The sequence below is a fragment of the Caretta caretta genome, chromosome 24 (genome assembly GCF_965140235.1).
Source record: "Caretta caretta isolate rCarCar2 chromosome 24, rCarCar1.hap1, whole genome shotgun sequence".
Lineage (NCBI taxonomy): Eukaryota > Metazoa > Chordata > Testudines > Cheloniidae > Caretta > Caretta caretta.
The window spans coordinates 17,714,944-17,854,063 of record NC_134229.1 but is presented as its reverse complement, the minus strand read 5'-3'; the positions used below and the strand labels follow the sequence as shown (position 1 = coordinate 17,854,063).

At 60.1% G+C, this 139,120-nt stretch overlaps 3 protein-coding genes, 1 long non-coding RNA gene and 1 pseudogene across 12 annotated transcripts; 2 read left to right on the top strand and 3 right to left on the bottom strand.

Moving 5' to 3' along the window:
• Positions 1–25,113: 25,113 nt before the first annotated feature.
• LOC125625664 (sperm acrosome membrane-associated protein 6) lies at positions 25,114–80,550 on the bottom strand. 9 transcript variants are annotated; one of them, XM_048828011.2, is made up of 13 exons: positions 80,176–80,550; positions 71,478–71,535; positions 39,085–39,198; positions 36,642–36,710; positions 36,311–36,334; positions 35,118–35,195; positions 34,599–34,702; positions 34,139–34,295; positions 33,775–33,979; positions 28,867–29,058; positions 27,736–27,873; positions 27,084–27,282; positions 25,114–26,256 (listed from the first exon to the last, which is right to left on the bottom strand). In XM_048828011.2, the coding sequence occupies exons 3-13, from the start codon at positions 39,188–39,190 to the stop codon at positions 26,068–26,070; spliced, it is 1,461 nt and encodes a 486-aa protein (XP_048683968.2). In that variant the 5' UTR covers positions 39,191–39,198; positions 71,478–71,535; positions 80,176–80,550; the 3' UTR covers positions 25,114–26,067. The 9 variants fall into 9 exon arrangements, with proteins under 9 accessions (XP_048683968.2, XP_074978795.1, XP_074978791.1 ...); XM_075122694.1 differs by lacking the exon at positions 71,478–71,535; XM_075122690.1 differs by lacking the exon at positions 80,176–80,550 and having other exon boundaries at positions 71,478–75,126.
• Positions 80,551–85,295: 4,745 nt separating this feature from the next.
• LOC125625689 (uncharacterized) lies at positions 85,296–91,505 on the top strand. The gene is made up of 3 exons (XR_007353617.2): positions 85,296–85,760; positions 89,360–89,558; positions 90,215–91,505. It is a non-coding gene; the product is annotated as an uncharacterized LOC125625689 (long non-coding RNA).
• A 45-nt stretch (positions 91,506–91,550) lies between these two features.
• On the bottom strand, positions 91,551–93,778 carry LOC125626080 (hyaluronan synthase 1-like; annotated as a pseudogene).
• An 18,666-nt stretch (positions 93,779–112,444) lies between these two features.
• LOC125625663 (hyaluronan synthase 1-like) lies at positions 112,445–119,135 on the bottom strand. Its single transcript, XM_048828008.2, has 5 exons — positions 119,100–119,135; positions 117,856–118,559; positions 116,684–116,909; positions 115,958–116,090; positions 112,445–115,553 (listed from the first exon to the last, which is right to left on the bottom strand). The coding sequence occupies exons 2-5, from the start codon at positions 118,555–118,557 to the stop codon at positions 114,878–114,880; spliced, it is 1,737 nt and encodes a 578-aa protein (XP_048683965.2). The 5' UTR covers positions 118,558–118,559; positions 119,100–119,135; the 3' UTR covers positions 112,445–114,877.
• A 10,458-nt stretch (positions 119,136–129,593) lies between these two features.
• LOC125626081 (chemerin-like receptor 1) lies at positions 129,594–130,577 on the top strand. The gene has a single exon (XM_048828770.2). It carries the CDS (start codon positions 129,594–129,596, stop codon positions 130,575–130,577), a length of 984 nt encoding a protein of 327 aa, XP_048684727.2.
• Positions 130,578–139,120: the final 8,543 nt, after the last annotated feature.

Genomic DNA, 139,120 nt, shown 5'->3' with positions numbered 1-139,120 from the left:
GATTACAGCGGGCACAGGGAAGGTGGCAGGGGAAGACAGAGGGAAGGTGGCAGGGGAAGGCAGCAGGAAGGTGGCAGGGGAAGGCGGAGGGAAGGTGTCAGTGGGCACAGGGAAGGTGGCAGGGGAAGGCAGCGGGAAGGTGGCAGCGGGCAAAGGGAAGGTGGCAGGGGAAGGCAGCGGGAAGGCGGCAGCGGGCACAGGGAAGGTGGCAGGGGAAGGCAGCGGGAAGGCGGCAGGGGAAGGCAGCAGGAAGGTGGCAGGGGAAGGTGGAGGAAAGGTAGCAGGGGAAGGTGGCAGGGGAAAGCAGTGGGAAGGTGTCAGCGGGCACAGGGAAGGTGGCAGCGGGCACAGGGAAGGTGGCAGGGGAAGGCACAGGGAAGGTGGCAGCGGGCACAGGGAAGGCAGCGGGAAGGTGGCAGCGGGCACAGGGAAGGTGGCAGGGGAAGGCAGCGGGAAGGTGGCAGCGGGCACAGGGAAGGTGGCAGGGGAAGGCAGCGGGAAGGTGGCAGGGGAAGGCAGCGGGAAGGTGGCAGCGGGCACAGGGAAGGCAGCGGGAAGGTGGCAGCGGGCACAGGGAAGGTGGCAGGGGAAGGCACAGGGAAGGTGGCAGCGGGCACAGGGAAGGCAGCGGGAAGGTGGCAGCGGGCACAGGGAAGGTGGCAGGGGAAGGCAGCGGGAAGGTGGCAGCGGGCACAGGGAAGGTGGCAGGGGAAGGCAGAGGGAAGGTGGCAGCGGGCACAGGGAAGGCAGCGGGAAGGTGGCAGCGGGCACAGGGAAGGCAGCGGGAAGGTGGCAGCGGGCACAGGGAAGGTGGCAGGGGAAGGCAGCGGGAAGGTGGCAGCGGGCACAGGGATAGTGGCAGACCCAGGCGGGCGAAGGGCAGCAGTGCGGAGGGAAGAGGGCGGCAGGCGGAGGGCTGGAGCGGGGGGATCCCCAGCCGACCGAGGGCACCTGGCAGCTGCTGGGCTCGGCTCCGGGTCGCTCCCTTCCCTGCCCCCGCCGCGATCTGGCCCCTGGGTGCGGCAGGGCCGGGCGAGGGTTGGCGGGCAGGGGAGGGACTTGAAGGAGCAGCAAGTGTCCTGGGACGAAACGGGGCTGGGGGGGCGGAGCCCAGGGCTGGGCTGGCAGGGGGCTGCAGGTCGGGAGCGGGGGGCACCGGCAGGGCTGGGGAGGGGGGAGCCCAGGGCTGGGCTGGGAGGGGGCTGCGGGTCGGGAGTGGGGGGCACCGGCAGGGCTGGGGAGGGGGGAGCCCAGGGCTGGGCTGGCAGGGGCTGCAGGTCTGGAGTGGGGGGCACCGGCAGGGCTGGGGAGGGGGGAGCCCAGAGCTGGGCTGGCAGGGGCTGCAGGTCGGGAGTGGGGGGCACCGGCAGGGCTGGGGAGGGGGGAGCCCAGGGCTGGGCTGGCAGGGGGCTGCGGGTCGGAAGTGAGGGGCACCGGCAGGGCTGGGGGTCGGGGCGGCGGGGGATGGCTCCTTGCTCAGTCACCTGAATCCCAGACCCCGCCCCCCAGGGACGAGGGTGAGGTGGGGGAGGGATACCCCCCCATCCCCTCCCACCCCCTGTCCCTGGGGGTATCCGAGCCGGGGAGGGTGGCTGGCGGATTCCTGAGCCCCGGGGCAGGGTGGGGGTCTCTGAACAGACCTCGCTGAGAGCCCAGGTGGGAGGGGCTGGAATCTGCCCCATGCACCCTCCACCCCCCGGCTGGGCTCTGAGTCAACAGGGAGGCTGCCGCCCTGACTCAGCCAGGCACATCCTTTGGCATCCCTGATTTCCCCTGCCGGGTTCCCAGCCCTGCCCCCTCACCTGGCACGGGCTAGGGATTTGTTCCCCTGTATACACAGCCGCTCTGCCCCAGAAGCAGGCGCATCTCAGCACCCAGCCACGCCTCGCTGTGTAAGAACAGAACGGCCAGACTGGGTCAGACCAAAGGTCCATCTAGCCCAGGATCCTGGCTGCCGACAGTGGCCAGTGCCCGGTGCCCCAGAGGGAGTGAAAAGAGCAGGGAATCATCCCGTGACCCATCCCCTGTCGCCCATTCCCAGCTGCTGGCAAACAGAGGCTAGGGACACCATCCCTGCCCATCCTGGCTAATAGCCATTGATGGACTGATCCTCCAGGAACTTAGCTAGTTCTTTTCTGAACCCTATTATAGCCCCAGCGACCCACCCCAGAGCTGGCTGCATCTCAGCGCCGGGCGAGGGGGCCCTGTATAACCGGCCCCCCGCGTCCCACCCCAGAGCTGGCTGCATCTCAGCGCCGGGCGAGGGGGCCCTGTATAACCGGCCCCAGCATCCCACCCCAGAGCTGGCTGCATCTCAGCGCCGGGCGAGGGGGCCCTGTATAACCGGCCCCCCGCGTCCCACCCCAGAGCTGGCTGCATCTCAGCGCCGGGCGAGGGGGCCCTGTATAACCGGCCCCCTGCGACCCACCCCAGAGCTGGCTGCATCTCAGCGCCGGGCGAGGGGGCCCTGTATAACCGGCCCCCGCGACCCACCCCAGAGCTGGCTGCATCTCAGCGCCGGGCGAGGGGGCCCTGTATAACCGGCCCCCGCGACCCACCCCAGAGCTGGCTGCATCTCAGCGCCGGACGAGGGGGCCCTGTATAACCGGCCCCCGCGTCCCACCCCAGAGCTGGCTGCATCTCAGCGCCGGGCGAGGGGGCCCTGTATAACCGGCCCCAGCGTCCCACCCCAGAGCTGGCTGCATCTCAGCGCCGGGCGAGGGGGCCCTGTATAACCGGCCCCCCGCGTCCCACCCCAGAGCTGGCTGCATCTCAGTGCCGGGCGAGGGGGCCCTGTATAACCGGCCCCCGCGACCAACCCCAGAGCTGGCTGCATCTCAGCGCCGGGCGAGGGGGCCCTGTATAACCGGCCCCCTGCGTCCCACCCCAGAGCTGGCTGCATCTCAGCGCCGGGCGAGGGGGCCCTGTATAACCGGCCCCGGCGTCCCACCCCAGAGCTGGCTGCATCTCAGCGCCGGGCGAGGGGGCCCTGTATAACCGGCCCCCCGCGTCCCACCCCAGAGCTGGCTGCATCTCAGCGCCGGGCGAGGGGGCCCCGTATAACCGGCCCCCGCGACCCACCCCAGAGCTGGCTGCATCTCAGCGCCGGGCGAGGGGGCCCCGTATAACCGGCCCCCGCGACCCACCCCAGAGCTGGCTGCATCTCAGCGCCGGGCGAGGGGGCCCCGTATAACCGGCCCCGGCGTCCCACCCCAGAGCTGGCTGCATCTCAGCGCCGGGCGAGGGGGCCCCGTATAACCGGCCCCCCACGTCCCACCCCAGAGCTGGCTGCATCTCAGCGCCGGGCGAGGGGGCCCTGTATAACCGGCCCCGGCGTCCCACCCCAGAGCTGGCTGCATCTCAGCGCCGGGCGAGGGGGCCCTGTATAACCGGCCCCGGCGTCCCACCCCAGAGCTGGCTGCATCTCAGCGCCGGGCGAGGGGGCCCTGTATAACCGGCCCCGGCGTCCCACCCCAGAGCTGGCTGCATCTCAGCGCCGGGCGAGGGGGCCCTGTATAACCGGCCCCCCGCGTCCCACCCCAGAGCTGGCTGCATCTCAGCGCCGGGCGAGGGGGCCCTGTATAACCGGCCCCCGCGTCCCACCCCAGAGCTGGCTGCATCTCAGCGCCGGGCGAGGGGGCCCTGTATAACCGGCCCCAGCATCCCACCCCAGAGCTGGCTGCATCTCGGCGCCGGGCGAGGGGGCCCTGCATAACCGGCCCCCGCGTCCCACCCCAGAGCTGGCTGCATCTCGGCGCCGGCTGAGCAACACTCAAGATGTATTACATGAGCTTCGTCCAAGGTGCCCTGTCATGGTGAATAAGGGTGCTCCGATAACTGGGAGGAAGAGAAAATATGATTCATAAAGGGACGGGTGAGCCGCAAACAGCTATTTTCAGGAGCAACGGGAGGGGTCGGAAATCAGCCTGGATCTTGGGCTGGAAAGTATGAGCCCTTCCCCTGATAGGGAGAAATCCCTGCAGTCCCAGCAGCTGCTCTGGCGGAGCTGGCCCGGGGGGAGCCCAGAGCTGGGCTAGCAGGGGGGTGCGGGTCGGGCTTGAGGGGCGCTGGCAGCGCCGGGGTGGGGGTTGGGGGGAGCCCAGGACTGGGACAGCAGCAACCCCAGGTTCTCCCCCCCCCCATAAGAGCTCCTCCCCCCTCTTCCCAGAAGCCCTTGGGGAACTGAGTCGTGACATGGGTTTCTCAGACTCTGTTTCTCTTTGGGCCCTTCTCAGCTTATCGGCAAGGCCCAGGTCCGGCTCGTGACCCTCGGTAGCTTCCCCTTGGTTCCTGGAACCTTCCCCTCCGCCCTGGGCAGAGCAGGAAGCACACAGAGGGGTCAGGGACAATGGATGTCTCGCCTTCTTCCCCAGCTCAGCCTCCCCCGGTCAAGTCAGGGCCACTCACTCTGCCTCAGTTTCCCACTCTGTAAAATAGGGATCAGGATCCGGTTAGACTGTGAGCGCTCAGGGCAGCACCTGGCATGCACAGAGTTATTCATTCCTCCTTGGCAGGGAAGGGAGCTGGCACAGACCTCAGGGACGGTTCGGGCTCATTTAGTTACACACACAGTGAGGGAGCTCAGGGATTTCACCTCCAAACAGAGAAAGTGCGATGGATGCTCGCGCACACAAACACACACATACACACCACACACACACGCCATTTGGAGCCCCCAAAAGATTCATGCCTTGCTCCTGCAGCCAGATGACCGACCTTGTGCCCAACACAGGACCCGTCACCTCAGCCAGCGACTGCAGCCTCCAGCCCATAGCTGGGCATTGAGCTGGCGTCCAAGGCTCCTCCGTGTCCCTTGGAAACTTGTGCCAAGGGTCGATTCTCCTCGCTGTTTCCAAGCTGCGCCTTAGTTCCCGACTGAATTTGTCTCACTTCAGCGTCCAGCCGCCGGCTCCCGTTCTGCCTCGAGCTGCTGGATTCAGCCCTTCCATAACCCAAAGAGCTCAAATCCCTGACCTCTCTCACGAAGTGTTTTCCAGACTCCATCTCATTCTCGTGACTTTCCAGCAACAGCCGGGGTTAAAAAAGAGGCCCCCTTCTGCTTTGCAATCCATGCATTATTAAAGGAGAATCTTCCTCCAGGTGAAGGCAGTGCGGGGCATAGGATACGGATTTTAAAACGTCCCTTTGCCTCTTTAAATCTCGCATGTGAAGAGCCCCTGAAAGACCCGAACAGCCAAGGGTGGGAGCGAGGGAAGGGAAAGGTCAAATGGAATCCAGTCTAAAGGGATGTAAGGATGTCCCGGAATTCATTTAGGCTTTAAATAAAGCGGCTTAAATCACGTGCAGGAACAGGACAAGGGGCTTTTCCTCTCTAGGGGGCGCAGGCCCCGATCCAGCCCCAGGACAGGGGACTGGCAGGGCCCAAGGTGGTGGGGAATGGGACACGGGGCCTTTCCCCTCTAGGGGGCGCTGGCCCCGATCCGGCCCCAGGACAGGGGACTGGTATCAATACTTTATTCTAAGGTCTGCACATGGCTCCCCCTTGTGGCCACATCTGGAAGCGCAGCTGCCCTGGCTCCAATCTCCCCTATTTCATTTCCTAGGTAAGATTTTTCTTTTAAGGGACATTTTCGTTAGGGGTGTGTGTGTGTGTGTGGGGGGGGTGCTGGCTCAGAAATGCCCAGAGCTCGACCCCTCTGTGTGCCCCTGGGGCCGGCGCCATGCTGCCAGCCCATTATACAGAGGAGGAAACAAGCACTGAGAATTTAGGGGCAAATTACTTGTCCAAAGTCACACAGCCGAGCTGTGGACAGAACTCAGGAGTCCTGGCTCCCAGACCACCCTCCAACCCACGAAACCCCCATCCCCAAACCAGGGGCTGGTTATGGCACTGAGCGGTAGCATCCAGGAGCCCTGGCTCCGTGTGCCTCTTAAGGCTTTAACCACTAGAGTCTAACCCCGCGGCTTCGTCCCATAATAACCCGACTGGCCTGCATCCATGACGGATTTGACCCAGGGGGTGTGAGTAGAAGTGAAAACTGGACTGCAAAGTGCATGCATTTTAAGCACAGAGCGTCAGAATCCCACACGGGCGCCCCCAAGCTCCCTTATTCCCCAGCTCTGACTTCATCTTCTGCCATTGATCCGCAGTCTGCATGGTTTCGTCTTCCAGGCAAGGTCCTCAAAAGCCGCTCTAAGATGCAGTTCCCCGCACCAGCCCCGCACGCACACCCCTCCCGCAGGCGTGAGCGTGTTTTTAACTCCAGCTGGTCGGCCCATGGTTCAAGAAGGATGCTGGTCAGTTGGGGAGGGGTCAGTGAAGATCCGCGAGGATGATTAAAGGGTTATTAAACCTGCCTTAGCGTGAGAGACTCCAGGAGCTCGATCTATGTAGCTGAACACAGAGACGGTTGAGGGGCCACTTGGTCCCTGTCTGTCAGAACCTACTCGGGGAACAAACATTTACTGATGGGCTCCGTAGTCCAGCAGAGAAAGGTCTGACCCAACCCGATGGCTGGGAGCTGCAGCCGGACAGACTCAGGCTGGCAATAAGGGGTGTGTTTTTAACAAGGAGAGGAATTGACCATTGGGACAAGCTACCCCCGGCCGTGGTGGAGTCTCCTTCGCTGGCTACGTTTAACTCCAGCTGGGCTGTTTCTCTAACTGATCTGTTCTAGGATTTGTCTGGGGGCAGGTCTCCGGCCTGGACTGTCCAGGAGCCAGATGAGCTGCTCACAATGGTCACTTCCATTGCTGGCATCTGGGTCTGTCTCAGATCGCACAGCCTGACCCCTGGACAGCACAGGCCACGAGGTTGCACCGTGTTACCCCGGCACTGAGGTCGGTCACTTGGGTTTGGCTAGAGCAGGGGTGGGCGAACTATGGCCCGTGGGCTGGATCTAGGCTACCAGCCATTTTAATCTGGCCCTCAAGCTCCCGCAGGGGAGCAGGGTCTGGGGTTTGCCCTGCTCTGGAGCTCCAGCCGGGGAGCAGGATTGGGGGCCACTCCACGTGGCTCCTGGAAGCAGCTGCATGGCCCCGCTCTGGCTCCTATACATAGGGGCAGCCAGGGGGCTCCACTCTGCACGTTGCCCCTACCCGAAGCACTGCCCCTGCAGCTCCCATTGGCCGGGAACCACAGCCAATGGAAGTTGCAGGGGCAGCACCTGCAGACGGGGCAGCATGCAGTACCGCCTGGCCGTGCCTCCGCATAGGAGCCAGAGGGGGGCATACCACTGCTTCCAGGAGCCGCTTGAGGTAAGCGCCACCCAGAGCCTATACTCCTTAGCCCCTCCTGTGCCCCAATCCCCTGCTTCAGCCCTTTTGCCCTCCCAACTCCTCGATACCAGCTTAGAGCACCCTCCTACACCCCAAACTCATCACCCCCAGCCCCACCCCAGAGCCTGCACCCCTTCCCCCACCCCAACCCCCTTCCCCAGCTCTGATCCCCCTCCCACACCCTGAATTCCTCATTTCTGGCCCCACCCCGGAGCCCGCACCCCCAACCAGAGCCCTCACCCCATCCCACACCCCAGCCCCAATTCTGTGAGCATTCATGGCCCCCTGTAAAATTGCTATTCCCCGATGTGGCCCTTGGCCCAAAACGTTTGCCCACCTCTGGGCTAGAGCATCTTCCAGACAGCGTGCAGCGAAGGTGGCAAGAGATGGACGAGCCGTCACCTCCCAGAGCAGTTTGCTCCAATGGCCAATCACCCGCCCGGTTAAAAAATCCTGCCTTGTCTGTGAGTTGAACATCGATCTCCGGCTTGAACGACCGACCGACCGTGGGCTGGGCTTTGTTCAGCCTCCCTCTGCTCGACCGCAGGGCCCTTTGGATCACCCGGTGATGCTTTCGCGGTGATGTGCAAGTGAAGACACGTTCTTCCTTCTAGCTCCGCAGGATCTCCCACAGAGCCTAGGGGACCCCTCTGGCCAGCAGCTCTGGCGCCAGGCAAAGAGACGTCCACCCCCACCCTGGAAAGCCCCGGGAACTTTGAAACTCCCCTTCCTGTTTTCTTGGCAAGAGCTCACTTATCTGGCCAGGTGACAGTGGCTGCTCCAGGGAGCAAACGATCCCCTGCTTGGAGCAATGCTGAGCCTCTGGAGTGTTTGGGGAGAGGGGGCAGTGCAGGGACCCCGGATGCCCCGTGATCACACACACCCCTGCCCCCCTATAACCATACAGCTAAGGGTAGCCTAGAATTCCTCCTTACCTGTAAGGGGTTAAGAAGCTCAGATAACCTGGTTGGCACCTGACCAAAAGGACCAATGGGGAAAGAAGATACTTTCAAATCGGGGGGGGGGAAGCCTTTTATTTTCATGTCAAAAAACAGGAATAAACCTCCCTCCAGCAAAGGAAAAATTCACAAGCAAAACAAAAGAATCTAACACGCCTTGCCTGGCTTTTACTTACAATTTTTGTAATATGAGAGACTTTTAGGATGGTTTATAGGAGGAGTTTTCTGATCTGACGCTTCTCTGCTTCCCAAGAGAACACACAAAACAAAGCCTCCCCCCCCCCCCCCGGCCCCCGATTTGAAAGTATCTTCTTTCCCCGTTGGTCCTTTTGGGGTTTTTTCACACTAAGCGAGAATGTTGCAGGGCTGTAAAGTGCCAGGGCAGAGAAGGCCTCAGACTCTCGGGGGTGTTTTTGCAACGCTGGAACTGAACGGTTTCTGTGCTCCACGTGCTTGGCAGCGAGCAAACCTCGGGCATGACAGCGCAGACAGCTGCTTTGCTCACAGAACCTTGCCAGCGGCGACAAGGCCTTAGTCTGTGTACACGCTACATCAGAGAGTCAGAAGATCAGGGTTGGAAGGGACCTCAGGAGGTTCTAGTCCAACGCCCTGCTCAAAGCAGGACCAATCCCCAATTACGTCATCCCAGTCAGGACTTCGTCAAGCCGGGCCTTAAAAGCCTCTAAGGATGGAGATTCCCCCACCTCCCTAGGGAACCCATTCCAGAGCTTCACCACCCTCCTAGTGAAATAGTGTTTCCTCATATCCAACCTAAGTCTCCCCCACTGCAACTTGAGACCATTACTCCTTGTTCTGTCATCTGCGACCACTGAGAACAGTCTAGAGCCATCCTCTTTGGAACCCCCTTTCAGGGAGTTGAAAGCAGCTATCAAATCCCCCCTCATTCTTCTCTTCTGCAGGCTAAACAATCCCAGTTCCCTCAGTCTGTCCTCATAACTTATGTGTTCCAGACCCCTAATCATTTTTGTTGCCCTTCGCTGGACTCTCTCCAATTTATCCACATCCTTCTTGAAGTGTGGGGCCCAAAACTGGACACAGTACTCCAGATGAGGCCTCACCAATGCTGAAGAGAGGGGAACGATCACGTCCCTCGATCTGCTGGCAACGCCCCTACTTATACATCCCAAAATGCCATTGGCCTTTTTGGCAACAAGGGCACACTGCTGACTCATATCCAGCTTCTCATCCACTGTAACCCCTAGGTCCTTTTCTGCAGGACTGCTCCCGAGCCATTCGGTCCCTAGTCTGTAGCTGTGCATTGGATTCTTCCGTCCTAAGTGCAGGACTCTGCACTTGTCCTTATTGAACCTCATCAGATTTCTTTTGGCCCAATCCTCCAATTTGTCTAGGGCCCTCTGTATCCTATCCCTACCCTCCAGCGTGTCTACCTCTCTTCCCAGTTTAGTGTCATCTGCAAACTTGCTGAGGGTGCAATCCACACCATCCTCCAGATCATTTATGAAGATATTGAACAAAACCGGCCTGAGGACCGACCCCTGGGGCACTCCACTTGATACCGGCTGCCAACTAGACATGGAGCCATTGATCACTACCTGTTGAGCCCGACAATCTAGCCAACTTTCTATCCACCTTATCGTCCATTCATCCAGCCCATACTTCTTTAACTTGCTGGCAAGAATACTGTGGGAGACCCTATCAAAAGCTTTGCTAAAGTCAAGGAATCTTTGTGATGTCGCTTAGGGTGTGAATAAGCCACCTCCGTGAGTGATGTAAGTTACACCGACCCAAGCGCCGGTGTGGACAATGCCATGTTGGTGAAAGAGCTTCTCCTGCTGACATAAGCGACCGCTGTTCTCAGGGGCTGGAGTAATTATGGCCTTTTCCACGCTGCACAGTTTTGCGGTGCCTTTCGCCAGCAAACCCGTGGAGTTGTACACCCTACAACGCGACTTTGGTCAGCAAAACTCTCCTGTTTTGCCGACAAAATAGAACCACCTCGACGAGCAGCGAGAGCTGTTTGTGGCAAAGTTAAAGTGACAAAGGGTCGGTGGCGATGCTGCCGTTTGTTACGTTGCCAGAAATGGCCTCCCCCAGTATCCCACAATGCCCACTGGTTTGCACTCCACTGCCCTGGATCCGGCCATGCTGGCAAGTGACCCTCGTCTTTCAAAGCTCGGGGAAGTTCTGACAGCTGAGCCGATCCGAGCCGGCAACAAACATTGAGGTGGAATCCTGCTCTCCCCGGCACTAGGAACGCAGTGGGTGGGTGTGTGTGTGAGTGAGTGTGAGTGTGAGAGACTGCTGTGCCTTGCAGAGCCGGGGAGTAGGGTGCCCAGATGTCCCAATTTTATAGGGACAGTCCCGATATTTGGGGATCTCTCTTATATGGGCACCTATTACCCCCCCACACACACACTCTGTCCCGATTTTTCATACTTGTTGTCTGGTCACCCTACTGGGGAGGGAGGCGAGGGCTAATGTCAGGGATGTCCCCATCCCCCTGCCTCAGGACTGGTGGCTTCCAGCCGCTGTCTGAACTTAGAGACAGCGGGCCGGCACACTCACTGTCCCCCAACACACGCACTTCCCCAACACACGTGTCTCTCCCCCCTCCCCCCAATCCCTGTCATACACTTTTCCTCCTCTTCCCCCCACCCCCATTCAGTTGAAAAGCAGCTGGCAATCAAGTAGGATGCCCATGAGACAAGGGGATTGAGAAACCTGCAGCAAGCGATGCTGTCCCTGCTTCGTGAGGCGTTGCAAACCGTTCCCGAAGCACCCTGCGGCCAGTTGCACAGCGGGCTGGCTACCCCCAGTGCCCTGCTCTCTGTCTGGCAGAGAAACCGGCCCAGCCCCCCCACCTGGCCATGCCCAGGCCGATGGAAAAATGCTCCCGTCACCCCAGCTACCGCCGCTGGGGAGGTGGGGTCGCGACAGCCAGGGGAAGAGCCCTGGCCTAGTCTCGGACCTTCTCTCGAGCCCTTGTGGCTCTTCTCCGCACCGTCCCCAATTTCTTCACCCTCCCTTGTAAAACACCTGCCCCGGGCCTGCACGCGGGATGCCAGTGTCGGGCGGAGCAGTAATTCAGTGCCCCTCCACCTGCCCCATGTCCCAGGCTGATCCCCAGTGGGGCTCAGCGCTCGCATGAGAACGGGGCCGCCCCAAGCCCCCCCCAGGAACGCCGACCGCGACCCGTCCCCGTGCCCTCCTCTGCAGGAGGATGCGCTGGGGGAGGGAGGAGCGGAAGAAGTTCAACCGGTTGAGACAAGAGTCCAAAGCCCTGAAGAAGGAGAACAACAAAGCAGGATGGCTGGAAACGGTCACCGGGATCTCCAGGCTCCTTAATACCCATCTCCTCCATCATCGGGACAGTGGCACCCTTGTGCAAGGTGGGGGGCAGCGGGAAAGATTTACCCTTGTTTTTAATGAGGGGAAATGGGTGCACGGTTCTCAAGTCAGCAAACAGGAGGGAAAACCCCAGCGAGGAAACGGCCACAGACAGATGACCCTGGGGGGCAGAGTGAGGGCAAGTGCTTCAGCAGTGTTACTGAGCATGCTCAGTAGAAGCCAAGCAGCAAATCTGGGGGCGGGGGTGTGTGGGGGGGTCGCTTTTACGTGAGTTCGCAGGTCTCAGCTTCCCGGCAGGGCTCAGTGGTGCAGTGACCCCCGCGGGAGTGACCCCTCCGGCTGCTTCGGCCGCAGTGGCTCGGGTGTGATGCCAGGGTGTCTGGGGCTGTCCCCCAGGGCTCTCGGAGCCGCTCAGTGGGGTCTTGCCCGCTGGCACGCGGCAGGACTTGCCAGAAGCGGGACTCGCCCGGCAGCTCAGAATTCAAACCAGCGAGGCCCCACGTCGGCCTCAGCCCTCAGCTCGCGCAGAAAGAGGCAGCCCTGGGCAGTGCTGGAGGGGTGGGGAGGACGAGGGGAACTCGAGAGGAGCTGGCCTGTGTCCGTGATTCCCCCGAGCCAGGCCGGCCAGCAAGAGTTAAACGCATGCCCACAGCCGTGGGAGTGTTTGTCGGGGGGGTGGGGGGGGATATAGTGCGGGGAACTGCACCTTCGAGCAGCTTTGGGGACCTGCCAGGAAGACGAGGCCGAGCAGATGCAGCATAAGATGAAGTTAGAGCTGGGGGGCGCAAGAGAACTTCAGGGGCTTGGGTGGGATCTCGACGCTTTGACACGGTGATTAAAACTCACCCGCTCGCTTTGCAATCCAGTTTTCACGTCTTCGCACACAAGGGACTGAACCGGCTTGTTACGGCTGCAGGGCGGGTGGGTTGCTACGGGACAAAGCCGCAGGGTTAGACTGTGTTCGCTCCTGAGCCACCAAATCTCGCATCCTCCCTGCAGGCTGCTAAAGGGGTGAGCTGGACATTAAGACACTGGACTGGGTTACAACGGGGGGGCTGGGAGCCAGGACTCCTGGGTTCTGTCCCTGGCTGGGGGTGAGGTGTAGTGGTTAGAGCAGTGGGGGCTCAGAGCCAGGACTCCTGGGTTCTATCACTTAGAACAAGTAATTCTGCCCTGCTCAGTGATGGTTTCCACATCTGTACAATGGGCTGGGGGCTGGCTGCATGGTGCCTGCCATGTGGACCCACAAAGGGGTTGAGCTCTGGGAATTTATGAACCAGCATCTGCCCCCCCCCCCCCCCCACCGCGCCAAAAACAAATATGTCCCTGAAAAGAAAAATCTTACCTAGGAAATGAAGTAGGGGAGATTGGAGCCAGGGCAGGTGAACTTCCAGATGTGGCCACAAGGGAGAGCCATTTGTAGCCCTCAGAATAACGAATTGACACCAGTTGCCCCTCCGTGGGGCCGGTTCGGGGCCAGCGCCCCCCCCCCCCCAGAGGGGAAAGGCCCCGTGCCCCATTCCCTGATGCAATTTAAGCTACTTTATTTAAAACTGAAATTAATTCCTGGATGACAGTTACATCCCTTTAGACTCAGTTCTATTTGATCTTCCCCTTCCCCCCCTCGGCCTTTGGAGCCTTTCAGGGGCTCTCAACATGTGAGATTTAACGAGACAAAAACAACGAGGAGTCTGGTGGCACCTAACAGATTTGTCTGGGCATAAGCTTTCGGGTCTAAAACACCCACTTCTTCAGATGCATGGAGTCATCTGAAGGTCTTTAAGGTGCCACCGGACTCCTCATTGTTTTTGTGGATACAGGCTAACAGAGCTACCCATCTGCTACTTGGTACCAAGGAGACAAAGGGGAATTTAAAATCCGTATCCTATGCCCCGCACTGCCTTCCCCTGGAGGAAGATTCTCCTTTAATTTATCATGCAGCATAAAGCAGAAGGGAGCGTCTTTTTAACCCTGGCTGTTGCTGGAAAGCCACAAGAACGAGCCGCGGTTTGAGCTCTTTCGCTTATGGAAGCCGTGAATCCAGCAGCCCGAGGCAGAACGGGAGCCAGCGGCTGGACGCTGAGGTGAGATGAATTCAGCTTGGAACTCAGGTGCAGCGTGTTAACAGCGAGGGGAATCGACCCTTGGCACAAGTTTCCAAGGGACACGGAGGAGCCTTTACCTCAAGGCCGGGTACGCCGGAGCCATGGACGCCAGCTCAATGACCAGCTGTGGGCTGGAGGCTGCGATCACCGACTGCGGTGACGGGTCCTGTGTTGTGCTGAAGGTCGGACATCTGGCTGCAAGTTCAAGGGGTGTGTGTGTACACATGCGCATGCTGCCCCCTGCTGGAGGAGATGAGCCCTGCTCTGTGTCGGTCTGTCTCCCTGGTGTGTTTCCCACTTTCTCCCGTTGGAGGTGAAATCTCTGAGCTCCCTCACTCTGTGTGTAACTAAACGTGCCTGAACCGTCCCTGGGGTCTTCCAGTTCCTGTTCCTGCCAAGGAGAAATGAATAATTCTGTGCATTACAGGGGTGTCAACAAGTCACAGCTGAGATCGGCGCTGCCCAGCCCCAGCCAGAGACAGGCCCTGCCCCAAGCTCTCACAATCTAACAAGATCATGATCCCTATTTTACAGAGAGAGAAACTGAGGCAGAGTGACTGGCCCTGACTTGCCAGTGGGAGATTGGGAGCTGGGGAAGGGAGCCAGGCGTCCACGGTTGCTGACCCCTGTGTGAGCTTCCTGATCCATCGGGGGTGGGGGCGGTTCCAGGAACTGAGGGGACGTAGCCGGGGCTCACTAGCTGGACGTGGGCCTTGTCGATGGGCTGAGAAGGGCCCCAAAGAAGCAGATTCCAGAAAACCCATGTCATGACTGTTTCCCAAGGTCTTCTGGGAATGGGGTGGGGGCAGTTGGGGGGGCAGCTATGGTTGCTGTGCTAAACAGCTCTGCTGGTGCCCCTCAGTCCTGACCCACAACCCACTGCTAGCCCAGCCCTGGGCTGCCCCTACTCCCAGCTCTGCTGGTGCCCCTCACGCCTGACCCAGAGTCTGCTGGACACCCGGGTGGGCTGTTCTGGCCAGACCCCAGGGGCTAGGGAAGCCGACTGGAAATCCCTCAGCAGTTGGAAATGTGACGCTCCGAACAGGCGTGTGACTCCCAGCGGACACCGAGTCCAAGGGAGCTGGGCAGCGGTAGGACAGGAACATAGTGAGGGTCCGAACGGGGCCAGACGTGTGTCGGGAACAGCCAGGGTTGGTGGCAGAGCAAAGAGAAACTCTACCCGCTGGCCTTGCGCCGTGTGGGTGCCACGTGCCAAGTTGTGTCTGAACCTTTCCACATCATCAGGGGCCGGGCCAGGCGTCCGGGGGCAGAACCCCGCTGGTCTGGGTGGAAATCACGACACCGGAAAGGGGGGAAATGGGAGATACGTGGCCTCTGGGCGTCTCATCGGCAGAGCCTCCAGCTTCACCCGGGTCTGTGATTGTCTCTAGAACAAAGAGCCAGCACAGGGCAGCCAGGAGTCCCCCCTGCCCAACTGGCCCAGGCTGGCCACCTGCATAACACAGGCCAGAGACCCACACCCCAGGAACCTCTCCACCCAGCCCATATCTGATGGGTGAGCTAGCATGGGTCGCCCAGGCTGGGTTTAAAGACCCTAAATGACAGAGTCCAATGCCCCCTTTGGAAGCGGTTTCTGATGGTGTTTGTCCCGCTCTCTGGAGTGGCTCACCCCCGTGAGTGCCACCCTCAGGGCAGACAGTCAGACACAGGGCAGCCCCCCCAAGCCGGTGGCGTCGGCTAGAATTCGATTTCCCCAACCCAGTGACAAATGTGAACTCCTGGAGCACTAGACCGTGGCGTCCCAGCCAGCCCCCTGAGACCCTCCAGTCTCTCTGGCCACCCAGACAAACTGAACTTGGTCATCAATGGTCACTTTCACCAGAAATCACCCCACAGTCCCGAGAGTCCCATCGCTCACCCCAGATCACCTGGGACTCTGGATCCGACGACACCGCCGGCGGCCAATTCTATAGTAAACCGACGGACGGTTTGTTAGCTCGGAACAGGAAGAGAGAGTCATGGAGAGGTTAAAGCAGGGACAATACCTGCCCAGGCGAGTCACGGTCTGTAATTCCCAATGGTGGCAGAGATGCAGCAACCTGCTGGGTCCCCACACGTCGCTCAGGGCGGCCCGGACTAACTCGGGGAATCTCCCTCTTCTCGGCCAGCTATTCCGCCCCGGTAGACGCCAAACGGGCCAGAGATGCAGGATCTTTCCCGGAACCCAAACCGGCAGCTCCCTCTCCCAGAGAACAAGCCGCCAGGGTCCCCACCCCCGGGGGCTCTTCCTTTGAGGCCAGAGAGCGAGGGAGCATTTCAAATCTTGGGCCTCGGCCATCACGCACACAAGGCCCCCTGGCGTTGAAATGAGCCTGCAGCAAAGCGAAGGGCCCCCGGCACAGCGCCTCCTGCTGGTGGTCTGGGAATTCGCTCTTTTCCAGCCTCAGAGCACCCCCTGCCGGCCGGTGTCTCACCTGCCTCAGGCCCCATGTCCCTCCCAGACCCCCCCAGCAGTACCCCCACCCTCTGGGTCTCCCCTCCCAGGGGAACCCCCAACCCTCTATCCCCACCTTGCCTCAGTGGCTACTGCCCGTCCTCATCTTGCCCCCGCTCACCAGGGCAGGCTGCAGTCTGCAATGGCCACTCAGCACCGGCAAAGGGGTAGGACCTGCTGCCTTTGCCTCTCCCCGGGCTGCCCCTCTGCAGCCCCCAGTGCCTTTGATAGGCCTTCAACAAGGCCTCAGCCTGGGGAGTTCACCAGGTGGGAGCTCCCCAGCTCCCTTTGCCCTTCCCCAGCCCCGCTCGGCTTCAGGTTCCTTGCTCACAGGTAGGTGGCGTGGCGTGGCGTGGCGTGGCGTGGCGTGGCGTGGCGTGGCTCGGCTCGGCTCGGCTCGGCTCGGCTCGGCTCGGCCCATCCCACTCCAGGGCTAGAGGGAGCCTCTCCAGCTCCTGGCCCCCAGCCCTCTTATAAGGGCCAGCTGGGCCCTGACGGAGCTGGCCCCAGCTGTGGCTGCTTCCCCCGTCAGCCGAGCCGGGCTGCTCTTAACCCCTGTTCTCCCGGCGTGGGGCGGCCGCCCTTTTCTGTTCGAGTCCTTCCTCTGCGTCCCACGCGGCGCCTTTGCGGTCGGATGGGGTCTGTCGCTCCCCGGGCTGGGCACAGACCCTGGCCCCGCGTGGCCCCGCGTCAGAACGGGGCGCGGAGACCTGAATACCCGGCGAGAAACACCCCAGTAGATTCCTGCCCTTTCAACCCCAGAGACCCTCAGACCTGCCCCAACCGCCCTGGTCTGCGCTAGCCACAAGTGACCCGGTCCGGCCCAGCTGGCGCCCGGTCTGCCAGCCTCACCCGGTGCTCCGGGGAAATACTGGGGGGGGGGGGGGAATGTGGGGTCATGTGCCCCCTCAGATTTGCTGCTTAACTTGTTCTGAGCGTGCTCAATAACATCTGCTGAAGCTGCTGCCCTCACTCTGCCCCCTCCCCACACACACTATAGGGCACCACGGGGGGGGGCAAACTCATATTTTTTTGTTTGCTAAAGAGTGGGGGGACCATGGCTCCTCGCCCCCCCCCGTTCCAGCCCCTTTGGGGGTACCCAGGAGAAACCCCCCCTCCAGCGGCGCTGTGGAGTGGGCTACCAGGCAGCCTGGGGAAGTGGGGGGCGCTAGTATCTGCCGGGACCAGGGGGGTGGGGGGCTCGGATGAGCCGCGGGTTTAAACGCTGGGACTCCCCGGTGGAGACAAGCCGCCCGGGGACCCTGCCCACGAGAGGCAGGCAGGAGTCGACCCAGCTGAGCAGGCTTCTTGTGTTAAAGAGCGGGTGGGCCCTGGCCCCCCACCCCGGCCCCGGGGCCCCTGATTGGCCTCGGCCCCTTCCTCCCCGTCCGGATTTGGCTCGCTGCAGCTGTCGCCTCTCGCCCGGCGGCTTCAAAGAGCCTCTGCTGGGAAATCTCTTCCCGGGGGCGGGCCGGAGAGACCTGGGTCACGTCACCATTCGCCCCCCGCCTCCCAAACAGCTTCAAGGGTCCCCGACTTGTTGTCAGAAAGGCCAGAATATCTCTCATCGCCTCAGCCTCCATCCTGTGGAGAAACGAGAAACTCACAGCAAAACCCTGACACCGCTGGGCATTTCCACTAATCCCCTACCCGCCCCCCCATCCAAGAGTTTGCCCCTGGGGTCCCGGCAGGCTGGTGTTTAAAACAGTGTCGTCCAGGGCCCCCGAAATAACGGGGTCCTCGAACCGGCCGAGCTGGAGCTAAGCGGAAAAGCTGCCCTCGCGTTCCCGACCTGTATCAGGCATCAAGAAACCCCCCAACCCCCTCGGGCCCCCGGCCGCCCTGCGTTGAGCTGCCCGCTGCAGCTTTCTTTAGAGGGGGCCGAAAACGGGCCATCGCTTTGTTCAGCCCGTAGCCGGCCCCCGGGCGGGCTCTTGCCATTGGTGCAGTCATGGGAAAGGACGAAAGCCCCAGCCCCAGCCTTTGCAGTGACATAGAAACGCTTGAAAATGAGCCATGAAGGCCCCTCAACGCCCCCCCAAAAAAATACAAGACAGCGAACAAACCCCCTCAAGATTGAGTCAACAGTGTGCCCTTGTTGCCAAGATGGCCAATGGCATTTTGGGATGTATAAGTAGGGGCATGGCGAGCAGATCAAGGGACGTGATCGTCCCCCTCTATTCAGCACTGGTGAGGCCTCATCTGGAGTACTGTGTCCAGTTTTGGGCCCCACACTACAAGAAGGATGTGGATAAATTGGAGAGAGTCCAGCGAAGGGCAACAAATATGATTGGGGGACTGGAACACATGACTTACGAGGAGAGGCTGAGGGAACTGGGATTGTTTAGTCTACAGAAGAGAAGAACGAGGGGGGATTTGATAGCTGCTTTCAACTACCTGAAAGGTGGATCCAAAGATGATGGATCTAGACTGTTCTCAGTGGTAACTGATGACAGAACAAGGAGGCATGGTCTCAAGTTGCAGTGGGGGAGGCTTAGGTTGGATATTAGGAAAAACTTTTTCAGTAGGAGGGTGGTGAAGCCCTGGAATGGGTTCCTTAAGGAGGTGGTGGAATCTCCATCCTTAGAAGTTTTTAAGGTCAGGCTTGACAAAGCCCTGGCTGGGATGATTTAGTTGGGGATTGGTCCTGCTCTGGACAGGGGGTTGGACTAGATGCCCTCCAGAGGTCCCTTCCAACCCTGATATTCTATGATTCTATGATTCTAAGATTGCTTTAAAATCGAAGGATTGTTTAACGCAATCTCAGGATTTCCATGCCCCACCTTGGGGCGGGATCTTTGGCTGTTTGGGTTTGGTGAAGCTGTCGCGGTGATTGATGCCGCCAGGTTCGGGCGGTGGGGCCGGAGCCCAAGGCAGAATCAGGTCCCTCTGCCACGTGGCAGCAAAGGGCAGCGCGAAGGGGAGACATTGTGCTCAGCCGGCCGTTCGGACAGGTTGGTGTTGCTCCTCCCCAGAGGTGAGCTAGGGAAAGCCGGTGACAAGCCATAAAGTGGGTGAGCAGGGACAGGGTGCCCAGCCGTCCTGATAGGAGCCACTTTGGCTTATATAGGCAACTACCCTGCCACCCCCCCTCACCTAAAAAAGAAAGTGTCCCGATTTTTCCCACTAGGCAGGGCTCAGCGCCCCTGGGGGACCCGGCCCAGCTCCGCGGGAACAGCTCCCCTCCTTGTGCCGTATTCGGGGACACAGGCGCCGTCAGCCCCACGGAATCAGGCCGCTTTGGAAGGGAATTCGCGAAACCGAATTAGAGCCACTTATTCCCCACGAGCTCGGCCACGCGGGGGCTGGAGACACCTGGGCTGATCTGGGTTTGGAGCGCACCCGAGGGGACGTCCCGGAGAATAGCCGGGTGGGGGGGTCGGATTAGTCAATGCAAGTGACACCCCAAACCGGACCCCAAACTGGCATTTTGGTCGGGGGTGGGGTGGAGGGGTTGCTTGTTATTTCTCCCCCGCCCCCCTTGCATCCCATCCTCCGGCTTCCCCTTCTTCATGGAGAGACAAGGGGGACAAAGCTGGAAAACTGTTGGTGAATTTTGAAGGAAACTTTTTTGGTGGGGGAAAATTTTTGTTGTTTAAAGGCACTTTTTAGCCCCCCCAAAATGACTCCACATATTCGAGCAGCTCTAACAAAAGATGTCGGGTTGTGGTGGTGGTGCGGGGGGGTGGTCTCAGAGCTTCCACGTCCAGTTTTCTGCACTACCCCCAGGGCTGGTGTCGTGTCTTTTGTTGTCTCCAGCACTGCACCCCTGGTGAGAGACTGCCCAGGCCCCGGCTTCGCTAACCGTACCCCAGCTGCCCGGGCTGGGTCTGAGCCCGGTGAGCGCCCCTGCTCGGCCTGCACCCCTGGGAGGCTGGCCTGTTTGCAGTGATTAGTGGAGGGAGGGGGTCCCTCTCACTGGGCTGGGGGATCTGTACCCGGCTACGTCCAGACAAGCCGTGTAAACAAATTCCTGGCTGCCAAGCGCCCGGAAAGCCTCAGGGGCTGGGTATTAACAGTCACAGGCCCTGGGCTGGGCAGTTATGGGGGCTGGGGGGGGAAATGTGCCTGGGCCATGGGGGCACTTTTCACTGAAGGGACAGTCTCTGTCCATGCAGCATCCCACATGACGGGGCCTGATCTCAGCTGGGGCCGGGATTGTCTCTCGCTGTGTCCATGCAGCGCCCAGCGCGACGGGGCCCTGATCTCAGTTGTGACTTGTAGACGCTTCTGTAATGCACAGAATGATTCATTTCTCCTTGGCAGGGCAGGGCCCTGGCACAGACCCCAGGGACGGTGTGGGAGATAAATCTCTGCATTAAGCATCTTCACATTACTTTCATATGACTTTGTATTATGCCTCTTCATATAACCTTGTAGTGGGTCTATCCGTGTGTGACCTGTTTTCACGCAGCTTTGTGTCAAATCCTTTGACATGGGAACTTTGTATTGAGCCTGGGTATAACGTTATAGCCCCTAAGGATAGTCAAGGTAGAAGAAAAATTGTCTTTTTGCTAGGAGTAGAATAAGATTTTCCCCCGCTTTTAATCCATTGCCCTGTTGAATGAACGAGGTGTGAACAAGCAAGGCCTGGAAGGCAGCACCTCCAGCCAGCTGCAACCCTTGGAGAGGGGATGGAAGCCAGACTCAAGAACAATAAAACTTGTCAGGTGGGCTCAGGACAGAAGATCAGACGTACTGACGGCCTTGGGAGTGGGGAGCGAGCACCTCCTTTGGAAAACACCCTCTCTGAAAATAAACGTGGCAGCATTAGGACAAACACCCAGAGGGAAGCGGCACAGATGACCAAGGGACACAGACGCAGATTCTGAATCTGGGACAGATTTGCATGTGAGGGAAGCGGCTATAAATGTGAGGTGTCTCGCAGGGGACCCCGGGGTCTCGTCTTGTCAACACGGGGAGCATCGAGCCGGATCGGCAGAAGCCCGGCTTCACCCCGCCCCCATCAAACTCACCTGGCCAGTGAAGTGAAGGGGAGCACCTCCTTGGTAACAATAACAAGACGGGGTGTGCGTGCGTGTGTGTAATATAGGTCATATGCATACGATGATGGATACATGGATTACCAATAAATGTGGCACTTTGCCTTCTCCCCCCCCGAAAAGATCCTCTGTGAAATACTTGAAGTACAACAGTATCCTCTCACTTATTAACACACTTAGTGAAGGATCTTAGAGATCGCACCTGCTGTAGAGAGAGGAAACCTCTCTCTTTCTCTCTCGCCTTCTCTCCCAGGACAGCAAATTCCTGCTCCAAGTCTCCCCCTGCTCTGATCTGAGCACCAAAAACTCCCCCTTCCCGCCTTAAACAATTCCCAAGGCCGCTTGCTTTGGGGGATGTCAATTATTAACTCAATGAGTCTCCGGCAGGTCCAGGGGCCCCTGGGACATTCACACCCTGCTGGCTTCCTCCATCCCTGCCTGATCCCAAAACCCAGCCCCACCCCACCATCAGTGAGGAATTCCCTCCTTTCCCCCTGAAACCCAGAGCTGATCCCGGCGATTACAGCCGGTAAGCCTGACTTCGGTACCGGGTAAACTGGTTGAAACTATAGTAAAGAACAGAATGATGAGACCCAGAGATAAACACGATTCGTTGGGGAACAGTCAACGTGGTTTTTGGAAAGGGAAATCATGCCTCACAACTCTATTAGAATTCTTTGAGAGGGTCAGCAAGCACGTTCTGTTCACTATCTTCGTCAATGATTTAGATCATGGCAGAGAGAGGACACTTACAAAAAGTTTGCAGATGATCCCAAGCTGGGAGGGGTTGCAAGTGCTTTGGAGGAGAGGATTAAAATTCAAAACGTTCTGGGCAAACTGAAGAAATGATCTGAAGTAGAAAGGATGAACTTCAAGAAGGACAAATGCAAAGTCCTCCACTTAGGAAGGAACAGTCAGTTGCACACACACAGAATGGGAAATGACTGACTAGGAAGGAGTCCTGCGGAAAGGGATCTGGGGGTCACAAGCTATAGATGAGTCAACAGTGTAACGCTGTAGCAAAAAAAAAAAAACAAATGTCATTCGGGGATGTATCAGCAGGAGTGTTGTCAGCAAGACACACAAAGTAATTCTTCCGCTCCACTCCGCGCTGATTAGGCCTTAACTGGAGTAGTGTGTCCAGTTCTGGGCTCCACATTTCAGGAAAGATGTGGACAAATTGGAGAAAGTCCAGAGAAGAGCAACAAAAACGATGAAAGGTCTAGAAAACAGGACCTGTGAGAGAAGATTGAAAAACTTGGGTCTGTTTAGTCTGGAGAAGAGAAGCCTGAGAGGGGACATGATAACAGTTTTCAAGTACATAAAAGGTTGTTACAAGGAGGAGGGAGGAAAATTGTTCTTGTTAACCTCTGAGGACAGAACAAGAAGCAATGGGCTTAAATTGCATCAACTGTCAGGGTGGTTAAGCACGGGAATAAATTGCCCTGGGAGGTTGTGGAATCTTCATCATTTGGGATTTTTAAGAGCAGGTTGGACAAACCCCTGTCAGGGATGGGCTAGATAATACTTAGTCCTGCCTTGAGTGCAGGGGACTGGACTAAATGACCCTCCGAGGTCCCTTCCAGTCCTAGGATTCTACGTGGACAAGAGGGATCCAGTGGATATAGTGTACTTAGGTTTTCAGAAAGACTGACAAGGTCCCTCACCAAAGGCTCTTACGCAAAGTAAGCTGTCATGGGATAAGAGGGAAGGGCTTCTCATGGATCAGTAACTGGGTAAAAGAGAAGAAACAAAGGGTAGGAATTAATGGTCAGTTTTCAGAATGGAGAGAGGTAAATTGGGGTGTCCCCAGGGGTCTGTACTGGGCCCAGTCCTATTCAACGTATTCATAAATGATCTGGGGAAAGGTGCCAAACAGAGAGATGGCGAAGTTTGCAGATGATACAAAATAAGTCAAATTAGTTAAGTCCAAAGCCGACTGCGAAGAGCTACAAAGGGATCTCACACAACTGGGTGACTGGGCAACAAAAGGGCAGATGAAATACAATGATCACAACTGCAAAGTAATGCACATTGGAAACCATCATCCCAGCTCTACATAGACAATGACGGGGTCTAAATTAGCTGTTGCCACTCAAGGGAGAGATCTGGGAGTCACTGTGGAGAGTTCTCTGAAACCATCCACTCCATGTGCAGCGGCCGTCAAAAAAGCCACCAGAATGCTGGGAATCATGAAGAAAGGGACAGAGAATAAGACAGACAATAGCATGTTGCCTCTAGATAAATCCATGGGACGGCCTCACCTTGAACACCTCATGCAGATGTGGTCCCCCCCAGCTCAAAAAAGATCGATTGGACTTGGAAAAGGCTCAGAAAAGGGCAACAAAAATGATGAGGGGGATGGGACGGCTTCTTTTCAGCTTGGAGAAGAGACAGCTCGGGGGGGGATGATCAAGGTCTATAAAATCCTGACGGGTGCGGAGAAAGCGAATAGGGAAGTGTTATTTACTCCTTCTCATCACATGAGAACCAGGAGTCACCCAATTAAAATAATAGTCAGCAGGTTTAAAATAGACAAAAGGAAGTATTTCTTCACACAACGCACAGTCACTCTGTGGAACTCACTGCCAGGGGATGTTTGACGGCCAAAACTATAACTGGGTTCAAAAAAGAACTAGGTAAGTTCCTGGAGGACAGGTCCATGAAGGGCTATGAGCCAGGATGGGCAGGGATGCAGCCCAGGCTCTGGGTGTCCCTAACCTCCCACTGCCAGGAGCTGGGAGTGGCCAACAGCGGATGGATCAGTCAGGAACTCCCCTGTTCTGTTCATTCCCTCTGATGCTCCGGGCACCAGCCACGGTCAGACAGGACCCTGGGCTAGATGGACTATTGCTCTGACTCGGTCTGGCCATTTTGATGTTCTTACGGCTAGTGGCTAAGTCCTGGGCAGGGCTGACCCCAGCTTGCTTCGAAGGGCCGGCCAGCCTCTGACCCCCCCCTCCCCCAACCTTCGCTGCCCTCCTTGAGCTCAGCCCCAGTGCCGAACCCCGTTAATTCTGGGGGCCCGCGTCCGAGGGAGGAATCCCGAGCGCAGAGCAGCGATGAGGCCACGGCGGGCGGGGCGGGGGGCGATCGCATGAGAGAAGATTCAGAAGGGGGTTGCAGGCTGGGGTGGGGGAGCGATTGCACCCCAGAAATACATCGGGGGGACCACCAGGGAGGGGGAATCGGATGCTCAGGGACAGGGCTGGCACAAGAACAAACTGGCCAAGGATCAGCTGAGCCCAGGACTGAGGAGGAGGTTGGGGACCATCCAGAGAGATGGTGACGGGGTGGGGTGGGGCACAGAGGGGGCGAAGAACCTACCTAGACTGGAGCTGTAGCAATTAAGAGCTGGGATGACGCAGGATCCTCACAGACCCCAAGGGGTCCAGGCCCGGGGGAACCCCCCCTCCCGATTTTGGGAGCCTGAGCTCTTCTAACTCTGGATCTTCTCCTTTAGCTGGAGCATCCAACCCACTTGGAATCTTGCCTCCCCCCCCCAGCACCATCCAGTGGCAGTGAGTTCCACAGGCCAAAGGAAGGAGCTTTCCTTGGAGGAGCTGGGAATTGCATCCAGGCTCGCCACAGGCAGGTCATACGTAGCCCACCGGCTCCCTCCGGTGGCTGAATCTAACGGTGCCGCTGCTCTGGCCCCAATCTCACCTGTTCACATTTCCTAGATTTTTTTTTCCCTTTGGGACATTTTAGAGGCGGGGGGGGGGGGGTCTTCAGAGAACAGGGGGAAATTACCTGCTCACGGTCCCAGAGCAGACCCTGAAATAAAACCCAGGAATCCCAGCACCCCCACCCCGGCTCTAACCACTAGACCCCACTCCCTTCCCAGAACTGGGGAGAGACCCCAGAAGAGCTGGCTCCCAGCCTTCCCCACCCCCCAGCCATAATATACCCAATAGCAGTAACAATGCACCAGGACTGGCACAATCGGTGCCGTAACACAAATAATCGCCCAGCCCCTCAGACCCCAGCCCCGCCCTTGGAAGGACGGCTCCACGCGACAGTTTCCTGCGTCACCACAGAGGTCTCTTTAATCGGCACGTGTGAATTTTTACGGAAAAAGGATTTGTTTTTGTATTTTTTTGCAAAAAAACCCTCTATAAATAGATTTGGTGTTAAACACCCCCCCCGCCCCGCCCCGCTAAACAGCTCTCTCTGCTTCCATAAATTAAATCATCAGCTCCTATTTACAGCATATATATTAAAATCATTAGAATAATCCTTTCCCCTGCCTGGCAATGCAGCCTGGAAAAAGCCTTTATAAAGTGCCCCTGTGTTTGTTTGCACTGCAGCACCAATCTGAGGTAGGTGAGTGTTATCATCCCGGTTTTACAGACGGGGAAACTGAGGCACAGATTCGGTGGTTTTGTGTGTGTGTGTGTGCTTGGTTTTTTTGCCAGAAGCTGGTCAGAAGAGCTGACAATGGAACCCAGGAGTCCTGGCCCCCAGCCCCCTCTGCTCTAACCACTAGACCCCACTTCCCTTCCAGAGCTGGGGGAGAACCCAAGAGTCCTGGCTCTCAGCCCCCCCCGCCCCCCCGCTCTAAGCACTAGACCCCCACTATCCTCCCAGCACTGGGGATAGAACCCAGGCGTCCTGGCTTCCAGGCCCGTCTTCCCCTCCATAGCAAGTTTGCCCATGTGCTTTGCCTGCAGACGGTCCCCTAGGACACCAAGTCTCAACTGGCTCAGCCCCACGGCCATGGGGCCTCACTCCTTGCACGAGAAGGGGGGCTGTTAACTCTTAAGATACCAGCTGGGTTGGGGGGAGGACATCCCCGACTTCCAGCCGTTTCCAGCCTGGCTTGTTGCGTGGCCACGAGGTGGCGCTGTTTGCATTGCTGTGGTGAGTTCCACCCAGTCTCAGCCTGAGAGCGTGGCGGAGATCACTGGGGGGTGAAGGCATGTGAGGGCAGGAGGGAGAGGGGCTGGGGGCTCTCCCCTCTCCCTGCCCCGCCCCTAAGCCTTGGCAGCCCGGTGGGTGAGGCGCCGCAGCCGGTCGGGGTTGGATCTCTTCGCCGGCGAGGGCTTTGCTCCGACGCTGACGTAGTAGAAGGTGAGGGGCTGGTAGGTGGGGATGTAGCTGACCAGGCGCTGGGTGGTGCAGGGGAGCCACACGGGGGCCGGGACATAGAACAACTCGGCGGCCTGGGGGAGAGAAAAGAGACCTTAGCTGGAGTCCGAAATATCCAGAGACCCCTCGCCCGGCATGGAGCTGTGGCTGCCTCTGGGGTAGGGCGCGGGGGCTGGTTATGCAGGGACCCCTCGCCCGACACCGAGATGCAGCCACCTCTGGGGCAGGGCGCGGGGGCTGGTTATGCAGGGCCCCGTCGCCCGACACCGAGATGCAGCCACCTCTGGGGCAGGGCACGGGGGCTGGTTATGCAGGGCCCCGTCGCCCGACACCGAGATGCAGCCACCTCTGGGGCAGGGCACGGGGGCTGGTTATGCAGGGCCCCGTTGCCCGACACTGAGATGCAGCCACCTCTGGGGTGGGGCGCAGGAGCTGGTTATACAGGGACCCCTCGCCCAACACTGAGATGCAGCCACCTCTGGGGTGGGGCGCAGGAGCTGGTTATGCAGGGACCCCTCGCCCAACACTGAGATGCAGCCACCTCTGGAGTGGGGCACGGGGGCTGGTTATGCAGGGACCCCTCGCCCGACACTGAGATGCAGCCACCTCTGGGGCATCTGCTGTGACCTGTCCCCAGGGCAGGGGCATGGCTTGGGGGATGGGATATGGGGCCTTCTTCTAGGGGGCACCAGCTCTGCTCCAGCCCCCAGCGGGTGGACTGGCTGGCTTGTGGGGAGACAGACTCTAGGCCCCTCTGGCTCATCCCTTCAGCAGCCCTGTGTGTGTGTTGAGTTTGCTGGGTCTCAGCCCCGTTCTCAGCAGGGACAGGGACCCCCCCCCCATACACACCTCAGGCACCAAATGGGCTATGGGGAGCCAGCCCCCCCAATTCACACATCACCTGTTTGCCGGGCTCCCGCAGGGCGGGTCTGGTTGGGGCTGGTGCCGGGGCCGGGGGGGGCCGGGCTGATCCCTCGTCCTCCGAGGAGCTCTCCGACGGCGACTCCGAGTGATAGTCTGACGTCTCGGGCTCCGGGGTCCCTTTGCCGCCTCCCCCTTCCGAGGGGCTCACCGTGAAGTACTGGCTGTTCTCCCCGAGTCTGGGTTGGGGGGGCAGGTGCACCCAGGGCGGGGGGGGGGGGGGGAAGAGGATGCTTTACAAATTGGGACCACAGCCCACAATGGGCCCCGTGCCGCCCCCACCCTCTGAGCCAGCCAGCCCCCACCCCCGGGGCTGGATCAGAACCAGCGCCCCCTGGAGGGGAAAGGCCCCATTCCTCACCCCCCTGAGCCAGCCAGCCTCCCACCCTGGGGCCGGAGCAGAGCCTGCTTCCCCTAGAGGGGTATGGGGCAGGGTTTAGCGCCCGGTGGGAGCACTGTGAGCCCCCCATGCACGAAGGGGGTCCCCGCGGAGCGGAGAACCCAGGAGTCCTGGCGCAGCTGGCCGCAGTAGGGCTTTTGTCCCCTGCCGGACGGAGACAGCAGGGGCTCCGCGAGCTGGGGAGGGGGCTGACCCCAAGCAGCAGAGGGCGGGGGCAGGGGGGGAAACTCACCTACAGCAGACCTCCCCCGGGTCGATCCAGAGCGAGAGCTCCCACGGCAGAGCCAGCTCCGAGTACGCCAGCCCGCAGCCCGCGCAGGCCCGGAGCAGCGACTCGTCCACCCGCTGCCTCCGGTTGATACGGATACACCTGGGGTGGGAGACGCCGGTCAGTGTGGGGGGGCAGAGCATCAGGGGCCCTGCAGGACCCCCAGCCGGCTGCAGCCTCCCACCCCGCGCCCGGGGCAAAGAGTTACCGACCCGCCTGGCGTAAGGCCCCGCAACGCAGCCCATGGATGGTGCCACCGGCTGCCCCCATCCTGCGACATGCTCCTGTGACGAAGCGGGACTGTTCTTAATGGTTTCTCTGAATAGTGTGGGGGGCCTCAGTTTCCCCTACGCAGTTCTTAAGTATCTAGGGGGTGGGGTAAGGGTGTATGATCCTTGCAGAGCCCTAGAGGGCAGGTGTGTGCAGGGGTCTGGACACAGACAATGGCCGACACCCTGTTTCCTGGCCACTGATGGCCTGGGCCCTTCCCCCCTGCAAGGTGAGAGCTAAAGGGTGGGAGAACAAAGGAATCCGGTGACCTCCTGGCCCCGGAAAGGGACAAAGCCCAGAGGAGGTGGGGCTGGAGGGAGTTTCAGTTTGGGGCTGGCTGGAGACCAGGAGTGAAGGGCAGACGGGGTTGTCTGGCTCAGTGACCCCAAAATGGACCCAGCTGAGGGGTCCTGTTCTCTGCACCTGCAAGCTCTGTGTTAGACCATGTTCCTGTCGTCTAATAAACCTTCTGTTTTACTGGCTGGCTGAGAGTCCCGTCTGACTGCGAAGTTGGGGGGCAGGACCCTCTGGCCCCCCCAGGACCCCGCCCGGGCGGACTCGCTGTGGGAAGCGCAGGGAGGGGCAGAGGAGGCTGAATGCTCCGAGGTCAGACCCAGGAAGGTGGAGCCGGGGGAGCTGTGTGTCCTGCAGACAGGCTGCTCCCCGAGAGGAGACATCCCCAGAGTCCTGCCTGGCTTCCTGGGGAGCAGTTCCAGAGCATCGCCCGGGGACGCCGTGACACCATCCACCCACTGGCCATGCCAAACGGCTGTGTGAGCGGGCACCCCGACCCCGCGCCACCCCCTCCGCGCCCGGGCCCCGTACCTGTAGGCCTGTCCCTTGGCAGGGTTCTCGGGGTACCAGTGCCGGCAATATCTCTCCTGCAGGATGGTGGCCAGGCGCTCCCCGAACTGCTCCACGAGCCCCTTGTCCAGCCGGCCGTGCCGGTTCGCCAGGCGCGACAGGAACCGGGCGCCCGTCTCCACCTCCTCTCTCATGGCGCGGGCAGGGCTCGTCCTGCGGGGGGACAGGACCCTGGTGAGCCGCTGGGGGAGGTCAGGTAATGGGGCTCAAGGGGGTTGAGGGGCTGGATCCCAGGGGAGCTCTGGGCAGCGAGGGGTTAAAGCTGCTCCAAGGGGCAGGGTGCCCCTTGGTACCTGAGCAGGGGGGAGGGGGTTTGTGGGCCTGACACAAGCCGGTGACATCACCATGAGTCAGGAAACCACGGCAGGATTGCAGCCCCGTTACATCAGCAACGGTCCGCTCAGCTGGGCTCAGACCCACAGCCAGCCTGGCATCCTGCCCCCCCATTGGATCCCCTCCATGGGCCCATCACCCTGGCATCCTGCCCCCCCATCAGATCCCCTCCATGGGCCCATCACCCTGGCATCCTGCACCCCCATCAGATCCCCTCCATGGGCCCATCACTCCGGTATCACCTCTCCCCTCCCGGGGCGGACTTGACTCATTTCCTGGGACAGCTTGTCCCCGCTGGTGTCCCCACACGCACCAGCCCAGAGGTGTCGCAAGGGGGTTACAACACAGCCGCCTGCTCCGGAAATCCAGGGGCGAGAGGCGGGGGAGAGACACTGGCAGACAGACGCCTCCGGCAGACAGAGTTACAGGCAGAGAGAGCAGAGTCAGGGTAAGAGACACCCCCAGAGAAACAAACAGATACACACATGGGCAGTCCTCAACACACACACACACAGGGGAAGACACCCGCAGAGAAGCACACACACACACAGGTGCATAAAGACACACACGCGGTGTCAAGGAAGGAGACACCCACAAAGAAACACAGAGACAAATACAGTCGGGCAGCCCCCAACACACACACAGGCAGAATGGGAAAGACACCCCCAGAGAAGCACACACACACACGCCACACACACACACACGCAGTCATGCAGCCCCCAACACAGAGACAGAAAGAGGGAAAGACACCCAAAGGCTCAGGTGTGGAGTCAGGCAACGAGACACCCCCGGCCAGGTATGGACGCGGGGCTGGTGGCCTCCAGCCTCCCCTGGCCCCGGCTAACCCAGCGGCGCCGACCCAGGGCCAGCCGTGGTCCTGCTAAACACCACCTGCGCGGCCGCCCTGAGCACCGTCTCGGTTAACGGGACGCCCTGCGGCCGATTGTCTAGAGACGAGGCCAGAGACACAGTCGGGAAGCCAACCCTGCGTGTGTGCGTGGGGGGCTCTGACCAGGCCAGAGGTGTGAATTAGCTGGAGTTAACTGGCTCTCATTGATCTCCCGGGGAGAGGGGAAATGTAGGGCAGTTACAAGGACACACTCGCACACCGGCGGGCGTAGAGCTATGCCAACACACAATCACAGATACAGGCTCATCAATACACACCGCCACCCTGAGACACACCCTCACAAAGATACACACACAGGTATCACCAAAGTACAGCCAGACAGATGCACAATTGCACCCAGATAGCCCCCCCACACACACACACACAACCACAAAGATGCAGTCACGCAGATACAGTCACTCAGGGACACACAGTCACAAAGATACAGCCATACAAATAAACAGTCACACCCAGACACACACTCACACAACCACAAGGATACAGCCATACAGATACACATTCGCACGTAGAGACACACACAGCCACAAAGATACACAATCACACACAGAGACACACACAGCCACAAAGATACACATTCGCACGTAGAGACACACACAGCCACAAAGATACACAATCACATACAGAGACACACACAGCCACAAGGATACAGCCACACAGCCGCATGGTCCCACTGAGGTACCCAGAGCCACCCCCAATAATCTCCTCCTCCTCCCCAACACACACACACAACACACACACTGCTCCCGCTCTCAGTTGTGGGACTTTCAAGAAAACTTCCCAGGGAGGGGAATCCTGGACACAGCCCTGGGGAACCCCCCCTTGTGTTCCCCCCCAAATCCCAGACACTCCCCTACAGGTCCCAGGGATCCCCCAGGGGTGGGGTGGGGGGAATCCCAGGCTGGTCTCCACTGTGGATGACCATGGTGGGGGAGGGGTTGTCACTGTCTGTCCCCCAAACAACAGCTGGGAGGAGAAGGGGGGGCCACATTCCTACAGCTTCCCCCACGGCTCACCCCCCCCTTTTGATCTCCATCCCCCTCACACATGGGCAGGCTCAATGTCGGGGTCACCAGGGGAGGGGGGAGATACTGGCCACAATGCCTGAGTCGTATAGGTCACATACCCCAATCCCATCACCCCCCCCCCCCACACACAACCTTCCCGCCCCCGCCCTCACGTCACAGTCACAGCCTCTTTCCTCGCACCGCTGTTTGGAAATATTTCCTGGCGTCCGGGAAACCCCATTATTTCCGCCTCCGCCCCCTTCTCTCCTTCCCCCCCCCCGACACCCCATAACTCCTTCCTCCACCACCCCATAACCAGTCCCCGCACCCCTTCCTCTCCCCCTCCCCCCACAACCTCTCCTCCTCCCCTGCACCCCAAAACCCATCCCCCCACCTCCTATGCTCCCCGGCACCCCCAAGTCCCCTTCCCCATAGCTTCCCCCTCCCCATACGTGTGTGGGGGGGTGGGGGGGCTGGGTTCCGCCACCCGATGAGGAAGTTGCAGACGCCGGAGCGGGGGAGACACAAAGGGAAGGAGAAAATGAAAGAAAAAGCTGCCGGGGGGGAGAACTGGGGGGACCCCCCATGTCTCAGCTCCCCCACGGGGGGGGGGAGGCATTGCTGGGCTTCCGGCCCCAGACCCCAACAGCGGAGCCCCTGGCCGGAGCTAAGGGGCAGATCAGACCCGCCCCCCACAGCTGAGCCCGGCCCCCCAAACTCTGCGGGGCCCTCGCGTGGGGCTCCCCGCTACCCAGTGACGCCCCGCAACAGACAAGGGCTCTGTCCCCGTCCCCCTTCTGCCCCCCACTCCGCGACACCCCCCCCGGGATCCCCCTTCTCCAGCCCCCCGCGCCGCGGGCCCGGACGCACCGTGCGCTCTCGCCGCCTGGTCCACGCGGTTCTGTTTGCCCCGGGCCTGGCTCGGCCGGGGGGGAGGGGGAGGGGGAGGGGGAGGGGGATTCCCCGCCTCGCCTCGCGTCACTGACCATATTAGGAGATCCTGAGGCCGTGGGAACTTCCAGGCTGCGGGGACCGCCCGGCCCACGCCCCTCCCCGCCCGCACCCCCCCCCCGCGCGGGCCCTGGGGGGCGGCAGCGAGTCCAGAGGGGCGGGGGAGCAGGGGGGCGGGGGGACCGAGAGGCTCCCCAAACTTCCCTCTACCCTTCCCCCCGACTGACCCCTCCCCCGTTCAGGGGGGATCCCCATTCACCCCAGGGTCCTGCCCCAGCACCCGCTACTTGCATGTGTCCACAGAATCACAGAAATGTCCAGCCGCCCTGACCAAAAGGGGAGACCCCCCCCCACCCTGCACCCAGGAGCACAGCGCCCCCCAGGGGCACCGGGCCAGGCCTGACCGCCAGGGGAGACCCCCCCCACCCTGCACCCAGGAGCACAGCGCCCCCCAGGGGCATCGGGCCAGCCCTGACCGCCAGGAGAGACCCCTCCCCCGACCCCAGGAGCACAGCGCCCCCCAGGGGCATCGGGCCAGGCCTGACCGCCAGGAGAGACCCCCCCCCCGACCCCAGGAGCACAGCGCCCCCCAGGGGCATCGGGCCAGCCCTGACCGCCAGGGGAGACCCCCCCCACCCTGCACCCAGGAGCACAGCGCCCCCCAGGGGCATCGGGCCAGCCCTGACCGCCAGGGGAGACCCCCCCCACCCTGACCCCAGGCGCACAGCGCCCCCCAGGGGCATCGGGCCAGCCCTGACCGCCAGGGGAGACCCCCCCCCCACCCTGACCCCAGGCGCACAGCGCCCCCCAGGGGCATCGGGCCAGCCCTGACCAAAAGGGGAGCCCCCCCCCACCCTGACCCCAGGAGCACAGCGCCCCCCAGGGGCATCGGGCCAGCCCTGACCGCCAGGAAAAACCCCTTTTGTGGCCCAGACAGAGACTCCCAGCTCAGACTGGAATTTGGGTTTATTCTGATCAGAGAATGGACAGTGCAAACCCCAGGGTGCCGAGCAGAGGAGAGTCCAGGACCCAGGCCGGGGGGTCAGGGCCGGCCCATGGCCCAGCGACAGATGCCCCTGTGGGGAGAGAGAGAGAGAGAGAGAGAAGATGGGAGGCAGGGAAGGAGTGCAAAGGAGAGCAGAAGAGGAGGAGAGGAAAAGAGGGAGCGAGAGGAGGGAGAAAAGCCCCAGTGCACAGAGGAGAGAGCGAGAAGGAAGCCATAGCAGAGGGAAGACAAGCAAGAGGAGGAAGGCCGCCCCCAGCCCCCACCACACTGCCATCTCCGCGTGTTCATAGAATCATAGAATATCAGGATTGGAAGGGACCTCAGGAGGTCATCTAGTCCAACCCCCTGCTTTGCTCCCGGTGCGTGGATGGAGGGGGGCTGGACCGAGCTGGGACCCAGAAAGGCAGTGTGGGGCTTGGGCCTGGGCAGGGTTTCCCCCCCAGGGTGTGGCGTTCAGGGCCACAAAGAGCTTGGTAGGAAAGCGGGGAGCTGGGGAACTCCCTGCAACTGGATTCCAGGCTGGGTGGGCGGGTCCATGGGTCAGGTCTGGTGGGGGCAGAGTCCCAGGCTGGATGGGCCTGTTGGTCAGACCCGGCAGTGGTGGGGGAGGTTCCCAGGCCGGACGGGCCCATGGCACTGATCCGGAGGGTTCACGGCAAGCTCACCCCAGCAGCAGGGTGCCCAGCAGGGCGCTCAGCGCCAGCCCCACCATCAGCAGCACCACGTTCCTCTTGTGCAGCGAGTCGGGCTCGGCCAGCAGCTCCGAGAGCCCGGGGAGCCGGTCCTCGGCCCCGTGCCCCGCTGGGGACTGCAGGATGGTGTGGAACATGTCCTGCAGCTCCGTCTCTGCCTCCTGGCTGCTGGCAGTCACTGCGGGGAGACAGAACCCAGGAGTCCTGGCTCCCAGCCCCACCCCTCCGCTGCTCCAACCACGAGACCTCACTCCCCTCCCAGAGCTGGGGCTAGAACCCAGGAGTCCTGGCTCCCAGCCCCTCTGCTCTAACCACTTGACCCCACTCCCCTCCTTACCATTGAGGTAGAAGTATTTCCGGGCTAGCACATCATCCTGCTGGGCTAGCTGGCAGGCGTAGGTGCCGCGGTGCGAGCCCCATGTGGGACGGAGGACAAGGGAGGAGCCGGCGCCCATATGCAGGTCCCGGAAGAGGGAAAGATCCTGGGTCCGGAGCTGGTGGGGCAGAGGAGAGCGAGCTGAGCGGGTGACAGGGGGAGGAAGGGCAGGTGTCAGGGGAATTGAACTCAGGACCAGGGGCAGAGCGAGGGGGCTGGGCTGACTTGAAGGCTGCCACTAGGGCGTGTAGGGGGCAAGGGGCATGGAGTCAGGGCAGCAGACAGACAGAAACTCTCGCCCCGCAGTAAAATTACTTCCTTTCACCACCTCCATCCACCAAGGTGCCCCCCGCCCCGTCTTCCTGCTACCCGAACAGACAACCACAACACGAGACAGACCCTCCCCATCCGCCACACTCACGTCCCTGGCAAACTTCCAGCTACGCCGCACGTCAGGGGGGGTCTGGAACGGGACCCTGCATGTCAGAGCCGTCCTCTCCCCCTCGTTCTTCCAGACGTCCTCCACTGGCAGGGCAAAGAGCGGGGTGATTCCGGGTGGGGCTGGCTATGCGGCCACCTCTGGGGTGGGGCATGGGGGCTGGTTATAGAGGGACCCCACCCTGCAGGGAATCCGTCACTCAGCACTGAGATGTGGCCACCTCTGGGGCGGGGCACGGGGGCTGGTTATAGAGGGACCCTGCCCCGCAGGAATCCCTCGCCCAGCACTGAGATGCAGCCACCTCTGGGGTGGGGTGGGGGGCTGGTTATCCAGGGAATCCTGTGTTCAGCTGAAAGCACAAGGGGGTTTTCTGGAGGTTGAAGAGAATCCCCTGGGTTCGGTTTGGCCAGGACTCCTGGGTTCATCATCTGGAAATGGCAGGGAATCCCACAGCACAGCGCCCCCTAGTGCTGTGTGGGGACTTGGGGGCGTAGCACGTACCTGGACAGTCCAGGGGGAGCTGACAGTCCACTAGGCTGCACGAGGTGCATTTGTAGACCTGGGCGTCTTTCTGGTACCCTGCGGAGAACAGCAAAGTGGTGGGGAGCCTAGGGCTGGGCTAGCAGGGGGCTGCGGGTCGGGAGTGAGGGGCACTGGCAGGGCTGGTTGGGGGGTCCAGGGCTGGGCTGGCAGGGGGCTGCGGGTCGGGAGTGAGGGGCACCGGCGGAGCTGGGGAGTGGGGGAGCCCAGGGCTGGGCTGGGAGGGGGCTGCGGGTTGGGAGTGAGGGGCACCGGCAGAGCTGGGGAGTGGGGGAGCCCAGGGCTGGGCTGGGAGGGGGCTGCAGGTTGGGAGTGAGGGGCACCGGCATGGCTGGTTGGGGGGTCCAGGGCTGGGCTGGGAGGGGGCTGCGGGTCGGGAGTGAGGGGCACCGGCGGAGCTGGGGAGTGGGGGAGCCCAGGGCTGGGCTGGGAGGGGGCTGCGGGTTGGGAGTGAGGGGCACCGGCATGGCTGGTTGGGGGGTCCAGGGCTGGGCTGGCAGGGGGCTGCGGGTCGGGAGTGAGGGGCACCGGCGGAGCTGGGGAGTGGGGGAGCCCAGGGCTGGGCTGGGAGGGGGCTGCGGGTTGGGAGTGAGGGGCACCGGCATGGCTGGTTGGGGGGTCCAGGGCTGGGCTGGCAGGGGGCTGCGGGTCGGGAGTGAGGGGCACCGGCGGAGCTGGGGAGTGGGGGAGCCCAGGGCTGGGCTGGGAGGGGGCTGCAGGTTGGGAGTGAGGGGCACCGGCGGAGCTGGGGAGTGGGGGAGCCCAGGGCTGGGCTGGCAGGGGGCTGTGGGTCGGGAGTGAGGGGCACCGGCGGAGCTGGGGAGTGGGGGAGCCCAGGGCTGGGCTGGCAGGGGGCTGTGGGTCGGGAGTGAGGGGCACCGGCGGAGCTGGGGAGTGGGGGAGCCCAGGGCTGGGCTGGCAGGGGGCTGTGGGTCGGGAGTGAGGGGCACCGGCGGAGCTGGGGAGTGGGGGAGCCCAGGGCTGGGCGGGGAGTGGGGGAGCCCAGGGCTGGGCTGGGAGGGGGCTGCGGGTTGGGAGTGAGGGGCACCGGCATGGCTGGTTGGGGGGTCCAGGGCTGGGCTGGCAGGGGGCTGCGGGTCAGGAGTGAGGGGCACCGGCGGAGCTGGGGGGCCCCGTGAGACCTCAGGACTCACCGCACGGCGGGACGCAGGCAGGAGCTGCGAAGGGAGAGGAACAGGAGGGAGGATGAGGCCATATCAGGGCATGAGGCCCAGCAGCAGCAGACCCGCTCCTGGGTGCCCTCTAGGGGGCGCTGAGTCTGATCCAGCCTCCCGGCAGGGACTGAATGGCTGGCGGCGGGAGGGGTGGGGGGGGTGTCTCAGCCCCTGCCTCCCAATTGGCCGAGGGCTGGGTGGTCCATGGGGTCCCAGCCCCTTCCCCCCACCTGTTCCAGGACAGTGGGTGCATGGGGGGCTGTGTGTGGGGGGGTCACACCGGGTGGTCGGCTCCCAGCCCCCCTCTCACCTGGTTTCAGCTGAGCCAGCTCCGGCTGGATTTGCACCACAGCGTCTGGCACGGCCACCTGGTAGGGAACTGGGGGGAAAGAGGGGGTCAGAACCGGGCCCCCCGCCCACACCCTCCCCCTGGCTTTCCAGCCCCTGCCCCCACCCTATCCCTCCCCTCCCCTATTCCCAGCCACTTCCCCTTGCTCCCCCCCTCCAGCATCCTTCCCCTCCCCTTCCTCCATGGCCCCCACCCCAGCTCTGACCCACCCTTAGACATGCCCTTCTGCTCCAGGGAGAAGATGACATTGGAGAAGACGTCCTTCAGCTTCTCCATCTCCGCCACACCTGGGGAGTGCGAGGGGGGCGGGTGAGGGGACAGGTTCTGCTCTGGGGTCCGTCCCATGGGGGGCCATAGATGGAGGGATGGGCAGAGGGATGGATGGAGGAGATGATGGAGCTAGGGATGGTTGGAGAGATGGGCAGAAGATGGAAGGATGGCTGGAGGTAGAGACAGAGGGAGGATGGAGCTAGGGGTGGATGGGGGTGAAGACGGAGGGATGATGGAGCTAGGGATGGGTGGGGTGAAGATGGAGGGAGGATGGAGCTAGGGATGGGTGGGGTGAAGATGGAGAGAGGATGGAGCTAGGGATGGGTGGGGTGAAGATGGAGAGAGGATGGAGCTAGGGATGGATGGAGGTGAAGACGGAGGGATGATGGAACTAGGGATGGGTGGAGGTGAAGACGGAGGCAGGATGGAGCTAGGGATGGAGGGCCAGGGAGTGGTTAAGCTGGAGGAAGGCAAGGATGGAGCTGAGGGATGGACGGACGGTGGGTGGACAGACAGACAGGAGGGATGGCGGGAACGGAAGACGGACGGACAGAGCGAGCTGCAGGAGGAGGCTGGGGTGAGGCCAGAGGGCCGGCCGGCCGCTTGGCTCCGGGGCCCCACTCACCCACCACCAGCTGGGCGTGGGGCTGGAAGGCGGCCCGCAGGGCGCCCAGGCAGGCCACGTGCCGGGAACTGGCGTGACCCAGGAAGATCTGGCAGACGCGCAGGCGCTGCTGGGGGGTGGAGAAGCAGTCGAGGCAGCCGGGCGCCCGGGGGGCCAGAAGGAGGCCGAGGCAAAGGGGCAGCAGAAGCTGGGAGGCCGCGGGCATTGCCCAGCGCCGGGGGCACGGAACCCGCCGGGACATCACAATGGAGGGGGCAGGGCTATGATCCGGCCACGCCCACCCCAGAGGTGGCTGGGTCCCAGCGAGGGGTCCCTGTATAACCAGCCCGCTGCCCCACCGCAGAGGTGGCTGCATCTCAGGGCCGGGCGAGGGGTTCCCATGTAACCAGCCCCCCCCACACCCCACCCCAGAATTGGCTGCATCTCAGGGCCGGGCGAGGGGTCCCCGCATACCCAGGACTGGAGGAAGGCATCTCCGGCCGAGGGGAGAAGTGTGTTCGGGGGGGAGCTGTCGGGCTCAGAGGTCCGTCTCCATGGAAGCCAGACAGCCGGGCATGAAGCTGAGAATTAATATGTCCCTTAAACGGGGGGGGGGGGATGGAGCTAGGGGGGGCTGTGGGGCAGGGGGGATGAGTGCATCGAAGGGATGAAAAATGACCCCCCCAGCTCTGCTGGTGCCCCTCACTCCCGACCCGCAGCCCTATTAGCTCAGCCCCGGGCTCCCTACTCCCACCCTCTGCAGAACTGCCCGAGCTGGGGGGCAGGGGGGCGCTGTGGGTCGGGAGTGAGGGGCGCTGCTATCGCTGTGCACAACATTATTTCTCCATAGTAGTAACCTTGGAAAAGGAGGCAGGAGTCAAGTGTTTAGAGCCGGGAGGAGGGGCAGGGAGCCCGGATTCCTGGGTTCTCTCCCCAGCTCTGGGAGAGGAGTGGGGTCGAGTGGTTGGAACACGGAGGGAGGGCGGGTGATGGGAGTGACGAGGGGCCTCCCCGTCCTCCTCAGGGGGTCCTGTGCTGCTTGGCTTGGGGGGTTCAGCTGTTTGATGGTGTCTCTGGGAGCAGGAGCCTCGGAGGCACAGAGACACCCGTCAAACCTGCTCCCTCGGGTGGGCGGGGAGAGATCTCCCGCGGGGTGGGCGAGGTGCTCAGCTCCGTGTCCCTCCGGGCCGGTTGTCTCAGCTCAAACATAGGCCGAGCTCACCCAAGACTCTGACCGCGATCGGGGACCCGTCGTGCCCTGGGGAAACCGAGGCATCGAGCAGGAAAGCGATTTCTCCAGGGTAGCACTAGGAGTCTGTGGCGGAATCCTGAGTTCTAACCCGGGGGGAGCCAGGACTCCTGGGTTCTATCCTGGCTCTGGGAGGGAAGGGAGTCTAGTGGTTCAGGTGGAGGCGGGGGGGGTTCGGTTGTCCGTGCCCCAGCGGTGAAGCTGCCCCCGGCGTGACGGCCTGAGACCTGCCCCTTGCTGCGCTGTGTCGGGGCCAGTCGCTCAGTTCCCAAGAACCTCACCTGTGAATTCTGCGCTGCCCTCACAGGTTAAGGGTCTCAGGGACAGAGACGGCTGCCGGGAGCGAGTCAGAGAGGGAGGAGGAGAGCGCAGGTCTGGGGGTCCCATTCGTCCAGCTGGAGCAGAGGAAAAGAGTGGGTGCTGAGAGGTTAGAGGGGGGAGAGCACCCAGGGTGCGGGCTGAGTGGGCTGGAAGGAGGAGCCTGGGCTGCTGCTATCTATGGAGTGTGGGGGATTTTGGATGGATTTTGTCAATGCCCCTCAATCCTGACCCCCCCATGCCATTTATTCCCACTCCGGTCTCCCCCCAGCTCTGCCGGTGCCCCCACTCCTGACCCGCAGCCCCCTGCTAGCCCAGGCTCCCTTCCCCCAGCTCTGCCAGTGCCCCTCACTCCTGACCTCCAGCCCCCTGCTGGCCCAGCCCTGGTCTCCCTCCCGCACCCACCCACACTGGGGGGTGTTTCCATGATTCTCTTCGCACTCTGCCGTTCTGCTGATGCTGTCAGTAGGGGGAGCCAGGGAGCGCTACTCCGGGAGCGAGGTGTTGGGGGCGGAGGTGTCCTTCCGTCCGGCTGGGAAACCCACCCCGAACTAGGCAACCTTTCCCCAATGGGGGGAGGGAGACGTCGACAGATTTTGTTGCCCAAACCCCAGTCGGGGGGTTGCAATGAGGTGCTTTGGGGGTGCCGGTTAAATGCAGATTTGATCAGCAAAGTGAGGGGCTGGGGGGGCTCAGCCGCGGGCAGGGGTGACCCGGAAGGGGTACTGATGGGCCATGGGAAAGAGCCGCCAGACAGGTACCAGAATGGGCTCCCTGTCAGCACCTGGCCACCAGACCGGGATACTGGGGCCCGGGAAGGCCAGTGACCTGCCAACGAGCGGCTCCTGGGACGGGCCATTGAGCGGGAGGGGGTGGCTAGCACCTATCCCGAGCCCCGGCTAGTCACCGACAGGTAACACTGGTGGGCCGACTCTCCACAGCCGCTCACTGAGCTGCACCCGGGGCGCCCGGTAGGGGGTGGGATCCACCAAGCCACAATGACAGCCACAGCCTCGGGGACCTTCCCCACAGCCCCGTTGCTGGCCCCGAACTCAGAGGAATGGAGCCACCCCAAATACCCCCGGAAACCGGGGCTCTCAACCCTGAACGAACCCGCCTGAGGGCAGAGACGCTGGCTGGGTGTCACCCCCTACCCCGCTCCACTCTCCCCAGACCTCCAATGTCTCCCAGCTCCCCCCACTCTTCCTCAGACCCCACAATATCCCCCAGGTCCCTCTCTTCCCCAGGCCCCCCGATATCCTTGCCAGGCCCCCCGGGGGTCCCCGGGCCACCCCATTCTTATCTAAATTCAAAGGTTTCTAGACTATGGGAGAATCAGCCAGACCCCGATTCCTGACAACTCCCAGCAGACCCCAAAAGTGACATGGGGCCCTTCCCCTCTAGGGGGCACCGGTCCCGATAGGGCCCCAGGGACAGGAGGTGGCTGGCTTTGGGGGGGCAGGGGGACGGACACAATGTGGTTCAGCAGCTCCGTGTGTGAACCAAGTTTGCTGGCGCTCAGCTCCCCTTGCCGGCAGGAGGCCGAGGGTTGGGTGGGCCACAGGGACCCAGCCCCTCCCTGGCTTTGGGATACAGGGGGCCAGGAGCTGGGGGGACCCTGTTATACTCACCTCCTGCCCCCCATGATGGAGGGGCTGGGGGGCTTGGAGGCCTTCAGCACCCCCACACACACACACCCACAGCCTGCAACATCCCCCAACACCCCCCAAGCTCCCAACTCCTGCCCCACAGCCCATAACACACCCAACATCCCTTGCAAGAACCCGCACCACCCGCCCTACAGACTGCAGTATGTCCCAACACCCCCCACAACAACCCCCATGCTCCCAACACCCTCCACAACCTGTAACACCCCCATCCCCTGCAACAACCCTGAAAACCTCCCATGCCAACACCTCCACAGCCTGTAACACCTCCAACACCCCACACCCCTTGCCATAACCACAAACACCCCCATGTCTCCCAACCCCACCCCTACACGCGGCCTGTAACACCCTTCCACAGCCCATCACACACACACACACACACACACACAACACACAGGTACTGTGCAGGGTCTGCCTTTCCCATCCCCCCGAACCCCTCCACCCCCCTTCCTCCATCCCTCCATCCCTGCCTTCCCATCCCCCCCGTCCCCCTCCATCCCCCTTCCTCTATCCCCCCATCCCTGCCTTTCCCATCCCCCCGTACCCCTCCACCCCCCTTCCTCCATCCCTCCATCCCTGCCTTCCCATCCCCCCCGTCCCCCTCCATCCCCCTTCCTCTATCCCTCCATCCCTGCCTTCCCATCCCCCTCGCCCCCCTCCACTCCCCTTCCTCCATCCCTCCATCCCTGCCTTCCCATCCCCCCCGTACCCCACCATCCCCCTTCCTCTATCCCTGCATCCCTGCCTTCCCATCCCCCGTACCCCTCCATCCCCCTTCCTCCATCCCTCCATCCCTGCCTTCCCATCCCCCCCGTACCCCTCCATCCCCCTTCCTCTATCCCCCCATCCCTGCCTTTCCCATCCCCCGCTACCCCTCCATCCCCCTTCCTCTATCCCTCCATCCCTGCCTTCCCATCCCCCGTACCCCTCCATCCCCCTTCCTCCATCCCCATCCCTGCCTTCCCATCCCCTCGTACCCCTCCATCCCCCTTTCTCTATCCCTCCATCCCTGCCTTCCCATCCCCCGTACCCCTCCATCCCCCTTCCTCCATCCCCATCCCTGCCTTCCCATCCCCCATCCCCCTCCATCCCCCTTCCTCTATCCCTCCATCCCTGCCTTCCCATCCCCCCCGTACCCCTCCATCCCCCTTCCTCCATCCCTCCATCCCTGCCCTTCCCATCCCCCGTACCCCTCCATCCCCCTTCCTCTATCCCTCCATCCCTGCCTTCCCATCCCCCCCGTACCCCTCCATCCCCTTTCCTCTATCCCCCCATCCCTGCCTTCCCATCCCCCCCGTACCCCTCCATCCCCCTTCCTCTATCCCCCCATCCCTGCCTTCCCATCCCCCCCGTACCCCTCCATCCCCTTTCCTCTATCCCCCCATCCCTGCCTTCCCATCCCCCGTACCCCTCCATCCCCCTTCCTCTATCCCTCCATCCCTGCCTTCCCATCCCCCCCGTACCCCTCCATCCCCCTTCCTCTATCCCCCCATCCCTGCCTTTCCCATCCCCCCCGTACCCCTCCATCCCCCTTCCTCCATCCCCATCCCTGCCTTCCCATCCCCCATCCCCCTCCATCCCCCTTCCTCTATCCCCCCATCCCTGCCTTCCCATCCCCCCCGTACCCCTCCATCCCCTTTCCTCTATCCCCCCATCCCTGCCTTCCCATCCCCCGTACCCCTCCATCCCCCTTCCTCTATCCCTCCATCCCTGCCTTCCCATCCCCCCCGTACCCCTCCATCCCCCTTCCTCTATCCCCCCATCCCTGCCTTTCCCATCCCCCCCGTACCCCTCCATCCCCCTTCCTCCATCCCCATCCCTGCCTTCCCATCCCCCATCCCCCTCCATCCCCCTTCCTCTATCCCTCCATCCCTGCCTTCCCATCCCCCCCGTACCCCTCCATCCCCCTTCCTCCATCCCTGCCCTTCCCATCCCCCGTACCCCTCCATCCCCCTTCCTCTATCCCTCCATCCCTGCCTTCCCATCCCCCCCGTACCCCTCCATCCCCTTTCCTCTATCCCCCCATCCCTGCCTTCCCATCCCCCCCGTACCCCACCATCCCCCTTCCTCTATCCCTGCATCCCTGCCTTCCCATCCCCCGTACCCCTCCATCCCCCTTCCTCCATCCCTCCATCCCTGCCTTCCCATCCCCCCCGTACCCCTCCATCCCCCTTCCTCTATCCCCCCATCCCTGCCTTTCCCATCCCCCGCTACCCCTCCATCCCCCTTCCTCTATCCCTCCATCCCTGCCTTCCCATCCCCCGTACCCCTCCATCCCCCTTCCTCCATCCCCATCCCTGCCTTCCCATCCCCTCGTACCCCTCCATCCCCCTTTCTCTATCCCTCCATCCCTGCCTTCCCATCCCCCGTACCCCTCCATCCCCCTTCCTCCATCCCCATCCCTGCCTTCCCATCCCCCATCCCCCTCCATCCCCCTTCCTCTATCCCTCCATCCCTGCCTTCCCATCCCCCCCGTACCCCTCCATCCCCCTTCCTCCATCCCTCCATCCCTGCCCTTCCCATCCCCCGTACCCCTCCATCCCCCTTCCTCTATCCCTCCATCCCTGCCTTCCCATCCCCCCCGTACCCCTCCATCCCCTTTCCTCTATCCCCCCATCCCTGCCTTCCCATCCCCCCCGTACCCCTCCATCCCCCTTCCTCTATCCCCCCATCCCTGCCTTCCCATCCCCCCCGTACCCCTCCATCCCCTTTCCTCTATCCCCCCATCCCTGCCTTCCCATCCCCCGTACCCCTCCATCCCCCTTCCTCTATCCCTCCATCCCTGCCTTCCCATCCCCCCCGTACCCCTCCATCCCCCTTCCTCTATCCCCCCATCCCTGCCTTTCCCATCCCCCCCATACCCCTCCATCCCCCTTCCTCCATCCCCATCCCTGCCTTCCCATCCCCCATCCCCCTCCATCCCCCTTCCTCTATCCCTCCATCCCTGCCTTCCCATCCCCCCCGTACCCCTCCATCCCCCTTCCTCTATCCCCCCATCCCTGCCTTTCCCATCCCCCCCGTACCCCTCCATCCCCCTTCCTCCATCCCCATCCCTGCCTTCCCATCCCCCATCCCCCTCCATCCCCCTTCCTCTATCCCTCCATCCCTGCCTTCCCATCCCCCCCGTACCCCTCCATCCCCCTTCCTCCATCCCTGCCCTTCCCATCCCCCGTACCCCTCCATCCCCCTTCCTCTATCCCTCCATCCCTGCCTTCCCATCCCCCCCGTACCCCTCCATCCCCTTTCCTCTATCCCCCCATCCCTGCCTTCCCATCCCCCCCGTACCCCTCCATCCCCTTTCCTCTATCCCCCCATCCCTGCCTTCCCATCCCCCGTACCCCTCCATCCCCCTTCCTCTATCCCCCCATCCCTGCCTTCCCATCCCCCGTACCCCTCCATCCCCCTTCCTCTATCCCCCCATCCCTGCCTTCCCATCCCCCCCGTACCCCTCCATCCCCCTTCCTCTATCCCCCCATCCCTGAACCTCTCTCGCTCCCCCTTTCCTCCCTCTTCCTCTGCTTCCCCCGCGACCGCCCCTCCCCGCCCCGCGGCGGGACTCAGCCTGTGGCTTTCCTCCGGCCGTGGCTGTCTCCTTCCCTCGCTCCGCCGGTGCCCGGGCCGGTCGGCCGGAGGGAGGGAGGGAGGGACGCGGGGTCCGTCCGTCCGTCCGCGGGCGGGGTCTGTCTGGGGCTCCCGGCCGCTCCCCGCGCCTCTCTCCGCCGCGGCGTCTGTCTCGCTCCCCCGCTCCGGGCGGCGGGGCCGGCATCGCAATGCGGCGCTTGTCTGGCTGGAGCCGCGCCGGCTGCCGGGCCCGGGGGGGGGGCGGGGGGGGCGGCCGCCAAGGGGCCGGGCAGACAGCGAGCGGGGGTGGGACCCGCACCCCCCCCCAGGAACACACCCGCATATAACGCAACACAACCCCCCCACAATAACCCCCCCACCACAACACCCCCCCACACCACAATAACCCCCCACCACAACACCCCCCACAATAACCCCCCCACCACAACACCCCCCCACACCACAACACCCCCCCACAATAACCCCCCCACCTCACAGTGCCCCCACCATAACACCCCCCCACAATAACCCCCCCACCACACAGCACCCCCACCACAACACCCCCCCACACCACAATAACCCCACCACCACAACACCCCCCACAATAACCCCCCCACCTCACAGTGCCCCCACCATGACACCCCCCCACAATAACCCCCCACCATAACACCCCCCCACAATAACCCCCCACCACAACACCCCCCCACACCACAATAACCCCACCACCACAACACCCCCCACAATAACCCCCCCACCTCACAGTGCCCCCACCATAACACCCCCCCACACCACAATAACCCCCCCACCACAACACCCCCCCACAATAACCCCCCACCACAACACCCCCCCACACCACAATAACCCCCCCACCACAACACCCCCCCACAATAACCCCCCCACCTCACAGTGCCCCCACCACAACACCCCCCCACAATAACCCCCCCACCTCACAGCGCCCCCCACCATGACACCCCCCCACAATAACCCCCCCACCACAACACCCCCCACAATAACCCCCCCACCACAACACCCCCCCACACCACAACACCCCCCCACAATAACCCCCCCACCTCACAGTGCCCCCACCATAACACCCCCCCACACCACAATAACCCCCCACCACAACACCCCCCACAATAACCCCCCCACCACAACACCCCCCCACACCACAATAACCCCCCACCACAACACCCCCCACAATAACCCCCCCACCACAACACCCCCCCACACCACAATAACCCCCCACCACAACACCCCCCACAATAACCCCCCACCACAACACCCCCCACAATAACCCCCCCACCACAACACCCCCCCACACCACAATAACCCCCCCACCACAACACCCCCCCACAATAACCCCCCCACCTCACAGTGCCCCCACCATAACACCCCCCCACACCACAATAACCCCCCCACCACAACACCCCCCCACAATAACCCCCCACCACAACACCCCCCCACACCACAATAACCCCCCCACCACAACACCCCCCCACAATAACCCCCCCACCACAACACCCCCCCACACCACAATAACCCCCCACCACAACACCCCCCCACAATAACCCCCCCACCACAACACCCCCCCACACCACAATAACCCCCCACCACAACACCCCCCACAATAACCCCCCCACCACAACACCCCCCCACACCACAATAACCCCCCACCACAACACCCCCCCACACCACAATAACCCCCCACCACAACACCCCCCACAATAACCCCCCCACCACAACACCCCCCCACACCACAATAACCCCCCCACCACAACACCCCCCCACAATAACCCCCCCACCTCACAGTGCCCCCACCATAACACCCCCCCACACCACAATAACCCCCCCACAATAACCCCCCACCACAACACCCCCCCACACCACAATAACCCCCCCACCACAACACCCCCCCACAATAACCCCCCCACCTCACAGTGCCCCCACCATAACACCCCCCCACAATAACCCCCCCACCACAACACCCCCCCACACCACAATAACCCCACCACCACAACACCCCCCACAATAACCCCCCCACCACAACACCCCCCCACAATAACCCCCCCACCTCACAGTGCCCCCACCATAACACCCCCCCACAATAACCCCCCCACCACACAGCACCCCCACCACAACACCCACCCACAATAACCCCCCACCACACAGCACCCCCACCACAACACCCCCCCACAATAACCCCCCACCATAACACTCCCCCACACCACAATAACCCCCCCACCTCACAGTGCCCCCCACCATAACACCCCCCACAATAACCCCCCCACCACAACACCCCTCCACACCACAATAGCCCCACCACCACAACACCCCCCCACAATAACCCCCCCACCTCACAGTGCCCCCACCATGACACCCCCCCACAATAACCCCCCCACCACACAGCACCCCCACCACAACACCCCCCCACAATAACCCCCCACCATAACACTCCCCCACACCACAATAACCCCCCCACCACAACACCCCCCCACCACAATAACCCCACCACCACAACACCCCCCCACAATAACCCCCCCACCTCACAGTGCCCCCACCATAACACCCCCCCACAATAACCCCCCCACCACAACACCCCCCCACACCACAATAACCCCACCACCACAACACCCCCCACAATAACCCCCCCACCACAACACCCCCCCACAATAACCCCCCCACCTCACAGTGCCCCCACCATAACACCCCCCCACAATAACCCCCCCACCACACAGCACCCCCACCACAACACCCCCCCACAATAACCCCCCACCACACAGCACCCCCACCACAACACCCCCCCACAATAACCCCCCACCATAACACTCCCCCACACCACAATAACCCCCCCACCTCACAGTGCCCCCCACCATAACACCCCCCACAATAACCCCCCCACCACAACACCCCTCCACACCACAATAGCCCCACCACCACAACACCCCCCCACAATAACCCCCCCACCTCACAGTGCCCCCACCATGACACCCCCCCACAATAACCCCCCCACCACACAGCACCCCCACCACAACACCCCCCCACAATAACCCCCCACCATAACACTCCCCCACACCACAATAACCCCCCCACCACAACACCCCCCCACCACAATAACCCCACCACCACAACACCCCCCCACAATAACCCCCCCACCTCACAGTGCCCCCACCATAACACCCCCCCACAATAACCCCCCACCACAACACCCCCCCACACCACAATAACCCCACCACCACAACACCCCCCACAATAACCCCCCCACCTCACAGTGCCCCCACCATGACACCCCCCCACAATAACCCCCCCACCACAACACCCCCCCACAATAACCCCCCCACCACAACACCCCCCCACACCACAATAACCCCCCACCACAACACCCCCCCACAATAACCCCCCCACCTCACAGTGCCCCCACCATGACACCCCCCCACAATAACCCCCCCACCACACAGCACCCCCACCACAACACCCCCCCCACAATAACCCCCCACCATAACACTCCCCCACACCACAATAACCCCCCCACAATAACCCCCCCACCTCACAGTGCCCCCCACCATGGCACCCCCCACAATAACCCCCCCACCACAACACCCCCCCACAATAACCCCCCACCATAACACTCCCCCACACCACAATAACCCCCCCACCACAACACCCCCCCCACCACAATAACCCCACCACCACAACACCCCCCCACAATAACCCCCCCACCTCACAGTGCCCCCACCACAACACCCCCCCACAATAACCCCCCCACCTCACAGTGCCCCCCACCATGACACCCCCCCACAATAACCCCCCCACCACAACACCCCCCCCACAATAACCCCCCCACCTCACAGTGACCCCCACCATAACACCCCCCCACAATAACCCCCCCACCACAACACCCCCCACCACAATAACCCCACCACCACAACACCCCCCCCACAATAACCCCCCCACCTCACAGTGACCCCCACCATAACACCCCCCCACAATAACCCCCCCACCACAACACCCCCCCACACCACAATAACCCCCCCAACCTCACAGTGCCCCCCACCATAACACCCCCCCACAATAACCCCCCCACCACACAGCACCCCCACCACAACACCCCCCCACAATAACCCCCCACCATAACACTCCCCCACACCACAATAACCCCCCCACCTCACAGTGCCCCCACCATAACACCCCCCCACAATAACCCCCCCACCACAACACCCCCCCACACCACAATAACCCCACCACCACAACACCCCCCACAATAACCCCCCCACCACAACACCCCCCCACAATAACCCCCCCACCTCACAGTGCCCCCACCATAACACCCCCCCACAATAACCCCCCCACCACACAGCACCCCCACCACAACACCCCCCCACAATAACCCCCCACCACACAGCACCCCCACCACAACACCCCCCCACAATAACCCCCCACCATAACACTCCCCCACACCACAATAACCCCCCCACCACAACACCCCCCCACCACAATAACCCCACCACCACAACACCCCCCCACAATAACCCCCCCACCTCACAGTGCCCCCACCATAACACCCCCCCACAATAACCCCCCCACCACAACACCCCCCCACACCACAATAACCCCACCACCACAACACCCCCCACAATAACCCCCCCACCTCACAGTGCCCCCACCATGACACCCCCCCACAATAACCCCCCCACCACAACACCCCCCCACACCACAATAACCCCCCCACCACAACACCCCCCCACAATAACCCCCCCACCTCACAGTGCCCCCACCATAACACCCCCCCACACCACAATAACCCCCCCACCACAACACCCCCCCACAATAACCCCCCACCACAACACCCCCCCACACAATAACCCCCCCACCACAACACCCCCCCACAATAACCCCCCCACCACAACACCCCCCCACACCACAATAACCCCCCACCACAACACCCCCCCACAATAACCCCCCCACCACAACACCCCCCCACACCACAATAACCCCCCCACCACAACACCCCCCACAATAACCCCCCCACCACAACACCCCCCCACACCACAATAACCCCCCACCACAACACCCCCCACAATAACCCCCCCACCACAACACCCCCCCACACCACAATAACCCCCCCACCACAACACCCCCCCACAATAACCCCCCCACCTCACAGTGCCCCCACCATAACACCCCCCCACACCACAATAACCCCCCCACAATAACCCCCCACCACAACACCCCCCCACACCACAATAACCCCCCCACCACAACACCCCCCCACAATAACCCCCCACCACACAGCACCCCCACCACAACACCCCCCCACAATAACCCCCCACCATAACACTCCCCCACACCACAATAACCCCCCCACCTCACAGTGCCCCCCACCATAACACCCCCCACAATAACCCCCCCACCACAACACCCCTCCACACCACAATAGCCCCACCACCACAACACCCCCCCACAATAACCCCCCCACCTCACAGTGCCCCCACCATGACACCCCCCCACAATAACCCCCCCACCACACAGCACCCCCACCACAACACCCCCCCACACCACAATAACCCCACCACCACAACACCCCCCACAATAACCCCCCACCATAACACTCCCCCACACCACAATAACCCCCCCACCACAACACCCCCCCACCACAATAACCCCACCACCACAACACCCCCCCACAATAACCCCCCCACCTCACAGTGCCCCCACCATAACACCCCCCCACAATAACCCCCCCACCACAACACCCCCCCACACCACAATAACCCCACCACCACAACACCCCCCACAATAACCCCCCCACCTCACAGTGCCCCCACCATGACACCCCCCCACAATAACCCCCCCACCACAACACCCCCCCACAATAACCCCCCCACCACAACACCCCCCCACACCACAATAACCCCCCACCACAACACCCCCCCACAATAACCCCCCCACCTCACAGTGCCCCCACCATGACACCCCCCCACAATAACCCCCCCACCACACAGCACCCCCACCACAACACCCCCCCCACAATAACCCCCCACCATAACACTCCCCCACACCACAATAACCCCCCCACAATAACCCCCCCACCTCACAGTGCCCCCCACCATGGCACCCCCCACAATAACCCCCCCACCACAACACCCCCCCACAATAACCCCCCACCATAACACTCCCCCACACCACAATAACCCCCCCACCACAACACCCCCCCACCACAATAACCCCACCACCACAACACCCCCCCACAATAACCCCCCCACCTCACAGTGCCCCCACCACAACACCCCCCCACAATAACCCCCCCACCTCACAGTGCCCCCCACCATGACACCCCCCCACAATAACCCCCCCACCACAACACCCCCCCCACAATAACCCCCCCACCTCACAGTGACCCCCACCATAACACCCCCCCACAATAACCCCCCCACCACAACACCCCCCCCACAATAACCCCCCCACCTCACAGTGACCCCCACCATAACACCCCCCCACAATAACCCCCCCACCACAACACCCCCCCACACCACAATAACCCCCCCAACCTCACAGTGCCCCCCACCATAACACCCCCCCACAATAACCCCCCCACCACACAGCACCCCCACCACAACACCCCCCCACAATAACCCCCCACCATAACACTCCCCCACACCACAATAACCCCCCCACCACAACACCCCCCCACCACAATAACCCCACCACCACAACACCCCCCCACAATAACCCCCCCACCTCACAGTGCCCCCACCATAACACCCCCCCACAATAACCCCCCCACCACAACACCCCCACACACCACAATAACCCCACCACCACAACACCCCCCACAATAACCCCCCCACCACAACACCCCCCCACAATAACCCCCCCACCTCACAGTGCCCCCACCATAACACCCCCCCACAATAACCCCCCCACCACACAGCACCCCCACCACAACACCCCCCCACAATAACCCCCCACCACACAGCACCCCCACCACAACACCCCCCCACAATAACCCCCCACCATAACACTCCCCCACACCACAATAACCCCCCCACCTCACAGTGCCCCCCACCATAACACCCCCCACAATAACCCCCCCACCACAACACCCCTCCACACCACAATAGCCCCACCACCACAACACCCCCCCACAATAACCCCCCCACCTCACAGTGCCCCCACCATGACACCCCCCCACAATAACCCCCCCACCACACAGCACCCCCACCACAACACCCCCCCACAATAACCCCCCACCATAACACTCCCCCACACCACAATAACCCCCCCACCACAACACCCCCCCACCACAATAACCCCACCACCACAACACCCCCCCACAATAACCCCCCCACCTCACAGTGCCCCCACCATAACACCCCCCCACAATAACCCCCCCACCACAATAACCCCACCACCACAACACCCCCCACAATAACCCCCCCACCTCACAGTGCCCCCACCATGACACCCCCCCACAATAACCCCCCCACCACAACACCCCCCCACACCACAATAACCCCCCACCACAACACCCCCCCACAATAACCCCCCCACCTCACAGTGCCCCCACCATGACACCCCCCCACAATAACCCCCCCACCACACAGCACCCCCACCACAACACCCCCCCCACAATAACCCCCCACCATAACACTCCCCCACACCACAATAACCCCCCCACAATAACACCCCCACCTCACAGTGCCCCCCACCATGGCACCCCCCACAATAACCCCCCCACCACAACACCCCCCCACAATAACCCCCCACCATAACACTCCCCCACACCACAATAACCCCCCCACCACAACACCCCCCCCACCACAATAGCCCCACCACCACAACACCCCCCCACAATAACCCCCCCACCTCACAGTGCCCCCACCACAACACCCCTCCACAATAACCCCCCCACCTCACAGCACCCCCACCACAACACCCCCCCACAATAACCCCCCACCATAACACTCCCCCACACCACAATAACCCCCCCACCACAACACCCCCCCACCACAATAACCCCACCACCACAACACCCCCCCACAATAACCCCCCCACCTCACAGTGCCCCCACCATAACACCCCCCCACAATAACCCCCCCACCACAACACCCCCCCACACCACAATAACCCCACCACCACAACACCCCCCACAATAACCCCCCCACCACAACACCCCCCCACAATAACCCCCCCACCTCACAGTGCCCCCACCATAACACCCCCCCACAATAACCCCCCCACCACACAGCACCCCCACCACAACACCCCCCCACAATAACCCCCCACCACACAGCACCCCCACCACAACACCCCCCCACAATAACCCCCCACCATAACACTCCCCCACACCACAATAACCCCCCCACCTCACAGTGCCCCCCACCATAACACCCCCCACAATAACCCCCCCACCACAACACCCCTCCACACCACAATAGCCCCACCACCACAACACCCCCCCACAATAACCCCCCCACCTCACAGTGCCCCCACCATGACACCCCCCCACAATAACCCCCCCACCACACAGCACCCCCACCACAACACCCCCCCACAATAACCCCCCACCATAACACTCCCCCACACCACAATAACCCCCCCACCACAACACCCCCCCACCACAATAACCCCACCACCACAACACCCCCCCACAATAACCCCCCCACCTCACAGTGCCCCCACCATAACACCCCCCCACAATAACCCCCCCACCACAACACCCCCCCACACCACAATAACCCCACCACCACAACACCCCCCACAATAACCCCCCCACCTCACAGTGCCCCCACCATGACACCCCCCCACAATAACCCCCCCACCACAACACCCCCCCACAATAACCCCCCCACCACAACACCCCCCCACACCACAATAACCCCCCACCACAACACCCCCCCACAATAACCCCCCCACCTCACAGTGCCCCCACCATGACACCCCCCCACAATAACCCCCCCACCACACAGCACCCCCACCACAACACCCCCCCCACAATAACCCCCCACCATAACACTCCCCCACACCACAATAACCCCCCCACAATAACCCCCCCACCTCACAGTGCCCCCCACCATGGCACCCCCCACAATAACCCCCCCACCACAACACCCCCCCACAATAACCCCCCACCATAACACTCCCCCACACCACAATAACCCCCCCACCACAACACCCCCCCCACCACAATAACCCCACCACCACAACACCCCCCCACAATAACCCCCCCACCTCACAGTGCCCCCACCACAACACCCCCCCACAATAACCCCCCCACCTCACAGTGCCCCCCACCATGACACCCCCCCACAATAACCCCCCCACCACAACACCCCCCCCACAATAACCCCCCCACCTCACAGTGACCCCCACCATAACACCCCCCCACAATAACCCCCCCACCACAACACCCCCCACCACAATAACCCCACCACCACAACACCCCCCCCACAATAACCCCCCCACCTCACAGTGACCCCCACCATAACACCCCCCCACAATAACCCCCCCACCACAACACCCCCCCACACCACAATAACCCCCCCAACCTCACAGTGCCCCCCACCATAACACCCCCCCACAATAACCCCCCCACCACACAGCACCCCCACCACAACACCCCCCCACAATAACCCCCCACCATAACACTCCCCCACACCACAATAACCCCCCCACCACAACACCCCCCCACCACAATAACCCCACCACCACAACACCCCCCCACAATAACCCCCCCACCTCACAGTGCCCCCACCATAACACCCCCCCACAATAACCCCCCCACCACAACACCCCCCCACACCACAATAACCCCACCACCACAACACCCCCCACAATAACCCCCCCACCACAACACCCCCCCACAATAACCCCCCCACCTCACAGTGCCCCCACCATAACACCCCCCCACAATAACCCCCCCACCACACAGCACCCCCACCACAACACCCCCCCACAATAACCCCCCACCACACAGCACCCCCACCACAACACCCCCCACAATAACCCCCCACCATAACACTCCCCCACACCACAATAACCCCCCCACCTCACAGTGCCCCCCACCATAACACCCCCCACAATAACCCCCCCACCACAACACCCCTCCACACCACAATAGCCCCACCACCACAACACCCCCCCACAATAACCCCCCCACCTCACAGTGCCCCCACCATGACACCCCCCCACAATAACCCCCCCACCACACAGCACCCCCACCACAACACCCCCCCACAATAACCCCCCACCATAACACTCCCCCACACCACAATAACCCCCCCACCACAACACCCCCCCACCACAATAACCCCACCACCACAACACCCCCCCACAATAACCCCCCCACCTCACAGTGCCCCCACCATGACACCCCCCCACAATAACCCCCCCACCACACAGCACCCCCACCACAACACCCCCCCACAATAACCCCCCACCACAACACCCCCCCACACCACAATAACCCCCCCACCACAACACCCCCCCACAATAACCCCCCCACCACAACACCCCCCCACACCACAATAACCCCCCACCACAACACCCCCCCACAATAACCCCCCCACCACAACACCCCCCCACACCACAATAACCCCCCACCACAACACCCCCCACAATAACCCCCCCACCACAACACCCCCCCACACCACAATAACCCCCCACCACAACACCCCCCACAATAACCCCCCCACCACAACACCCCCCCACACCACAATAACCCCCCCACCACAACACCCCCCCACAATAACCCCCCACCTCACAGTGCCCCCACCATAACACCCCCCCACACCACAATAACCCCCCCACAATAACCCCCCACCACAACACCCCCCCACACCACAATAACCCCCCCACCACAACACCCCCCCACAATAACCCCCCCACCTCACAGTGCCCCCACCATAACACCCCCCCACAATAACCCCCCCACCACAACACCCCCCCACACCACAATAACCCCACCACCACAACACCCCCCACAATAACCCCCCCACCACAACACCCCCCCACAATAACCCCCCCACCTCACAGTGCCCCCACCATAACACCCCCCCACAATAACCCCCCCACCACAACACCCCCCCACACCACAATAACCCCACCACCACAACACCCCCCACAATAACCCCCCCACCTCACAGTGCCCCCACCATGACACCCCCCCACAATAACCCCCCCACCACAACACCCCCCACAATAACCCCCCCACCACAACACCCCCCCACACCACAATAACCCCCCACCACAACACCCCCCCACAATAACCCCCCCACCTCACAGTGCCCCCACCATGACACCCCCCCACAATAACCCCCCCACCACACAGCACCCCCACCACAACACCCCCCCCACAATAACCCCCCACCATAACACTCCCCCACACCACAATAACCCCCCCACAATAACCCCCCCACCTCACAGTGCCCCCCACCATGGCACCCCCCACAATAACCCCCCCACCACAACACCCCCCCACAATAACCCCCCACCATAACACTCCCCCACACCACAATAACCCCCCCACCACAACACCCCCCCCACCACAATAACCCCACCACCACAACACCCCCCCACAATAACCCCCCCACCTCACAGTGCCCCCACCACAACACCCCCCCACAATAACCCCCCCACCTCACAGTGCCCCCCACCATGACACCCCCCCACAATAACCCCCCCACCACAACACCCCCCCCACAATAACCCCCCCACCTCACAGTGACCCCCACCATAACACCCCCCCACAATAACCCCCCCACCACAACACCCCCCACCACAATAACCCCACCACCACAACACCCCCCCCACAATAACCCCCCCACCTCACAGTGACCCCCACCATAACACCCCCCCACAATAACCCCCCCACCACAACACCCCCCCACACCACAATAACCCCCCCAACCTCACAGTGCCCCCCACCATAACACCCCCCCACAATAACCCCCCCACCACAACACCCCCCCACACCACAATAACCCCACCACCACAACACCCCCCCACAATAACCCCCCCACCACAACACCCCTCCACACCACAATAACCCCACCACCACAACACCACAACACCCCCACCACAATAACCCCACCACCACAACACCCCCCCACAATAACCCCCCCACCTCACAGTGCCCCCCCCACAACACCCCCCACACCACAATAACCCCACCACCACAACACCCCCCCACAATAACCCCCCCACCTCACAGTGCCCCCCCCCACAACACCCCCCCACACCACAATAACCCCACCACCACACAGCACCCCACCACAACACCCCCCCACAATAACCCCCCACCATAACATCCCCCACACCACAATAACCCCCCACCACACAGCACCCCCCCACCATAACCCCCCCACCTCACAGTGCCCCCCACCATAACACCCCCCACAATAACCCCACCACCACAACACCCCTCCACACCACAATAGCCCCCCCACCACACAGCACCCCCCACCACAACACCCCCCACCACAATAACCCCACCACCACAACACCCCCCACAATAACCCCCCACCTTACAGCGCCCCCCACCATAACACTCCCCACACCACAATAACCCCCCCACCACACAGCACCCCACCACAACACCCCCCCACACCACAATAACCCCACCACCACAACACCCCTCCACACCACAATAGCCCCCCCACCACACAGCGCCCCCCACCACAACACCCCCCACACCACAATAACCCCACCACCACAACACCCCCCCACAATAACCCCCCACCTCACAGTGCCCCCCACCATAACACCGCCCCACAATAACCCCACCACCACAACACCCCTCCACACCACAATAGCCCCCCTACCACACAGCACCCCCCACCACAACACCCCCCCACAATAACCCCCCCACCTCACAGTGCCCCCCACCATAACACCCCCCCACAATAACCCCACCACCACAAAACCCCTCTACACCACAATAGCCCCCCCACCACACAGCACCCCCCACCACAACACCCCCCTACACCACAATAACGCCCCCACCACAACACCCCCCACAATAACCCCCCCACCTCACAGCGCCCCCCACCACAACACCCCCCACACCACAGTAACCCCACCACCACACAGCACCCCCCCACCATAACACCTACCCACATAACAGAACACCCCCACAACGCACACACACAACACCACAATAACACCCCCCACACAGCACCTCCAGCATAACACCCCCCCACATCACAATAACCCCACCACCACAACACCCCACCACAATAACCCCCCCACCTCACAGTGCCCCCCACCATAACACCCCCTCACAATAACCCCCCACAATAACCCCACCACCACAACACCCCTCCACACCACAATAGCCCCCCCACCACAACACCCCCCCACACCACAATAACCCCACCACCACAACACCCCCCCACAATAACCCCCCCACCTCACAGCGCCCCCCACCACTACACCCCCCACAATAACCCCCCATCACACAGCACCCCCACCATAACACCCCCCCACACCACAATAACACCCCCACCACACAGCACCCCCCCACCATAACACCCCCCCACACCACAATAACCCCCCACCACACAGCACCCCCCACCACAACACCCCCCACACCACAATAACCCCCCCACCACACAGCACCCCCACCACAACACCCCCCCACAATAACCCCCCACCATAACACTCCCCCACACCACAATAACCCCCCCACCACACAGCACCCCCCACCACAACACCCCCCCACAATAACCCCCCACCATAAAACTCCCCCCCACCACAATAACCCCCCCACCACACAGCACCCCCCACCATAACACCCCCCCACAATAGCCCCCCATTACACAGCACCCCCCACCATAACACCCCCCCACACCACAACCCCCCCCACCACACAGCACCCCCCACCACAACACCCCCCCACAATAACCCCCCACCACAACACCCCCCACACCACAATAACCCCCCCACCACAACACCCCCCCACAATAACCCCACCACCACAACACCCCTCTACACCACAATAGCCCCCCCAACACACAGCACCCCCCACCACAACACCCCCCCACACCACAATAACCCCACCACCACAACACCCCCCCACAATAACCCCCCCACCTCACAGCGCCCCCCACCACTACACCCCCCACAATAACCCCCCCACCTCACAGCGCCCCCCCACCACAACACCCCCCCACACCACAATAACCCCACCACCACACAGCACCCCCCCACCATAACACCTACCCACATAACACAACACCCCCACAACACACACACACAACACCACAATAACACCCCCCACACAGCACCTCCAGCATAACACCCCCCCACATCACAATAACCCCCCCACCACACAGCATCCCCCACCATAACACCTCCCCACATAACACAACACCCCCACAACGCACACACACACAACACCACAATACCCCCCTCCCACACACAGCACTCCCACCATAACACCCCCCACAACCCCTCCCACAATAACACCCCCACCACACAGCACCCCCCACCATAACACCTCCCCACATAACACAACACCCCCACAACACACACACACACAACACCACAATAACACCCCCCACGCAGAGCGCCCCCACCATAACACCCCCCACAACAGCCCCACCACAAGAACACACCCGCATATAACGCAACACAACACAGCACCTCCAGCATAACACCCCCCAAACCACAATAACACCCCCACAACACCCCCACCACAATAACACGCCCACCACACAGCACCCCACACAACACACACACTCACACAACACCACAATAACACCCCCCACAACACAGCACCTCCACCATAACACATACCCACACACGCCACAATAACGCCCCCCACAGCACCCACCCACCACAATAACACCCACCCACACAACACTCCCATCACAATAACACACCCGCATATAACACAACACCCCCCACAACACAGCACCTCCACCATAGCACACACCCACACAACACACCCCACATAACACAACACACCTCCCCAGTTACACCCTGCCACAAAACACCACCCCACCACATCCCCCATAACACCCACCCACACAACACACCCTCCCCACCACAACACACCACAAGACCTCCACCATAATAACAGACTAGCATATAACAGAATACCCCCACAATAACACACTCACAACACAGCACCCCCACCATAACAACCCCCACAATATCCCCCACCACAATAACACACAAACACAATATCACCACCACCATAATAATACATACACATCACGCATACAACACAACACCCCACCACCATAACAGACACCACAACACACACACAACACCACAACCACCACCACAACACAACACCCCCACTACCACAATACACACACAAGACCCCACAATATCGCACAACCACTACACACACAACACAATATCCCAACACCATCACACCTCCACCACAATAAAAACACACCCACACACCCATAATATCTCCCTGCATCACAATAACATACACATAGTCCATAATATCCGCCACCGCCATAACACATACTTCACAATAACACACACACACAATATCTCCCACAACATGATACCACACATAACACAACACCCCCACACCCATCACAGCACCCACACCCATCATGCATACTCAGCACAACAATGCCACTCACAACACCCACACCAACCATAACATATACACACAGAATACAATACCCCCACACCCACCACAACACATGCACAACACACATCCATCGTGCACACACAAAAGAACACTGCCACACACAGCACACTACACAACAGCCACTTCCACTGTGGCACACGCACAGCACCCACCATGTACACACAACATGAGAATCCTACATACACAATCACACAGCTTGAACTCACCATACACAGTCACAACAGTACTGCACACACAATGCACACACAGCACATCCCACTGTGAAATACAACCACACACACAGCATGACAATGATGCTAACCACACATCCCCTGCACAACTACACATGCACACACAACACCAAACACACATTCCTGAACAAACCCACAATGCTGCACAACTACACACACCGCAATGTCACACAATTATACACAAGTGCACACAAGAATCACATACACATAAAACAAGACACCAGAGAAACACACCTATATCCCCCGTTCCCACCACACACAAAGCTGTACAACCACATACACGAGACATGACAACATCGCACAACCCAGCAGTGCCTCACAATCACATCCACAGTTCCTCGACAGCACAACATGACAATACCACACAATCCTAAACATCCCAACAACCACTCCGCCCATATCAGCACACAACTACACACAATTCCCTGACCACACAGCACACGCAACCCCAGCCATGTCTCTACAGGCATCCTGGGAACTAACCCGGTCAATCCCCAGCCACAGGGAGTCCCACAGGTTAACCCGGCCAATCCCCAGTGGCGGGGAATCCCATGAGTTAACCCAGCCAATCCGCAGTGGCGGGGAGTCCCATAGGTTAACCTGGCCAATCCCCAGTGGCGGGGAATCCCATGAGTTAACCCAGCCAATCCCTACTGGCGGGGAGTCCTGTGGGTCAGCCCTGCCAATTCCCAGTGGCAGGGAATCCCATGAGTTAACCCAGCCAATCCGCAGTGGTGGGGAGTCCCATAGGTCAACCTGGCCAATCCCCAGTGGCGGGGAGTTCCACGGGTTAACCCTGCCACTCCTTGGTAGCAGGGAGTTTCGCAGGTCATCATCGATAATCATATCCCACCATGGCGAATTACCGCATTACTCACCTCCCCTCGTTGCTGCCCCCTGCTGGCTGATCTCCAGGGCTGAGCAGCGCCCCAGGGAAAGCTAGGAGGCTGTACAGTTATCTCCTGCGGGTGTTATTCTAAACCATACAACCTACTACCTCAGCCTGGGGCACGCAGAAGAGACGGGCCGGGGACAGGGGGTTTGAGCCAAGCGCGGCTGGGGGTCTCGGGATCGGCTGGGGGTGGAAGACACTGGCTGGGGGAGTGGGAAGGAAGTCGCCCAGAGCAGCTGGGGAGGTTTCTCTAGAGGCGTTGGCTGCCTCTAGGTGGAATGATTTGGTGGGTTCTCAACTAACTGGCCTTTCCCCTCTAGGGGGCGCAGGTTCTGATCCAGCCCTGGGGGGGGGGGACACGGGGCCTTTCCCCTCTAGGGGGCGCAGGTTCTGATCCAGCCCCGGGGGGGGGACACGGGGCCTTTCCCCTCTAGGGGGCGCAGGTTCTGATCCAGCCCGGGGGGGGGGGACGGGACACGGGGCCTTTCCCCTCTAGGGGGCGCAGGTTCTGATCCAGCCCTGGGGGGGGGGGGACATGGGGCCTTTCCCCTCTAGGGGGCGCAGGTTCTGATCTGGCCCCGGGGGGGGGGGACTGCTGGGCTCAGGGGGATGGGGAATGGGACACGGGGCCTTTCCCCCCTAGGGGGCGCAGGTTCTGATCCAGCCCCGGGGGGGGGGACACGGGGCCTTTCCCCTCTAGGGGGCGCAGGTTCTGATCCAGCCCCGGGGGGGGGGGGGACTGCTGGGCTCAGGGGGATGGGGAATGGGACACGGGGCCTTTCCCCTCTAGGGGGCGCAGGTTCTGATCCAGCCCCGGGGGGGGGGACTGCTGGGCTCAGGGGGATGGGGAATGGGACACGGGGCCTTTCCCCTCTAGGGGGCGCAGGTTCTGATCCAGCCCCGGGGGGGGGACTGCTGGGCTCAGGGGGACGGGGAATGGGACACGGGGCCTTTCCCTCTAGGGGGCGCAGGTTCTGATCCAGCCCCGGGTGGGGGGGGGACTGCTGGGCTCAGGGGGATGGGGAATGGGACACGGGGCCTTTCCCTCTAGGGGGCGCAGGTTCTGATCCAGCCCCGGGGGGGACGGGGACTGCTGGGCTCAGGGGGACGGGGAATGGGACACGGGGCCTTTCCCCTCTAGGGGGCGCAGGTTCTGATCTGGCCCCGGGGGGGGGGACTGCTGGGCTCAGGGGGATGGGGAATGGGACACGGGGCCTTTCCCCCCTAGGGGGCGCAGGTTCTGATCCAGCCCCGGGGGGGGGGACACGGGGCCTTTCCCCTCTAGGGGGCGCAGGTTCTGATCCAGCCCCGGGGGGGGGGACTGCTGGGCTCAGGGGGATGGGGAATGGGACACGGGGCCTTTCCCCTCTAGGGGGCGCAGGTTCTGATCCAGCCCCGGGGGGGGGGACTGCTGGGCTCAGGGGGACGGGGAATGGGACACGGGGCCTTTCCCCTCTAGGGGGCGCAGGTTCTGATCCAGCCCCGGGGGGGGGGGACACGGGGCCTTTCCCCTCTAGGGGGCGCAGGTTCTGATCCAGCCCCGGGTGGGGGGGGGACTGCTGGGCTCAGGGGGATGGGGAATGGGACACGGGGCCTTTCCCTCTAGGGGGCGCAGGTTCTGATCCAGCCCCGGGGGGGACGGGGACTGCTGGGCTCAGGGGGACGGGGAATGGGACACGGGGCCTTTCCCCTCTAGGGGGCGCAGGTTCTGATCCAGCCCCGGGGGGGACGGGGACTGCTGGGCTCAGGGGGACGGGGAATGGGACACGGGGCCTTTCCCCTCTAGGGGGCGCAGGTTCTGATCCAGCCCCGGGGGGGGGACTGCTGGGCTCAGGGGGACGGGGAATGGGACACGGGGCCTTTCCCCTCTAGGGGGCGCAGGTTCTGATCCAGCCCCGGGGGGGGGGACACGGGGCCTTTCCCCTCTAGGGGGCGCAGGTTCTGATCCAGCCCCGGGGGGGGGGGGGGGGGGGACTGCTGGGCTCAGGGGGACGGGGAATGGGACACGGGGCCTTTCCCCTCTAGGGGGCGCAGGTTCTGATCCAGCCCCGGGGGGGGGGGACACGGGGCCTTTCCCCTCTAGGGGGCGCAGGTTCTGATCCAGCCCCGGGGGGGGGGGGGGGACTGCTGGGCTCAGGGGGACGGGGAATGGGACACGGGGCCTTTCCCCTCTAGGGGGCGCAGGTTCTGATCCAGCCCCGGGGGGGACGGGGACTGCTGGGCTCAGGGGGACGGGGAATGGGACACGGGGCCTTTCCCCTCTAGGGGGCGCAGGTTCTGATCCAGCCCCGGGGAGGGGGGGGGGACTGCTGGGCTCAGGGGGACGGGGAATGGGACACGGGGCCTTTCCCCTCTAGGGGGCGCAGGTTCTGATCTGGCCCCATTCCGGTGGGTGAACTCTACGGCTGAGTGGGCGGGCCTGCAATGCCGGTGGGCGGAGTCAGCCCGGGGTCGGTCTCCAGATGTCCTGGCCAGGATCGACACATACCCACAGACTCGAGCTTGTGTGAGGCAGTCGTACCGCAAGTTCGGATCTACGGGTTTATGGCAACCGGCAATGCCGCGGCGGGACCCGGCGGCTGGCAGCCCCGGCCTCGGAGCCATCCAAGATGAGACTGTGACTGCCAGATAGCAGGGGTGAACCTGAAAGGGGGGTGGGAGAGATGGCTGGACAGACAGAGGGGTGTGTATGGGGGTGGATAGATAGATAGATTAGATTAGATAGTCTTGCAAGGAATACATTTCTCAACTTGGAAAAACAAAAACGTTTTTCATTCCTATATTGAATACAACAGAACATGCCCAGAGCAGGGAATAGAAGCCAGGCGTCCTGGCTCCCAGCCTCCGCCTCCGTTCTAACCTAGTAGGGCCCGCTCCCATCCCAGAGCTGGGGAGAGAACCCAGGAGTCCGGGCTCCCAGAGTTTTCATTTAATTCTTTGACACTTTCCCAGATTCTGACAAATGCAAGAGACTATTTCTATGGTTAAAAACCCCCACCCCTTGTGCCCCTGTTTCACACTGTTTCTCGTAGGATTGCACGCCCCCTGCTGGGCGTGAGGGCAAAGGGAGCACCCACCTGGCAAGAAGCCCACTGGAGACTACAGGTTGGGTGAGGGAGGAAGAAGGTAAGGTCGTGGGGGGGAAGGGAATGGGGGGGAACAATCTGAGAACGGACTGCGGGGGGGGGGTGCGCTGCAGGGTGGCAGGGAGCAGAACCGAGCTGTGTGGAGGGGGGGATCCTACACGGGAGCCACGGTGGATTTGCCGGCAGGTGTGGTAGGGTGCAACGTGACGGCTGGTTGTGTATGGCCCACAAGCATCACAGAATAGCCTAGGTGCGCAGCGTGGTGCTTGACACCGAGACTCACAGGCTGGCTGCACAGAGATGCTGGTGTCTGGCTCATTCCGACCACCCAGAACCCACTCACCCCGTGTCCTAGGACTGCAGGGGGGTTCCCGGGTCGCTGCGCCTCGACTGGGCCCTGCCGCCACGGGCGACCTGCTTATGCTGCACAATCTGCTCTGCCCGGCCTGTCCCGGTCCCGCAGCACCGCTCGGCCTGGCTCCAGAGCGTCCCCTCTCCCCAAGAAAAGAGAGCCCCTTCCCTGCCTGGTCGCTCATATGACATAATACAGACTATTGATGGACTCGATTTCGTTCTAGGTCATGTATTCCATATCTTAGCAGATAAACAGGTTCTATCGTAATGTCACCTAGGTTTAAGCATTGTTAAATACAAAACATAACATAAAACCCCATAGTCTATATTAATGTAGCATATGTTTAAGCATCGTCAAACCTAATATAAAAACTCTTACTTACTCTGTATTAACCTAAAGTATGTGTAAGTATTGTTAAATTAAATGTAAAATATAATATAAAAACGTTTATACTGTTTATACACAATATTTAATTTTATATTATAAATTTGTACAGATAAACAAGTTCTATATTACTGTAATTTATGTTTAAGGATTGTTAATATAATATAATATAGACTAGCTCTATACTATATTTCATTTTTGGTTTTATATTACAAACATATTCTAACAGATAAACATGCTCTATATTAATATAAACTCTGTTTAAGCATTGTTAATTAAATGGAAAACATAATTAAAAACACACTCAATATTAAATTAAGTATGTTCCAGCACTGTTCAATTAAATGTAAAATATAAAAACTCATGCTATCCATATACTGTATTTCATTTTATATTATATATTCTTATAAAGTTCTATATTACTGTAAAGTATGTTTAGGCACTGTTTAATAAATAAATAAATATAAATATATAATATAATATGAAGCTTAAACATCATAATCTCTGCATCCTGACTAGATCTCTGTGTTAGAATAGAAAACATAAAACAAAATATAATAGAGACACCGTGTGATGTAAGGTACATTTTATGGGATGGTATTTTTATTTGATAGGATAAGCCACCCCTCTATGCATTTTACTGTCTGTTTACACACTTATCATAACGTAACGATGCTTAACTATACTGGCCCTTAATGAAGATCATATTTACGGGTTAGAATCTATAACCTATGAATACCACCCAGGGCTTCCATAGGTGGGGTTTCTCACCAGCAGCTCTCAGACCACTTTGCAGGAGTCAAGGTATTTATGCTCCCAGCATTACAGTGGGGCAGGGCTATGCTAGCACAGATGGGGAAACTGAGGCACAGAGGGGTTAAAAGACTTGGCCAAGGTGTGACAAAGTGGGCAGTTTGGGTAATATTTTGATGAAGACTGTGTGTGCCTCAGTTCCCCTCCCCCCCCCCTCCAGTGACCCGGTGTGGGGGGAGAGGATTATACTCACTCTCCGGGCAGGCCAAGAGACACAGGTGTGTGCATGCCACCCAGCTGTCTGAGAGGGGAAGGAACTGAACAGGTCCCTGAACAGACAGTCCAAGGCCGGCCCATATCAATGGGGAATCAGAGGAGACGCTGGCAAACTCACTCGCCAGGACAGGGCCAACCAGCGGGGGACGGATCGCCCTGCCGCTCTGCAGGGAGCGGAGCAGAGAGGGCTGGGGGAGTAGAAGGGTAGGCTCAGGAGGGAGTCTGGGGGCTGACTAAAGGAGGGAGTCATACCACCCCTAATAAATAACTCATAACGTACAGTGCCTGGCGCGATGGGGTCTGGCACCAGCATTGGGGCTGTTGGGGGCTACCGTAATACCCCTAATAAATAGCACTCAGTGGGCACGGGAGCTAGCCCTGACTGCCAGCTGCCCAGCTCTGACCCACGTCCCTCCCATGCTCTCACCCCGGACGGCCCGGACGCAAGCTGGGAGCAGTGACCAGGCTGCACCCCCAGCAGGGATGTCATCACAGGGGGGAACTGGGGAAGATTAACGCCCCCTAGAGTCACTGCGTCTGCCAGCCCAGCCCTGCCACTCACTCCCAACCTGCAGCCCCCTGCTAGCCCAGCCCTGGGCTCCCCACAGCCCCGAGTTCCCTGCCCAGGGAATCTCGCCCAGTTCTGGGTTTCTCAGCCTCACTTATCTAGGAGCATTTTCCCCAAATTTAGCTCTGAGATCCCCGGCTCTGGGAGGGGAGGGGAGTCTAGTGGTTAGCGCAGAGGGGTGGGGCTGGGAGCCAGGTCTCCTGGGTTCTCTGATGATAATCATGTCTGAGGTCCTATGATTTCCCGCACGTCCCATGAGGCCCCTCCCTTGTCCCTGCCTCCACCAGAACCATCATCCCAAATCCTGGCACACCCCCATGAGGGGACCCGTCTCTCACCACTCCCCACCCCCCATGCGAGACCCCCTGCCTCCCGGGTGGGGGGGGAAGAAAGGAGAGGACGCAAGCGGAAAGGGGGAAGAAGAGGAAACCCCCCCCCCCCGCCGCCGCTTACCTTGCCTTTTCAGTCACTGGCCATTCTAGGGGGGCAGACAGGACAGACGGATGGAAGGAAGGACGGGACAGCCCCCTTCCCCCATGCTTTATACCTTCCCCCTGATGTTTGGGGGTCAGATTTTGGCGGGTGCCCAGGGGGAGAAAGAGAGCGTGACTGCTTCTCTCGAAGGTCGGGGTGGGGGACACAGGATGGATGGATGGATGGACGGACATGGCAGGAGGCGGGGGGGGAGGAAAGAGAAAGGAAGGACTGGGGGGGCGCTGCCAGGGTGTGAGGGAACGAAGCAGACAATGGAAAGGAGAGTCGCAGACGGAGGAAAATGCCCAGAGCATGGCACGGTGCCAGGTCCCTGACGCCCGCCCCAGACAGTGGGCACTGCTGCCAACACCCCCCCATCCCACCCGGCACCTGGGCTGTAATGGGGGTGCACGGGGCTGGGGGGCCTCGGGGCAAAGCAGGGGCCCTTAATGAGCAATACCCCCCCAAACACCCAGCCCGGGGGAGGGGCCATTCGAGGTGGGGGGAGCTGTGTCTGTCTGTCATGCCTCCCCCAGCGAGCGGGGGGGTTGGGGGGGGGCTGGCATGGCTGGGCGCGTTGCCGTGGTGACCGCTGCCATTGTCTGGCCGGCAGGTCGGTGCCCGCCTCCCCTTCCCCGGGCTGTAATGAATTCACATCACCGCACACAGCAGACACCACCCCTCAGCGAGCCCCCCCACCGGAGACAGACACCCCCCCACCAGAAATACCCCCCAGGCCTGTCAGCCAAATACAACCAGCCTGAGAGCATCTGCCTCCTCTAAACCAGCGAGAGCCCCCGCATCTGGCAGCCCCCCAGACTGCCCCCCTCCATTGCCCCATCCCCAGAGCCCCCAGATACCCTGCCAAGCGCCCTGGCAGCCTTCCCCCCCCAAGTAGAGCAAGGTGGGGTGGAGGACATGGGGGGATGGGGAGACCCAGTCTAAACAACCCCCCCACAGGGAAATGCCTCTCCCGGGGTGGGGGGCCTCCTTTCCCCCCTCAGGACTCCAGCTGTCACTCTCCACCCCTGGAGATCAGTGGGGTAGGGGGGTTGGGGGATGGGTCAAAAAGGGGCGGTCGATGAAGCGGGCAAGGTCAATGGGGGGTGTTCCCAAAATGGGTGGGGCCAATGGACAGAGAGGCTAAGAGGGCTCAATTTCATAAAGGGGAGGAGTCAATAAGAACATTCCATTAGGGGTGGGGCCTATTGGGGGTGGGGCTGATGGGACTGGGCGGGGTTAATGGGGTGGAGTCAATGGAGGGGGGGCCAATGGGAGTCGATTCCGTAAAGGGAGGAGCATTCCACAAGGGGGTGGGGCCCATTGGGGGTGGGGCCAATGGGAGGAGGGTCCTTAAGGGTGGAGTCCAGAAAGTGGCGAGGCCAATGATGGGGTGGGGTGGCCCTAAGGGGACAGTCGATGATGGTTCTCCATGAGGGGAAGGGGCCTATGAGGAGTGGGGGGTCCTAAGGGGCCTGGTCAGTGAGGGGCGGGGTCTAGGGCAGGGTTCTATAAGGGGGAGGGGCCTATGGGATTAGGATTCCTAAGGGGGTGGAGTCAATGGGCGGGGTCTATGGGGGCAGGGTCTATGGCTCTGTTCTATGAGCGGGAGGGGGTAAGGGGGGTGTCAATGGGGGGGCAGATAGGGGACCCTCCCTTCCCCCTCAGCCCCTCCCCAACGGGTTCAGCCCCTCCCTCTTCCGCGCCACTCAGCAAAAGTGAAAGAGCCGGTCGGCTGCCAAGGGAACCTGGTTCCCTAGCAACGGCCTCCGGGCGCTTGGCAACGGGCCAGGTCCCTCCCCGCGTGCCCAGCAACCCTCCTCTGTCCCACCCCCCCACCCTGCCAGTGCCCCTCACTCCCGCCCTGCAGCCCCCTGCGAGCCCAGCCCTAGGCTCCCCCCGAGGCCTGCCAGTGCCCCTCACTCCCGACCCGCAGCCCCCAGCCCTCAGTCATTCTGCCAGGGCCGAGGCAACAGACAGGCCTGGAGAAGGGGCGGCAGGACTCAGGCGTTCTCTCCTGATGCTAGAAGCTGGGATTACAGGGGGGTTGGGGTGGGATGGGGGGGCAGGGACCCCTCAATCTTCAGACCCTTTCCACCCCCTGCAGCCAGATCCACCCTGTCTAGAGCTGCTTCCGGATCTGACCCTCGGCAGGAATTCCTGACAAGCTGATCCGTCGCGGTCTAGACCTGCAATGCAGCCCAGGGCTGGTACAGCAGAGCTGGGGGGTGGACCCGGGGCTGGGCTGGTAGGGGGCTGCGGGTCGGGAGTGAGGGGCACCGGCAGAGCTGGGGGGTGGACCCGGGGCTGGGTTGGCGGGGGGCTGCGGGTCGGGAGTGAGGGGCAACGGCAGGGCTGGGAGGGCGGAGCCCAGGGCTGGGCTGGCGGGGGGCTGCGGGTCGGGAGTGAGGGGCAACGGCAGAGCTGGGGGGTGGACCTGGGGCTGGGTTGGCGGGGGGCTGCGGGTCGGGAGTGAGGGGCAACGGCAGGGCTGGGGTGGGGGAGCCCAGGGCTGGGCTGGCGGGGGGCTGTGGGTCGGGAGTGAGGGGCACCGGCAGAGCTGGGGGGTGGACCCGGGGCTGGGCTGGCGGGGGGCTGCGGGTCGGGAGTGAGGGGCACCGGCAGGGCTGGGGGGTGGACCCGGGGCTGGGCTGGCGGGGGGCTGCGGGTCGGGAGTGAGGGGCACTGGCAGGGCTGGGGGGTGGACCCGGGGCTCGGCTGGCGGGGGGCTGCGGGTCGGGAGTGAGGGGCACCGGCAGGGCTGGGGGGTGGACCCGGGGCTGGGCTGGCGGGGGGCTGCGGGTCGGGAGTGAGGGGCACTGGCAGGGCTGGGGGGTGGACCCGGGGCTCGGCTGGCGGGGGGCTGTGGGTCGGGAGTGAGGGGCCCAGCAAGCAGGTGCAGGGGTAGGCCAGGGAACTTAAAATCCTCCTGGCATCAGAAGGGTTAACCCCAAATTGTCCCGCTCCCCAACTCTTCAGGCTGGGGGTGGGGCGCAACCAACCAGCCGCCATTTTGTATCCGGCGCCCAGTGCGAGCTGCCCCGGCCCCCGCCCCCCCACGTCCGTCTGTCCAGCCAAGACTCCTGTGGGCCCGTCACATGCTCTCCCTGCTGTGATCCAGGGATCTGAACAAATAGGGGTCCCCCCTTACAGCTCTGCCGGTGCCCCTCAATCCCGACCCGCAGCCCCCTGGGCTCCCCACCCCCACAGCTCCACCGGTGCCCCTCAATCCCGACCCGCACCCCCCTTGGCTCCCCACCCCCACAGCTCCGCCGGTGCCCCTCAATCCCGACCCGCACCCCCATGGGCTCCCCACCCCCACAGCTCCGCCGGTGCCCCTCAATCCCGACCCGCAGCCCCCTTGGCTCCCCACCCCCACAGCTCCGCCGGTGCCCCTCAATCCCGACCCGCACCCCCATGGGCTCCCCACCCCCACAGCTCCGCCGGTGCCCCTCAATCCCGACCCGCACCCCCCTTGGCTCCCCACCCCCACAGCTCCGCCGGTGCCCCTCAATCCCGACCCGCACCCCCATGGGCTCCCCACCCCCACAGCTCCGCCGGTGCCCCTCAATCCCGACCCGCAGCCCCCTGGGCTCCCCACCCCCACAGCTCCGCCGGTGCCCCTCAATCCTGACCCACACCCCCCTTGGCTCCCCACCCCCACAGCTCCGCCGGTGCCCCTCAATCCCGACCCGCAGCCCCCTGGGCTCCCCACCCCCACAGCTCCGCCGGTGCCCCTCAATCCCGACCCGCAGCCCCCTTGGCTCCCCACCCCCACAGCTCCGCCGGTGCCCCTCAATCCCGACCCACACCCCCATGGGCTCCCCACCCCCACAGCTCCGCCGGTGCCCCTCAATCCCGACCCGCACCCCCCTTGGCTCCCCACCCCCAGAGCTCCGCCGGTGCCCCTCAATCCCGACCCAGACCCCCATGGGCTCCCCACCCCCACAGCTCCGCCAGTGCCCCTCAATCCCGACCCGCAGCCCCTGGGCTCCCCACCCCCACAGCTCCGCCGGTGCCCCTCAATCCCGACCCGCAGCCCCCTGGGCTCCCCACCCCCACAGCTCCGCCGGTGCCCCTCAATCCCGACCCGCAGCCCCCTGGGCTCCCCACCCCCACAGCTCCGCCGGTGCCCCTCAATCCCGACCCGCACCCCCCTTGGCTCCCCACCCCCACAGCTCTGCCGGTGCCCCTCAATCCCGACCCGCAGCCCCCTGGGCTCCCCACCCCCACAGCTCCGCCGGTGCCCCTCAATCCCGACCCGCACCCCCCTGGGCTCCCCACCCCCACAGCTCCGCCGGTGCCCCTCAATCCCGACCCTCAGCCCCCTTGGCTCCCCACCCCCACAGCTCCGCCGGTGCCCCTCAATCCCGACCCGCAGCCCCCTTCTAGCCCAGCCCTCGGCTCCCACCCACCGCTGTGCCGATGCCCCTCACGCCCGACCCGCAGCCCTGGCCGAGCTGAAAAGGGGCGACGGAGGAGGGGGGAGACGCTCACCCTGAAATCTCCCCAGGATGGGCCCGAGGGCTCCGGCTGGGTCCCGGGCGCGGCCGAGCTGCGGGGAAGAAAGGAAGGAGAAAAGGGGGTGAGAGGAGGAGTGGAAGGATGGCGCGCGGGGGCTGTGGGGCTGGGCAGGGCTGCCAGGCGGTGCCCGGGGGGGAGTAGGGAGGGAGGGTGGCGGGGAGGGAGGTCCAGCTGGGGGGGACTGTCGGACCAACCTCGGTGCCAGGGATCCGGTCGGTGCCAGAGAAGGGGGGGGGAAATGAAGGATTGTGGGTAACAAGAACAGAGCTGGGCTGGCATCCAAGGAGCAGCCGGCCCTGTGGTTAACTCTCTCCTCCCCCCCCCGGGGGCGGATCGGCAGCGCCGGGCTGGGCACCAGCCTCGAGCCCCCAGCCCCCCATGGCATCGCCCCCAGAGACCGGCGCCGGGGGGGGGCAGTGGCGCCTAGTGGTTGGGGCATCTGGCTCCTGGCTTCTCTCCCCAGCTCTGGGAGGGGAGGGGAGTGGTCACAATGGGGTGGGGGGGGGAGCCAGGACTCCTGGGTTCTCCCCCCAGCTCTGGGAGGGGAGTGGGGTCTCGTGAGTTAGAATGGGGGCGCTGGGAGCCAGGACTCCTGGCTTCTATCCCTGGATCTTCATTCGGAGTTTTGCTGGGCCGGTTTTTGGCCGGGCTCGGCTTGGCAATGGTCGGTGGCTTCCCTGCCGGCCTGTGTCTTTCTGGGGTGGGGCTGCGGGACCCCCCTCCCCATTGCCCCAGGAAGTGTGGGGTTGGGGTGGGGCTATGAGGGAGGGGGCGGGGCTCACAAGGATAGTTTTCCCTCCCAAAGGGAAAGTCCCTTGTCACTAGGGTGACCAGACCTCCCGATTTCATAGGGACAGTCCCGATATTCGGGGCTTTTCCTTATCCAGGCACCTATTACCCTCCACCCCCATCCCGATTTTTCTCACTTGCTATCTGGGCGCCCTACATGTCACTGAGGTTGTGTTTAAGGAAGGGGGGCCCCTGCGGTGAAGCACAAGCCTTGTTGGGGTGACGCAGCTGTGTGTTTGCACCCCTCACTTCACAGGCAACGGCGGGGGTGGTTGTTGGACAGTGTGTAGTTAACACAAAAGGCAAGGGTGTTGGAGTTAGACTCAGATTGGCTCAGCACGGATAACGCGCACACAAACGGCTCTGTTGACACATCTGTTTGTCTACACATTTGTGTGATAGTGCACAATCATTGTGTGGGTGTGCTGGGTGTCCATACAGTTGTGTGACACTACACAATCATTGTGTGGGTGTGCTGGGTGTCCATACAGTTGTGTGACACTACACAATCATTGTGTGGGTGTGCTGGGTGTCCATACAGTTGTGTGACACTACACAATTATTGTGTTGGTGTGCTGGGTGTCCATACAGTTGTGTGACACTACACAATCATTGTGTGGGTGTGCTGGGTGTCCATACAGTTGTGTGACACTACACAATCATTGTGTGGGTGTGCTGGGTGTCCATACAGTTGTGTGACACTACACAATCATTGTGTGGGTGTGCTGGGTGTCCATACAGTTGTGTGACACTACACAATCATTGTGTGGGTGTGCCTGGGTGTGTGACACTCCATAAGCATGGTGTTGATGTGCCCATGTATCTTTGTGTGGACACACTTGTGTGACGTGTCAGTCACTGTGTTATTATTCCAGTGTGTGCATGCACACCTGTGTGATACTACACAATCCTCTCAAATCTCCTGTGTGTGGGGACACGCTTGTGTGACCACACAGTCGTGGTGCCAACGCTCCTGTGTGTGGAGAAACTCATGCGGCACTCCACAATCAGAGAGTTGTGTTAACACTCAAGGGTGTTATACACAAAGGTGTAACGCAGGTCACACACACACTGCATTGTGTTTCACTGAGTTAAAACTGCCATGTTCGCTCGTCTGGGTGAAACTGTTCCATCATGTTAATACCATCCCATGAACGGGGTGAATTAACCTCAGGCGAGGGGTCTAGACTCTAGTGGTTTGAGCAGGGGGGGCTGGGAGCTAGGACTCCTGGGTTCTCTCCCTGGCTCTGGGAGGGGAGTGGGAGAGCAGGGGGGTTGGGGAGAGCCAGAACTCCTGGGTTCTCTCCCCAGGCTTGCAACTTACTCACTACAGACGAAATGGGGAGAGCTGGGGTGGGGGGTGCCCAGGGCTGGGCTAGCAGGGGGCTGCGGCTTGGGACTGAGGGCCACTGACTGAGCTGGGGGGTGGGAGCAGGGCCTGGACCAGGAAGGGTTAATGGGGGCGGGGGTCAGGCTCTGGGCTGTGTTAGGCCCCGTTGCCATGGCAGCAGACTGTCTTGCTGGCTCTGCCTGACCCCTGAAGGGGGGTTGTTGGGGGTCCCATAGGGAGCGGGGACCGGAGCCAGCGACCCACAGCCCCTGTGCAATGCACAGACACACGGAGCACCTCCCACAGACCCCTTGCACAAGACTCAGAGCAACACAATGACACAGCCATACACAATATCGCCCAGAGAGACACCCCACAACCCCGTGACACCCACCGAGAGCAACACAATGACACACAGCCACCTGGCCATGTGGAGACACAGCGTCGGGGGGGGGGGGCACACACTGAGAAAAAGATACACAACCTAACACGGAGATTGGGACACAACACCACTCAGCTACTGAGTGGTGTTGTAAAACGGAGACACAACAACAGAGAGCGAGCACACGCGTACAGCACACAGTAACACACATACAAAGCTGGCCCATGCAAGCAGAGAGACTCAGTCACACACACAGCAGGTACAATGACACACCAAGGCCAAACGCACGCACACGCACACACACACACACAGAGTAAGGCCCATTCCCTCCAGCAGGGGGCAGCAGGGACACACACACACACACACACACACACACACACACACATCTGGAATGCAACTTGACCCTCCCAGACTCTGCCACCAGAAATAATCTGGACAGTTTGTGGGGCACAGGGCCTTTCCCCGCTAGGGGGCATCAGGCCCAATCAGCCCCAGAGCGGGGGAACTGGCTGTCTTGAAGCAGATACGACTGACTACCAGCCTCCTTGCTCTAACCACTAGTCCGCACTCCCCTCCCAGAGCCAGGGTGAGAACCCAGGAGTCCGGGCTCCCAGCCCCTCTGCTCTAACCACTAGGCCCCACTCCCCTCCCAGAGCCAGGGTGAGAACCCAGGAGTCCGGGCTCCCAGCCCCTCTGCTCTAACCACTAGGCCCCACTCCCCTCCCAGAGCCAGGGTGAGAACCCAGGAGTCCGGGCTCCCAGCCCCTCTGCTCTAACCACTAGGCCCCACTCCCCTCCCAGAGCCAGGGTGAGAACCCAGGAGTCCGGGCTCCCAGCCCCTCTGCTCTAACCACTAGGCCCCACTCCCCTCCCAGAGCCAGGGTGAGAACCCAGGAGTCCGGGCTCCCTGCTCTAGCCAGTGTGCATGGGGGGCAGCAGAAGGGGGAGGGAGGAAGCAGGGAGGGGAGTTTCTTAAAGCAACAGCTGCTGACTAAGGATACCTGAAGGAGTCCCCAGCACACCCTGAAGGGATACAGGGTGTGGGAAGACACTGGGGACCCAGGTGGGGGGTGGAGGTGGTCTGGCTGTCTGGAATAGCCACCAATATGGCCGGACCCTGGAATGAACCCCCCCATCCTATCCCCCCCAATTCCTCAAAGAACACCCCCCAAAAGAAGAGATGTGCCTGGCCCTTTAAATCACCCCATTGGCCTTGAACTTTTAACCCTTTCTCTCCTTCTCCCCCTCCACTGGGGGGTGGGAGTGGGCTTACCAGCTGGTCATCCCAGCAAGGAGCTCCTCCATCCCCCGCCCCGTCCTTCCTTCTTCTCCTCGATCTCCCCCAACCGTCTCCCCCCCCATCTCTCCTCCTCCCTCTCAGCCTCTTTCAACCTCTCCAGCTCACCGGCCAGCTCCTTCCCTGGTCAATTGGGGGGGAACAGATCTGAGTGGGGGGCAAGGGAGTGGGGGCTGGACAGGCTGGTGCCACACCCCAGAGGTGGCTGCATCTCAGCAGGGTTCCCTGCGTAACCAGGCCCAGAGCCCCACCCCAGAGGTGGCTGCATCTCAGCAGGGTTCCCTGCGTAACCAGGCCCAGAGCCCCACCCCAGAGGTGGCTGCATCTCAGGGCCGGACAAGGGGTCCCTGTATAACCAGCCCACGCCCCACCTCACAGGGGCCTCATGCGCCTGGACCACAATCAGACAGCAGCACAGTCCCTCGGCACCACAACCCTGGTCACGTGACCACAGCCGGGCAGGGCTGACATCCCCCCCGCACGTAAGGAGAACACACCCCGCACCGCCGCTGGGACACCGCGGCAAGCCCAGCGCGCAACACCGGTACCACCCTGCCGCTGGGGCTGTGCAGCAAGGCAGCCGTTGTGGTGTGGCTGCGACACAACGGAGCAGCACTGCTGTTCTGTCATGGGCTCCAGACCTTGTCCCTCAGCCACACACACACACACAGAGCAGGGCCCGTCTCCTCCAGCAGGGGGCAGCAGGGACACACACACACACACACACACACACACACAGAGCAGGGCCCAGCCCCTCCAGCAGGGGGCAGCAGGGACACTCACACACACACACACACACAGAGCAGGGCCTGTCTCCTCCAGCAGGGGGCAGCAGGGACACTCACACACACACACACACACACAGCAGGGCCCGTCTCCTCCAGCAGGGGGCAGCAGGGACACACACACACACACACAGCAGGGCCCAGCCCCTCCAGCAGGGGGCAGCAGGGACACTCACACACACACACACAGAGCAGGGCCCGTCTCCTCCAGCAGGGGGCAGCAGGGACACTCACTCACACACACACACACACACACACACACACACAGAGCAGGGCCCGTCTCCTCCAGCAGGGGGCAGCAGGGACACTCACACACACACACACACACACACAGAGCAGGGCCCAGCCCCTCCAGCAGGGGGCAGCAGGGACACACACACACAGCAGGGCCCAGCCCCTCCAGCAGGGGGCAGCAGGGACACACACACACACACACAGCAGGGCCCAGCAGGGACACTCACACACACACACACACACACACACAGAGCAGGGCCCAGCCCCTCCAGCAGGGGGCAGCAGACAGACAGACAGACACACACACACACAGAGCAGGGCCCAGCCCCTCCAGCAGGGGGCAGCAGGGACACACACACACACACACACACACAGAGCAGGGCCGTCTCCTCCAGCAGGGGGCAGCAGGGACACACACACACACACACACACACAGAGCAGGGCCGTCTCCTCCAGCAGGGGGCAGCAGGGACACACACACCTGCCAGCTCAGCACCGACACTGCCAAGTCCCCAGAGCTATGAACAGCCCAACCCCCTCCCAAGTCCAGCTCACGAGGGGTCTCTCCTCCCTGACCCATCTCTGCTTCCCCAGGCCCACATTCACCCCCAGCCCAGACCCCTAGGGTCAAAGGTCACAGAACCAGCTGGATCAACCAGAGCGTTCAAGTCGAAAATAACACTCCCGCCCCCACCACCGGTTCTGACCGTGCCCCTCACTCCCCACCTGCAGCCCCTGCTAGCCCAGCCCTGCCCCCACCCCCCCGGCTCTGCCGGTGCCCCAGGTTCTATCCATGTGAAGAGAGGCCAGGAATGGGGCTGGAGTGGGGGCAGCAGAGGGAGTTTAGGTTGTGGGGGGGGCTGGGGTAGAGAGTCACGAGGGGTGCGGGGGGCACTGAGAGCCCCCCCGCTCAGTGCCCTTCATTCCTGACATGCCACCCTCGCTCCTTCTCCCCGCTCCCCCAGCTCCCTCCCAGGTGCCAGAAGGTCACGTTTCTAAGAGGCTTCTGGCTCTGACCCAGGCAGTGAAAGTGAAGGGGGGGGGGTGAGTCTGAGATTGTGAGATCGTGTGTGTGCGATAGTGAACAGCAGTGTGTGCGACTGCCACTGTGAGTGTGTGACTGTCACTGTATGTAACTATGCATTGCGATTGTGAACAGCAGTGTTTGTGGCTGTCCCTGTGTGTCTGTCACTATATGTAACTGTGTGGTTGCAATTGTGAACAACATTGTGTGTGACTATGAGCATGTGACTGAGAGGTGCTGTGTGCAGTTGTGTATAACAGTGGGTACAACTGTCACTGCAAGGGTGTGCAGTTGTCATGGCCAGGTTGTGTGACTGTTACTGTACGTAAATGTGTGTGTGGTTGTGAACACCAGTGCGTGCGACTGTCACCGTGTGTGACTGAGTGGGTGTGATTGGGACTGTCCATGTGTGCGACTGTCACTGTGCATGACTGTATGCTTGGTTGTGACCGCTCATGGGTGCAATTGTCGCTGTGTGGAATTGAATGTGTGCGACTGCAAATATCTGATTGTCCGACGGTCGCTGTGTGAAATTGTAAGTCTGATTGTGTAATCGTGTTTAATTGTGATTGTGTAATTCTGAGTGCTCAGGTGACTCTGTGTGTGCGCGCGTGGGCCCCTCCACGAATGCACCTGTTCGATCTCCCACCCAGGTGGAAGGACACACTCCGTCTGCAGACACACGAACACCCTACACCCACACCCACGGAGCCACACGCACACCGTCACACACGCACACCGGGACTCACCCCCTTCAGTAGGGGGCAGCGGGGCAGATGCACACACACATATACACACTGTGTGCGTGCTTGTTTCTGTGGCTATACCTAATGGGAAGGTGGCGGTTATCTGAACCCAGGAGTCCTGGCTCCCAGCCCCTCCCCCTCCCACCGCTCTAACCCCCCCAGAGCCTCCTCCTCTCCCAGACACCTTGATTTATGCACAGGCGACAGTGCTGGGAGCGACCCCTGCCCGTGACCTCTGACCTCGTCTGGCTTCACAGACAGTCTGCACCTGGGACTTGCTCCCCCTTGACCCCTTAATACCCCCCCACCAACCGCTGCCAGACGTTAACCCTGCGAGCGCCACGGCCCTGCACAGAGCCTGCACCTACCCTGGGGTCTAACCTGGCTCTGGGAGGGGGTCCAGTGGGCTGGGGGGGGGGGGGGGCTGGGTGCTAGGACTTCTGGGTTCGCTCCCCAGCTCTGAAATTGGGTGTGGGGGGGTGTCTGAACCCCTCTCTGATCACCTTCCCCCGCAGAAACTCCCCAGGACCCCCCTCCCCAAATCCCCGGTGGGATCCCCCAGGCGCCGGCTCAGATCTAGGGGGGCTGAGCGCAGGAATGCGGGGGTAGGGCTGGTCAATTCAGGGAAAGTGGAACCTGCCTCCCCCCCGAAACAGAGCCCCAGGCTCCTCCCCGAAAGGGAAACCCCTCCTCATCCTGCCCCCCCCCTTTCCTTGACCTTAGCCACCCTCCCCTGAATGTCCCGTCTCTGGGAAGTTCAAGTCAAAATCATTAACCCTTGTGTGAGGAAACAGTGCCCCACATTCCTGACCCGCAGCCCCCCGCTAACCCAGCCCTGGGTGTGTCCCCCCAGCTCTGCCTGTGCCCCTCACTCCCAACCCGCAGCCCCTCCTGGCTGGTTACACACAGTCATGGGGAGCCAAGGATTCCCCCTCCCCCTCTTTGTAACTGCAGCGTGGTGCATCTTGGGAGGAATAAATTATATTGCCAAGGGATAGGCAGAAATGGGGGGTGAGGTTGTTACATACACTTCCTAAAACACCCCCCCGCCCCCCGTATATTCTGTGCTGACCCCTTCCCCTGTCCTCAGCAACATTATTATACAAGAATCTCCAGCCAGCCTCTGGGAGGAAAAGCCAGCAGGCCCCATCACCTCCCATCCTCCCATCTGCGGCTGCGTGCTCTGACCACTAGACCCCACTCCCCTCCCAGAGCCAGGGAGAGAACCCAGGAGTCCTGGCTCCCAACCTACCCCTGCTCTAGCCACTAGATCCCACTCCTTTCCTGGACACCCCCCCCCATTCTCCAGTGGGTGAGTTGGACCCCAGCATGTCTATCTTTCGTGGCGGGGGGCTCTCTGCTCGCCCATTTGCTTCCATAAGGGGCGTCTCATATCCCCCCCCCTCTCCACCTTCATCTGGCCTTGGTGTCCCTCCCCATCTGGGGTGGATCAGCCCTGGCACAGAAGCAATAGGGATCTGCCCGCCATTTCTCCCCCCTCAAAAAGAGATCCCTCAGCATCAGAGATAGACCCCCCTCCTTAAAACTCTCCCCCCAGTTCAGTGTCTCCCTTTCCGGATCCCCCCGCCAAACCCAGCCCCGCAAGATCAGAGAGACCCCAAAGCTTTCCCCCCCCCAGCTCAGTGCCAATCTGGGGGGTCTCCCTCCATCGACCCCACAATTTATAGAGACCCTGATATCCTCTTTATGCACCTCAGTGCAATTCTGCGGGAATCCCCCTCCACCAACCCCTCCCCCATGATCAGAGAGACCCCCCATAACTCCCCACGCAGCTCAGTGCCAATCTGAGGGGTCCCCTCTGGATCCCCATGACCCCCATGGTCAGAGCTGCCTGGTGCCCATCTGGGGGATATTCTCTTCCCCCAAAATTCAGAGAAACCCCTATAACCCCACAGCTCAGGACCAATCGGGGGGGGTCTCCGATGGATCACCCCTCCACCCCGAGATTGGAGAGACCCCCATATCCCCGGCCACACAGCGCAGTGCCAATCTGGGGGGGGGTCCTCTGGCCCCCTTCCTCCACCGAACCAAGCCCCCCCCCCTTACAAACCTCATCCACCTACCTGCTCCTAGCGCCGGTTGCGCCGCGACGCGTACATGGGGTGGGGGGGGGACGCGGTGCGCGCCTGGGGGCGCCCCCCTCCCCACCCCATGGAGATGAACAAAGAAGCCAGGGAGGGGGGAGGCTGCCGTCGGTCCGTTTGTCTGTCTCCCCCCCCCTCACCGCGTCCGCTCCGGCTGTGTTGGGGGGCTGGGATCTCCCCACGTCCAACCCGCCCCACCATCCGCCGACTCCTCTGCGCGAACTTGACCAGCTCCGCCACCGCCGCTGCGCCCGGCTCCCCCCCGGCCGCGGCGCCTCCGAGGGGCCCGGCTGGGGGAAGCCGGCGGTGGGGGGGCGCTGCAGGCTGCACCTGGGGGGAGGGGCCCCCTGAGCCCCGATCCCCCTCTCCCGGCTGTGTCTGCGCCTCCCCCCCCCCCCGCAACAGGAGAGGAAAAGACAGGAGACGCTGCGTCTCCGTCCCCCCTCCGTCCCCCCCCGCTGGCGGGCTGGGCTGGGCTGGGGAGCCGGGCGGGGGAGGGAGTGCTGGGGGGGGGGAGCGGGGGAATGTGGCAGGTTGCTGGTCGGAGCCTGGAGAAAGAGCGAAAGATGCAGAAATGGAGAGAGAAGGAGGGAGGGAGCTGGGGGGGGCGCTCCGGAGCTGCAGGGGGAGATGGGGGGTGGAGAGATGGGGTGTGGGGGGGGGGATAGATCCTGTGTCCGGGGATGGATGGGTAGAGACCGGACTATCAAGGGGGAGGGATGGAGAGAGAGCTCCGGGTGTGGATGGACAGACAGAAATACACAGAAGGAAGGATGGAGGGAGAGACGTGGAGAGAGACAGGGACAGAGAGAGATGGAGAGAACGATACACACAGAGATAGATAGATAGATAGATAGATAGATAGATAGATAGATAGATGGGGGTGTCTGGGGATAGATAGATTGATAGATGATGGGTGTCTGGGACAGACACATGGAAGGATGGGTAGAGGGATTTGGTGTATGGGGATAGATGGACAGACAGACGGACGGGGTGTATGGGGAGAGGGGGGTATCAGCTGCAGACCCCGAAGTGGCTGTTGAGCCACAGGGAGAGACAATCTCCAGCTGCGTCTCTGTCCTTCCCTGGTGCTGGCTGGCTGGCTGGCTGGGGGGAGCGGGATCCCTGCTACCCCTCCTTCAGCCACGCACCAGGCCCCCACAACCCCCACCTTCAACTCACCTGCCAGGACCCGAGCCCCGTCTGCATCACCCAGCCAAGGAGAGCGCCCGCAGAGCAGCATGCTGGGAGATGCTCTTTGGGGGTGCTGGTGACATCATCGGCTGGGGGGGGGGGGCTGGGAGAGAGCCAAGGATTCTGGGCCCCGGAAGCAAAAAGCAACAGATTCCCCGCCCTGGAATTCAGGATTCCCTGAGTCGATGCCCATCCCGCAGGCCACCTACACCAGCCAGTCCCCTGCCTGGAGCTGGATCAGAGCCGGTGCCCCCCACAGGGGACAAGCCCCGTGCCTCATTCCCTGCCCCCCAGAGCCAGCCAGTCCCTGGCCTGGAGCTGGCACCCCCCCGCCCCCAGAAGGAAAAGGCCCTGTGCCCCATTCCCTGCCCCCCAGAGCCAGCCAATTCCAGCTACATAGAACTGTAGTTTAATCTCAGGGGTGTTTCTGGTCTCAGGGTCTCCCCCGGCCTGCTATGGGCCCTGGGCCTGAGTCCCTGCGTGTTCACACTGGTATGACGGGGACGGGAATTGCTTCCCTGACCTCAGGGCTTCATCCTGCTGCAGAGAGAGAAGAAAATAATGCAGCATAAATGGGATTATCAGATGCTAATCGGGGGTAGAATTAATTAACAGGAAATAGAACGATAATGAGCAATCACTGTTGTCCCAGTCCTGGACTTCCCTTCACAGCTCTGCCAGCGGGTGCCCCTCACCCCCGTCTCGCAGCCCCCTGCTAGCCCAGCCCTGGGTGAGGCATTCTTAGGGGGACATGTGTTTCCGGGGCTCAGGTCAGACGCACTGGGCCAGCATGACTCAGGTGGGGAGGGGGAAGGCACTGTCAAGGGGTGTGTGTGTGTGTGTTGAGGGTGTGTGTGTGTTGAAGCCTGTCGGTGTGTGTGTGTGTTGAGGGCTGTCAGGGTGTGTGTTGGTGTGTGTGTGTGTTGAAGGCGTGTGTGTGTTGAGGGCTGTTGGGGTGTGTGTGTGTTGAGGGCTGTTGGGGTGTGTGTGTGTGTGTGAGGGCTGTTGGGGTGTGTGTGTGTTGAGGGCTGTCAGGGTGTGTGTTGGTGTGTGTGTGTGTTGAGGGCGTGTGTGTGTTGAAGGCTGTCGGGGTGTGTGTGTGTTGAGGGCTGTCAGGGTGTGTGTTGGTGTGTGTGTGTGTTGAGGGTGTGTGTGTGTTGAAGGCTGTCGGGTGTGTGTGTGTTGAGGGCTGTCAGGGTGTGTGTTGGTGTGTGTGTGTGTTGAGGGCGTGTGTGTGTTGAAGGCTGTCGGGGTGTGTGTGTGTTGAGGGCTGTCAGGGTGTGTGTTGGTGTGTGTGTGTGTGAGGGCTGTTGGGGTGTGTGTGTGTGTGTTGAGGGCTGTTGGGGTGTGTGTGTGTGTGTTGAGGGTGTGTGTGTGTTGAAGGCTGTCGGTGTGTGTGTGTGTTGAGGGCTGTCAGGGTGTGTGTTGGTGTGTGTGTGTGTTGAGGGTGTGTGTGTGTTGAAGGCTGTCGGGGTGTGTGTGTGAGTTGAGGGCTGTCAGGGTGTGTGTTGGTGTGTGTGTGTGTTGAGGGTGTGTGTGTGTTGAAGGCTGTCGGTGTGTGTGTGTGTTGAGGGCTGTCAGGGTGTGTGTTGGTGTGTGTGTGTGTTGAGGGTGTGTGTGTGTTGAAGGCTGTCGGGGTGTGTGTGTGTTGAGGGCTGTCAGGGTGTGTGTTGGTGTGTGTGTGTGTTGAGGGCGTGTGTGTGTTGAAGGCTGTCGGGGTGTGTGTGTGTTGAGGGCTGTCAGGGTGTGTGTTGGTGTGTGTGTGTGTTGAGGGCGTGTGTGTGTTGAAGGCTGTCGGGGTGTGTGTGTGAGTTGAGGGCTGTCAGGGTGTGTGTTGGTGTGTGTGTGTGTTGAGGGCGTGTGTGTGTTGAAGGCTGTCGGGGTGTGTGTGTGTTGAGGGCTGTCAGGGTGTGTGTTGGTGTGTGTGTGTGTTGAGGGCGTGTGTGTGTTGAAGGCTGTCGGGGTGTGTGTGTGTTGAGGGCTGTCAGGGTGTGTGTTGGTGTGTGTGTGTGTGAGGGCTGTCGGGGTGTGTGTGTGTTGAGGGCTGTCAGGGTGTGTGTTGGTGTGTGTGTGTGTTGAGGGCTGTCGGGGGGTGTGTGTGTTGAGGGCTGTCAGGGTGTGTGTTGGTGTGTGTGTGTGTTGAGGGCTGTCAGGGTGTGTGTTGGTGTGTGTGTGTGTGAGGGCTGTTGGGGTGTGTGTGTGTGTGAGGGCTGTTGGTGTGTGTGTGTGTTGAAGGCTGTCGGTGTGTGTGTGTGTTGAGGGCTGTCAGGGTGTGTGTTGGTGTGTGTGTGTGTTGAGGGTGTGTGTGTGTTGAAGGCTGTCGGGGTGTGTGTGTGTTGAGGGCTGTCAGGGTGTGTGTTGGTGTGTGTGTGTGTTGAGGGCGTGTGTGTGTTGAAGGCTGTCGGGGTGTGTGTGTGTTGAGGGCTGTCAGGGTGTGTGTTGGTGTGTGTGTGTGTTGAGGGCGTGTGTGTGTTGAAGGCTGTCGGGGTGTGTGTGTGAGTTGAGGGCTGTCAGGGTGTGTGTTGGTGTGTGTGTGTGTTGAGGGCGTGTGTGTGTTGAAGGCTGTCGGGGTGTGTGTGTGTTGAGGGCTGTCAGGGTGTGTGTTGGTGTGTGTGTGTGTTGAGGGCTGTCAGGGTGTGTGTTGGTGTGTGTGTGTGTGAGGGCTGTTGGGGTGTGTGTGTGTGTGTTGAGGGCTGTCAGGGTGTGTGTTGGGGTGTGTGTGTGTTGAGGGCTGTCAGGGTGTGTGTTGGGGTGTGTGTGTGTGTGTTGAGGGCTGTCAGGGTGTGTGTTGGGGTGTGTGTGTGTGTGAGGGCTGTCAGGGTGTGTGTTGGGGTGTGTGTGTGTTGAGGGCTGTCAGGGTGTGTGTTGGGGTGTGTGTGTGTGTGTTGAGGGCTGTCAGGGTGTGTGTTGGGGTGTGTGTGTGTGTGAGGGCTGTTGGGGTGTGTGTGTGTGTGTTGAGGGCTGTTGGTGGGACATTTTCAGGTCTCGGGTCTCTGTGTTCCCCTGTCGGGGTCGGTATTACATCCCCCCAAAAGAGAGAAACCTCTTTCTAGCACCTGATGCCCCCAAGGGCTTTGCAGAATGGACACACACAAATCCCTCACCCAGCAGGGAGAGGCAGCTGCCTCTGGGGTGGGGCACCGTCACTGTTTATAGAGGGACCCCCTCGTCCAGTGCTGAGATACAGCCCCCCCCCTCCGTGGAGGGGCATGGGGACTGTTTATAATGGGGTCAGAAGGGAGGGATCGAGCAAAAGGAGGGGGTGATGAGGCCCAGGATGGGAGGGGTTGGAAGATAAAGAGGCACCAGCTCTGACCCAGGACAGGGTCGGGGAGTGGCTGGCTTGGGGAGTGGGGTTGAATTAATCTCTAGGGCCCAGAACCCAGGATGAGGGGAGCATGAGAGAGAAAGTGGGAGGTGCTAGACCAAACATCCCAAGGATGGGGGGCTGAGTTCAGATACCCGGGTAGAGTGAGGGAACCCCCAAACCTGGTGCCCCTCACTCCCGACCCGCAGCCCCCTGCTAGCCCAGCCCTGCCCCTTCCCACCCCACCGCTGCCGGTGCCCCTCACTCCCGACCCGCAGCCCCCTGCTAGCCCAGCCCTGCCCCCTCCCACCCCACCGCTGCCGGTGCCCCTCACTCCCCACCCGCAGCCCCCTGCTAGCCCAGCCCTGCCCCCTCCCACCCCACCGCTGCCGGTGCCCCTCACTCCCCACCCGCAGCCCTGGGCTCACCCCCCACCCCCGCCGCACCCGGCAGCCTCTGCCTTTGGCTGGAAGCCAAGGCAAAAAATTCCATCTCCCGCCCCCCTGGCTGCTGCAGCGGGGAGCGCTGGGAAGGGGCGGGGGCAGCGGGGGGGGGGGGGCGGTGCCAGGGCTTAGCTGCGGGGAGGGGGAGGGAGCGAACAATGGCAGGGAATTTCCCCCCCTCCCCAGCTCCGATCCGGCCCCAGGGCGGGGACTGGCTGGCTGCGGCGGGGGAAATGGGGCCTTTCCCCGCTAGGGGGCGCTGGCTCCGATCCGGGGCCGGGGCAGGGGGCTGGCTGGGGGGCTCCGGGCCCCTTTGGCTCAGCAGTTCGATGGCCCTGGGGGTGAATGGAGTTTGCTGCGTCTCAGCCCCCTCCCGGCCCCGTCCAGACCCTTCACTGGCAGCCCCAGCAAAGAGGCCGACGGAGGGGTGGGCCGCGGGGACCCAGTCCCGTCCCCCCCTGTCCCGGGGCAGGAGGGCCCGGGGGGCGGGGATCCACCTTCTGCTGCCCTGGGGGATCCTCAGGGTAGTTGGGACCGGGGCTCTTTGTACCCCAGTAGGACCCCTCGATCGCAGGGGGAGCTGGGGGGGAGCATAACCGGTGGCAGCTGGCACAAGCAGGGTGAGTCTGGGGGCACAGGGTGTGTCTGGAGATAGAGGGAGTGTGTGAGGATTGATAGATAGATAGAGGGGGTGTGGGGATAGATAGAGGGGTAAATGGGGATGGATAGATAGAGGGGGGATAGATAGAGGGGGTGTGTGAGGATTGATAGATAGATAGAGAGGGTGTGGGGGGATTGATGATAGATAGAGGGGGTGTATGGGGATAGATAGAGGGTGTGGGGGGATAGATAGAGGGTGTGTGTGGGGATGGATAGATGGGGGAGGGTGTGGGGATAGATAGAGGGGGTGTGTGGGGATAGATAGAGGGTGTGGGGGGATAGATAAATGGGGGTGTGTAGGGATAGATAGATGGGGGGTGGATGGGGATAGATAGAGGGGGGATAGATAGAGGGGTGTGTGGGGATAGATCGATAGACAGAGGGGGGTGTGGGGTTAGATAGAGGGAGTTTGGGGATAGATCGATAGATAGATAGAGGGGGTGTGGGGATAGATAGAGGGGGGGTGTGGGGATAGATAGATAGATAGAGGGTGTGGGGGATAGATAAATGGGGGTGTGTGGGGATAGATCGATAGATAGAGGGGGGTGGGGATAGACAGGGGGGTTAGATAGAGGGAGTTTGGGGATAGATCGATAGATAGTTGGGGGTTGGGGATAGATAGAGGGGGTATGTGGGGAGAGATAGAGAGATAGAGGGTGTGTGGGGGTATAAATGGGGGTGTGTGGGGATAGATAGATAGATAGATAGATAGATAGGGGGTGGATGGGGATAGATAGATAGAGGGGGGATAGATAGAGGGGTGTGTGGGGATAGATCAATAGACAGAGGGGGGATGGGGATAGACAGAGGGGGGTGTGGGGTTAGATAGATAGAGGGAATGTGGGGATAGATCGATAGATAGATAGAGGGGAGGTGTGGGGATAGATAGAGGGGGTGTATGGGGTTAAATAGAGGGAGATAAATAGAGGGGGGTGTGGGGATAGATGTGGGAGGGGGTGTGGATAGATAGATGGAGAGGAGGTGTGGAGATAGATAGATAGAGAGGGTGTGTGGGGAGGGAAGGAGGGAGGGACCGAGATGTCTCTGGCGGGGGATGGCTGGAGGGCTAGGTGGGTGGGGAGGCCGGGATGGGCGGAGGGAGGGGTGGGTAGCTGGAAGGGTATCTAGGGCTGGAGAGGTGGATGGGGATGGAAAGGTGGATGGGGCTGAGGGGCTGGGAGAACAGGGGACAGGCTAGGGGGCGGAAGGGGGACAGGGGACAGGCTGGGGGCGGGGGGGGACAGGCTGGGCTGAGGGACGGGGGGTGGGCTGGGGGCGGACTGAGCTGGGCTGGGGGCGGGTTGTACGGGGGCCAGGCGGGGGGCAAGGGGATGGGGGCGGGGGACAGGCTGGGGGCGGGGGGAGAGGGGAGAAGGGCCAGCTGGGCGGGGGGGCAGGGGGCTGGGGGAGAGAGGAGAAGGGCCAGCTGGGGGGGGGCAGGGGGTGGAGCTAGGGGACAGGGCAGAGGGGCCAGGCTGGGCTGGGACGTCCCGGCAGCGTCTAGCGGGGGATGTTTAGGAAGCCCCTCCCCTGCCCTGCCCTGCCCCCTCGCTCCCCAGACAATGGGGAAATCCCCCCTGGGTTGACTGGTAGCCAATCGGATGGCAGGATCCCGGGATGCCCGGAGCTCACCTTCCCTCCCCCCCCCCCCCCCGGGCCAGGGGGCGCTCAGCGCAGGGGGGGAGCAGGTCACCACCTGGATGGGAGACTAAGGCCTAGGGGCCGCCTGGGGGCAGGGAGCAGGGTCAGTAGGGGGCGCTGGGCAGGGTGGGGGGTTAGTAGGGGAGGGATAGCTCAGTGGTTTGAGCATTGGCCTGCTAAACGGAGGGTTGTGAGTTCAATCCTTGAGGGGGCCATTTAGGGATCTGGGGCAAAAATTGGGGATTGGTCCTGCTCTGAGCGGGGGAGATCTGGGCTGTCATTTCTCTGTCTCTCGCCATATCCCCCACCGCGACATGCCCCCCACTTAGTAGCTGCCTCCTGGCCAGAAACCCACCCTCCCCCCTGCCCGGAGCGGGGCCGGGGATGTTGGCGTCACAGAATTTATGCTGCCAGCACATTGGACGCTGGGGTCGTGCAAGGACATTTAATGCCTTGGTTTCTCGTCAACCGCCCTCGCGCGAAATCCTGGATTCCTCCCCACTCCCAGAGCTGGGTATGGAACCCAGGAGTCCTGGCTCCCAGCTTCCCCTCCCCTGCTCTAACCACTGGACCCCACTCTCCTCCCCTCCCAGAGCTGGGTATGGAACCCAGGAGTCCTGGCTTCCAGCCCCCCTTGGTATAAGGGATTCGCACCAATCTCTCCCCTCTGTGTGTTCCCGATAAGCCACCACACATCTGAATGTGTGTGTGTGTGTGTGTGTGTGTGTGGGGGGGGGTGATATTAGAAGCAGGAGTGTGCGTGTGTGTGTCTGCTGCCCCCTACTGGGTGTGACATGTCTTGTGCGTGTGTGCGTGCTGCCCCCTGCTGGAGGGAACGAGTTCTGCTCTGTGTGAGAGAGAGTCTGAAATAGATCATGTGTCCATGGTTGTATCTCTGGGGCATTGTGTTTGCCTGCCTGTGATTGTGTTGTTCTGTGCTCGCTTTCTCTCTCTCTCTCACACACACAAACACACATACACACACACACCTCTGGCATGCAGAACCCCTCTATACACACCTGCAGAGTGAAAGCTACCGTCTTTGTGGTGGGCCCTGTTTATACAGGAACCCCTCACCTGGTGCTGAGATGCAGCCACCTCTGGGGTGGGGCACGGAGCCTGTTTATACAAGGAAACTTCACCCTGCGTGGAGATGCAAACACCTCCTGGGTGGGGTGCGGGGGCTGGTTATACAGGGACCCCTCCCTACCCCAGCTGCCCCCTCCTGCACTGACCAGCCCCGCCTGGCAGGCAAAGGTCAGGGGGTTGCTAGGTTGCTCTAATCAAAGACAGGCCCCACACAGCCTGGGGGTCACTATTATTCCCTCGCTGCGGAGAGCAGCTGGGAGAATCACGGAGCTGGAGGGATGGGGGGCTGGGACAGCAGGGGGCTGTGGGTTGGGATTGAGGGGCACTGACAAAGCTTCAGGGAGCCCAGGGCTGGGTTGCAGGGGGCTGCGGGTTGGGAGTGAGGGGCACTGGCAGAGTTGGGGTGGGGGAGCCCAGGGCTGGACTAGCTGGGAGCTGCAGGTTGGGAGGAGTGAGGGTCACTGGCAGAGCTGAAGAGGTGGGAGTCCAGGGCTGGGCTAGCAGGGGCTGCGGTTCAGGAGTGAGGGGCACCGGCAGAGCTGTGGGGGAGCCCAGGGCTGGGCTAGCAGGGGGCTGCGGGATGGGAGGCAGGAGGCTAGTGCAGCGCCCAGTGTGGGGGGTCCTGGCCCACAGGCTGGGCTCCCTGGCTGTGCCCTACGACAGTGGCTCTCAGCCTTTCCAGACGGCCTTACAAGGAGTCTGACTTGTCTTGTGTACCCCCAAGTTTCATGTCACTTAAAAACGCACAAAATCAGACATAATAATGCAAAAGTGTCTCACACACACAATTACTGGACAATTGCTGACTTTGTTGTCTCCTTCACTGCAGCGCCCAGGGGCTGACGTTTCCCCTTTGTCCAGCAGGTGGTGCTGGCACCCAACGCAGCCCCCAGCCTCCAGCCTCCAACCCGACGCTCGTTCAGTGACATGAGCTGTTAGGGTCTCAGCCCCGGTCCTACTGGTCAGAACCAGTCTGGGATCCCGGCTCCCATCCAGCACCAGGGCGGGGGACTGGCTGGCTCAGGGAGGTGAGGAATGGGGCAAGGGGCCCGCGATGGGGGGGGGGTGTCAATGGGTGTATGTTGGCGGGGTGTGGGCGTGTTGGGGGGGCTGTGGGTGTGTCTCGTTCAGCCCCCTCCCCCCCGCCCGTGGCTGAGCTCAGTTGGGTGTCTCCCCGTCTCCCACCCCATCACCTCCTCCTCCCTTCTATCCATTCCCTCAGTGCCCCCCGCCCCTTCCCTGCCCTGCTGTCCCAGCCCTGTGCCAGGGCCCAGAGCCTGTGAGCTAGACTGGGTGGGGTGGAAACCGACCAGCGACATGGCTGATAAGCGCTAATTAGAGCAGGGGAGCGGGCTCAGCCACACAGCTCCCCACAGGTCCTGTGGGAAATCCCCAAAGCCTTGAATGCATGGAGACGGCTCGCCTGGCTCTGAGATGCAGCTACCTCTGGGGTAGGGCATGGGGGCTGTTTATACAGGAACCCCTCACCCAACAGTGAGTTGTGGCCCCTTTGGGGTGGCTCCTAGCGGGGTAGGGTCCTGTGCCCTATTCCTCTCCCCCCAAGACAGCCAGTCCCGCACTTAGGGCCGGATGGGAGCTGGCGCCCCGTAGAGGGGAAAGACCTGAGGCCCATTCCCCAACCCCCCGGAATCCAGGCAGTGATGGATGATCATTTTTCCACCAGGTTCCTGCTTTCCCGGAAATCCGCCCTGGCCAGACATCTGTAAATCGCTTCCAGAGCCCAGCTGTGCAGAGCAGTAGGGGTGGGCTGGGAGGGACCCTGATCCCCCCGTCACTAGCCTCGTCTCGCCTCTAATCTGTCCGCCCTGGCCCAGCCTGGGCGCTGAGTAACCGGCGTGAATAATACCGAACTCATCTGCTGCTGGCACAGGGCTCGGCCTGGAGCTGGTGGCCCAGGGCAGGGAAGGGACAAACGGGGGAATTTCTACACTGCAAACTTCAGGCCACCGCTCACTTAAGAGGTGCAGTGTATGGGGCTGGGAGCCCGGGTTCTCCCCGGCGCTCCACTGCTTCCCGGCCTCCCTGCCAGGCCCCCTGGCCTCTGCGCTGCGGGGCTCCCGGAAAGGGTGGGGAGCGGGGAGCCTGGGCGGCCGCCGGGATCTAGCGGGAGCCCCACAGCCACCCGGGGAGGAAAACCCGAATGGTGAGCTGGGCACCGGGTTCACCACAGGAGCCTACTAGCCTTTCTTGTCAGTTTCAGGGCCCCCCCAGCTGCGAAATTGACAAGAAGGACAGCCACCCTCTGATGTAAGGAAGGCAGGGTGACGGTGTCGCCCTAACCAGACCCACATAAGCCCTGCGCCTCCGTGGAGCTGGGGTTGTTAAGTCAGGGTGGGGGGCGCTTACACCGGCAGCAGCCAGGCTGTAGCGTGGACAGTGACGGCGGTAGATCGACGCACGCCGCTGGGCTGGTGTCTTAAAGGACCCGCTGCTAACTGGAAGGAGCAGGGAGCCTTTGGAGCAAGATCAGCGCTGTTTAGTAGCGTGGGGCTGGAGCAGGCAGTTAGCTCGAGCACTGCCCCGGTGGTAGCCCCTCGATCACCCCATGTGCCAGTGGAGAGACTGGCTGTAAAATTCACAAGCTGCGCACAGAGATGCCAGCCAGGATGCCACAGCGTGGCACTAGGGGGCACTCTGCTCTGGAGAGCGGGGTGGGAGGGCTCTCCCCTGGCAGTCAGGGCTGGCCCCGATGCCCCAGGATGGCACTAGGGGGCGCTGCGCTGAGGGAGCAAGGTCAGACTCCTGTATAGACAGCCCCTGCGCCCCACCCCAGACTTGGGTGCAACTCAGCACCGGGCCAGGGGTCCATGTATAAAGTGAAGGCTTATCAATAATCATCCAAATTAAAACAAGGAAAGTTAATGACAAGGGTCGAGAAGACAGGTTTTTCAAAAAAATACATTTTATTTGCCACAGTTCATAAAATAAACCCAATAAAAATCTCTCCTGTTAAATGGCTCTTTGTAATTATTACAGACAAATAAATAGACTATGTTCCTTCATTTCCCTGCTGGAAAGGGGCCTCCTCTCGCCCACACGATCTGTAAAGCTAATTGAGGTGAAAGGATCCACCCAGCAAGAGCGGCGAATTTCCCCTCCTTCATCCCCAAACTCAGAACCTGGAGTGGGATCTTTTCAGTGTGAGTGAACAGTGACAGGATGTAAAGTTGGCAGCATTTGTTGGCCTGGAATGGCCAAACTGCACAGTGCAGGATAAAAACCTACTACCGCTGTGAACGGTGATCCTCCCGAACCTTGCAGGGATCACTGTTTTGAAAGAGATGAAGTTTGACCAGTGAGCGTGGCCATTAGACAGACATAATGGCATCCACAACATAAAGTCCAGCAATGATGCACTCCCCCCCCGCCTCTAACCACTAGCCTGCCCTCCCTTCCCAGAGCGTGGGAGAACCCAGGCATCCTGGCAGGCTCACCCAGGGGCCCGCTGATGCAGGAGACGCAGTCGAAGTAGGACTGGCAGGCGCGCTCCACGTTGAAGGCCATCCAGTAGCGCAGGCTGCTCATGAAGCTGATGAAGGAGTCGGAGACGTTCAGGATCCGCACGTCGCCCCCCACGGCTCCGTAGCGCTTGTTGGCCTCCAGCACCTTCACCATCTCCACCGTGGCGCTGGGGTCCAGCTTGGTGTCTGAGTCGCACACCTGGGGGTGGCCGAGGAGGGGGTGTTACTTGCGGAGACCCCCCAGGGGGAGCTGTGCAGAGCCCTATGCCCAGTGCATCACTAGGGGGCGCTGTGCTGCAGGGGGCAGGGTGGGGGGCTCTCCCCTGTCAGGCAGGGCTGGCCCGATGCCCCAGGGTGGTGCTAGGGGGCGCTGTGCTGCAGGGGGCGGAGTGGGGGGCTCTCCCCTGGCAGGCAGGGCTGGCCCGATGCCCCAGGGCGGCCCTAGGGGGCGCTGTGCTGTAGGGGGCAGGGTGGGGGGCTCTCCCCTGTCAGGCAGGGCTGGCCCGATGCCCCAGCATGGTGCTAGGGGGCGCTGTGCTGCAGGGGGCGGAGTGGGGGGCTCTCCCCTGGCAGGCAGGGCTGGCCCGATGCCCCAGGATGGCGCTAGGGGGCGCTGTGCTGTAGGGGGCGGGGTGGGGGGCTCTCCCCTGTCAGGCAGGGCTGGCCCGATGCCCCAGGGTGGTGCTAGGGGGCGCTGTGCTGCAGGGGGCGGAGTGGGGGGCTCTCCCCTGGCAGGCAGGGCTGGCCCGATGCCCCAGGGCGGCCCTAGGGGGCGCTGTGCTGTAGGGGGCAGGGTGGGGGGCTCTCCCCTGACAGTCAGGACTGTCCCGATGCCCCAGGGCGGCCCTAGGGGGCGCTGTGCTGTAGGGGGCAGGGTGGGGGGCTCTCCCCTGGCAGGCAGGGCTGGCCCGATGCCCCAGGGTGGTATTAGGGGGCCTGTACTGCACGGGGTGGGGACAGGCCTCTCCCCTGGCAGGCAGGGCAGACCCTCATGCCCAGAACGGCAGTAGGGGGCGCTGTGCTGTGCTGGGGGGTGGGGTGGGGGGAGGGTAGCCAGCTGGTTGCTCCTACCTGGATATAGTCCACCGAGTTGTCTAGCGCCCTGAAGGCCGTGTACATCACCTCCCGCTTCCCGCCCCATCGCTGCATGATGCAGACGCATCGCCTGGAGCGGATCAACTCCTCCACCGCCAGCTGGCCTGGGTCCACCATCTCCACCTCGGAGTAGGGCCCAGGCTCCTCCCCTCCTGCCCCCTGGGAGCCGCCGCCCCCCTCCTCGCCCTCCCGCGGGGGCAGCTGGTGGTAATTGTTCTCCCAGACGTAGGTGCCCACGTCCTCGCCGGCGAAGACCTCCTGGAACATGTCCACCATGTAGCGGTCGTCGGGGCTGTTGCCGTCGATCACCATGAGGATCTGCAGCTTCTCTGGGGGGTACAGGGTGGCCCGCACCGACTCCAGGCACTGCCGGAGATAGGAGGGGTCTTCTTGGTAGGCCGAGATGGTCAACGCCACCGTCTTGGTGTAGCTACAGGCCAACGACTCCCTCCTCATCCGCCGGTGCTCCAGAGAGGCGAAGAAGCTCTGGATGACCAGGTGGGCAGCGAGGAAGACTCCATAGAGGCTGAAGGCCATGATCCGATACTGGTTGGCCACCAGCTGGATCCCAGCGACGTGAGCCCATGTCAGGACCCCCAAGATGAGCAGGGCAAAGGCGACGGTGAGGATGCGGCGGAGATGAGATATTTAGGTGCTTTTCTGGGGTCCATCTCTGCAAGGGATGGGCACGGGGTGAGATGCGGTTGGGTGGGTGTGGACTCGACCCCCCCAGGTCTCAGCAATAGTGAGGATTCACTGTCTGGGGGTGCCCAAACTGGCAGGAGCTCTGGGGTAGGGCCACAAAGATGATTAAACCGGGCTGGGAAGGAGGCGTTGTTGGGATGACGGCAACTGGCACCCGAAAAGGTCCGTTTGAATAAATAAATGACCCACACAGAGCACGACACTCCTCCTGTCAGCACCAGGGAGGGAACCCCGGAGTCCTGGCTTCTGGCCCCGCCTGCTGTGACCCACCAGAGTTGATTCCTCTCCAAGAGCTGGGGATAGAACCCAGGAGACCTGGGTCCCAAGCCGCCCCCTCTAACCACTGGACCGCACTGCCCTTACTTGGTGCTGGGCTCACTCTCCCTGCTGGTGTTGCAGCTGCTGCCAGTTTTGGTTCCCTTACTGTGGCTGGGGGAGTTTTGAACAGTGGTCTGGGGATGACGCACACCCTGTGTCTACGTCAAGCTTGGTGGTTTCTCCCCAACTTTTGGTTCATGTCTTTTTAGTCCACCCAGTTTAGCCCCTCCCCATCTGTCTTTCTTTCTTTTTCCTTGTTTCTGTCTTTATTTCTTTCTTTGTTTCTTTTCTGGGGACTGACTGGCTAAGCAGTAGTTCTGCAGAAAAGGACCTGGACCTCACACTGGCTATGAGTCAGCAGGGTGCCCTCGTTGCCAAGAAGGCCAACGGCATCTTGGGCTGTATTAGTAGGAACATTGCCAGCAGATCGAGGGAAGTGATTATTCCCCTCTATTCAGCACTGGTGAGGCCATATGTGGAGTTTTGCATCTCGTTTTGGTCCCCCCACTACAGAAGGGATGTGGACAAACTGGAGAGAGTCCAGCGGAGAGCAATGAAAACGATCAGGGGGCTGGGGCAAATGATTTACGAGGAGAGGCTGCAGGAACTGGGGTTATTTAGCCCTGGTCAACACGACAAGTTTAGATCGGATTTAGCAGCGTTCGATCGGTTTAGCCCTGCACCCATCCACACTACGAAGCCATTTTTTCCGACTTTAAGGGCTCTTAAAACCGGTTTCTGTACTCCTCCCCGACGAGTGGATTAGCGTGGAAATCGACCTTGCTGGATCCAATTTGGGGTAGTGTGGATGCAATTCAATGGTATTGATCTCCGGGAGCTATCCCAGAGTGCTCCATTGTGACCGCTCTGGACAGCACTCTCAACTCAGGTGCACTGGCCAGGTAGACAGGAAAAGCCCCGCGAACTTTTGAATTTCATTTCCTGGTTGGCCAGCGTGGAGAGATGCAGGTGAGTGCAGATCTCACCAGCAGAGGTGACCATGCAGTCCCAGAATCGCAAAAGAACTCCAGCATGGACCGAACGGGAGATACTGGATCTAATCACTGTATGGGGAGACGAATCCGTTCTATCAGAACTCAGTTCCAAAAGACGAAATGCCAAAATATTTGAAAAAATCTCCAAGGGCATGAAGGACAGAGGCCATCACAGGGACCCGTAGCAGTGCCGCGTGAAAGTTAAGGAGCTCAGGCAAGCCTACCAAAGAACCAGAGAGGCAAATGGCTGCTCCGGGTCAGAGCCCCAGACATGCCGCTTCTATGATGAGCTGCATGCCATTCTAGGGGGTGCCCCTACCACAACCCCAGCCCTGTGCTTGGACTCCCTCAATGGGCTCTCATGCAACAGGCATGTGGATTTTGGAGACGAGGAAGATGATGATGATGAGGAGGTTGACGCACAGCAAGCAAGCGGAGAAACCATTTTCCCCGACAGCCAGGAACTGTTTCTCACCCTGGATCTGGTACCCTCCCAACCCACCCGAGGCGGGCTCCTGGATCTAGAAGTCGGAGAAGGGACCTCTGATGAGTGTACCTTTGAAAATGTAATCCTTCTGCCTGTCAGAGTTGGCAGCAACAAGGGCCGGGTTCAATATCTAGGGGATCCGTTCCAATAACACAATGCAAAACCGGCTCGAGCCCCCACCCAGTGACCTGGGACAAATATATACCACCCCCGCTGGGCGCCTCCAAGAGGCAATACTTCCCCTCTCGCAAGCACGTAGTCTGAGTGTAGCAAAAAAGCCTTTTAATACCAGAGAGAAACAATGTGGCATTATGTTGGGGGAACACCACCAACAGGATTCATAACACTATCCATGAGCAAAAAACCCACCCCAAGCAAATTGGGGCGTGTCCTTTCCCTTTGGTTCTTGAGTCCAGCAACCCAAAATCACCCAAATTCCCAAAAGTCCAATGACCCAAAAGTCTCTGTCCCTGGTCAGGGCAGCCCCAGAGTTCAAAAGTTTATCTGCAGAGTTTTGCCTCCCAACCTGGGTGGAGAAGGGGGGGGGATGTTAAGGGGCACCTTACGCAGTCCAAATCTGATGGCCCCCACCTCTCCATGGGGCACCACTCTGCCAGCTGCCCCATGAGCCACTCTGCTCACTGTCCCGCAAACTGCTCTGCTCCACCAGCCGCTCCGCTCGCCGACCCGCAAACTGCTCCACCATATATCTTCAGGCTCCCCCACTACTTAACACAACACTCAGTGATTTCAGCTCTGTGTAAGTTCAGCTCTTTTGTGATTTCAGCTTGTAGTAGGGGAACCTCAGGGCTGGTGCACCGTTAGCCCAAAGTGAATTCAGCTCAGCAGCCTGTAACTAGACTCCTAAGGGAATCAAAATTAGCTCTGATATTCCACAGTACAGAGAGGAGGAAGTACAATTAGCATGTAAGACCGTCACCAGGGGGCTTATACCACCAAGTATTAATACCTGTTCCCAACCTCTCTCCATTCACAAAGTTTTGGAACCCATGACCCTTGCCTAGCGAGTGCTACTTAGTTGATGGTGAGCCCCTACATCATAACAAAAGGCCAAGTATAGTTCCACTGTCCTTGATTCCCATAACCAGGGTAATAACAATTTATTCTTCCTGCCCCAATGACAGAGGCACTGGGGATCCCACAGCAGCCAAAGTGACCTTTGGGCAGCTATGGCCTCATACTAGGCGGGGTGGGTGTGCCTATGCAAATGAGATCAGCCCCTGAAGTTCTTTTCCACAACTTGCCACACCTCACCACCCGATGTCAGGGTGGAGCTCATCCTGACTCTGCTTATGTAAATATAATACACGGTTTAAAAGCAAGCGTGTTTAATGATTAATTTACCTGAAGACTTGGGATGTATTCAAGGCCAGTACAGCTACTGGAAAAGTCTGTTAACGTGTCTGGGGATGGAGAGGAAATCCTCCAGGGACATCTCCATGAAGCTCTCCTAACGCCTTTGCAAAAGGTTTCTGGGGAGGGCAGCCTTATTGCGTCCTCCACGACAGGACACTTTACCACGGCAGGCCAGCAGCACGTTGTCTGGAATCATTGCATAACAAAGCATGGCAGCGTATGGTCCCGGTGTTTGCTGGCATTCAAGCAACATCCATTCTTTATCTCTTTGTGTTATCCTCAGGAGAGTGATATCATCCATGGTCACCTGGTTGAAATAGGGGAATTTTACTAAGGGGACATTCAGCCCGTTCCTGCTGGGCTGTTTGCCTGTGGCTGAACAGAAACCATCCCTGCTGTTAGCCATGTGGTGAGGGGAGGGGTGAAGTGATCATCCAAGAGAATTGGATGTGTGTGTATGGGGTGGTGGTTAGTTGGGTTTGTGCTGCACGTTAACCCCAAAACCGCAGCCCCTCCTTTTAAAGGGCCAACCCAAGAGGTGCTTGGTATGGGAAAGGAGGGCGCTGCTGTTTGAAACCATTCCCACATGTTAGGAAGGTTAAAGAAGCCAAAAGACTGTGGCTTACCATGTCTGCCTGTAAGCCGAATTCTGTTGCCTGCCGGCCCTGCGTGTGTGATCTCTCACATCATACTGGCAGGCCCTCAATATAAGAGGCAAAATGCGACCTTGTAAAGAAAGCACACGTGCTATGTAATGTTAGCAGCTTGGTTCACGGTGAAAGAGTCTACCCATTGTTCTCTAAAATGTCTCTTTTTAAAGACTAATCTCCCTTTTTTCCCACCCGCAGCTGCAAATATTTCATCGCTCCACGTATCATCTCCATGCCAGAGGCTATCAAAGATTAGAAACTGAAAAAAGTGCACTTGCGATGAAATGTTCTCTGAGCTCATGCAGGCCTCCCATGCTGAAAGAGCCCAGCAGAATGCATGGAGGGAGACAATGTCAGAGTCCAGGAAAGCACAAAATGAACGCGAGGACAGGAGGGACGAGCGAGACGAGAGGTGGCGTCAGCATGACAAGAGGAGGCAGGATGCAACGCTGAGGCTACTGGAGGATCAAAGTGATATGCTCCAGCGTATGGTGGAGCTGCAGGAAAGGCAGCAGGAGCACAGACAGCCGCTGCAGCCCCTGTGTAACCAACTGCCCTCCTCCCCAACTTCCATAGCCTTCTCACCCAGATGCTCAAGAGCGCAGTGGGGGGGGCCTCCGGGCACCCAACCACTCCACCCCAGAGGACTTCCCAAGCAACAGAAAGCTGGCAGTCAATAAGTTTTAGAGTGCAGTGTGGCCTTGTCCTTCCCTCCTCCCCTCCTCCTCCACCCTTCCTGGGCTACCTTGGCAGTTCTCCCCCCATTTGTGTGACAAATTAATAAAGAATGCATGGATTTGAAACAACAATGACTTTATTGCCTCTGCAAGCGGTGATCAAAGGGGGGAGGGGAAGGTGGTTGGCTTACAAGGAAGTAGAGTGAACCAAGGGGCGTGGGTTTTCATCAAGAAACAAACAGAACTGTCACACCATAGCCGGGCCAGTCATGAAACTGGTTTTGAAAGCTTCTCTAATGCGCAACGTGCCCTGCTGTGCTCTTCTAACCACCCTGGTGTCTGGCTGCATGTAACCAGCAGCCAGGCGATTTGCCTCAACCTCCCACCCTGCCATAAACGTCTCCCCCTTACTCTCACAGATATTGTGGAGCACACAGCAAGCAGTAATAACAGTGGGAATATTGGTTTCGCTGAGGTCTAACCGAGTCAGTAAACTGCGCCAGCACACTTTTAAATGTCTAAATGCACATTCTACCACCATTCTGCACTTGCTCAGCCTGTAGTTGAACAGCTCCTGACTCCTGTCCAGGCTGCCTGTGTACGGCTTCATGAGCCATGGCATTAAGGGGTAGGCTGGGTCCCCAAGGATACATATAGGCTTTTCAACGTCCCCAACAGTTATTTTCTGGTCTGGGAATAAAGTCCCTTCCTGCAGCTTTTGAAACAGACCAGAGTTCCTGAAGATGCGAGCGTCATGTACCTTTCCCGGCCATCCCACGTTGATGTTGGTGAAACGTCCCTTGTGATCCACCAGAGCTTGCAGCACTATTGAAAAGTACCCCTTGCGGTTTATGTACTCGCCGGCTTGGTGCTTCGGTCCCACGATAGGGATATGGGATCCGTCCATGGCCCCACCACAGTTAGGGTATCCCCATTGCAGCAAAACCATCCACTATGACCTGCACATTTCCCAGGGTCACTACCCTTGATAGCAGCAGGTCAGTGATCGTGTTGGCTACTTGGATCACAGCAGCCCCCCACAGTAGATTTGCCCACCCCAAATTGATTCTCAGCTGACCGGTAGCTGTCTGGCGTTGCAAGCTTCCACAGGGCTATCGCCACTCGCTTGTGAACTGTGAGGGCTGCTCTCATCTTGGTATTCTGGCGCTTCAGGGCAGGGGAAAGCAAGTCATAAAGTTCCATGGAAGTGGCCCTATGCATATGAAAGTTTCGCAGCCATTTGGAATCGTCCCAGACCTGCGACACTATGCAATCCCACCAGTCTGTGCTTATTTCCCGGGCCCAGAATCAGCGTTCCACGGCATGAGCCTGCCCCATTGCCACCAGGATGGCCAAATTGCCGGGGTCCGTACTTTGAGAGAAGTCTGTGTCCACGTCCTCGTCACTCTCCTCACCGCACTGCCGTCGCCTCCTCGCCTGCTTTTGCAGGTTCTGGTTCTGCACATACCGCTGGATAGTGCGTGTGGTGGTTAGAGCCGTCACAAGTGCTGCGGTGATCCGAGCGGGCCCCAGGCTTGCCGTGGTATGGCGTGAGCAGGAAAACAGACTGGCAGCCGAAGCAGTGGGTGGATGACGATGCTGACTGCAACATGGCGCCCGCACGGAAAAAGGTGTAAAACCATTGTCAGCCGTTGCTTTCACGGACGGAGGGGGGAAGCAAGGGGTAGGCTAGCAGCAGACAGTGCTGCTGGCTGGGAGAGCAGCCTGGCCCGCCTCAAGGATTGAACTCCCAACGCTGGGTTTAGCAGGCCAATGCTCAAACCACTGAGCTATCCCTCTGCCAATATTCTTGGTGGGACTGAATCTCCATTAGACAAAACTTAAAGAAGAGAATGACCCGAGTCATTCCCATTTATGTGCAGGTGCCCCGACAGACCTTACTGAGATCTGCCAGGAGCACCCATGTCTGCCCAGGTGCCCCGAGCGACCTCACCAAGGCTGGCCAAGAGCACCCAGGAGACGGCGAGGATGGCTACCAGTCGTACTGCACCGTCTGCTGCCACAAGGCAATGAGCTGCCGCTGTGTAGCGGTGCAGTCCCGCGTCTGCCAGCACCCAGGAGACGTACGGTGACGGTGAGCTGAGCGGGCTCCATGCTTGCCGTGGCACGGCGTCTGCACAGGTAACCCAGGAAAAAAGGCCCAAAACGATTGTCTGCCATTGCTTTAATCATAGAATCATAGAATCATAGAATATCAGGGTTGGAAGGGACCCCTGAAGGTCATCTAGTCCAACCCCCTGCTTGAAGCAGGACCTATTCCCAGTTAAATCATCCCAGCCAGGGCTTTGTCAAGCCTGACCTTAAAAACCTCTAAGGAAGGAGATTCTACCACCTCCCTAGGTAACGCATTCCAGTGTTTCACCACCCTCTTAGTGAAAAAGTTTTTCCTAATATCCAATCTAAACCTCCCCCACTGCAACTTGAGACCATTACTCCTCGTTCTGTCATCTGCTACCATTGAGAACAGTCTAGAGCCATCCTCTTCATATCAACCTTCAATCTGGAAAAATCATGGAGCAGGTCCTCAAAGAATCAATCCTGAAGCACTTGCATGAGAGGAAAGTGATCAGGAACAGCCAGCATGGATTCACCAAGGGAAGGTCATGCCTGACTAATCTAATTGCCTTTTATGATGAGATTACTGGTTCTGTGGATGAAGGGAAAGCAGTGGATGTATTGTATCTTGACTTTAGCAAAGCTTTTGACACGGTCTCCCACAGTATTCTTGTCAGCAAGTTAAGGAAGTATGGGCTGGAAGAATGCACTATAAGGTGGGTAGAAAGCTGGCTAGATTGTCGGGCTCAACGGGTAGTGATCAATGGCTCCATGTCTAGTTGGCAGCCGGTATCAAGTGGAGTGCCCCAAGGGTCGGTCCTGGGGCCGGTTTTGTTCAATATCATCATAAATGATCTGGAGGATGGTGTGGATTGCACTCTCAGCAAATTTGCGGATGATACTAAACTGGGAGGAGTGGTAGATACGCTGGAGGGGAGGGATAGGATACAGAAGGACCTAGACAAATTAGAGGATTGGGCCAAAAGAAATCTGATGAGGTTCAATAAGGATAAGTGCAGGGTCCTGCACTTAGTTCGGAAGAATCCAATGCACAGCTACAGACTAGGGACCGAATGGCTCGGCAGCACTTCTGCAGAAAAGGACCTAGGGGTGACAGTGGACGAGAAGCTGGATATGAGTCAGCAGTGTGCCCTTGTTGCCAAGAAGGCCAATGGCATTTTGGGATGTATAAGTAGGGGCATAGCGAGCAGATCGAGGGACGTGATCGTTCCCCTCTGTTCGACATTGGTGAGGCCTCATCTGGAGTACTGTGTCCAGTTTTGGGCCCCACACTACAAGAAGGATGTGGATAAATTGGAGAGAGTCCAGCGAAGGGCAACAAAAATGATTAGGGGTCTGGAACACATAAGTTATGAGGAGAGGCTGAGGGAACTGGGATTGTTTAGCCTGCAGAAGAGAAGAATGAGGGGGGATTTGATAGCTGCTTTCAACTACCTGAAAGGGGGTTCCAAAGAGGATGGCTCTAGACTGTTCTCAATGGTAGCAGATGACAGAATGAGGAGTAATGGTCTCAAGTTGCAGTGGGGGAGGTTTAGATTGGATATTAGGAAAAACTTTTTCACTAAGAGGATGGTGAAACACTGGAATGCGTTACCTAGGGAGGTGGTAGAATCTCCTTCCTTAGAGGTTTTTAAGGTCAGGCTTGACAAAGCCCTGGCTGGGATGATTTAACTGGGAATTGGTCCTGCTTCGAGCCGGGGGTTGGACTAGATGACCTTCTGGGGTCCCTTCCAACCCTGATATTCTATGATTCTATGATTCTTTGGAACCCCCTTTCAGGTAGTTGAAAGCAGCTATCAAATCCCCCCTCATTCTTCTCTTCTGCAGGCTAAACAATCCCAGCTCCCTCAGCCTCTCCTCATAAGTCATGTGTTCTAGACCCCTAATCATTTTTGTTGCCCTTCGCTGGACTCTCTCCAATTTATCCACATCCTTTCATGGGGGCGGGGAGGGGGAGGCCTGACGACGTGTACCCAGAACCACCCGCGACAATGTTTTTGCCCCATCAGGCATAGGGATCTCAACCCAGAATTCCAATGGGCGGCGGAGACTGCGGGAAGTGTGGGATAGCTACCCACAGTGCAAAGTTCCGGAAGAAGGGTTTCTTCAGGTATGTTGGCAACAAGAAGAAAGCCAAGGAAAGTGTGGGCCCCTTACTGAATGAGGGAGGCAACCTAGTGACAGAGGATGTGGAAAAAGCTAATGTACTCAATGCTTTTTTTGCCTCTGTCTTCACGAACAAGGTCAGCTCCCAGACTGCTGTGCTGGGCATCACAACATGGGGAGTAGATGGCCAGCCCTCTGTGGAGATAGAGGTGGTTAGGGACTATTTAGAAAAGCTGGACGTGCACAAGTCCATGGGGCTGGACGAGTTGCATCCGAGAGTGCTAAAGGAATTGGTGGCTGTGATTGCAGAGCCATTGGCCATTATTTTTGAAAACTCGTGGCAAACGGGGGAAGTCCCAGATGACTGGAAAAAGGCTAATGTAGTGCCAATCTTTAAAAAAGGGAAGAAAGAGGATCCTGGGAACTACAGGCCAGTCAGCCTCACCTCAGTCCCCGGAAAAATCATGGAGCAGGTCCTCAAAGAATCAATCCTGATGCACTTGCATGAGAGGAAAGTGATCAGGAACAGCCAGCATGGATTCACCAAGGGAAGGTCATGCCTGACTAATCTAGTCGCCTTCTGTGATGAGATTACTGGTTCTGTGGATGAAGGGAAAGCAGTGGATGTATTGTTTCTTGACTTTAGCAAAGCTTTTGACACGGTCACCCACAGTATTCTTGTCAGCAAGTTAAGGAAGTATGGGCTGGATGGATGCACTATAAGGTGGGTAGAAAGTTGGCTAGATTGTCGGGCTCAACGGGTAGTGATCAGTGGCTCCATGTCTAGTTGGCAGCAGGTGTCAAGTGGAGTGCCCCAAGGGTTGGTCCTGGGGCCGGTTTTGTTCAATATCTTCATAAATGATCTGGAGGATGGTGTGGATTGCACTCTCAGCAAATTTGCGGATGATACTAAACTAGGAGGAGTGGTAGATACGCTGGAGGGCAGGGATAGGATACAGAAGGACCTAGACAAATTAGAGGATTGGGCCAAAAGAAATCTGATGAGGTTAAGTAAGGATAAGTGCAGAGTCCTGCACTTAGGATGGAAGAACCCAATGCACCGCTACAGACTAGGGACCGAATGGCTAGGCAGCAGTTCTGCAGAAAAGGACCAAGGGGTGACAGTGGACGAGAAGCTGGATATGAGTCAGCAGTGTGCCCTTGTTGCCAAGAAGGCCAATGGCATTTTGGGATGTATAAGTAGGGGCATAGCGAGCAGATCGAGGGACGTGATCGTTCCCCTCTGTTCGACATTGGTGAGGCCTCATCTGGAGTACTGTGTCCAGTTTTGGGCCCCACACTACAAGAAGGATGTGGATAAATTGGAGAGAGTCCAGCGAAGGGCAACAAAAATGATTAGGGGTCTGGAACACATGACTTATGAGGAGAGGCTGAGGGAAGTGGGATTGTTTAGTCTGCAGAAGAGAAGAATGAGGGGGGATTTGATAGCTGCTTTCAACTACCTGAGAGGTGGTTCCAGAGAGGATGGTTCTAGACTATTGTCAGTGGTAGAAGAGGACAGGACAAGGAGTAATGGTCTCAAGTTGCAGTGGGGGAGGTTTAGATTGGATATTAGGAAAAACTTTTTCACTAAGAGGGTGGTGAAACACTGGAATGCGTTACCTAGGGAGGTGGTAGAATCTCCTTCCTTAGAGGTTTTTAAGGTCAGGCTTGACAAAGCCCTGGCTGGGATGATTTAATTGGGGATTGGTCCTGCTTTGAGCAGGGGGTTGGACTAGATGACCTCCTGAGATCCCTTCCAACCCTGATATTCTACGATTCTATGATTCTAAGTCAATGCTAGCCTCGGTACTGTGGACGCACTGCACCGACTTAATCGTCTTAATGGTTTTAAGTGGGGACACACACAATCGACTGTATAAAATCGCTTTCTAAAAAATTGACTTCTATAATTTCGACCTAATTTCGTAGTGTAGACATCCCCTTAGTCTGCCGAAGAGAAGAGTGAGGTGGATTTGATATCAGCCTTCAGCTACCTGAAGGGGGGTTCCAAAGAGGATGGAGCTCGGCTGTTCTCAGTGGTGGCAGATGGCAGAACGAGGAGCAATGGTCTCAAGTTGCAGTGCGGGAGGTCGAGGCTGGATATTAGGTAACACTATTTCACGCAGAGTGGTGAAGCACTGGAATGGGTTACCTAGGAAGGTGGTAGTTTAAATCCAAGTTAAACCAGAACATCTGATGAAGTGAGCTGTAGCTCACGAAAGCTCATGCTCAAATAAATTGGTTAGTCTCTAAGGTGCCACAAGTACTCCTTTTCTTTTTGCGAATACAGACTAACACGGCTGTTCCTCTGAAACCTCCATCCTTAGAGGTTTTTAAGGCCCGGCTTGACAAAGCCCTGGCTGGGATGATTTAATTGGGGTTGGTCCTGTTTTGAGCAGGGGGTTGGACAAGTCCCTTCCAACCCTCATAGTCTGATTCTATGGTTCTATTCCCCTCTCCAGCCCCGTTTGTTCCCCCGCATGCTGGTCATTTATTTTCAGCTGTTTCCCTGTGCTCTTGAAATACACAAGGGCCGTGTATGTTGTTTGGTCTCTTATTCTCTCAGGGTTCCCGTCCTATGCCCCTTGTACATTAGCACATTCATAGCAAAACAATATCTATGCCATCTGCTTCTCTCTCTCAGCTCCTGGAGATCCTAACTCCTGGATTCTGTCTGGAAGCCCCCTTCCTATCTCGGCGACCTTAGGGAGCAAACCTGGCCTGGAATGCAGTGAAGGCCGACACACTCTTCTCTGCTCAGTTACTCTATAATTAAATTCCTCCAGCCAGGTGCAGTGTGATGCTCATGATACGCAGTTTGACACAACCCCCTGGTATGTGGTGGATAATAAAATGTGTCACCAATAAATATTTGCAGAAGTCAATGAGGAGGAATTTAGCAAACAGTTCTGGGAGTGGCAGGGGAGCTGTCATAATGAAACCAACTCCATCAGCATCCTTAGCTTCCTTAATAGTTTCACCAGACCCCCATTTGGTGTGAATCGGCCATCGGGGCCAGATTCTAGCTGGGGTCAATCGGCCGTAGTTCCTTTGGAGTCACTGTATGATTTATACCACCTGATGATCTGGCTAAACATCGCTCATGTGGAAAGAGTCGCACCTCTACCCTTGTGACTGAGCTGAGTATCACCTCTTCGCTCTGTGGCACAAACCTGCAGACAGTATGCGACAAATTCAGTAACACACAAGCTGGTGGGCTGAGAAAGGGTCAGTCTGAATTGTATTTAAAGAGGAAGTGCCCAGGCATGAGGGTCGTGCAATTAATGACATTTCAGTAAATCATTCACGGTTACTCCCAAGGTGTATGTGAATCCGATTCTGGCTTTGGCCTATATAGAGAGGAAAGGGGCCATGGTAGACAGGTTAGTGCATCTCTTCAAGTTACAGAGAACTTGGAGGTGAACGGAACCATTGTGCGGCTGAAGGGAAGAGTTTTTAATACTGTTAAATTATTGCTTGTAATCACTGATGATCTGCTGCAAAGCGGGTAAAGGCTGGAGATATATCTCAGGTGCACGCTCCCGCTGTAAAGCCCATGACGACGACAGAGCCGGAATAAAGCGGCTCAGTCTGTGCAAGGGAAAAGAAGCCTCACTCCTGAAGTGGTGGGGGAATGAAATAGGGAGATTTTCAAAGGCAAAACCGCAGCGAGGGGACTAGCGTCTGCTGAAACTCCCTGGGAGTCTGGCCTCAGACTCCCTTCAGCTGCTTTGAACGTCCCAGGTTTAGGGAGCAGAGACGAACCAGTCGACGTACTTGATGTGGACTGTCAAAAAGCCTTTGGCGAGCTCCCTCGCCATAAGGAATCAAAGCCGTCCTGGGGTGGGAGGCCAGGGACTGTCATGGAGCAGAAACAGGACAACAGCCAGAAAACAGGAGTTTGCAGCATTGTTGTAGCCGTTCGGGTCCCGGGATATTAGAGAGACAAGGTGGGGGAGGGAAAAGCTTTTATTAGACCAGCTTCTGCTGGGGAGAGACACGAGTTGTCGAGCTCCGCTGACCCGCAGCAGAGCTCGGTGTTGCTCGGAAGCTCGTCTCTTCCCCCCACCTGGTGTCTCTAGAAAACAGAGCTGGAATTCAAGGGAATTTTGTGTGATGGCAAAAGCTTAAAAGTGGAGGCCTCCAGGCTCTGCGCTAGACCCAGCGTTCACGGTACTCAGATGATCTGACGGGGGGTGAGCGAGGAGGTGGTGAAATCTGCAGAGAAGGGAACATATTGAGGCTAGTCGGGAACTTGAGGGAGATCGAACGGAGCTGGGTCAACGGGCAACGCGATGGCAGATGAAGTTGAGTTTTGGTCAATGCAAAGTAACGCACATGGCAGGGCGGGGGTCTGAGGCCTCCGAGACCTGACAGGTTCCAGCTGCACTGGGCTGATCCAGGGAAGGGACCAGAGCGTCCCCGTAGGAGGATCAATGGACACCTCAGCTCGCTGCAGAAGAGGAAAGCGAAGAAGCCGTTGGGGGAGATAATGTGGAAACCCTGTAGGGCCCCTCTGCAGATCGGCAGCATGCTCTGACCCTGGCGCCCCACAGGCCGTGCCGGTCGCCCCATGTCAGAAGGGACAGTGCAGACCTGGAGCAAATACGGACGAGGGAGTGAAAACTGGGCCCAATCCTCTGCTGGGATCAATCGGCCGTAGCTCCATTGGAGTCAATGGGGCAGATCCTAGCCGGTTTACACCAGTGTAACTGTTGAAGTCAATGGACCCATAGGCTTGCTGGGCCCTGGCCGTCTGGCAATAAGCACACAGGCTGCGGCTGACTTGCTGTTTAACTGTCTCCTTCCACATTGAAGCGATTTGGTGTAACAGGACGTGAGGCAGGGGCAGGTCATGTCCCCGTGACTGTCACTGGCTCCATCTGACATCTGCGCTTTGCTGGTCACCACGATTGCGTCCGGAGCCACGACTATGACGAGGATTGCCCCGCGGAGCGCCCTTCTCCGGTGTCCCGGAGCCCCCGCTCTGCTACGGCGAGGCGTGTCTGGGCCATGGGAGACCTGGGAGAAATTTTCCAACCGAAACTTTTCTCCCCTGAAAAATGCAGCTTTGGGGCGACTGAAACATTTCACGAATTTGTGTCGATTTTGCTGCATTGCGTCAGCCGGAAAAAACCCCAAACCAACACCCCGACAAAGGGAGACGTTTTGTCTGGACATTTCCAGAATTAAACCTTTTAATTTTTTTCAACTCAAAGTGTCTTTTCATTTCAAAGTTGACGGCGCTTTTCCTTTAGAAACCAATTTAGAAATGTTTCTAAATGCTTGAAAATGAACCAAAACCATTTTTCATTCGGCTTTTCAGTTGGACGAGAAATTGGGTCAGCCCAGAACGATTTCCCCCCCGATGTTTGAGAACTGCCAGTGAACCCAAAAATCGGTTATTTGTGCAGCTCTTGCCTGTTCCCCCCACCCCCCCCCAGAATCTGGGCTGGAAGTCCCTTTCCCGCCTCATTTCGGTCTTGACTCTCTCCTCCTCCCCCCGGCAGAGCTCGCTGTGTCAGCCGGGAGAAGGCCCCGTTCGGCTCTGAGCCCAGCCCCGTGGGCCTCCCAGCACCAGGACGGTTTCCTTCCTCCTCTGCCTTCTCCCTGCTCTCCTAGCTACGAGTGCACAAGGTGAGTCACCCGCTGCTGTGGCCGTCTAACCCTGCCTGGGTTTGGACCCTTTATACCCCCCGGATCCCCAGTCAGGGGAACATCCAGCATGTGCAGGGAGGGGGGATTAGCTCTGTGTGGGGTACAGGGCCCTGTCTACACTACGGCTGCTGTCGTGTCCCAGCGCTGTAGCTGGGCTGGCAGAGCCCCGTAGTGAAGACGCCGCCTGTCCCTATGGACGGGGTTTTTCCATCCCTGTGGGAATTCCCCTCCCCGAGCGAGGGAAGGATTCACCCATCGACCTGCGTCTACTCCAGGGGTTGGGTCGGCCTCAGTGCGGTGCTCAGGGTGTGGATCCCTCCCCGCCCCTGGCCTCTGTAGCTATAACAGCCTGAACTTTAAGTGTAGACCAGGCCTGAGGGTGTCCGGGGGCTGCTGGCCCCTCACTGAAACGTGGTGCTGGGTTTTTGGTCAGCCCTCTCCCAGTAGCAAAAGAAAGGGGACGGGTCGGAGACGAGGACAGTCCCCAGGGCCAATGGGGAGCGGGCATCGCTGCAGGTCGACCTGACTGACAGGGAGGCTGGCCAGTGAGGGAGTCAGGAGCGCAGGGCCCATCCTCCATGTGAGCTGGGGCTGGCTGAGGCAGGGGAGGGCAGAGTTAAGGGGAGAGCAGCAGGATGAGCTGGGCTGGGGCACAGGAAGGGGAGCCGGGAGCCGGGGCAGCGCAGACCAGTCGCGCTGACGGTGAGCCAGGGCCGAACTGCAGGGGGAGCCGTGGGCCCAGAGCCGGGACAGCGGGCCCTGGCCCAGCCCCACGTTCACCGGTGCCGCATGGGGACCTGGGCAGAGGGCCCAGCGCAGGGAGATGTCACCTGGCACGAGGCCTTGCGGGCCGGACTCACAGGGGCGATGTGACCGAAACAGGGGGGTGATGCTGGCCCCCTGGTGCCTGAGGCCGGGGGGGCACCGCCAGAGCGGAGTCTGACCCCCGGAGTGTGACGAAGTGGGACTGTTCTTAATGTTTCCTCTGAATAGTGTGGGGGTGCCTCAGTTTCCCCTAGGCAGTTCTTAAGTATCTAGGGGGTGGGGTAAGTGTGTATGATCATTGCAGAGCCCTAGAGGGCAGGTGTGTGCAGGAGTCTGGACACAGAGAATGGCCAACACCCTGTTTCCTGGCAACTGATGGCCTGGGCCCTTCCCCCCTGCAAGGTGAGAGCTGAAGGGTTGGAGAACAAAGGAATCAGGTGACCACCTGGCCCGGGAAAGGAACAAAGCCCAGAGGAGGAGGGGCTGGAGGGGGTTTTCAGTTTGGGGCTGGCTGGGACATGGAGTGAAGTGCAGACGTGGTTGTCTGGCTCACTGCCCCCCAAAATGGACCCAGCTGAGGGGTCCCGTTCTCTGCACCTGCAAGCTCTGTTTTAGACCATGTTCCTGTCGTCTAATAAACCTTCTGTTTTACTGGCTGGCTGAGAGTCACGTCTGACTGCGAAGTTGGGGTGCAGGACCCTCTGGCTTCCCCAGGAGCACCGCCTGAGCGGACTCGCTGTGGGAAGCGCACGGAGGGGCAGAGGATGCTGAATGCTCCAAGGTCAGACCCAGGAAGGTGGAAGCTGTGTGAGCTGTGTGTCCTGAAGACAGGCTGCTCACAGAAAGGCGACTACCCCAGAGTCCTGACTGACTTCATGGGGAGCAGTTCCAGAGCATCGCCCAGGGACTCCGTGACAACTGGTGGCAGCGGTGGGATGTACTGCACCCCGTGGATGGCGCTTCCTGCAGTAAGTGACTGGGGAGCAGTAACACGAAGGGGGATTGCCGAGGACCAGGCCTGCTGAAGGCTCAGAAAGGAGCGGTTTCGGGGGGCGGTTAACCCCTGGGAGTGTGTGACCAGCGAGAAGGACTGTGCAGTAATGGGGTCCCCCTGGGGACTGCAGTGAGCAGTCTTAGGGGCGGAGGAGTCTGCAGCTCGACCCTGGCAAAGAGGTGGTGACCTCGAGAAGGGCTGGCACACTAGGGGTTCTCCCTGGAAACCGTGGGGAGCTGAGAACACACGGGCCTGTGAGTCCACAACAACTTGGGAGGAGCGGAGTGATGGCCTGTCACCTTCTCCTTAAGAAGGACATTGTAACCCTGTGCAGAAAGAGAGGGTTGAGCATTGGAAAGTTCACCAAAGCAGAGTTAATCGTGCAGCTGGAGGAGGATGACCGCTCTAAGGAACAGATTCCTGACCCCAACTGGGGCTATAGCAGGATCTGGGAGCAGCTGGAGCGGGAGCCAGGCATCGCCAAGACTCCTGTCCCCGACCAGACGAGGGTCTTCACGATCGGGTTCCCCATCGGGGGATCGAGACGGACGGGATTGGAGCTGAGTCTGAGAGAGCAAGAGGACCGTGGGAGACAGCGAGAGCCCGAGAAAGAGCTGCAGAAGCAGCAGCAGCATGAACTGGCGGTAGTGGGGCGGAGAGGCCTAGGGGACCTCCCAGGGGTGAGTGGGGATAGATCCCGGGGGGCCAGTTCCGCAGGGAACCTCGAGACTAAATTGCTGCCCCTGGTTAAGGAGGGGGGGTGTGGATGCCCACCTCACTGCCTTTGAGCAGGCTGGAGATTTGAACCAAGGGGACCCTGCGGAAAAGCCCCGGTGTCTAGCTCCCTTGCTGGGTCCCAAGGCCATAGACTCCGTCAGCCAGATGGTTGGGGATGTGGACAGGCTCCCACTCCTGACCCCAACCTATATGTCTGTGTGGAGTTTCCTGGGGCCAGGCCCCTCGGACCTCCAGTGGGAGCAGAAGGTGATGGTCAATGGGGAGACATTCTTGGGGTGGCCAAAGGGCATGGGCTGCATAAACCTTCCCACATGCGGCCTGCGAGTGCTATCGACCACCCCTGACCTAAGGGAGGGTGTGAAAATGGAAGGGCCTGGTGTAACTCCTACCAAGGAACGGGAGAGATGCTGGGGCATCCATGGGAACATTGGTGGCTTCAAACTTCCCCAGGTCACCGGCTAAAGTGACCCCGCTCAGTTCGATCTCGAAGGGGGGAGAGATGTGACGAAGTGGGACTGTTCTTAATGTTTCCTCTGAATAGTGTGGGGGTGCCTCAGTTTCCCCTAGGCAGTTCTTAAGTATCTAGGGGGTGGGGTAAGTGTGTATGATCATTGCAGAGCCCTAGAGGGCAGGTGTGTGCAGGAGTCTGGACACAGAGAATGGCCAACACCCTGTTTCCTGGCAACTGATGGCCTGGGCCCTTCCCCCCTGCAAGGTGAGAGCTGAAGGGTTGGAGAACAAAGGAATCAGGTGACCACCTGGCCCGGGAAAGGAACAAAGCCCAGAGGAGGAGGGGCTGGAGGGGTTTTCAGTTTGGGGCTGGCTGGGACATGGAGTGAAGTGCAGACGTGGTTGTCTGGCTCACTGCCCCCCAAAATGGACCCAGCTGAGGGGTCCCGTTCTCTGCACCTGCAAGCTCTGTTTTAGACCATGTTCCTGTCGTCTAATAAACCTTCTGTTTTACTGGCTGGCTGAGAGTCACGTCTGACTGCGAAGTTGGGGTGCAGGACCCTCTGGCTTCCCCAGGAGCACCGCCTGAGCGGACTCGCTGTGGGAAGCGCACGGAGAGGCAGAGGATGCTGAATGCTCCAAGGTCAGACCCAGGAAGGTGGAAGCTGTGTGAGCTGTGTGTCCTGAAGACAGGCTGCTCACAGAAAGGCGACTACCCCAGAGTCCTGACTGACTTCATGGGGAGCAGTTCCAGAGCATCGCCCAGGGACTCCGTGACAACTCCCCCGGAGTCACTGCAGTGTGGCCAGAGCCTGGGACGGGTGAGCTGACAGCCACGGTGTAAGTGACGCCGGGTCTACACGGACGCAAGGTCACCCGCGCGACCCCCAGTTGCGCTGTCACTGGGGTAGGGCACGTCCGTCGGCGGGCGCACGGCAGGGGTGTGGACGCGGACACAGTTAGGTCCCCCTGAGCTGCCTCACGTTGACCTAAGTCTGTCGTGCAGAGCAGGAGGAGCAGGGAGCGTGGGGAGCAGGATCAGCCCCGTTTAGCAGCGCGGGGCCGGGGCCGGCAGTTGGCTGTAGTGTCACCCCAGGGGTAGCCCCTCGCTCTCCCGCGGAGACACGGCCTGGGCGATTCATAAGATGAGCACGGGATGCCGGCCGCGATGCCCCAGTGCGGCGCTAGGGGGCGCTGTGCTGCAGGGAGCAAGGTCAGACTCCTGTATAGACAGCCCCTGCGCCCCACCCCAGACGTGGGTGCAACTCAGCACCGGGCCAGGGGTCCATGTATAAAGTGAAGGCTTATCAATAAATCATCCAAATTAAAACAAGGGAAGTTAATGACAAGGGTCGAGAAGACAGATTTTTCAAAAAAATACATTTTATTTGCCACAGTTCATAAAATAAACCCAGTAAAAATCTCTCTTGTTAAATGGCTCTTTGTAATTATTACAGACAAATAAATAGACTATGTTCCTTCATTTCCCTGCTGGAAAGGGGCCTCCTCTCGCCCTCACGATCTGTAAAGTTTATTGAGGTGAAAGGATCCACCCAGCAAGGGCAACGAATTTCCCCTCCTTCATCCCCAAACTCAGAACCTGGAGTGGGATCTTTTCAGTGCGAGCAAACGGCGACAGGATGTAAAGTTGGCAGCATTTGTCAGCTTGGAATGGCCAAACTGCACAGTGCAGGTAAGAACCTACTACCGCTGTGAAGGGAGATCCTCCCGAAGTGCTCAGGCATTACTGATTTGGAAGAGGTGAGGTTTGTCCAGTGAGCGTGGCCATTCGGCAGACGTAACGGCATCCGCAACACAAAGTCCAGCAAAGACGCGCTCCTCCCCAGAGACGGGTGAATCTCAGCGGTGGGCGAGGGATCCCTGTGTAACCAGCCGCCCCACCCCAGAGGTGGCTGCATCTCAGTGCCATACTGGATGAACAGCTCCTGCACCCCGCAACAGAAACAGCGACGCCTCAACGCCTGGCAAAAGATTCCCTGTGTAAACAGCCCCCGGGCCCCACCCCAGAGGCAGCTGGATCTCAACCCTGGTTTAAGACAGTCCCTGCAGAGACGTGCGGGTGTGGGAGTTGCAGAGAATGAGATTAATAAATAAAACGAGATCAGACAATTGCTTGGAGCTGGACATTACCTCGGTACTAGGGGAAAGACGGAAGTTTCTGAGCTACTGTGTCTTGGGGCTGACAGAGCTATGGGGCTGATGGGGTGTGAACAATCTATGCCCCCCCCCCCCCCACCACCCCACTGAGCGCTGAAGAGATGCCCAGCGGCCAGTGGAAGAAGGCGTCAGCCAGCAGACCTAGCGCCATGCAGGGGCGTGGGGTGGAGGGGAGTGTCCTACCCCGAGGGAAACCCCCCCCTTCCCGTGCTGCTGTCGGCTGCGTCTATGCTACGGGGTGAGGCTGGTTCCGGCCCTGGAGCTATGCCACTGTAGTCCCTGCAAACATGGCCTCAGTGATGAGAGAACCCAGGAGTCCTGATGCCCAGCCTCCCGGCTCTAACCACTAGACAAGTGGTTCTCAGAATTTTGTATTGGTGACCCCTTTCACACAGGAAGCCTCGGAGAGTGACCTCTTCCCCCCTTATAAATTAAAAATACATTTTTTATATTCAACACTATTTCAAAGGCTGGCGGCGAAGCAGGGTTTGGGGTGGAGGCTGACAGCTCGTGAACCCCACATAATAACCTGTGACCCGCTGAGGGGTCATGACCCCCTGTTTGAGACTCATAGAATCAGAATATCAGGGTTGGAAGGGACCTCAGGAGGTCATCTAGTCCAACCCCCTGCTCAAAGCAGGACCAACCCCAACTAAATCATCCCAGACAGGGCTTTGTCAAGCCTGACCTTAAAAACTTCTAAGGAAGGAGATTCCACCACCTCCCTAGGGAACCCATTCCAGGGCTTCACCACCCTCCCTCTGAAATAGTGTTTCCTAATAGACAACCTAAACCTCCCCCACTGCAACTTGAGACCATTACTCCTCGTTCTGTCATCTGCCACCACTGAGAACAGCCGAGCTCCATCCTCTTTGGAACCCCCCGCAGGTAGTTGAAGGCTGCTATCAAATCCCCCCTCACTCTTCTCTTCTGCAGACTAAACAATCCCAGTTCCCTCAGCCTCTCCTCGTAAAGCATCTGCCCCAGCCCCCTAATCATTTTCAGTGCCCTCTGCTGGACTCTCTCCAATTTGTCCACATCCCTTCTGTAGTGGGGGGCCCAAAACTGGACCCAGTACTCCAGATGTGGCCTCACCAATGCCGAATAGAGGGGACTAATCACTTCCCTTGATCTGCTGGCAACGCTCCTACTAATACAGCCCAATGTGCCGTTGGCCTTCTTGGCAACAAGGCCAACTTGCTGACTCATAGCCAGCGTCTCGTCTACTGTAATCCAGCTCTCTGCACCAGACCCCATTCCCCTGTGAGAGTCAGGGATAGAATCCAGGAGTCGGGGCTCCAAGCCCCCTGCTCCAGCCACTAGACCTTACTTCCCCCTCAGAGCTGGGGAGAGAACCCAGGAGTCCTGGCTCCCACAACCCCTGTGCTCTAACCACTAGTTCCCACTCCCCTCCCAGAGCAGGGAATGGAACCCAGGAGTCCTGGCACCCTCGCTCCCCTCTCTCCCCACTAGCCATCACTTCCCTGTCTAATCCGGCCTTCCAGCTTCCCCACAGCCAGGCCGGGGGGGTGAGGTAGGAAGAGAATAACAAGGAACCCTGGTGTCCGGGCCTCACACCTGGACTGTGTAGTGGTCGGCCCGCTTCCGGCAGCACCGCCGGATCCACACCCAGTACAGCAGCACCATGCCGGCCCAGTAGCCCAGGTAGACGCCCACCCCGATGACCAGGTATCTCAGCTCGGCCTGCTTGACCAGGCTGGTCCATTTGGCCAGGGCCTCTTGGTAGATGGTGTAGCCCAGCCCCGCCAGCAGCAGGAACCCCCAGATGGAGACGGGCAGCAGGGGCATCAAGTTGCCCACCATCTTCTTCCTCCCGGAGGTGCCCCAGCTGCTCTTGTTCATGGTGACGATGGCGAAGTACTTGGCCGGCAGGAGGCCGCCCATGTAGAGCAGGGCGTAGAGGCTCATGAAGAGCATGCGGGGGCTGCCCCGCAGCCAGCAGGCGTAGAGCGCCTTGATGCAGGCCACCAGCTGGACGCAGAGCAGGACCCACAGCACGTCCCACAGGCTGCCGCCGTAGAAGAGGCGCAGGACGGTGGCCGTCACGAAGAAGGGGAAGACGCCGGCCACCACGGCCTCGTAGGTCATCCACAGGTGATGCCGGTGCCACCAGAGGGCATTGTAGAGCCACTCGCGGAAGTAGGACTTGGTCCAGCGGGTCTGCTGGGCCAGCCAGCGCAGGAACTGGGCGGGGGTCTCTGAGTAGCAGCGGGAGCGGGCCGTGTACCTGCAGGGGGGCGGGCGGGGGGCTTAGCTAATGCAGAGCTGAGGTTGGAACCCAGGAGTCCTGACTCCCAGTCCCCCTGCTCTAACCGCTAGCCCCACTCCCCTCCCAGAGCCGGAAATAGAACCCAGGTGTCCTGGCTCCTATCGCCCTGCACTAACCACTAGCCCCCGCTCCCCTCCCAGAGCCAGGGAGAGAACCCAGGAGTCCTGGCTCCCAGTCCCCCTGCTCTAACCGCTAGCCCCCACTCCCCTCCCAGAGCTGGGGAGAGAACCCAGGAGTTCTGGCTCCCATTCCCCCCGCTCTATCCGCTACCCCCCACTCCCCTCCCAGAGCCCGTGAGAGAACCCAGGAGTCCGGGCCCCCAGCCCCCAGGAGGGCCGGACCCAGCTGGGCCGTGCACTCACTTGGTGGCGTAGCCCATGCTCAGCATGCGGTTGGTGAGGTGCCGGTCGTCGCCGAAGGTGCAGTGGGTGCCCAGGAATTTCTGGTTGTACCAGGACTCCAGGAACTGCTGCAGGAGGTCGTTCCGGTACAGGCCTGCAGGGGGCAGCAGGCAGCGCGGGTCAGCAAAGCCGGAATTCCCAGCGGTCCCTTCCCGGCCCCTCCTCGAGCCGGGATAGAGCCCCCTGCTCTAGCCACTGGACCCCAGAGACGGGGAGACCCCAGGAGCCCTGACACCCAGCCCCCCTGCTCTAGCCACTAGACCCCACTCCCCTCCCAGAGACGGGGAGACCCCAGGAGCCCTGGCTCCCAGCCCCCCTGCTCTAGCCACTAGACCCCACTCCCCTCCCAGAGACGGGGAGACCCCAGGAGCCCTGGCTCCCAGCCCCCCTGCTCTAGCCACTAGACCCCACTCCCCTCCCAGAGACGGGGAGACCCCAGGAGTCCTGACACCCAGCCCCCCTGCTCTAGCCACTGGACCCCACTCCCCTTCCAGAGACGGGGAGACCCCAGGAGTCCTGACACCCAGCCCCCCTGCTCTAGCCAACAGACCCCACTCCCCTCCCAGTGCTGGGGAGAGAACCCAGGAGCCCTGGCTCCCAAGCCCCTGCTCAGCCCCTCCGCTCTATCCACTAGCCCCCTCTCCCTTCCCAGAGCGTGGGAGAACCCAGGCGTCCTGGCAGGCTCACCCAGGGGCCCGCTGATGCAGGAGACGCAGTCGAAGTAGGACTGGCAGGCGCGCTCCACGTTGAAGGCCATCCAGTAGCGCAGGCTGCTCATGAAGCTGATGAAGGAGTCGGAGACGTTCAGGATCCGCACGTCGCCCCCCACGGCTCCGTAGCGCTTGTTGGCCTCCAACACCTTCACCATCTCCACCGTGGCGCTGGGGTCCAGCTTGGTGTCTGAGTCGCACACCTGGGGGCGGCCGAGGAGGGGGTGTTACTTGCGGAGACCCCCCAGGGGGAGCTGTGCAGAGCCCTATGCCCAGTGCATCACTAGGGGGCGCTGTGCAGCAGGGGGCAGGGTGGGGGGTTCTCCCCTGGCCGTCAGGACTGTCCCGATGCCCCAGGGTGACACTAGGGGGCACTGTGCTGCAGGGGGCGGGGTGGGGGCTCTCCCCTGGCAGTCAGGACTGTCCTGATGCCCCAGGGTGGTGCTAGGGGGCGCTGTGCTGTAGGGGGCAGGCTGGGGGCTCTCCCCTGACAATCAGGACTGTCCCGATGCCCCAGGGCGGCCCTAGGGGGCGCTGTGCTGTAGGGGGCAGGCTGGGGGCTCTCCCCTGACAGTCAGGACTGTCCCGATGCCCCAGGGCGGCCCTAGGGGGCGCTGTGCTGTAGGGGGCGGGGTGGGGACTCTCCCCTGGCAGGCAGGACTGTCCCGATGCCCCAGGGCGGCCCTAGGGGGCGCTGTGCTGCAGGGGACGGGGTGGGGGGCTCTCCCCTGACAGTCAGGACTGGCCCGATGCCCCAGGGCGGCCCTAGGGGGCGCTGTGCTGTAGGGGGCGGGGTGGGGACTCTCCCCTGGCAGGCAGGACTGGCCCGATGCTCCAGGGCGGCGCTAGGGGGCGCTGTGCTGCAGGGGGCGGGGTGGGGGCTCTCCCCTGGCAGGCAGGACTGGCCCGATGCTCCAGGGCGGCGCTAGGGGGCGCTGTGCTGCAGGGGGCGGGGTGGGGGCTCTCCCCTGGCAGGCAGGACTGTCCCAATGCCCCAGGGTGGTATTAGGGGGCCTGTACTGCACGGGGTGGGGACAGGCCTCTCCCCTGGCAGGCAGGGCAGACCCTCATGCCCAGAACGGCAGTAGGGGGCGCTGTGCTGTGCTGGGGGGTGGGGTGGGGGGAGGGTAGCCAGCTGGTTGCTCTTACCTGGATATAGTCCACCGAGTTGCCCAGCGCCCTGAAGGCCGTGTACATCACCTCCCGCTTCCCGCCCCATCGCTGCATGATGCAGACGCATCGCCTGGAGCGGATCAACTCCTCCACCGCCAGCTGGCCCGGGTCCACCATCTCCACCTCGGTGTAGGGCCCAGGCTCCTCCCCTCCTGCCCCCTGGGAGCCGCCGCCCCCCTCCTCGCCCTCCCGCGGGGGCAGCTGGTGGTAGTTGTTCTCCCAGACGTAGGTGCCCACGTCCTCGCCGGCGAAGACCTCCTGGAACATGTCCATCATGTAGCGGTCGTCGGGGCTGTTGCCGTCGATCACCATGAGGATCTGCAGCTTCTCTGGGGGGTACAGGGTGGCCCGCACCGACTCCAGGCACTGCCGGAGATAGGAGGGGTCTTCTTGGTAGGCCGAGATGGTCAACGCCACCGTCTTGGTGTAGCTACAGGCCAATGACTCCCTCCTCATCCGCCGGTGCTCCAGAGAGGCGAAGAAGCTCTGGATGACCAGGTGGGCGGCGAGGAAGACTCCATAGAGGCCGAAGGCCATGATCCGATACTGGTCGGCCACCAGCTGGATCCCAGCGACGTAAGCCCATGTCAGGACCCCCAAGATGACCAGGGCAAAGGTGATGGTGAGGATGCGGCGCCCGGCGGAGATGAGATATTTAGGTGCTTTTCTGGGGTCCATCTCTGCAAGGGACAGGCATGGGGTGAGGTGCTGTTGGGTGGGTGTGGACTGGACCCCCCAGGTCTCAGCAATGGGGGGATTCACCGCCTGGGGCTGCCCAAATTGACAGGAGCTCTGGGGCAGGGCCACAAAGATGATTAAACTGGGCTGGGAAGGAGGCGTTGTTGGGATGACGGCAACTGGCACCCAAAAAGGTCCGTTTGAATAAATAAATGACCCACACAGAACACGACACTCCTCCTGTCAGCGCCAGGCAGGGAACCCTGGAGTCCTGCCTCCCAGCCCCCCCGCTCGATGTGACCCACCAGACTCCATTCCTCCTCCAGAACCAGTGAGAGAACCCAGGAGCCCTGGCTCCCACCCCCACTGCTGTGGCCCACCAGACCCCATTCCCCTCCCAGAGCTGGGGGAGAGAACCCAGGAGTCCCGGCTCCCACCCCCACTGCTGTGGCCCACCAGACCCCATTCCCCTCCCAGAACGGCGGGAGAGAACCCAGGAGTCCCGGCTCGCCCTGCTCTAACCACTGGCCCCGGCTGCCCACCTGGTGCCGGCTGCTCTCTCCGCTGGTGCTGTCGGTTCTGGCTCCCTTCCTGCGGCTGGGGGGAGCTTTTGAACTGCCTGGAGCGGGTGGGGGGGTGGACGGGACACACGCTGTGCCTGCGTCAGGCGGGGCGACCCAGCCTCCCCCCACTTGAGTCTCACCCCCCCTTCCTCTTCCCAGCTGCGCATCTCCCCCCAGCCACGCTTCCTTCCCCCCCGCCCCCGCAGGCTGGGCACTGACTGGCCATGCCCCGAGCTCTCCATGCGGGCCGGGTCCCGTGTTCTCCACGGGGGGGGGGGGGGGGGGGGGGCTGCGGGTCGGGAGTGAGGGGCAGGGCAAGGCGGGGGGGGGGGAGATTCCTGGGCTCTGCCCTGATGGGGCTGGGAACGTCAGCGGGTTGGGGCAGCCCAGTGAGTAACCGCCCCCCCCCGCCCCTCGCCTCGCAGGTGGGTCCTGCTGGTCAGTGGGGAAGGGGGGGCGCTGGATGTTAACTGGCCAGGACGTGGGTGGGGGGCAGAGCAGCAGAGAGAGCACCAGGGGGACCTCCCCCCCGCCCCAGGTCTGCCCCTCACTCCCGACCCGCAGCCCCCTGCCAGCCCAGCCTGGGGCTCGCCCCCCCCCCCACAGCTCTGCCGGTGCCCCTCACTCCCGACCCGCAGCCCCCTGCCAGCCCAGCCTGGGGCTCGCCCCCCCCCCCCACAGCTCTGCCGGTGCCCCTCACTCCCGACCCGCAGCCCCCTGCCAGCCCAGCCTGGGGCTCGCCCCCCCCCCACAGCTCTGCCGGTGCCCCTCACTCCCGACCCGCAGCCCCCTGCCAGCCCAGCCTGGGGCTCGCCCCCCCCCCCACAGCTCTGCCGGTGCCCCTCACTCCCGACCCGCAGCCCCCTGCCAGCCCAGCCTGGGGCTCGCCCCCCCCCACAGCTCTGCCGGTGCCCCTCACTCCCGACCCGCAGCCCCCCGCCAGCCCAGCCCTGGGGCTGACGGTGGGACCCTCCCTTATTCTGCCCCGGACGAGCCCGTTGTCAGGGTGGCAACAAAATAAATAGATGGGACTTGAGCAATAAAGTGCCCCCGCCACCCCCCCCGTCATGCACTTTCCCATGAACTCCAGCCCAGCCCCCCCCCCACAACCCCCGCCCCTCCCTCTGCGCTTTGCCAGCCCCTGCCCCACAGATCCCCCCACCCCACTCTGCTGAGCTGCCCCCCTCTCCCCCGCTGCCCTCCCACTGGGGAAGTTTTCAAGGAGGCACATGTGTGGGTGGGGGGAGTGAAGTGTGGGAGGGCGGGGGCTGGGCCGTGTGTCTCGCAGCCCCCCCCATCCCTGCCGGGGTGGGGGGCTGGGAGCCGGGGCTAGCGATGGGGGTGGGGTTTGGGGTTCCGGGAATTCAGGTGCAGCCCTGTGGTTACCGTGCGCCGCATTCCTGGCATGGTTCTAGGTTGTGCCAAGCCCCTTGGACAACCCCCCTCCGCACACCTGGGGGGCAGGGCTGGATTGCTCATTTCCTCTCCCATCTCCCCCCTCAAGGGGAATGGGGATCGGGATAGGGGGCCTTTCCCTCGGGGGCGGGGAGGGAAAGACTGGCTGGCTTTGGGTTAGGGGGTTCAGTGGCCTCATGTGTGAATGGAGTCTGCCGGGTCTCAGCCCCAGCCCCCCCCACCCCCATATGGACACTAACCCGCCCCCTGGATGGACCACAGGGACTCAGCTCCCTCCACACCCATGCTGGGACAGGGGAAACACGGTGAGGGGGGGCATGTGTCTGAGCTACAAGACCTCTGCCCTGAGCTGGGACCCAAGCGTCCGATTGGTGTAATCCCCGCTCCTCAGCTATGAATCTCTCTGCTCCAGGCTCCTGGCCCTGTCCAAAGGCAGCCGGATGATCCTGCCCCCTTTCCAGAGGGCACAGGACATGTGGCAGGGCCGGGGAGAGGACCCAGGCGTCCTGCCCTCTGCTTTGCCTCGCAGAGGGAATATGCCCCAATATGTGCCAGTGTAACCCATCTGAGCAGCTGCCGCTCCACCACCCGACAGTCTAGGGAGGTTATTGCCCCCCACCCCCCACCAGCCAAGGGGCTGGATCTCTGTCCTGGAGACCCCCAGCTGCTGGCCTCCCCGCCCCCAACTCCTTCCCAGACCGTCCCACACCCCAGTCCCCAACCTCGTAACCTCCAGCCGCTCCCTAACCTCAGGTCCCCAGACCCACCTCTGCCCCCTTGATCTCGCTGACCCTGTCCCCGCAGAGCTCCTTGACTTGGCTGCCCCAGCCCCTCCATAACCCCAGCCCCACTAACACCCCCCCACGCCGGTGCCCTCTGACTCCAGCTTCCAGGATCCCTGAGTCTGCAGCCTACAAGGGTGTGAACGGGGAGTTCCTGGCTTTGCTGATCCCATCAGCTTTGACCTCATGCACCCCACCCTGGTCCGGCCCGGGGATCAGAGCTGTGAAGCAATGGACAGATTGGTGAGCATGGCAAACCAGGGAACGGGACTCGTGGCAAAACAGGGGTATAGGAGACTCCCTGCCACTGGGGATTAGTGGGCTTAACCCGTGGGACTCCCTGCCACTGGGCATCAGCGGGTTTAACCTGAGAGACTCCTGGCGACTGGGATTAACCCATGGGACTCCCTGCCACTGGAGGCTGGATACAGGGGAGATTGCAGCTTCTCGAGGAGGTAGGTGTCCCAGTCCCAGAGATGGGGCGGGGGGGGGGGGGGGAGCTGCAGGTTCACCCGGGATCCCAGAGGCTCCCCCCACAGGTACGCATCCTGCTATGGCAGCCTCCCTGGCACATACTGGGACGGGGCATGGCCCAGGGAGAAGCATTCCCAGCATGTGCTCTGCACAAGGGGCTGACTCAGCCCTTATCTCAGTTAGGCACTCCCCAGCCCAGACTGGACATTGGGCAATCGGGGAAACAAGGGAATGGCACCATGACTCAGGAGGGCAGCGGGGTCTAGTGGTTAGAGCAGGAGGCTGCTGGGAGCTGGGACTCCTGGGTTCTCTCCCCGGCTTAGGGAGGGCAGTGAGATCTAGTAGTTAGAGGGGCTGGGGGTCTGGGAGCCAGGACACCTGGGTTCTCTCCCCGACTCAGGGAGGGCAGCGGGATCTAGTGTTTATAGGAATGGGGGTCTGGGACCTAGGACGCCTGGGTTCTCTCTCTGGCTCAGGGAGGGCAGTGAGATCTAGTAGTTAGAGGGGCTGGGGGTCTGGGAGCCAGGACACCTGGGTTCTCTCCCCAGCTCAGGGAGGGCAGTGGGATCTAGTGGTTAGAGGGGGTGGGGGTCTGGGAGCCAGGACACCTGGGTTCTCTCCCCAGCTCAGGGAGGGCAGTGGGATCTAGTGGTTAGAGGGGGTGGGGGTCTGGGAGCCAGGACACCTGGGTTCTCTCCCCGGCTCAGGGAGGGTAGTGGGATCTAGTGGTTAGAGGGGGTGGGGGTCTGGGAGCCAGGACACCTGGGTTCTCTCCCCGGCTCAGGGAGGGCAGCAGGATCTAGTGGTTAGAGGGGGTGGGGGTCTGGGAGCCAGGACACCTGGGTTCTCTCCCCAGCTCAGGGAGGGCAGTGGGATCTAGCGGTCAGAGGCTGGCGGGGCCCCCGTTGCCATGGCAGCAGGGTAGCCTTCTCCCAAACAGTCTGTGCTCAGCCATAATCAGCCCATGGCTCAGGGCTCTGACACTTCCTCTCCAGCTGCCTGGGAACCTCCGCCCCAGGCAACACCCGTCCCCTGGGGCCGCCCTCCTGTCACTGAGGCAAAGCAGGAGCTGGAGGGATGTGCCAGCCCCCTCCCACCCTGCTCTAACCACTACACCGCCTTCCCCTCCCAGAGCCGGGGAGAGAACCCAGGGATGGTCTAGATCAGGGCTGGGTAAACTTTTTGACCCGAGGGCCACATCTGGGTATGGAAATTTTATGGCGGGCCATGAATACTCACGAAATTGGGGGTTGGGGTGTGGGAGGGCGTGAGGGCTCCGGTTGGGGGTGCCGGCTCTGGGGTAGGGCCAGAAATGAGGAGTTCAGGGTGTAGGAGGAGGCTCTGGGGTGGGGCAGGAGGTCTGGGTGCAAGGCGGGTGTGGCTCCGGCTGGGGGTGCGGGCTCTGGGTGGGGCTGGGGATGAGGAGTTGGGGGTGCAGGAGGGTGCTCCGGGCTGGGACCAAGGGATTTGGAGGGTGGGAGAGGGATCAGGGCTGGGGCAGGGGGTTGGGGTGCAGGAGGGGGTCGGGGGTGCAGGCTCCAGGTGGTGCTTACCTCAAGCAGCTCCCGGAAGCAGAGGCATGTCCCCCCTCAGGATCCTATGCAGAGGCGCGGCCAGGCAACTCTGCGCGCTGCCCTGTCTGCAGGCGCTGCCCCTGCAGTTCCCATTGGCCACGGTTCCCAGCCAATAGGAGATGCAGAGGCAGCGCTTGGGGTGGGGGCAGCGTGCGGAGCCCCCTGACTGCCCCTTCGTGTAGGAGCCAGAGGGAGGACATGCTGCACGGAGCCACAGTACGCGCAGCTGTCCCCGCTCCCCAGCTGGAGCGCCAGAGCGGGGAAATCCCTGGACCCTGGTACCCAGCGGGAGCTCGAGGGCGGATTAAAACGTCTGAAGGGCCAGGTGTGGCTCCCTGGCCGTAGTTTGCCCACCCCTGGTCTAGATAATACTTAGTCCTGCCTTGAGTGCAGGGGACTGAAGTAGATGACCCCTCCAGGTCCCCTCCAGTTCTCTGATTCTATGGGTCCTGGTGCTCAGCCCCCCAGTCTAACCACTCGACCCCACTCCCCTCCCAGAGCTGGGGATAGAACCCAGGAGTCCTAGTGCCCAGCCCCCTGCTCTAATCACTCCACCCCACTCCCCTCCCAGAGCTGGGGAGAGAACCCAGGAGTCCTGGTGCCCAGCCCCCTGCTCTAACCACTCCACTCCACTCCCCTCCCAGAGCTGGGGATAGAACCCAGGAGTCCTGGTGCCCAGCCCCCTGCTCTAATCACTCCACCCCACTCCCCTCCCAGAGCTGGGGAGAGAACCCAGGAGTCCTGGTGCCCAGCCCCCTGCTCTAACCACTCCACCCCACTCCCCTCCCAGAGCTGGGGAGAGAACCCAGGAGTCCTGGTGCCCAGCCCCCTGCTCTAACCACTGCACCCCACTCCCCTCCCAGAGCTGGGGAGAGAACCCAGAAGTCGCCTGTATGTTCTGGAATGATTCAGCTGCCACCTGCTGAGGAAATTGTGCATTGCACCTTGTCCGCTCATCCATACCCCGGGCCTAGACCCCGCACAGCGTGTGCTGATCGGACTAAATCCAGCTGGGGCTGATGCATTACAGTCTGGGGCAGGGGGGAGCTGGGAGCCAGGACTCCTGGGTTTGCTCCCTGGCCCTGGGAGCGGAGTGGTGTCTAGGGGACTGTGATAAATGAAGGGGGTGGGGGGGTAGCTGCCTCTGATGGACACCCAGCCAGCCAGTTAGCTGTAAAATCCCTCTTGGTAGCTGTTCTCTGCTTCCTTTACCTGTGAAGGGTTAAAAAGTCCCCGAGGTCAAGAAAGAAAGTGGGCACCTGGCCAAAAGAGCCAATGGGAGGGCGAGAACTTTTTAAAATGGGAAAAGAAACTTTCCCTTTGTCTGTTGTTCTCTGAGCTGCAGGGACAGGGAGCAGCCCTGCGAGAGGCAGGAACGCTGCGTGAGGTGTGAACCAAGTCTGAAAAATTATTTCCCATACCTGGAAGGAATCACTGGGACAGGGAATGTTTAAAGAGACGTGATCAGGTTTATTTCTTTATTTTGACTCTTGGACTCCTCTGTGCTAAACCCCAGATGCTTTTGTTGCCTTGTAACCTTTATGCTGAGCCCCCAAGGACGCTCGTTTGGGTGCTTGGTTTTTGGAATGGCTCTTTTAAGGTCTAGCAAAAGCCTCAACTCCAGATGTATTTTCTTTCTTTTGGGTTTTAATAAAATTTACCTTTTTTAAGAACAAGATTTGGATCGTTGTGTCCGAAGAGGTTTGTGTGTGTTATTTGATTAGCTGGTGGCAACAGCTAATTTCCTTTGTTTTCTTTCTCAGCTCTTTCCGGGAAGGGGGCTGCAAGGGCTTGAGGGTACCCCCCAGGGAGGAATTCCCAAGTGCGCCTGCCTGGGTCCAAGGGGGTTTTTGCATTTCGAGGTGGCAGCGTTTACCAAGCCAAGATCAGAGAAAAGCTGGAACCTTGAAAGTTTAATATAAGCCTGGAGTGGCCAGTATTAACTTTTAAAATCCTTTCAGGCCCCCACTTCTGCACTCGAAGTGCCAGACTGGGGATTCAGCCTTGACAGGGTTAGAGCAGGGGGGCTAGTGGGGTCTAGGGAGTGGGGTCTAGTGGTTAGAGCAAGGGGGGGCTGGAAGCCAGGACTTCTGGGTTCTCCCCCCCGGCTCAGGGAGGGGAATGGGGTCTAGTGGTTAGAGCTGGGGAGGGGGGTCAGCGCGGCAGGAAGGGGTGTAGATTCTGTGGTCCGTCTCTGTGCTGACTGGATCATGGCTCTGGAGTTGAATCCTTCCCAAGCACCCCCTGGCGATTCCCCACCCCCCGCACACTTCCTTGATCCCAACCACAACTGGGGGCAGAGTCAGCCACATCCTCCCACGGCCCCTTCCTGCCGCAGCCGCGCTGGCTGCGCTGGGCCATGTGTCACCCAGCCCCGGCGCTAACCACGGCCACTCCCCCGTGGCTGGGACGGGAGGGCAGCCGTAGCTCAGGGGCCGGTGGGTGGCAGCCGGCTTCGGCCTGTAGCCCGGCGAGCGACTGGAGGGCCCCTGGGGGGATCATGATGAGCTGGGGGGTAGGGGAGCGATGGGGCTGGACAGAGACACTCTGACACACCCAAAGAGAACACCCCCCCCCAGAATACGCATAATATATCTCTATAGTGACAGATACATACCGTACATAGCAACACACAGAAACAGACATGAACACACAGACATGCTATAAAGCAACACACACAGCAGGGCCTGTCCCCGCCAGCAGGGGGCAGCAGGGTCACACACACACACACACACACACACACACACGTGCACGCACCCCCCCCCCCATTTCCCCTTTTTGGTAAATATTTTTGACACTTCCAATGATTTGTCCCTTCTCAAATCCAGCCAACAAATCGAAATCCCCCAAACATTTGTGATGTGACCCCCGGCCCCCCCCCCCCCCCCACGACTTTTCTTCCGTCCCCATCGACCGAACCAGCCTGATTGAAAAATTTCTGGGGGCCGAGACGCCACCAGGCCCCTTGGGCAGCCCTCCCACTGCCCCCCGGTTCATCCCCCCCTTGGGTCACAAGTGTCGCCTTGTTTCCTGCCTGATTATTTGCTCCCCGGGTCGGTACGGACAGACAGGCTCAACTCACCCCTTCGCGAACCTGTGGGTCAGCAGAGCCCCGGGGGCCCGCAGGCGCTGGCTAAGATTTCCCAAGGGGTCTGCGCCTGCATGTGAAAGTTTTTAGGGGCCCGCAGATGAAAAAGGGTGAGAACCACGGAGTTAAAGCCCTGGAGCCTCTCGCAGGTCTCCTAACCCTTTCGTTGTCCTCCCGGCCTTTCTCTGAGCCCTCCCCAGCCGGCCAACGTCCTTCGTGAGCCGTGGGCCCCGGAACCGGAGGCAGGAGCCCAGCGGCGTCGCCCCAGGGCGTCCCACCTCCCTTGCCCCGTGGGAAATTCCTCGGCCAGCGGCAGGCCGACCCGGGCGGGTCCGGCGCAGGCCCGGCCGGGGGCTTTTGGTGTTTCTCTCTCTGCCCACCGGGCAGCCGGGAATTTTGCTTCGTCAAGAGGTTTTTAACCGGCTTTGTTTTCCTGGGGTTGGGGTTTGGCTAACGACTGTTTGTGTTTCCACGGGTAGATCCAGAGCCGCGGATGGACCCGGCCCCTGTGACCCGTCGGTGCGAGGATGTGGTCTGAGGGCACCCACCGCTGTGTGCTGAGTTTGTTGGGTTGCTCCACCTCCAGGTTCGGGGCACAGGCTGGCGTCAAGCCAGTAGTCCTGATCCCCCCCCCCCCAAAGCCCCGGCCAGAGCCCACTAGGCACCACCCCCACGCCAGAGCTGGGCTAGCAGGGGCTGCGGGTCGGGAGTGAGGGGCACCGGCAGAGCTGGGGAGGGGGAATTGCCATGGCCCTTGTTTGGGAAGGGCTGAGTCATTTAACGGGGATATATCAGACCCTGCGCCAGGGTGGGGGGGATGTAAAAGTCTGGATCGAATTGTCTCTGTGGGAACGAGCAGTGGTGGTGGGGGGACGGATGACTGACAGACTGACGGAGACACGGACCCCACTCCCCTCATGGAGGCTGGCTCAGCAGCCCCTCCCCCAAACAGAGCCCCCCCCCCCAGTTCCCCCGCCCAACAACCACCCAACACAGGTCCCCAAAAACACCCCACAGTCCTCCTCACAGCACCTCAATACAGGCCCCCACCCTAGAACTCTCCAGAACCCCCCCAAAACACAGCCCCCATTATGCACCCAACCCCCCACAGACCCCAATCCCCCCAAACACAGCCCCCCAACAAAGCCACACAGTCCTCCACAGCATCCCAATACAGGCCCCCCGCACAGCTCCCCACAATCCCCCACAAACAAAGCCCACTTAATTCCTCCGAGCCCCCCAATTTCCCCCAACACAGCCCCCGAATGCCCCCAACAGCCTCCAACACACAGCCCCTCAACAATGCCCCACAGTCCTCCTCACAGCATCCCCAACACAGGCCCCCACAGCTCCCCAGAACCCCCCACAAACACAGCCCTCATAATGCCCCCAGCCCCCCGCAGCCTCCAATCATCTCAAACACAGACCCCCAACAACACCCCACAGTCCTCCCCACAGCACCCCAACACAGGCCTCCACCCCTCTCAGCTTCCCAGAACCCCCCACAAACACAGCCCCTTTAATACCCCCAACTCTCCAATTTCTCCCCAAATACAGTCCCCCAATCCCTCCAACAGCCTCCAACAATGCCCCACAGTCTCCCCCAGCACCCCAACACAGGCCCCCACCCCCACAGCTCCCCAGAACCCCCAAACACAACCTCCATACTTCCTCAACCCCTCCAAACACAGCCCCCCAATCTCCCCAACACACAGACCCCCACAATGCCCCCACAAGCCCCGCACTCCCCCCGCTGCACAGAGAAGCCCAGAGCAGAGAGCAGCTTGGTGCCAGGACAGAGACAAGGGCTGGGGGAAGCACCACGTCCAGCACCCCCCCACACCTCCCGCCCCATTTCCTGGCACCTCCCCATAGCCACCGGCGGCACCAGGATCACTGCAGACACTCGGGGGCATCAGGGAGAGAGGGAGCGAATCACGAAGCCAGCAGAGGAGAGAATCAGGAACAAGGTAACAAACCTGCCAGGCCAGCATGAGCAAACCTATCGTCCGTCTGTCTGTCCCCAGCCACCCCATCTATCTATCTATCTATCTATCTATCTATCTATCTATCTATCTTCATCACTGTAGTAGCTGGTAGATACATAGGCAGAGAGATAGATGGGATGTATGGGGATGGATAGATAGAAGTCCTGGCTCCCAGCCCCCTCCTGCTGTAACCAGTAGCCCTCACTCCCCTCCCAGAGCTGGGGAGAGAACCCAGGAGTCCTGGCTCCCAGCCTCCTGGCCCGTTGTGCTCAGAGAAGAGCTGAGAGCTCGGGGAAGCCGTCGCAGTTGGCAGGAGCTGGGTCTGCGCTGGGCATCTCAGGGTCTCTCCCTACTGTGCTGAGCCGGGGAAGAGTCTGACTGAGCTGGGGGGCGGGGGTGGAGGGGGGAGGTGTGTTGGACCGGGGACCATCCAACACATCTGTGGTGTTCCCGGCTGAGTGACCAGCATCCTGGCTCCAGAATGAAGTTGCCCAACCTCAGGGTTTTCCTAGCCCAGCCAGTAACCACAGTGATGTGGCAACGCGGCTGGAGCTGGGAAAGTGACAGTTGGATGCAATTACCCAGTTTCCTTGGTACCATGCAGCTAAATATTTTGAGTCCTGGCTGACTCAGGAGGGCTGGACATGGGACTGGAGGCCTTTCCCCCGTCAGGGGCCCTGGTTCAGATCTGGCCCCAGGGCGGGGACTGGCTGACTCAGGAGGGCTGGACATGGGACTGGAGGCCTTTCCCCCGTCAGGGGCCCTGGCTCAGATCTGGCCCCAGGGCGGGGACTGGCTGGCTCAGGGGGGCAGGTAATGGGGCATGCGGCTTTTCCCCTCTAGGGGGCACTGGCCCCAATCCGAGCCCAGAGTGGGGGTCTTGCTGACTTAAGGGGGCAGTGTGAGTGGGGAATGAGACATGCAAACTTTCCCCTCTAGGGGGTGCTGGCCCCCATCCAGCCCCATGGTGGGGACTGGCTGGCTCAGGATGGGTGGGGAATGGGGCACGGGGCCTTTCCCCTTATGTCCAATGACTCCTTTCCTGCAGCTTCTTCTTCAGCATGGCCGAAAACGCCTCCTCCCTCTACGACTATGATGGAGACTACGAGGATGACTCCAGCTTGGAGGCCGGAGCCAGGTTGCGTGGCACCATGCACGTGGTCTCCATGGTGATCTATTCCATCGCCTTTGTGTTGGGGGTGACGGGCAATGGGCTGGTCATTTTCATCACCGGCTTTCAGATGAAGAGGACGGTCAACGCCATCTGGTTCCTCAACCTGGCCGTGGCCGACTTCATCTTCACCTTCTTCCTCCCCCTCGCCGTGGCCTATGTGGCCCTGGGCTTCCACTGGCCCTTTGGCCGGGCCTTGTGCAAGATCAACACCGCAGTGGCCTTCCTCAACATGTTCGCCAGCGTCTTCCTCCTCACCGCCATCAGCGCCGACCGTTGCATCACCGTGGCCTGGCCGGTCTGGGCCCAGAACCACCGCTCGCCCCGGCTGGCCTCCCTGGTGGCCATGGCCGTGTGGTTGGCAGCCGTTGCTCTCAGCTGCCCCTATGTGGTTTTCCGGGACACCAGGAGCTCCCCTTTTCAGGAGAATGTCACTCACTGCTACAACAACTACGCCCTGTCGGATGGCTTCCAGGAGGAGGAGATGGCTGGGCTGAGGGAGAGTCGGCACCGGGCCATGGTGCTGACCCGGTTCGTGGCTGGCTTTCTGGTGCCATTTGCCATCATCCTGGCCTGCTATGTGGTCATCGCGGCCAAGATGAGGCGGAACCAGCTGGCCCGCTCTGGCAGGCCCTACAAGATCATGGTGGCCGTGGTGACGGCCTTCTTCCTCTGCTGGTTCCCCTACCACGTCTTCTCCTTCCTGGAGGTGTCGGTCACTGCGGTGACGCCCCAACTCCAGTCGCTCCTGGCAGTGGGGATCCCACTGGCCTCAGCCCTGGCCTATCTCAACAGCTGCCTCAACCCCCTCCTCTACGTCTTCGTGGGCCGGGATTTCAGGGAGAAGCTCCGGAGCTCGGTGCTGTCGGCCTTTGAAGGTGCCTTCAGCGAGGTCTCCGGCCAGTCCTCCCTCCCCGCCAGCAAGAGCAAGGCCAGCGCCAAGGCTGAGTGTCACCTGGTGTAGAGGGGACGGGCTGGCTCAGGGGGCCTTTTCTCTCAAGGGGCTCTGGCTCCCAGCTGGCCAAAGGGGGGTCAGGGAATGGGACCAATTGTTACCAGCTTTGCCTGTTACTTTGGGGTATGCTCATTTATTAGGGTTACTCTTTTGGGGGGTGGGGGGAGGGTCTGTAATTCTATCCACGTACCTCTTGTGTCATTTGTGTTCTCATACGGAGCTCGACTTTTCCCTTCTGCCAGTTCCCTCCCAATGGAGCTATCCTGAAGGACCTAGGTTCTCCAGGGCTGGGTTCTTCCAGCCCCAGAATCAGACAAACACACCCACATTAACAGAGCCCATCTGAGAGGACCGGGTTAATCAGCACTCCCAAGCTGACCCCTTAGATGTCCCTGGACTCAGCAGGCTGGGTCAAACAGCACCTCCAAGCTGTCACCCTCATAGGCCATCAGCACCGCACCGGAATAGAGCACACCTGAGCAGGCCGGGTCGACCAGCACTTTCAATCTGCCACCCTCCTATGTCCCTGGTTCAGCACGTCCCTATCCCCACTTCCACGTTACAATGGTTCTGGTCGTAACCTGCTTGATGAGCAAACCCCACAGGATTTTTGGGCGCTGCAGGGATCTGTCTATCTATAGTTGTAGTGAAGATACCAAAGACAGGAACTCAGTGATTGTAATAACTGGCATGGTATCACACTTTTCTCTGTGCCAAGCAAAGAATTGTGTAAGATCATAGCCCAGCGTATATCAGAGGCAGCTGATAGTGTTCTCAGCAAAGAGCAAGCTGGTTTTCGGGAAAGGCGTGGATGCACAGACCAGATCTTCATTCCATGAAACATAAGAGAACAGTGCTTAGCATGGCAATGGCAACTCTGCATACATTTCACAGACTTTGAGAAGGCTTTTGACAGCCGTCACAGGGCCAGCCTCTGGCGCAGTCTGCGGGCGTATGGAATTCCTTTCCGTATAATCAACGTCATCAAAAGCTTCTATTTTAACTTTACATGCCGTGTTGATCACAGTGAGCTCCGTTTTGAAGTCAAAACAGGAGTACGTCAGAGGTGTGTCATGTCTGCAGTGCTCTTCAGCATGGACATCTACTGGGTGGTGCGGTGTACAACAGAAGACATGCCAAGAGGCATTAAATGGACGCTCTTCTCATCCTTTGAAGACCTGGACTTTGCAGATGATCTCGCTCTCCTATCACATACCCAACGCCATGTACAAGAAAAACAACTCGACTCAACTCATTCAACCAGCAAATTGGACTGAAAATCAACTGCAATAAGACAGCTATCATGACCTTTAATATTGCCTCACCATCACCAGTACAGATAGAGGATTATGTTCTCACCAATGTAGAAACATTCACATACTTGGGCAGCACCATCAGCCAGGATGGTGGAACAAGCCAGAACATCCGGAACAAAATCAATAAAGCCAGGAACACCTTCAGGAGCTTAAAATACACTCTGGAAATCATCAAAATACAACACCAAAACCAAACTCAAGGTTTATCAGAGCTGTGTACTTTCAACACTACATTATAGTGCAGAATGCTGGGGAACGAGAAAGTCTGACATGTCCAAACTGTCTTCATCCCGTACAACCTGCCTCCAAAAAAATCCTCCGTATCTTTTGGCCCAGAACAATCTCAAACCAAGATCTGTTGACACAGTGCAGCCAAGAGGATCTGAGCACCATCATTGCCAGGAGGCGTTGGAGATGGATTGGCCATGTGCTTCGGATTCCATCACCAGAGTAGCAATAAGATGGACACCTGAAAGCAAGCGAAAACGAGGCCTCCCGAAAACAACACGGTGAAGAGCTGTGGAAGCTGAGCTGAAAAACCTGGGGCAGACCTGGGGGACCATTGAAAGACTTGCCAAAAACAGACAGGAGCGGAAGAGCTTCGTCACTGCCCTAAACACCAGAGGCGTAATAGGAAAATGATGATGATGAACCACAGGGGAGCCAAACAAACAAAACAGGGATAATATTAAATCCAGCTCAAATTTTATTATAAAAGTCAGGTTTACAATACTCTAACTGATCACACCAGTCAGGGTTAGAAGGCTGCACCTAAGAGACAGAGAGAGAGAGAGAGAGAGAGCTGGTTTCTCACCACTCCATGAAGATTGAATCGATCGGGGGTCCCAGGTGTTGGTGGTAGCTGAGGGTCCGGAGTGCTGGAGACAGGCAGAGCCCCCAGCACGATTGGTCAGGAGACGATGACGTCCCCATGGAACTGTTGCAGAGTTTGGATCCAGGCATCAGAACACTTACTTGAGTGTGGGTCGGGGTTTTTGTAAGGAAACAACAATGGTTCAAGGGAGAACACTAGATTTGTGGATGTGTAAACAAGGGAGAATACCAGAGTTGTTTTGTTCAGGATAGACCATGGGAGCTGATCATTCCTGGTTATGGGCGGTGTCCCTTGGAGGGAGCTCACAATGCAATTAGGGAGCTTCACTATTTTGGTTCCCAATAAAGGATTTATTACTAGAATTGGTCTGATAACTGCTGAGCTGGGGGTGTGCAGGCGTGGGTTCGTTAACATCTGGAGCAGAGATGCCCCATGATGCAGTGCTGCCCTGCTTTTCTGGCCCCAGGGTTCCCTGCGGTTCTTGCCTTGGAATCTCTGTTCTCCATTCTGTCTGCTAATGGAGACAGGGTGGTCCCTAGCCATTTGGGTACCCTACGCAGCCCCCCCATGGGGGTCTGTGTGGGGCCCCAGGCCTCTCCCCCCCTCCAGAGTCTGGGAGGCAGGAGCTGTGGGGGGCACTTTTGGGGGCCCCATAGGTCCAGAGTGGCCCGGGCGATCAGCGGGGGGCCAGAAGCAGCCCTCTCCACTTCCCTCACCCTGGCCCCAGCTGTGTCACTCGGGGGAAGGGGCTTGGGGGAAGGGATCCCCCCCGCCCCACTCACCAGCAGCAGTGGGAAGTGGAGCAGCCCGGCCCCGGCCAGCTCTACTCCGCCAGCGGGGGGCGCCCTTTCCCCAACCTCCCCGCACTCACCGGCAGCGGGAAGCGGAGCGCCGCGGCTGGGAGCTGGCGGAGTGGAGCGGGCTGGGGCCAGGCTGCTCCGCTTCCCGCCGCTGCCGGTGAGTGCGGGGTTGCTGGGGGAAGAGGTGGGATGGGGTGGGCTGGGGGCGGAGCAGGGGGGAAGGGTAAGAGGCAGGACGGAAGGAGTTGTCCCAGGCCCCACACCCCCCTAGGGACAGTCCTGCCCCTTGCAGTGGGTGCAGCCCACGCGGGAGCTGGCCGAGGGATAGGGCTGGTCGCCGAGACTGGTCCTCCCGCGTATGCAGCACGCAGCTGCCTAGGGCACCAAGAAATTTGGGGCAACCCAAATTTCATGGTGCCCTGCGCACCTGCATATACCTAAGGACAGCCCTGAATGGAGATGCCTCCTTGTCCCATCTTCGATGCAAATGAGGCTAGGGAAGTTTCCTTAATCCTGTCACCCTTGTCCCAGGGGTTTAGGTGTGTCTCCCACTGCCTTTCCATTGCTTTTTGTAAGTCTTTCTCCTGATGCAGATTTGGTTCAATCAGAGGCTGGCTGGTGGTGGTGGGACGTCTTTCGTGAGTCAGACAGGCTGGGTACTGTGCCCTGGTTCCCCTAGGTAACACTGTACCCTCCCAGCTGGCACCAGGGTGGGGGAACTGGCTGGTTCAGGGTATGGACTCAAGCTGTAGATAGACTCCAGGAGTCCTGGCTCCCAGCCCCACCTGCTCTAATCCACTAGACTCCCCTCCGCTACCAGAGCTCAGGAGAGAACTCAGGAGTCCTGGCTCCCAGCACGGCTCCCCCCACCCCCCTACCCCGCTCTCCCCATTGCTGGCTGTTGAGTGTGGTTGTAATCTGGCGGTGAGTCATTCCCCGTCTCATGGCCTTTACGGATGAAGTCGGTGGTGACTGTGGGAAGGTCACCTGGTTTCTCTGTGTCTCAGTTTCCCCATTTGTAAAGCATGGGAAATAATTCTGCCTGCGTCTGTTCTGGCTGTGAGCTCTTTGGAGGGCAGGGACATTCTTCTAACTCTGGGGCTGTGCAATGCCTGGTGCGATGGGGCCCTGATCTCGTCTGGATTCTGTGCAGCGCCCAGCATGACAGGGCACCTGATCTCGGCTGGGGTCTGAGCAGCGCCCAGCGCAACGGGGTCTCTGATCTCAACTGGGGTCTGTGCAGCAGCTGGAACAAGGGTGCCATGATCTGTTTAATTGGATTTGCTGTTAATTCTCTGACACTTCGCACTTTGCATAATCCAGGAGGGTTTTTTTATTCAATGTGATGTGTGTATGTATGAAACGCGTCCCCGGAATAGCCCATAATCCACCTCTCCGAACTCGAATGCTGAAATCGAAACCTAACCCTCAACATACCCCTATGCCACCACCGGAACAACCCCTAACTCTAGAACTGATCACACTGACTCTAACCACTTCTTCTAACCCTAACCTTAACACTCATTGATACCTTAACCCTAATCCCTGTCCTAACCCTAATCATACCCTTAACCTTAACCCTAACCCTAACCCTACTGCAGCGCTAACCCCAGCTGCAAAAACTAACTAGACACCCTCACCCTAAACATGGACCCTACCCTAAAACTTACACTCCTAACCCAAAAACTAGCCCCTATTATTAACCCTACACTAAAACTAGCCCCTGCCCCAAAGTCCTTAGTGTTGATTTTCAATAAGTCTTGGAGCACAGGTGAAGTTGCAGACGACTGGAAGAAAACTAATGTTGTACCCAGGGGTGATAGTAAGTCGAGTGACTTACAGATAGGCTGGGGCCAGCTCTGGCCCCCGGAAGGGGCGGGGCTGAGGGGGTCAGAGCCAGCCCCAGCCAACCCTGTAAGGTAAGTGCCCCCCCACATCCTTCTCCTTCTCCTTCTCCTCCTCCGGGGTAGCAGCAGCAGCCCGGGGCTCCGGGGGCTATTTAAAGGGCCTGCAGCTCCCCTGCTTCTACTGTCCTGGTCCTTTAATTAGACCCCGGAGCCCTGGAGTAACTGTGGCGGGGCTCCAGCGGCTATTTAAGGGGCCAGGGCAGTAGAAGCGGGGAGCCCCAGGCCCTTTAAATAGCTGCCGGAGCCCCACAGCTGCTACCCCAGGGCTCCAGCAGCGGGGCTCTGGAAGCAATTTAAAGGGCCTGGGGCTCCAGCCACACCTGGGAGCCCCAGGCCCTTTAAATGGCTCCCTCGGGAAGCCAGGCTGCCCCAATATGGTGCACCGGCTCTTGCTGGTACGCCGTACCGGGGCGTACCGGCTTACTTTCACCTCTGGTTGTACTGATATTTAAAAAGGATAAATGGGAAGATCCGGGAATTATCAGCCTGTCAGTGGGACTTCGATTTTGAGAAGATAACGGAGCAGCTGGTACGAGATTTGATTAATAAAGAATGAAAGGAGGGTAACGTCATTAATGCCAATCAACTTGGGTTTGTGGAAAATAGCGGCTGTCAAGTCAGCTTGACACCTTTTTTGGAGGTTGGTTGATAAAAGTAACCGAAAGCTCATGCTCAAATAAATTGGTTAGTCTCTAAGGTGCCACAAGTCCTCCTTTTCTTAGTGTCGATGTCGTAGACAGAGACTCCTGCCAGGTGTTTGCCTTGGTACTGCACGGCATTTTGATTACAAAACCAGCATACAAAATGAACATGGCCCACAGTAAATGGATTACAAACTGGCCAACTGGTTAATCTGAAAATGTAACGGTACCCAGGGAATCGGCATCGAGTGGGTGTGTTTCTAGTGGGGTCCCGCCGGGACTGGTTCTTGGCCCTACGCTCTTTAACATCTTTATTAGTGAGCTGGAAAAAAAAAACATAAAATGATCATGAACAAAATTTGCAGCTGACACAAACACGAGGGGAGTGGTATACAATGACGAGGCCAGGTCAGGGATACAGAGCGCTCTGGGTTGCTTGGTAAACTGGGCACAAGCAAACTATTTACATTTTAATACGGCTAAATGTCAACGTGCACATCTAGGAACAATGGGTGTCGGGCGGATGTGCAGGACGGGGGACGCTCTCCTGGGGAGCAGGGCCTCTGACAATGACTGGGGATGGTGCTGGGTAATTAGCTGAACATGAACGCCCACTGGGGTGCTGCGGCCAAAAGGGCTCCAGCCATCCTGGGAAGCATCAACAGGGCAATCTCGAGTTGGAGCAGGGAGGTCATGTTCCCTCTGGATTTTGCTCCGGTTCGACTGCAATCCTGTCTCCAGTTCTGGGGCCCAAAATTCCAGAGGGATGTGGATCAATTGCAGAGGGAGCAAAGAAGAGCCACGGGGATGATTCAAAGGTTAGAAAACCTGCCATAGAGCGAGAGACACAAGGAGCTCAGTCTATTTAGCTTAACAAAGAGGAGGTCAAAGGGTGACTTGACCCCAGTCAGTACCCACGTGGGGAACACGGAACGGGCTCTTCCATCCTGCAGAGGAAGGTCTGACACGGTCCAATGGCTGGAAGTTGAAGCCTGGAACAAAGTGTAAATGTCTGACAGTGAGGGGCGTAACCATTAGAATAATTTCCCCACGGTCATGATGGATTCTCCAGCGCTGAGCATTTTAAAATCAGGACTGGGTGTTTTTCTAACCGCTCTACTCTAGGACTTAGTTAGGGGCAGTTCTCTGGCCTGTGCTATCCAGGAGATCACACGAGATGATCACAATCATAGAATCATAGAATATCAGGGTTGGAAGGGACCTCAGGAGGTCATCTAGTCCAACCCCCTGCTCAAAGCAGGACCAATCCCCAATTAAATCATCACAATGGTCCCTTCCAGCCTTGGGATCAATGAATTTTACTCTCCAGCATAAAATCTCTTCCCCGGCTATTTCCTGCTGTTGTTTGCTAGGTACGCAAACAGGTATCAGCAATGTCAGAGGAGGTGTCCCCTAGAGCCCGTGCTCTGTGCAGCAACGCTGATCTCTTGAACGCCGAACCAACATCCGCTAAACCCCACGCCCCTCCCCGAGCTGGGGATGGAATGAAACCTGCAGTGCCGAGCGCTGTGATCACAGCACGTCTGTCGCACGAGCATCCTCTGTTTATTGCATCACCTTTGAACGTGGAGACTCAGGCCTGGTCTACACGCCACAGTTTGTTTGGCAAAAGGAACACAGCTGGGGGGCAGGGGACTGCTGTGCTGTGCAGAGCGGGGAGGGAGGCGGGGGGGGGGTAATGTCAGGCGTGTCCCCATCCCCCTGCCTCAGGCCCAGTTGCTTCCAGCCGCTGGCTGAACTAAAAGAGGCAGCGTGCCGACACACGCCCTCCCGTAACACACACTAGTCTCGGTGTCTCCCCCGCCTCCACACTCCCCGTCACACCCCCTCCCTCCCACACTTCAGTGGAAAAGCGGCTGGCAAGCTAGCAGGATGCCCACGGACGGACGGGATTTAGACACCAGCATCGTGTGACGCGGTCCCTGCCCCATGAGGCACTGCAAACCCTTCCCAAAGCTGCTCTCTGTGTCCGTGCGAGAGCTGCTAGTGTGGACGCACGCCGCCGACACACAGAGCTCGTGTGGACACGCAACAGCAGCTTCATTAAAGCAGCAAAACTTTTGTCAACAAAACTCTAGTGTAGACAAGGCCTTAGTAACAGGTGAGTAACGTCCTCCCAACCTGCTTCAGCCACTGTAGGTTTAGGGTACGGCAGGTTGGAGAGGACAGAGTGACTGGATCAATCAGAACTGGAGAGGGACTACCTATCTATCTAGCCATCCCCATACACCCTATCTATCTATCTATCTATCTATCTATCTATCTATCTATCTATCTATCTATCTATCTATCTATCTATCTATCTATCTATCTATCTATCCCCAGCCACCCCATCTATCTATCTATCTATCTATCTATCTATCTATCTATCTATCTATCTATCTATCTATCCCCAGCCACCCCCTCTATCTATCTATCTATCTATCTATCTATCTATCTATCTATCCCCAGCCACCCCCTCTATCTATCTATCTATCTATCTATCTATCTATCTATCTATCTATCTATCTATCTCCATACAGACCATCAATCTACCTAGGCTCCGGCTGACCACAACAGATGCAGTAAAAGTCTTTTCTGTCCAAATTTCTCCTTACATCTGATGTATGAAAATCAGTTTGAATTTGAAAATAGACTGTGGGAGAAAGAAAAAGCAAATTGGCCAGATTCCTAGCTGAGGTCAATCGGCCTTCGCGTCATTAGAGTCAGTGGGGCCAGACCCCTAGCCGGGGTAAATAGGCCTTCGTGTCAATGGAGTCAGTGGGGCCAGACCCCCAGCTGGGTTCAATGGGCCGTAGCTCTCCCTCTACACCCCACTCCCCTTCCGGGGCGGGGAATAGGGCTCGGGAGCCAGGACTGACAGTCACATGCACCCTGCACCCACTGTCCACATGATTTCAGCTCCATCACTCCCGGTCATTTCATCATCTCCCTGTGGGGGAAGTTGCGACTCTGTGGGCAAGAATTTCAGTTACAGTAGATGTGGGACAGGGCAGGAAGGTGCAGGGACAGCTGCCTGTTACCGCTCTGCC

What these genes read in the sequence shown, in the direction of transcription:
- LOC125625664 (XM_075122690.1), bottom strand. Translation starts at nt 71,943, where the DNA reads ATGCCCCAACCACTAGGCGCCACTGCCCCCCCCCGGCGCCGGTCTCTG. An exon ending in CATCCTGGGGAGATTTCAGG is followed by an intron (nt 39,199 to 71,477) that starts GTGAGCGTCTCC and finishes CCTCTGCTCCAG; the next exon opens with CTGGACGAATGGGACCCCCA. An exon ending in TGCCTGCGTCCCGCCGTGCG is followed by an intron (nt 35,196 to 36,310) that starts GTGAGTCCTGAG and finishes TGTTCTCCGCAG; the next exon opens with GGTACCAGAAAGACGCCCAG.
- LOC125625663 (XM_048828008.2), bottom strand. Translation starts at nt 118,557, where the DNA reads ATGGACCCCAGAAAAGCACCTAAATATCTCATCTCCGCCGGGCGCCGC. An exon ending in ACTCGGTGGACTATATCCAG is followed by an intron (nt 116,910 to 117,855) that starts GTAAGAGCAACC and finishes GGCCGCCCCCAG; the next exon opens with GTGTGCGACTCAGACACCAA. An exon ending in AGCATGGGCTACGCCACCAA is followed by an intron (nt 115,554 to 115,957) that starts GTGAGTGCACGG and finishes GCCCCCCTGCAG; the next exon opens with GTACACGGCCCGCTCCCGCT.
- LOC125626081 (XM_048828770.2), top strand. Translation starts at nt 129,594, where the DNA reads ATGCACGTGGTCTCCATGGTGATCTATTCCATCGCCTTTGTGTTGGGG.